Source organism: Daphnia pulex, chromosome 7, assembly GCF_021134715.1.
Source record: "Daphnia pulex isolate KAP4 chromosome 7, ASM2113471v1".
Lineage (NCBI taxonomy): Eukaryota > Metazoa > Arthropoda > Branchiopoda > Diplostraca > Daphniidae > Daphnia > Daphnia pulex.
In genome coordinates this window covers 7,231,018-7,373,505 of record NC_060023.1, presented here as the reverse complement: position 1 = coordinate 7,373,505, position 142,488 = coordinate 7,231,018, and the positions used below count along the sequence as shown (strand labels likewise).

Sequence of the window (142,488 nt, the reverse complement as noted above, 5' to 3'; positions counted from 1 at the left end):
TGTTCCTCGGCCTTGGCTTTCAAATACTTTTCACGCTTGCGAGCAGCCTCCTCTTCTTTTTCCTTCAACCGCTTGAGTTCCAATTCCTTGCGCTTGAGTCCGTCCTCTTCGGTGGCTTTAGTAGGCATCGCTCCCACTGGCTTAGTACCCGTAAAAGTACCAATACCTGTGACTCTATTAGACGACGATTTTCCTTGAGTCATTTCATTTTTTTAAACCTGAGAAGAACCTAATCAAATTGAGTGGTAATAATGGAGTCAACTGAAACTGCCACAAACCCAAGAGTGGGTAACAAAATCACCCAGAAATGTCTCCCAAAACTTGTTTTCAATTCGACTCACCGGCTGATCAACTCCCATTCCAAGTGGGTGGCAATTTTAATCGAGCTTATTCCTGTGATTATTCCGTGTAATGCCCCGGGCCGCCCATCCCATGATGGCCGCCCATGGCCGAAAAAGGAAAGGAGAAGAATTTAGCTGAAGAAGAAACACACACAGACGAATAATGATCAAAAGAGATATAGGCGGATATAGAGGGGGGGTATAAACTGATGGACGATCTTTACACACAAATAGACTGGCGTTAATATTTATATTTTTTCCACCTCCTTATTCCTTTTTGGGGGGTTCTCGTTGTTGTTATTTGTAGCTGTCGAATTATTCAATCTGGACGGAGCAGCGCGCCCAATCGGGCCGTCTGCCCGCCGATTGGTCGGATGTAAATTGAAAAAAGAGGAGTCCCAACGCTGGATGGGTGGAGTCTTGCCCCACCGCTCTATCCGGCCGCCACCTCATTCTCACCGTCTACGTTTGCCCCGGCCCCAGCCCAGCAGCAGCCCAGCAAAAGGTTTTTCGGTTAAAGGCAGAGAAGGGGAGGGCGAGTAAAACGATGATGGAGAGAGCCGGGCCCAGCCACCGCCTCTGCACTCATGCGTGCCACGTCCAACCGGCTGCACGTCTACTCCACAACGTGCTCGACTTATTGCTGTGCCCTCGCATAACACCAAACCAAATCATATCCAACTCTTAGACGACTCCCTGCTTATTCTTACTGGCTGGCTTTTCAGTGTGTTACATGTGCTCCCGTCTGTACCTCTTACACAGCCCCCGTCAACTGTGAATTGTCCGGAAGAGTGCCGCCGTCTTTGAGTGTGTGTGTTGTTTAAACGTCAACGCCTAAGCCGAATTCAACTTGTGTTTACTGCAATCAAGAAAAATCAATTCGACTGTGTCTGATGACAAGTGATTGTTATATCATTCGAGTTCAAATCGAGGCCTAATAATATCTTCAGTGCCAGTGAATTGTTGTTTTATACAACCCGCCAATCGGTTGCTGTAAACATTTCTTTGTGGATAGAAATGATTGTCCAGTCGGACAAGATGATGAGAGAACAGTCTGTCAACAACAACAACAACAACAACAACAGTTGAGTTTCAGTGTCACCTCCGGCCGCCGTGGCGGCACCCGACCAATTTTCTTTGTTCTTATATCTATTCACACACATTTATCGAGAGAAATTGCAAAAATTCAATTTTAAAAAAATATATCATATATCTAGCCTTTACAGCGAGATAACAATTTCACAATCTCTTTTTTTCTAAATTGGCAAGCAGTTCGCATCCGATTTTCCAAAATGTTTCAGTTTGATTTTTCGGTTATTCACTTTTTCAGTTAATTTTTTTTTCAATTAGACCTGGATTGCAAACGGATTGAAACTTTTATATAATAAATATATATATATTATATTAAAAAAACAATTCCAGCCTACCATTAATCTGAAATGACTTCTAAAAATTAAGATCAAGCCAAGTCTTCAATGATATATCTGTCATTAATTTTGAGCATTTTTGTTTATTGTGTTTGTACGTGTTTGTAGCTGTCAGTTAAAATACAGAATTATAAGGTGTTAAATTATTATCTGTATACTTTTTATTGTTTTGATCGAGTGGACGAGTATACGGTTCGATTGTTAATCTTTTTATTTCACCTAGGGAAACCGACGACCTTTGCTCAACTAGGTCGACATAAGACTGAGGCTTTTTAGCTTCTAGCTCTAGGATCGACATGGGGGCTCTCTAGCGGCCAAGAAAGGTCACAACATCACCCCCCACAAGCTTTCACAGAATGGGGAAGCGAACAACAGACAAAAAAGAAAAAACAAACTCGAAATCTGAATTAAAAATTGAAGGCGATAGGTTACAAGAGAACAGCGATAAGTGAAGGGGGAAAGGAGCAACTTGAGTGTGGGAAATGACATAAAGTGAATGCAATTTTTAAAGAGTGAGGCGATTTGATCGGCGTTTACGATGCCAACGTCGCGCGGGGGGGGGGATCAGATATCAGATGTACGGTTGCTGGATGTGGAGCGGTTCCGTTGGCTTCCGCGTCGCAAGGTGGCGTGGTCAGACTTCCTTCTGAGTTGGTTGTATCTGGGGAAACAGTGGCGTGTATGGGACCTAGGAACTAGGAAGTGCCGGTTCCGCCAAAGGACGCTCCCGCTTGCAAATTTGACGCGATTAAGAGCGGAATTTTCCGATGGCTACGATGACACCGACTTTTCTCCCATAATTTAGTCTTTTCATCTTGAATGCGGTCAAAGGATGAGCGTGTGCGTCGTAGTAAACTTCGCTTTGGCGGCGGGGGCGGCAATGCGGTCCCACTCAATCGTGGCAGCTTTCCAGTGGGTTGCATAAGAAGAATGATGGGCCGGTACAATTGAACGCAGGTTGTTGCCAAAGACAATTTCGTTCGAGGGAGATCCCGTTTCTCCCGGGGTGTTGCGTAGCTCTAGTAGGCCCTGGAATCGGTTGGTTACGCCTAAGTCGACGAAGTTCTCGGCGATGGCTGCAAGGACGTCGTTGGCCGTCGGATTTTGATGCCACCTGTGTACTGCTGGACAAACTATCGATATAGACCAGCACGTGCAGATTCCCGTACTGGAAAAGATCGGCAGAGACGTCTTCGAAGATGCGATTCGGTGGTAGCTCCAATAACATGGGTTCCTTGGGTATGCTTGAGTGAACTTGCCAGCATGATTGACACCCTTCGACAAGAATGACTATGTCATTGGACATTCCGGGCCGTTAAAGCACCCACGGTGCGTTTCGATTCGTCCTGGTGATACCTTGGTGGGACCAGGGTTGGACAGAGCGCGCTCAATTTCCGCTTCGATCACCCGATTGATCATTTGATCGAATCAACAACCCAAAAAATGGATCGTGATCGGATCGATGCGAATAATCATCCCGATCAAGCTTTTGATCAATTTACAGTGTTTAAATACTTGAAAAGAAAAAATTGCTTGGATAAAGAAATGATAAGGGTTTTCTGATCACCGATTGTATTTGAATTTCTAGTTTTTCTAAAATTAATTCAACAAATTTAGTATGTAAAATTAATATCTTCATTTTCATTCAAAAACGCTTAGAATTAGCGAAAAAAAAATTCTTAAAAACATAAAGCGAGAATTTTAATCGGAGCGTTGATCGGGATTTGATCGGAAAATATGACCAGAGATTCGATCGGTAATCGGAGCGGGGTAGAAAAATTGGGGATAGAGCTGGATTGGAGCGGGACAACGAAAAAGCGTGATCGTGTCCAACTCTGGGTGGGACCAATGGAGCTTTCGGAGGATCTCACGTCACGCTGCTTTGGGCACCACGATCCGACCGTTGTATAGTTCATCCATCCAGTCCCTTGTCAATTGAAAGATCCACGCGGATGACCGATGGCCCATATTGCCGGAAGTTGGCGGATAATGGCGGTGCTCCGACGGAAAGCCGTTTGAAACTGTCTGGATTAACTCGTCGTACGCCGTGTCTGTTGCAGCTATCGACCGCAGATTGTTGAGAAGTGGGTTGCGCAGGTATGGTGCAGTTTCCGAAACCTCCTCGTCGCTCACCGACTGAATGCGTCGTACGATGCAGTGACACGCGTGCGATGTGATTTCCGCGTTAACGGCGTCGTCTTCTTCCGAGGGCTAGCCGACGGGAGCAAGGTATAAAGCGTCAGGGATAAAATTATTCTTACCCTTCCTCCAGATCGTGGTGAAGACAAACGGAGAGAGACGTTCTTTGAGGCGTTGTAATTTGGGGATGTCCACTATGTCAAGATTCTGCCGATCCAAGATCGAAACAAGTTGCTGGTTGTCGACTAGTAGTGTGAATTTCGGAAGACCTAACATAAACAAACGAAATTTACGCACTCAAAACAGGTCACAACATTGATCGGTTTATCTTTGGATTACCTTTGCTTTCATTTGCGAGTATGAAGATGTGAATATGAAGATTCCAAATAAAGCGACAGATAAGAGAGAAAAGCTATACGGTATCTTAAATTAAAATGCCCCGCTCCATTTTCCTCGTTGGTGTGGTTCACGCTGCTTGGGTTCAAGCTTATTGGTCGTTAAGTTTCCTGTTGATTTACCTATTAAAACTTCAAATAATTTTGATTTTAAAGCATCCTCGCGTGGACAAGTGAACAGGCATCACGAAAACTACAAAATATTTTGGCAAATATCAATCTGAATGGACATATGAACAATCAAAAGTTTATGTTTTTTTATGTCCCTTCTCCCTCAGAAACTTAAAAGTAAAAGTACAGCTAAAATAAAGCTAAAAAAACCTTAAAATTTACGGTAATGGAAAGAGCTTGTTGAGATCCATGGATTTCTGTAAAATTTGAGTAAAAAAATCAATGGGAAAATTGCGAAAAGAGAAACTGAACAGTTTTCATTTTTCCATTTTTGTTCGATAGGGTCCAGTTAAGCGCTGATTTGAAAAAAGGGAAAAATGTAAACTGGTCTCTTTGTTTTCGGATTTGTTTTCTACAGGTATGTTTACTCAAATTTTACAGTTATCGATAGATCTCAACGGAGTTCATTCCATTACTCTAAATTTTAAGATTTTTTTATCTTGATTCTAGTTGTAGTTAATTTACTTAATTATACAAATTTGGGGGGAGGGTGGGAATTTAAAAATAGAAGCTTTTGGACGTTCATTTAACCAATCAGATTGTTATTTTCAAATTTTCTTTATTATTTTCATGATGAATGTTATTCATATACTCGAGAAGAATTTATCTACCCAAGAACCATTGCGTTTGGTAAAATAGTGAAAAAATGGATATTTTCACTGAATATTCCTGATAAGCCAAAACCCGCCAAAACCGGTGGGATCTTACTGCTGTTAGCTTTATGTGGTATTAAGACCCAGATAGATTGTCGGTCTAGGCTCTTTCTGTAACAGGCTTGTTTCTAGTCAATTAACGTCAGTTAGTATACTATAAACGTTTTGGTAAACATCATTGAAGACACCAACCACGGACGGAAGGAAATGTACGCTTTTTAGGTGCCTCTTTAGTGTTGTAAGCACTATCACATTTGAGATGTTGACAATAGGTGTAAGGTGGCGCCCTAACCCACTTAACACGGCACCTATTATTTTATTAAATGGTGTCCTATTTACTTACCATCTATTTCCTTTCTCATGATGAAAATTGAGTTTTTTGTAGGTGGGGAAAAGACAAAAAAGTAAGTTTATTTTATAAGTGACCTATTAATTTTAATTTTGTATGATTATAATTAAATGTGGGACTCTTTCCTTCCAGTCAATAAGCTATCACATTTATTTATGAATGTGGTTCAAATCCTTGCAAATTTTAAACTTTTTCAGTCCCAATTTGTGTTCAATGGTTATCTTTCGTGGCTTATTGTCAATCACATTATGAAAATTGAATTTCTATTTACTTCATATGGCTGATTCGTGGTGGTGGTGGTGGTGTCTCTTACCGCAGACTTCATTATAAAGCAATCATCAATGGCTCCGTGGTTTGACGCTAGATTAAAATACACGTTAGTCTTGTGGCGCAGTGTGCAAATCTCTAATCCAATTAAACAAACAATAAATTAACTTCTCCTGCTTCTGATGTTGCTCCTGCTCCTCCTGCTCCTGCTTCTGCTCTTGCTCTTGCTCTTGCCTGCTCCAGCTCTTGCTCCTGCTCTTTTTCCTGTTCCTGCTCTTGCTTCTGCTCCTGCTCTTTCTATTTCCTTTTCTCTTGCCAAGTCCAGCAACAAATCAGCAAAAAAGCAAAGACGGCTCGTGGTAAGATTGCTCGTGCCTTACTTTTATTGCGTAATTGGCGTTATACAGAACAACAGCTCGCAGATGTTCTTTAAATGCTGGCCCCATAGGCTGATCATTTCATTTTGTACATACAACTATGTAAGTTTTTACATTTGAACTTAACACAAAATGCTTCTTTGTTTCACGACAAAACTACGCTTGTCCAAAAATGCCCCAGACTACCTTATCCAGGGAAATTCTTTTTCTGTATGTCCTTCAAAACATGAGCCACTTTTTGTTGTATCAGTTTTCAATATCGTACAATTTATTGTCATAGTTTCAGCTACTGCATAGAGAGAAATTCTCCATTTCACCGATAAATTTTGAAAATTAAAGATTTGTTAGACTACCATCCCTTAGAAGGTATTAAGGCGTCCGGTTCCCTAACTATATTCACAAATCACATTAAATTAAATATAAAATTTGTCCACCTCTTAATTGTTAAAATGGATTTAGTGTCATTGGCGGAACTGCGTTGTTACCCACTACTATCCATGATTTCCCTGATGTTTTTGTTATGCATGTCTTCTTAAAAAATATTTAAAAAGAAAACTGAAAAAACTAAATTTAGAATTAATATGTAGTTTTTTGTTACTAGAAGAGACTTTTGTTCTAGAACAGAGTAAAAAAAAGCTTTTAAAATTGCAATTTTTAAGATACTTCTGCCGGGCTCATATTGCCGGAAAACGACAAAAAAGTGTATTGTCGACGGCTACAAATTTATCGTCTTTTTCAAGACTATGTATCGTATAATTGCAATCGACAAGCCATTTTGTCTTTTTCACGACAACCATTTTGAGAGAGTACGATTCCTTACTGACGTGAGTCCACATTTCCAAAGTAACATTAATGTGATGCAGGGCAGGGCCCGGTAGTCTTAAAAAATAAAAATTTATCGCGGTACGGTACTACCGCGGTAGTTTAAGGGACTACCACGGTAGCGGTAGTCGTACTGCGGTAGTATTTAATTCTTTTGCAAATTAAAATGTTGAAATGTTTCAAATCCATTTCAAGCGGAATATAGAAGAGTTGATATACTTTCATTAAAAATTTTCTTTTTAATTTGGATCTAAAAACCCATTCCTCAGTGGCAATCACGATTTATTTTGATTAATGATTCAAAATCAGAAATAATTTTTTTGAAGTATTGTATCAATCAAAAAATTCAATCAAATATGTTTTGATTTTGAAAATATATTTTTTTTAAATTTATCTTGGCAAAAAGATTCTCATTTGTATGATTTTCTCGTCTTGTTACAATTAAATTATTTATCCGTGATTCACTGTGTTTTAAACCGTTTAAATCACGAATTAAATTAAACACCCTTGCATGATTTAATTCTTGTAATTAAATAAATTAGAGTTAATTTTTGATTTAATTTAACGAAAAGGTTTAAAATAAAAAATCATTCAAGAAACTGCTCACTGGTACAATAGATCTTTCCAGCAAGGCAGAACAAACGTTCCGACCATGCGGAGTACGGAAGTGCGACGTTTTATTTCAGAAGCAGTGAACGCGTGCGCGTGCTTCTGGAAAACAAGAGTTATTCTCACTCAAGGCGCTAGGCGTTTATACGCCGCTCATATTTTATTCAAGTTGACCTACAATATCATGAAATTTCATTCGCAAATGTCAATTAGAAAGTTTAAGAATGGATAACTATGATTGTTTGGACTAAAAACGTGAAAGATTGGTGATCCAACAGAGGCCTGATGAATTGCTCCAGAAAAATTAGAGCCCCATCTATTGTTTTTCTATTGTGTTATACAAAATCAGCGCTAGATGGCGTAGAAAACTACCGCTACCGCACGGTTATTTGAAAACTAACGCGGTACTGCGGTAGAGTAAAGTCGTGCGGTACTACCGCTACCGCACGGTAGTACCGCGGTAGTAAGTTCACCGTGGTGATCCAGCCCTGATGTGATGGCCAATTTGGCAGAAGCTTATTTTTCTTTCCATGATTTCACTGATGATTACTTTATTACTTTTTTTATGGATGAAGCCTTCTTTTACCCAAAAAGGGAGAGGTTGTTGAAAAGTATCCATTTCTAAAGTTTTAAGAATTTTGGGAGAATGAACTGAGGTATATTTCCATATCCCTCTTCGATCCATGCTTCTTCTCCTTCAAATGGGAAGGGTTCAAAGGAAGGAGATTGGCTAATGGCCTATTGAATATGACTGTACCTACTCGCCTCAGACAGGGTTTTTTGCCTTTACAGCCACAGATATAAAGCCGTTCGCTGGCGCGGGTGAGGCTGACGTAGAGAAGACGGTTATATTATTCCAATTGCCAGCTTTCCTCTTTATCTTTAATCTCCTTCAAACAATGTGGGGGTTCGTATCTCTGGTAGTATCCAGCAGGTAAAATTTTTATTTTGCTGTTTAACCAACACAAAAGAGGGAAGATCTCATGCAGGATGAACGGTATCGAGTAGAATCACGACGGGTGCTTCAAGACCTTTTGAGCCATGCACTTCATCTCGGGACGTCCTTGTTAAAAATCTCGCTTAATCTGAATGGGGTTTTGGTGCATCCAGCTTAAGAAAGTTTGTAAGAGAGAGGAGATGGTTTTTTTCGTAGGATGGCTGATGCAAATCAATTCATCGAGGGCCTCCAACGCATCCAGACCTAAACATTCACCCATTTCACGACGTCTCTCCAGGCTATTCAGTAGAAGGGAAAAAACTAAATGTTGTGTGGGAAACATGTTGGTCTTGCAGGTGTTTGAGTAGATCATAGGCCTCCCGGAAGGGTCCTCCCGAATAAGACGCTGCCTCTCGAAGCCGTTCCGAAACGAAAACGGACTCATGCTTTAAGGCAAGCTTGAAAACAGTATTTTCCAAGAAGCGAAAGAAGGGCATAGCCGGCACAAGCGTAATCGCAAGCACAAGCGTAATCGTAAATAAAGTGCCGATAGTGGCAGAAGTCACGAACCAACGAGCCCAGCTCTTGGCATCCAACAGTGAGGAAAGTTCTAGTTATGCTAATTGGGCCGAAAACCAAATCATCCAACTTACTAAACAACTAACAAAGGCTGAAGAGAAGAACATGCAGCTAGCTCTTGCATTACGGAATTAAAATGAGGGGAGGCTGGCAGAAAACCTGCAAGTGGAGCTAATGATGGAACGGAGGACATAACATGTTTTAGTAAGGATTCTTTACAGGTAACACATTTAAAGTATTTTATTTGAAACAGATTTTCTTTATTAATAGAAAAAGATGAACAAGATAAGAAGTCAACACGAGGCCGTAGTTCCATAGTTCCATAGTCGTCGCCGTATTAGTAGCGTGGCCTAGTCGAGCATCTTCAGGAAAATTACGCAATAAATTCAATCAAATCGGAGTGTCGACTTACAGTCCACTAATCACATCGAGCTACCATCTGGTATAACCTCACTGAAAGCCCTATTGATGTAGTCCAATAATATGTCGACGCCGGAGTGTCCTTCTGCTCGTCGCTTTATTGGACAACAATTATGTGCATGTCATCTTCCACTCTGAGGACAATCGGCAACATCCACACTCAAACCATCGAGCAGCAAAGAGACAAGAAAAGTGGAGGAGCTCCTGCGAAGAGAAAACGACGAGCTGAATGAGGAGGTGGGAGCGCTCAAAAAGAAAGTGGAGAAGTTAGAAGGAAGAGTGGCCGAGTTGGAAGAGAGAGAGCACGGAAAGGACGAAAGTGTCCGCCTATGATTGTTAAGACATCTATGTCAAAAACTATTATTGTTCCTCTCTTAGTACTTTTTGTTGTTTCTAGGAAAAATGTCATCAATTGGGAACACAAGTAAGGGTATTACGCAACAGGGAGATGGATTTTTTTCAGTGCGATGAACCATCAAAAGAATTTTATTTGTCGTATAAAGACCCCAGAAGTTAAAATCGCCACATCAAGGATAATCATCGTAATGGGGCAATCATCAATCCCGTTGCAGAACCTATTCTTAGGCGCTATAAAAGAATTTCGTCGTGGAATGTCCCCGCGGAATCTCTTTCCTCAAAATCTCCTCTGGGTTAGACTAAAGACAGCGAGAGACAGCCATCTGTCGATGGGAGAGCGGGACATGTTCTGCCGTTTCTAGAACAAAAAAAGAGGGGTGTGTAAATTGGGGGGTGAGAGAACGCAGCTAAGAAATGAGGGGGTGCAACGTTGCCACATAAATTTCGGGAGAAAAACGAATATACATTCGATATGATTGCACTTTTACTACATTCACAGAACTTTAATTGCATAAGACTAGGCTGAGAGAAGCCGATTCCACTATAGGGCTCTTCGGGGTCTATTTTATTAAGAAGTTTTATCTGCGTGGAGAAGCAGGTGCGGTAATGTCTTTTCAAAGATCATGGAGTAAGAACAAAGGAGTAAGCTCTACTCCTTTGGTAGGGAGGATCTCTTCATGCCCATGGTGTGATGCAATCAAGCATACTATAAATGATATTGTAATTAAACCACAGGGTATTATAACATAAAACAAACTTTATAATGTAGGAATTAGTTTTTTAATAAAGCTCATTTATTGGTTTTTATAAAAAACTATAAATACTTCCACAATAAATTAAATTAAAATTTGTTTTTTCATCGAATCGTTTTTTATTAATTTAAATATCTACCCCACCTAATTTTTCTGGGGCTTTTCAACTGCAGATTCTCCTAAAAATTAGATTTTTTGGTACAGTCGAGTCCATTGACATGCGCGGGGGGTCCCTTACCCTAGGCGGGAATAAATTTAGCGTTGAATTGAGTGTACGTGGCGCGAAAGGTATTTCCCTACCGTTCTTGGGCATGGACTACTTTAACTAAAGGACGGGACTCTTCGCCTATCTCGCCGTGTTAAAGCTAGTCGGGTGGGGTTTGTTCAGGAGATAATTAATGGAAAACATCAATAAATGCAGTTTTTTTCGCTGATTCCAACTGTGTTTATAAATCTTAGCAAAAAAAACTAATTAATAAGGTATTCTAATTTTACTTTCAGACGTAGGGGTAAAAAGACAAAAAACCGGTGCCATCTAGCAGCCAACTACCCTAAACTCTCAAGAATATATGCCACAAGGTAACAGAGAGTTAGGCAGCTATGTGAAAGCAATAGAGATAAGAGAGTGGTGTCTCTTTCTCTTGGTTTGCACGAATGGGCATCTGCTTGCAGACTTCCAAGAGCTTAGGATGTTTGGTTCCTAGATGGCACCGGTGTTTTGTCTTTTTTCAAATTTTCCGTAAAGTAATTTGCAATATCTCTATAACCGTACATTTTAGGTATAGGGACATTAGTTAACACAATACATATTTTTGAATTTCGATTCCGATTCTCCCGGAAATTTTTTTACATGGCAGACATAGGAAAGGCCGAAGAGTCCCGTCCTTTAGTTAAAGTAGTCCATGTTTTGGGTTTGGCATGCAGGAGGCAAGGAGGAGGTGCTACTCGCATAAGGCCCTGCAAAGAAAAGTTTCGCTATGCTGTTATTGCCGTTGGCAGTAAATTAGTTCTCAATTTCTCACTAGGTGCGGAAGGGTAGCCTTACATGTTGAAATTTTGATGTCGGTTGCCATCGTTACGCAAGTTTAGTCTGCTGTCAGCCAAAAACAGAAAGCATTTCAAACGTGAAAATTTCTTGTTGTGTTGTAGGATGTAGAACAGGATATAAGCCGACCAAAAAATATCCCAATCCTTTAAAACATTGTGTTTTTACCTTCCCTAAAGACGTGGAATCAAAATGTCAAATTTCAAATCGGTGGCTATTTGATACATCGTTTTGTTAAAAATGGCGATTATTGCCATGAATGCCACCAAACGATGGAAATTAAATTGGAAAATTTACCTGTGGATTTTACGGCTCATTTTCTCACGAAAACAAAAAGCAGGGGGAAATTGAGATACTCTTCCCCGAAACTGTTTGAATTGTTGAAACGGGTGGAATTTTATGTGTTAGACTTTTGCGCTGTTGGAGATATCATTCATTTCGATTCTTTTCGTGATATTCTCCATACTCTTTGCGTCGATAAGCTTCCAAAAGTGGGCTGTCCTACTCACTTTTTGAAATTAATGAGCAATATTATTTATGATTTTTAGTGATTCGTTATAAATACGTAGCTAAACAAATAAGCGATGATTTGTGCGGAGCGATTCACACCAAAAAACATGCTCATTCAAAACTTTCAAAATTGTAGACCCTCATGTACCTTGTTTATTACTAGTCTACCACCTGAGAGAATAAATTTTTAGTTTGTTTGAACTCGCGCGTTTTATTAGCATCACAATAAAAAGTACATGGAAGGCTACCCTTCCGCACCTAGTGACAAAAAAGGGAATCAATCTGTTGCCAACGGCAATAACAGCATAGCGACACTTTTCAGCCGAAGTGGGCCCTCCTCCATTCCTCCTTCATGGGTTGGGTAACAAAATAGAAACCCAAGAACGAAAGGTGTATGTGTGTCAACCAAACATTCTTTCCCACAGAAACATCTAGACAACTTAAGATTCCGCTATCATTCTGTGAGACACAAATTAAAACTCAAATAGCAAATTTGAAAACACATTATGATTTACTTACAAAAGTAACGAAAAGGAAATCGCAAGAATTAAAAATCACACGATCCAAACCACAGCAACAACAATGACGGACGATCAAGGAAAACTTCATGTAGAGATAAAAATTAACACTAAAGAGTAGGAAAGAAAACAGAATCCAGCAAAAGTGCTACATTTCAAACAGTTTTATTACAGAATTACTCTTTCGGAGTTTTCTTCTATACAGTAGGTGCGACAGTAGGAGTAAAACATAACAAACAAAGAGGACACTGCGAAAACAAAATTTTTTATCAAGAAAAAAGACAAAAAGGCAGAATAAAAATCTCGAAGGCGCCACGAAGAGGCTTGATTATAGTACTGAGATTTAAAAATATAATAACCGCAATCTAGAGGAGGATGACTTTCGTTTTAATTCTCATAATTCTCTTATAGCCTACCTTAACCTTTGTACATTATTCGAATGAAGTTGAAATTTTTTTGTTGACAATGAGAAAAAGAATAAGCTAAACATTTTACCCAGAAGAATGAAAACTTAGTATGTTGAATTTCACTTAGCTGAAAACTTATTGGGTGGGGCATTCTAATTGGTTTTGGTCTTATTTTAAGTTAAACCGCCAAACAGCTGGACGTAAAAGGTGGACGGTAAAAACTACTGCTTATACTAAAACCGAACCGAGTTGACAATAAAACGTTGGTTTATTGAGTAAAGGATACGATATTTCAAATCCTAAACAGACGACGCCAAAAACCCGTCCTTACTGTCAACAACCTTAGACTGTTACAAATAGCCACGGGAGAGTTTTGGAGTCACGCCTTGGAACGCCAGCGAAGCAAAATCACAACATATCAGATATTCCTGTGATGGACTCCTGCCAAAAAAAAAATTCTTAGAAACTTTTTCTCTTCTCTGTTCATCACGATTTTAATTCTCTTCTGGCCCATCACAATACAAAGAACTTTTTAATCAGTTCATCAACATGCTGCGTTTTAAAAATCTTTGTTTACAATCTCGTTGTCGCTGTGTTATTGCTCATTTTTTTTTTTTTTTAATTTTGCCCACGATGATTTAAGCAAATTTATAGAGCGTGCTAGCCAATGTTTGGTTGGATTTAACCATCTTTAGACAACTTCACCGCCTTCTGTCATATTGGGATCAAACTGGACCAAACTCCCATTAATTAGATAAAAAAAATTTCAAAATGAGACACAATAGACACATGTCGAGGAAAATAGTGAGGGATTTTAATAGCGGATTCCTCATTGTGGTCCGGAGTCTTGATTTGACAACTATCTGCGTAGGATTAGGCCTATTTGGATTTGCGTTGAATTTATCTTTAAAATAGTTGCTGTAAGGGAAGTGTGGTAATTTAACTGTAATACTTTATGTATTTATTGATTTTACTTGTTTACAAATTACACTCAAACACTTGCCTTTCTATAAACTTTTTTTTCCATAATCTGTTATCATTACGTAAACAATAACTTTAACGATGGCAGGAATGGATCAGACTAAACAGTTGACTAGTGTTCAAGTGTATAAAGATTTTGAGCAGAATCTCATTAGAGAGAGCCAACATACCCATGGCTTTGAAGTAAAAGGAACGACTACGACTCTGGCAATGACTCCAAAAGAGCTAAAGAGGACACTGGCAGTCCAGAATAATATAATAGAGCAAAGTGAAATAATAGAAATCATCGTTCTCATCGTCGACCTCTTCGTCTTTGTCCTTGGCCAGATTCTGAAGGTATATCCATTAAATCTGCATCTGAAATTTCAGTGCTGACGTCCCCAACAACAGCAGCCACCTTTTTCCGGTTTTTCCTGGAAGAAATGTGAGCAATGTTGAGCCTCAACTTGATGGTCACGTTTACTCTCTGGAATCATTGATTTGTCCCCCTGATGCCATGCCGTCCAGCGAGAAGTTATGAAATCTAAATCGGGAATTAATGAACCAACATATAGAACGCAATTTGTTTCGTAGCAAAAGAAAAACCTTGCTTTGAATTGCAGTTTTGAGATCAACGGCTTATTTCGTTTTAGGCACGCTGTTGGGGATAGAGGGGCAACGTGTGCCCGACAAACTTACGGCATACGCATTTATGGCCTCAACTGATGAATTGCCACCTCTTCCATATATATAGGCATCGCGTAAAGAATTATATCAAACCATCAAATTCCCATCGAGAGGAACCTTTAAAATCGATACAATTACTTTAACAAAAATTATTAATTGTAATAAAGTGTAGCCTACCATTCTTTCGGAATTGGCCTTTTTTGTCGTGGTAGATCTGCTGTTTGGCTCCCTAAGTTAGAACTTGGAACGCTGAAAACAAGCAGGGTCTTATTCTTAAAAACTTTAAGAATATCCAAAGTTAGTGAGATTTTCTCGCATGTCTGAAAGACAAAATCAAAAAATCATATAATTGAAGTTCGTTGCAAAGAATTTACACAAGCTTATATATACTTACGTTCGGTTAACTCTCATGGAGCTTCACAAAGCGACCGCAAACTCTTAACTTTGTCCTCAAGTTCCATGATTTAATCTTCTTTTTTAGCCTAGTTTTTTTTGCTAAAGACAAATCATCTTCTAATTTCCTTACTTTCATTTTCAGGTCGTTGAATTCCTGATGAAATGAAATATTTAAGTTCAACTGATGTTAAGAAAACAAAATAGACACAGTATTACTTTATCATATCCCTCAGTCTGTTTGCTGATGGTGCGTTTTTATTCCCAGAGCATCTCTTTTGAAAAGGTGATTTGTTTTCGTCGTTTTGAATGTCATCTTTTCTAAACAGACTTTTACGACAGGCTGGGACTTAACCTGCTGATGCAGATGATGCTTCCCATTCCAAAATATCTTGAAGATTTGGTTACGGAAATTACTTTAGAAGTTTAGCCCTGGCATCTTTTAGTGTATTGATGTCATCTGGAATGATATCCTGGAAACAAAAATTTCAAATTTGTCAGTTTACCAAAAATACATCACAATTTACCAGAGATCTCTAAGGGAAAGGCAGATCTGAATCCTGATTCAATATTCGTAGACATTGTATAAATCACATTGTGTAATCCCGTGCAACCCTCTTGAGGCCACCTAAACACAAAGTAAAAAGTACCATTTCAGTAAAGTGACGATAATAAGTTCAAGAAAATGACAGACAATATTCAGGATAATGCGAGAGAAAAAGAATAATGAAAAGTTACCTGATAGCAAGCTGAGTGTTATTCACTGAAATCATCCTGTCAACCATTTGAATGGCTTCCTTCACATTTCCTTTGAGCGTGGGTCTCATAATAGAGGTTGCGGAAGCAATTCCTTTTGGTTCACCAGATGTAAACTGAAAAGAAAAAAATTTCTTACAAAATACTGCGACATGCAGGACACCATTCAAAAGTCTAACAAGTCAATTAAAAATATCAAAAAATTTACTTTCATCAATACTTTAAGTGCTCCAAAAAACAATAATGGATAAGGCGCGTAAGCTTATCTCAAAATACAAAAAAGGAAAATTAATGAAAATTTAGCTACTGATGAGGTAGAAAAGCTTTACAAAGCATCTATTAAAAAAATACTCATCACACTAAATATAAAGACATAGACAATATTGTAACCATCGTTACGCAAATGGTATCAAACATTTCTTATATTTATACAATTTAACAAAATAACAGTTATTTGATTTAATATGAAATTGAGAGTCTGCTAAAAAATGAAAGGTCTAAAACAGAAATCACGTGTCTTACCATGGAAACAGCTTGTACACAATCAACAAAAGGTAGAAGAACATTACGAATTATAAGAAGAAACTAACTGTGTAATTGATCGGCATATTTCAGATTCACCTACTTGCCTTGTGGAAGAAGGTTTTGTGGAATATGTGGAATCAGACGAAGAATATCAAGACAGTGATTTTGATGATGTATTTTTTCAATCTTTCATTTCGTTTTTGGCAATTGACTTTTAATATTTATTTTACTTTGTAGAACATAGCCCTTGAAGTACAAGCCCACATTTACTTGCTGTTATTAAGCGTATCCCTTTATTTGCGCTACCAAAGACCAAAAATGAATTGCATAACTATATTAGAATTTTAAAAATTGCTACGGATTCGAACGTGAAGAAATTAACTAGTAAACATGATCTCTTTTCTCAGTATGCGCATTTAAAAAATAAAGTGATCAAGATATTTCTATGCCCAATCAAGTAATGTCTTGCTATTTTAACAATGCAGAAGAATAAGAATTTTCCAGAAGAAAATCATCCGTGTCTTCGGCGGGAGGTAGTGTCCCATCCGTTAGGTTTAGGCCAATGAATGCTCCGGTGTTCACCATTTGAATAATAATTTGATAGTTTAGGTGCACGAGACGGCGTTGCCTTTCGTGGAATAAGCTGGGCGATGGGTCAAGAAGAGAAGGAAAAGCATTTAGGGAAGTTCTTTGATTGATAGGGAGCCTTTGTATCAAGTCGGTTAAGGGTTGCGCCAGCGCGTGTGCCGACGAGTTGCAGGATACAGTCTCGGATGACGTTAACGTATGTATTGACGAAGCATATTTCTCCTACTTTTGCCGTTATTGATCCGGCAGAGACAAGATTATTTCCCAGTTTGGGAACAAAAATTGCTTCACTGAAGTTTATGCTCTGGTCGATGTTATTTACTGATTTATGATGTTGATGTCTCCTGTTCACAGAATTTCGACGTGACTCTGGCCGATTCCATTTATCCACCTCAGTCCCGGACGAAGGGATTAAATTTTGTTGAAATGAAAAGAACAGCGAACGTTCATAGTACATATGCTGAGTAGTCCCTGGGTCCAAAAATGAGTCGGGTTGTAGCTAAGCTTGAGAAGAGAGAAAAGCAGTGTGGGCCATTAATTGTTTAAGTAAGTTATACAGTTGTTCAGAGTATCAGTCTAACCACAGACTGATCAGTTTATTTGTATAGAACTATCTCACACATACACACCTGATATAATATGAGAATAGAACACACAAAGTCATTACCTTACACTGTTTTCTTGTTTGGGGGATCTATATACGCCAACCTTTTGTGTTCTCACAGTATCACTCCTAACCATCCACTTTGAGAAGCCAGGTTGATTTTCAGTCGTAGTTCAGAGGGAATAAAAACTTTTGCTTCACACCCACACAGCACTTCCGAAGAATTTTTCATAGGGAGTGGTCTTCGTTTGGGCCGTTAGGATCCTGTTCCTGACATAGATTGTGACGTAGATTGGAACTCTCCCCATAGCTCTTTTACGTTATTTCCTGCGTTAGGCGATTGGCGGTAATAATGGGCGTTGTAAAGTAAACTTCTTACGCCTTCTATTATTTTCCGTTTGCTCTTTCGCTAACGCCATTCTGTTGTGGAGTATACCGGCAGCTCGTTTGACGATACTCGTTGTCCACGATACTCCGCCCCTTGATCATTTCTCAGAATGTTTACTGGACGTCCCGTTTGAGTCTTGATCTTCCAACAGAACTCAATGACGTGGGTGGTGGCTTCACTTCTCTTCCTCAAGAGTTTTGTGGTGGTAAATTCTGTGTACTAATCATTCTTCAGCAGTGAGCAGAACTTGCAGCCATCCGGAGTGTTGATGTTGACTATTCCCACGTCGCCATGGACGAGATCACCAAATCTCTCAGCTCTCTCCCTCCCTTTGGTTGGGAAGGGTAGTCAGTGGATCTTTCCTTTCATGCAGCCGTCACACGGTTTGGCTTTGTTATCTTGTCCAGGGTCAAGATTGGTATCCTTGACGGCCTTTCACTTGATTTTTTTGGCTACATCTCTGCAATTTCATGTGCAAAGTGTTGATCGAGAAGGTGGACGGACGCTGTTGACGCTGCTGTATCTTCAAAGTCTTCACGTTGTTTACAGCTTTCTGCCAGTACACTCAACTGAAAGAGAGAGTCGCCACCCTCTCTCCTACCATGTATGGTGATGTCGTTTATACTGAAGGATGCCTGAGATGTAAATAGATAGGTGACTCAGCAGTATAAAAAATTATTCCACTCAATTAAATACCTTCCTTCCTTTGAAATGAATTTCAAGGCCGGCTTCCGTGACTTTTCCAACGGAGAAGAAATTGACTGATAGATTTGAAACGAACAGTACGTCTTGAAATGTTTCTTTTGTTTCTTCTCCTTCAATGAAGGTTGTTACATTAATGTTCCCAATATCTCGTGCTTCCAGCTCTATTCCTCCAATTCCATTTACATTCCAAGCACCTGGGGGTATTTCTTTAAACGTGGTAAAGAACAACCTCTTGTCCTTCATGTGACTGAAGGCAGCAGAATCAGCAAACCAATTGTCCGGTTGATTGACAACAATACAGAGTTATGATGAGACACACCAAAAGGAGGTACGGTTCTTGTTGAAACTGCCATTTCTTTGTTGTTTTCTGTCTTCATTCCGTTTGTTGGATAAGTTATAGGCCTTGTGTCCTACATGGTAACAGCTGAAACAGACGAAGATAGAGTTGGATTCACCCTTGTTTAGGTTGTTGCTGAAATCAGTCCTGTTTCCAAATCCTCCACCTCTGCAACGAAATACTCTACTACCTCTCTTGAAAGCTGGACATCCTCCAAATCTACCCCTTGGTGACTGAAAGGCTGCGTCAGATGCTGTTGGGTGAGTATGTTCAGCAAAGAAGGCCACGTCTGCAGTTGTCTGCTGGATCCATCTCGCCTGTATTCAAATTTTTAGTTAAGGCTTCTTCTCCAATGAGTCGAACCGTGAGGTTCTGTATTCTCTGTTGAGATACCGTTACACTCTTCCATGCTGATTGAAAGGCACGATAACTTGTCAGCAATGAATGCAGGATTTTTATAATCAGTTGTTGTTTGATGAGCAGTGACTCAAGATTTCTCAGTTTTTCTTTTATTGACGTAAGTCTCATTATATGTGACTCATGAGATTGTGTTCTGTAATTAAATGCGAAACAGGGACACAATTATTGAAGTAGGCATAAACATACACCGTTTTCGTGTATGGTGCAGTGGTTTACTGATAAAAGATTCATTTCTGTTATCACCAGTCAACAAATTCCTTGTTGGACTATTCCATCTTCACGGAGAGTTTCTATATCGCGATTGAAATTTTTTGCGGTAGAGCGCAGTAAGTGCTTAAAATTTAGTCAGTTTTGAATTTCTTTTGCAAGAGGGATATAATTAGTAAATAGCTATAGTTTGCTTTAGTTTTTATGTAGCTATTATTAGTATATAGTTAGTATGATCAGCATCTTTGCATGGCATAAAATACTACATTTTTTAAACTGATTTCCAACATTTACTATCTGTAAAAACAACTTTAAAATCACAAGTAGTGACTGCTTTCTGTCATTAACTGTTGAGAATCTTCTCTTATTCCAGGTACGGAACAGGCCCTTGTTTTCACTGGTATATAGTTGAGTAAACACCGCTATTGGCGAGTTTTGTGTCGTGTCGCTACAAAATTAGCAATCCAACTGCGTTCCTTGTTTTTAGTAAATAGATGTTAAGGTAAAAAAGCATAATCGCCAAAACATTCTTGATGTGGTTACGCCTGCCATTAGTAGTCGATACGTGGTGAACGAACTTAACTTGTGTTTTACCTTCCTTAGTTTTGGTAAAAAATGTGCCATATCCCAAAATCTTCACCCTTTCTCTTTCTCCCTCTTCCGTCCAAGGAAAGAAAGAGATTTTGGGATAAGGCAACACTGGTGAGGGGGAATCGAGGGGAAAAAACGGAAAACTTATAATTCGTGTTTTCATATTCAATTTCATTACTATAAATGAAACTTTAAGAATGTGATCTTTGACCACACATAGAGCTATTGCAGCTCTTTTTTTAAAGAACTTTCTAACCCTATAATATTACGTAGTTACCGAATAATTGGCCTCAAAAGTAAGCCCATTTCCTACTAGGCCTCTCAGCCATACGAATACTTATGCAACGCGATAAAAACCACATATCAGCACATGAAGAGGAAATACATATTAATAATATATATACATATTAAAGAAGAGGACCTTTGTCGTCGTCACCGTCTCGTTCGTGATCACGAGCCGCACTGTGACGCGTTTCTTTGACTTCATCACATTCACTCTTGTGTACTGTTTGGTACTGTTTGCTTATTACAATAAAGAAGTTGTGCAATAAACATTCTGAATAATTGCCCATGGCGTGAAGATTATCAAAAACATGGTACATCCTGATTATGTCGTAGCAAAGATCATCATAACTCTGCGGTGAGGGCAAAAATGTGTCACCAAAGGTTACGAATAGATTTAAAATATTGACCGCTTGATTACCAAGCGCAAAGAGGTAAGATTTTTGAATCAGCGCCGAGTCGTTGCCATGGAGAAACTTTAGCAAGCAATCAACGCCGCCCAGAGTTCTTTCCATGCCATTTCATTCCATTGTTGTATGCATAAAATGTAATATTTACCTTTCTCTATTTCAGAAAATGACAGATCCAGGAAAAAAAGAAAACATTCTCAAAAGTTTTGGATGAATTTGTTAATGATCCGAAGAAAGAGGAACCCATTGAACCCATCATAAATGTGGTCTCGACAACACCAGAACAGCACGAAAAGAAAGAAAAACCAAAGAAGCAGCAGCAGCAACAACAGCAACAACAACAGCATCAACAACAAAAACAACAGCAACAGCAACAACCACTGCTAGGATTAGATGGGCCAATCACCTCCTTGGTAAAAGTTCAAATATTGGGTTTAATTGAACTACTTGTCAGCATCCTAATGGATTTTACAGCTGAAAGTCTATCTCGCAGTGGATGGATCGTCACCGGTTGTTTGTTTGTTTTTTTTTTTTTTTTTTTGCTCTGGGGTTCATGGGCTTACTGTGTTTCATAGTTTATATTAACCTGGATGTTCCGGAGAACAGTGTGCCATTCCATCAACTGGCATTTGCTGCCTACTGCTTGGGCCTAGTTCATCTGCTGGAATGAAATGGAATGAAATAGCTACAACGTTACCACAAGTCCGTTAAAGACCTAGAAAAGGCTATTGATGAGCAGTTATTTTGTCACCGGAAATGTCATTTGTAATCATCGACGATGTAATAAAATTCAAAAATTTGAAATTAAATTATCACTTTACTTGTTGTTTTTTTATTTCAATCAAATTGTCCATAAGAAAGGATAGATTAAAGGTCTTGGTTATATACATATTACATGAAGAAAAAATACATATTAATAATACATATACATATTAAAGAAGAGGGCCATCGTCGTCGTCGCCGTCTCATTCGTGATCACGAGCCAAACTGTGAAGTTTCTGTCACGTTTCTTTGACTTCATCACATTCACTCTTGTGTACTGTTTGGTAATGTTTGCATCCTTTTTTACTGTTTTTGGTCGCAAATACTAAAATAAAAATTTCAAGATAGTATAGTTTTTTTTTGGACAACAGCTCATCCTTTGATTATTGTTTCAATGTGAGATAATACGCAACGACAGCTGCGAGAGTTAATTAATGAGTTTTCTATTAATTTAAGTTAATGATATACATCGCCATTCGGACATCGAAAAATATGGCAGACGAAAACTAACTGAATCGTTTGCTAAGTTTGTTTTATACATTTTATATACCATCGTGAAGTTCAATGAGGTCTTCACAAGATCTTGCGACAACCGAGCTACCTTTCCGGTTTGTATCAAAAATTTATTAGCTGTCTATTCTGAAGGATGCAAAATTTAATTATTTAATTTGTTTTTCAGCTATGATTTCTAATCACAATAAACTGATAAAATGCTGTATTCCGACCAAAATGCCTATGATCATCCCAATCAATTTGAAAACGTTGTGGAAGTTCACGAGAAAAAGATTTTGGAATACTTTGATGCTGCAATGTAGCAACCAAGTTTTAACCTTAATTCGAATAGGCCCTCGGTGATTATTACCAATTTTGTTGTGGAAGGAAGTTTTCGCAAACGAGAAGTAATCGATTATGGCGGTCCAAAAGTCCGTTTGTGTGCTACCATGTTGGAAAAATTCGTGTATCATCGACTTAAGTTACTTCCTTCAACTGGAACAACCTCCGATGTTTTTGGATTTTTGAGCGAAGATTGGAACGGCAGCGATCTGGTTACGGTAGGAAAGATTGAAAATTCCGTAAAGCATATTCCTACATTCTCTGTTTTTTTATATTGTTTACAGTAATTCTTTTGTTTAATTATAGCAATCGGTATAGTTCAATGTCTGGTTTGTCCTTGGTATATCTTGAAGGCATACGATGGTATCATGAAGGATCCCGCTGTCCGCGACTATCCATTTGGCCTTGGGCTTCAAATGATTTCTGATACTGAATTAATGCTATAACTTCACATTATCTTTATTCTTGTTTACTTTCTAACTGTGTGGTATTTATTAGATCCTTGAAAATAATGCGTGCCCGTGCAGCTTTTATTAATGTAGAAGTTAATCCTCAACTAATCATGGATTCCCTGGATTGGGCATTGAATGTCTCCGAAGTGCTTTACTTGCGTGACATGGAGGAAGCCCACAAACTTTGGTTTCGCGTATCATCATCACGAATTAACTACTTAAAAATTTGTTGGTTGATTTTATTGAAGATGCAAGAAATTATTGATACGGTTGGTGATCTGCTGTCGTTCAGCGTGTCCTGGATCGGTACAATAGACCGAAAGTGCCACCATGTCAGCACACGTTTTGCATGGATCCTTGCATTTCGGGCATCGTCAAACAGCTTTGGTTACATGAAGTGGTATTAAGTAAATTTAAGTTTTTTTTTCATTTTTAATCCAATTTCTGTAATCTTTTTATTTAAGGTTATATTCCATTATGCAGAAAGGAATGGAAATTTCCTGAGGATGGAATTAATGGTTTCCCAACAAATGTCACTTTGCAACGACTTCTCGAGCTGCTGCGTGACGAGTTGCCTAATCCATCGCCCGACCATGTGTTTACCTTACATGTCGATAAGGTAATTTTTTTATATTTGTTATGTTCAATCGTAATTTTTTTTCAGCTTCAAGATTTAAATCTTTCTTCAGAATAAGTTCTTTTTGCTGGTGAAGCTGGGAAGGATGGGCAATTTTTTGGGCAGTTGGAAATAGTGGGCAGTCAAGAAAAACTAAGTGATGCTCTTGAAAGGATGGCCGAAGCAGCTACAGCTACTCAAAGCTGGCGTATCTTCCCATGATGTATGAGACGGATGACCAAAGGCTACTGGGCCACTATGGAGTAGTGAAATATATTGTAGATGGTGAGTTAAAAAAAGAAATTCGTTTTCGGGTGTAAGGCTCTTGCGACAACTTGGAGGAAGCCAACAAACTTTGGTTTCGCTTGTGGCTGGAGTTCGAGCAGGTTAAAAATTAATTTTTAATTGTTAAAAGTGCCACTTGCGATCTAAAGTCCTAATAAATCGTTTGTTCCATTTTTTAGAAGTTTATCTACTCATCAACTTAGGAGTGGTTTAATATTTCCTGACAGGATCGACTAATGTTCCGATAAATTGGCGTGAAACGCAGCACAAAGTCATCCAAAGACATGACAGGATTTCACCCTCTGGTTAAAACATGTCTTTTTCTTTCTGAACTTATATTTCCGGTGACAAATTGTGATGCTGCTGTAGCAGATTTATGAACCCTTCCCTTGAGTTCATGGTTTTACGATTTCACCCAAGTTTGAATCAATAATCTGTCTACTTATTTCGTTTTATAAACAAACAACTTTGATTTAGGTGACTCACATCTGCGTCCTAAGTAGGCTTTTGTCACACGAATTGTTAGTGCATATTGTAATATCTTCGTTGTTTTCTCTGAAAACCACAGTTTTACTTCGTGCTTCGAGTTAACGTTGATTTTTATGGTTTATGTGTTATGGATTTCGAATTCAATGGAATTCAACGGAATCTCAAGAACTATTTCTTTTCTGATGAACGACAAAACCTTTCAAAACAATGCAATACCAGCCTACCATTAAATTACTTCTTAAAATTAAGACCAAGCCAACGATCTTCAATGATATCTCCGTCATTAATTTTGAGCATTTTTGTTTATGGTTTTTGTACGTGTTTGTAGCTGTCAGTTCAAATACATAATTATAAGGTGTTACATTATTTTGTGTATCGTTTAAAATAAAAACGGGGCGAGATTTATCTGGAGGGGGGCAAAATCTTTCATTCTAAAAAATTAGATTTTTTATTAAAGTTCTGGTTTGCCGGAAAACTGATGTCAAAAATCAGTAAAAACGCTACAATTTCAGGGGGGTCCCTTAGTTTTCATTTAATAACTTATAAACTATGCTAGCTAGAACATTACGGATTTCACCATTGTGTTTTCCGTAAAATTGTGCACAAAATGGTTTATACGGGGACTGACTGCGATGCCTTCGTCCCCCTTTTCTGAAAATTGTAAACCCCCAAAACCCCCAATTTTGGCCTCATTGAGTTGTGGACTCGTGTGTTAATAAGTGACCCATTAATTTTTATTTTATATGATTACAATTAAATGTGGGACTCTTTCCTTCCAGTCAATAAGCTGGATCACATTTATCGATGCATGTGGTTCAAATCCTTGCAAATTTTAAACTTTTTCAGTCCCAATTTGTGTTCAATGGTTATCTTTCGTGGTTTATTGTCTATCACATTATGAAAATTGAATTTCTATTTACTTCATATGGCTAATTATACTATTCTGATCTTTATTTGAACAAGGACAGAATCTGGACGAGTTTTTCGTTATTGAACAATGATACAGAGTGGTGCGAGGTTGCCATCTTGGATGGTTATATTCCTCTCTTTGGTGCAGCGACAATCCTTAAGCATTGACATATGTCTTGGTTTTTTCCTTAAGCAAGGGGATAAAAGGGGGTACGAATGGAAAGACAAAAGCGTAGTCAAATAAACCATTTAACCCCCAACTAATTATTTAGTAGTTATTTTCTTCGTGAGTACTGTTCATGCTATTACAATATACTTCTGTGTGTTGCGATAGGCGCATAGGTAATGTTGCGAAAGGCGCAAATTAAAAAAAAAAAATTATTTCAATCACGAATTCAACATATAAAAAATTACCTAATCTAGATGAATTTAGGATAGGGAATCAAATTAAGATCAAATTAAATCCATTTATTGACACATTGATTAGTAATTTTATAGATTGCGAACGAAAAACCCCTATTTTTATTACAGAGGCTATTCACCTCGCGGTTTCGCGAGTCAATTGTTTCGATGTCCGCCATTTGGTGCCGTTGTTTTGCGTTTTCTGTATCGGCTGAAAGTGTGTTTTCCCAATAAAAAGTGGATTTTTTGAATCAGTGTGTTATTTTTTTGTATTGTTTTGTGTCAGTTAATTGTTAAGTATCTTGGTTAACATGTGTAGCAATTTGTGTCACATTCCTGGTATTTTTATAAAAATGCTTTCCTCTGTTGGTTACTTTTTTCGCGACAAAATCCACATAGAATTAGCCCGAGGGAAGATAGGGGAGAAGAGGAAAGTATGGGTTCTCACTGTTTTCATAGTTTCCTTTTCTCCCTTTTCTTCTGCGACTTCTCCCAGCTGCTTTATTCATTATTCATTCATGACCCCCAGATGTCATTACGTGTTGTAACTTTTTTGTTTTATGCCAGCCGCTAGAGGGCGGAGGCAGGGAGACCCACTAAGCAAAGTGAGGTCTCCCACTTCTTTTTGATGCGCCGAGCCGAGCGGGCTGTTTAGAAGGAGCTTTGATAATTCCACCCACACTCCAATTGCAATTAAAATTTAGCTGGGAAATGTTGCTTCGGATCACTGCTCAAATCCATCGTCTTCTCTCAAATCTCAAGAAGAAAGACAGGCGGCAATCATGGAATCTTCAGGCTCTAAATGCCTTGGAATTTCAAAATGCGGAAAATCGAACTACTTTTGGAAAATCTGGAGTTCGATATATGTACCCTCGCTAAGGGAAAAACACCAGAAAACCAAGGGGCCGATGAAAAACATCATTAAAGTAGGAGATGTCGTCCAGACATCGTCCACACCGTTGGGTGGATTCTTGCAGTCGTTGCTTCTTGTACATCGTGTTGCCGTCGTCCAATAGTTTGCCCATCAGAATCAACCTATTGCACAACAGTTGTGCGTTAAATCTTTTAAAAAAACTGTCAAATCGTTTAAAAATAAATTACTTACAATATGTCGTGTTTGCCGGCAGCAAGAGCCCATGTGTCGAACCAAAAAACAAAATAAAAACCGGGGGTTGGCATCTCACAACTTGGGTGTATGAAGGTTCCGGATTCTTGAGGAGAGATTCTTTCTTCGAGCAAATTGACATTTCAAAACGAGCATCGATAAATTTTGCCTTCGCTGGACTCTTGAGTTTTGAGCTTTTCAATGAGCAATTTATAAACACCCAAACGTGTTTCCGAATTGTTTGCCTCTCCAACGATGTTCCCATCTTCTCCTTCAGCATTCCCTTGAAATGTGGTTTGGCAAGGTTAGAGACATAGGTAAAATGTCGCCCGCCTTCAATTGTTGCATATTTGCTTGCAAACGACATTTGCTGGAATCCCCTGTTTGAAGAGGCTACAGCTATCTCCTAGTAATCACTAATGACTTCAGATACGCATTCCAGTTGCTATTCAAGAAAATCCTTCTCCCCCTAAATTGAAAAACATGTTTAATTTTTTTTTATTGAATTAATCGATGGAAAATTGATTATAAGTACCCTCAAACACAGATTGACGTAGTCTTTGAAAATGCTGATGGGAAAAAGATTCCGTTGAGGAATACCTTCACTCCACGAGTACATGCCGCAATTCCAGTAGCTCGCCGGGAGAAAACAGCCAAAATGTCTTGATCTAGAGCATCCATCTACCAAAGACATTAATGTAATTTTTTTTAATGAATAAAATTTCTTGAAGATTTTTACTTTAAACTTTCCCAAATCGAAGGAGAAAGTGATTTCAGTAAAACTGGATCAAGAATAGGTACGAATCTCGGGAATGTTATCTTTTGTCATGTTGGTTCGCCATTCCTGCTTGAATCGTTTGCCCTGTTCTTTGGATGCTATTTCCAATACAGAGTAAGTACTGAATATGTTAGCGATTGTTTCACCAAAACAGTTCCGATAACCAGTGATTTTTTCTTCTTCGTCGCAAATATTAAAGGAAGGATGTAATGAGTCTAAGGGATGGTAGCCTAACAAATATTTAATTTTCAAAATTTAGCGGTGAAATGGAGAATTTCTCTCTATGCAGTAGCTGAAACTATGACAATCGAATTGTAGGATATTAACAACTGATACAACAAAAAGTGGCTCATGTTTTGAAAGATATACAGAAAAAGAATTTCCCCGAATAGGGTAGACTGGGGTATTTTTGGACAAACATAGTTTTGTCGTGAAACATAGAAGCATTTTGTGTTAAGTTCAAATGTAAAAACTTACATAGTTGTATGTACAAAATGAAATGATCAGCCAATGGGGCCAGCATTTAAAGAACATCTGCGACCTATTGTTCTGTATAACGCCAATTACGCAATAAAAGTAAGGCACGAGCAATTTTACCACGAGCCGTCTTTGCTTTTTTGTTGATTTGTTGCTGGACTTGGCAAGAGAAAAGGAAATAGAAAGAGCAGGAGCAGAAGCAAGAGCAGGAGCAGAAGCAAGAGCAGGAACAGGAACAGAAACAAGAGCAGGAGCAAGAGCTGGAGCAGGCAAGAGCAAGAGCAAGAGCAGGAGCAGGAGCAGTAGGAGCAGGAGCAAGATCAGAAGCAGTAGGAGTGAATTTATTGTTTGTTTAATTGGATTAGAGATTTGGACACTGCGCCACAAGACTAACGTGTATTTTAATCTAGCGTTTAACCGCGGAGCCATTGATGATTGCTTTATAATGAGGTCTGCGGTAAGAGACACAGAGTTATTAGTTTCCTGATTACTCATTAGGTGGTTGATTTATGGCCAGCAAAGCGGCAGCCACCACAGCTCGGGGATCGATAGCTACAATATCAACAATCGGCGTACGACATAACAGGCAAGTTCTTGCTTCTAAATTATTTATACAAAATAAACAGAAAATGTTGTGCCATAGACGAAGTGAATGATCAGCATGGTTTTCTAGATAGACTGTACAAATGCCATCATCCACTCGGTTGTTTTCCTTACGAAATGCGGCCGGATTATAAAGTAAGAATGGATTTTCTTTTTTAACTTCCATCATAGCAATTTCTTGTTCAAATAAATTTCTTCTTGTTGTTGTCTTCTTAGACGATCTTGTTGTAGTCTTTCGATGATGTTATCTCTTCTGCGCAGGTGCTGTGCAGTCTGGCGGTCAAACATGTCCTGCAGTCTTCGTGTCCCTTCGGGGTCGTCTGGGATTTCCCATTCTAGGTCCACTAAGTTATCGGCAGGTGGAAGATCTTCTCCATGGCCTGGTTCTGCGTCATCACGGCCTGCTCCTACGCCGCCACGACCTGCTCGTTGGCCAAGCACGGCTCTTTGGCCAAGACCACGAAAAGGAGGCAGATCTTCTCCACGGTCTGGTTCTTTTTCGCCATGGCGTGCTCCTACGCCGCCACGGTCTGCTCGTTGGCAACGCTCAGCACTTTGGCCATGCCCATGTAAGGAGGCTGAAGCAGGCTCATTTACCGCAGCGACTGCGTCAGGAGGATTCCTAACAGTGGCTGCATTAGGAGGATTCCCAGCTTCAGTAGGATTCTCAACAGCGGCTTCGTCAGGAAGATTCTCAGTAGCGGCTTCGTCAGGAGCTTCCCAGCAGCGGCTGAGTCAGGAGGATTCCCAGCAGAATAATTTTCAGGGGCTGCTCAGGCACACAAAGAAGGACACTTCAAAGGCTGCTCTGGCTTTCTCCATTGGAAGGTAATAGTCTTCGAATTCCCCAGCATTATTACCCCATCATTGCCATAATCGAATTCAAATTTATTTCCGGCGGAAATCAAGAATTACCTGATGGTAATATGGTTTTCTTCGAGGTTGTTGACCAACTAAGTTTCCTATTACGAATTACTTGCTGTTGACGCATGGTAGCCCTAACAGGATTTCAAGGGCCTATAGCAATAAAATCTTAAACCGTTAATATTCAAAATTATTGCAGTTTTTCTGCAAGGGTTATTTGTTTAAATTATTGTCATTTGTTGAACATACTAATATTAATTCCTAATTTTTATTTGTTTACCTAGGAACAGCAAGGGAGAAGTGTGAGATTCACCGACGATGGCGTTCAAAGCCGATGCTCCACATCCAATAGGTTGTTGGTCCGGTTGGCATATCTGTTCACGCAAAACCGTTCGGGTTCGATCCTCTCTAACGAAAAGCTACTGACGTAGGTAATAAATTTTCTTAGTTGGATCCTCGTCAGGTCCGACATCATTCGGTAACTTTTCCAAATATCACCTTTTTAATTATATTTCCTATAAAAAAAAATTCATGTTGCATTTCCAGTTACCTCAAAGCCGTTCCACACAAGTCGTGTCGGCAAAAGCGCAAGTGCGATAGACATCTTACTCACCCTCCTTTTAGCGTCATTTTATCTGTAAGCGGTAGCCAAAACAAATTCAGGCTGCATATTGGTAAAAAGACTGTATAAATTTCATAAAGAAAACCAAAACAGTAATTAATAATAATCCAATTTAACGCTTATTGTGATAAAAATATACGTTTCCGCTGTGGTAGTGGCAGCCGCGGGATCTGGTGCCAGGGAATGCTCTCGACATAGCTTGTAATGGGGTCAGCTCCTAATCAGTGACTACCAACTCCAGAGTTTGTGCTCTCCCTGTGTTTCGTCTTATAATTTAATAAAATTTTCAGCTTTGCATAACGAAATCATTCATTCATTCAGATATTCTAATTGTTTCTGAAGGTATACTTCGTTTAGGCGTGCCAGGCATGCTTCTTACAGAGCTTGGGTCTTTTCAGTCATTAATAACGTAGCAGCTTGAATCGAAATTCCATTGGAAATGGCATGGACACTTGCAAACTGATAAAACCCCCTTGATGGGGTGGGCCGGAAAGTTGCATCCATATTGACAGCCCGAGCTGCTACTAACGCCTTCAACGCTCCAACATTGACTAATATCAAAGTTTGTTCATTTCCTGCCGTGACACGGCCAAAAAAGAAACGTATGTTCTCCATTCAAATCCATGCTATTTAAATAATAGAAAGTATTATTTTTTTTTATATACTTCACAAATTCTTTTGGATTGCCAGGGATCCTGGGGTTCGTCTGTCACCACGTTCGATATATCGTCGCTCTAATTTCCTGGAATTGGCATGGAGGAGGCCAGGAAACCCTAGAGAAGGTTTTTATCAATAGCCTAGTATATTCGCAATTTACACATCTGTAATGTTCACTACCTCCCATCCACACAGTTACAGGTTTCTAGTTGTCTCTAGTCATTTTCGTTTTAAATTTCTAGTCATCTTCTCCAAATTGAAATATTTTTTATTTATCTAATTATTATATCCGGTCAGTCGTCTTTTTTCCATGTATGCACATCCACCTCATCAACACTCATTACTTACCTTCTAAATACCTAAAAAAAAGGGTGGGCCGGATATTTGTTGTTCTAGTTCTTTCTCGCACCATTCAACGCAAGTCTGTCGAATAATCATGGCTTAATCATGGATTAACTAAGTCCAAATAATAAGAATTCAGAATAATGCTTAGTTCAGTTAACCGGAAATCTTGCTGCTCAGTGAAACTCACTGGAACAGCTCCTTCAATGTTCAGTTTCGCACCATTCGCACCCTAAAGAAAGATCACCCAGACAGAACAGGCGGAGGGGTAGCTTTAGCTTAGTTCATAAATCCCTACAGTTCTCCCCCATTACCATTACTATTTACTCCCGCAAACCACTGACTCGGTAGAAGCAATCGGTGTCAAGATTAAATGCACTTTCAATGAATACATTGCGTTTACCTCAATCTATGTACCTAAATGCGACTATAACTCAGACAAAATAGATCATCTATTGAATTGGCAAAACGCGTTCGTGACCGGCGATGACATAAACGGACATCATACCTTTTGGAAGAGTTCCACATCCACACACACTACTTGAGAACGTGACGCATACGTGATAGAGGATACCAACAAATAGTTACTTAAAATGGTGACTGGATCAACAGTTGCATTATCTACGGACCAAGCTACCTTTCCGGCATGTATCAAAATTTTATTAGCTGTCTATTCTGAAGGATGCAAAATTTAATTATTTAATTTGTTTTTCAGCTATGTGTTTGATTTCAAGTTACAAAACTGATCAAATGCTGTATTCTGACCAAAATGCCTATGATTATCCCGATAAATTAAAAAACGTTATGGAAAATCGCAAGACAAAGATTGTGAAAGACTTTGATGCTGCAATGCAGCAACCAGGTTTTAACTTTAATTCGAATAGGCCCTCGGTGATTATTACCAATGTTTTTGTGGAAGGAAGTTGTCACACACGAGAAGTAGTCGATTATGACGGTCCAAAAGTCCATGCGTGTAGTGCAGTGTTAAAAAAATTCGTGTATCATCGATTCAAGTTACTTTCCTCAACTGAAAAAACCACCTTCGATGTTTTCGGATTTTCGAGCGAAGATTGGAACGGCAGCGATCTGGTTACGGCAGGAAAGATTGCAGGTAGTTCCGTAAAGCATATTCCTATATTCTCTGTTTTTATATATTGTTTATCATAATTCTTTTGTTTAATTCTAGCAATCAGTATAGTCGGATTTTCTGGTTTGTCCTTGCATCGCTTCAGGGACATATAATGAAATCCCTAGGTCCAACAGGATGTTTTAGAAGAGTTTTTCAACTGATATTCCATCAGCGCATTTCCCTTCGCATGTAGGGTCCTATGAGGTAATAACACAAAGATCTTTCATAAAAAAGCCTCTTGAAGCATATTTGTAGATCATGATAAGACCAACCGCGTATTTAACCGACGGAGAACGGTAGCTGACAACAACCTGCTAAAACATTTAAAAACAATTGATTGATAACAAATTGAAACAATGAGTTATTCAGTTTACTTTCGCAATTTTTGTTGTGTTCGTTTAAGAGATTGTTTAGATTTCCGCATTGAATCTCTAGCGCCTGAAAAATATAAAAAATATATTATGAATTTTTAGAGACTTTTTCTTGCATTCTCCCGTGATACCTTACAGATTCGAAAGAAGTCACCAAATTTGATATGATTCCTTTCGCAATAAGTTGCATACGGTCGAGCCAGTTCGGTAAACGATGGAGAAATTAAACTTGATCTCGGGTACACACAGTAGGGTTTACTACGAGTGTAATCGTGATTCAATAGACCAACTATACTGCCCACTGAACCAAGCCTTTCATGCAGCATATCCAGGAATATCTCTTCCCACAGTGTTAACGGGTGGATTAACATCAACATCGTAGTAAACGTTGTCGTCTTCATCATCTTCAACAGGGACAAGGCGACCGCTTGCATCGATTTTCTCCAAGGAACCCTTTTTATGCTTATCAAATGGAGATTCTCAATATAAGTATATCCATCGTCTAGCCTGTGTAAACCATAATTTGAAGCATTTAAATGTGCACGTGGTTCTAAACCAAAGGTAAAGTGCTATGTATGAATTTATATTATTTGTTACATTGTGTGTTTCATATATATTTTAAGAATGTTGCAATGTATGTGTACATTAATTGATTTGATTTTTCAGCCAAGTTGATTCTACTCAGAATTTATCCTCATGACATTGTTGTAACGGTCCATGTAAGAAGTATGTTGCCTCAACTTGGTTTTCTCAAATTTTAATTTTATCAATCACATTGTTGGAAAGGTCTACATCAGAAAAATTGAGTAAACTGTACAGTACTGTTCTGTTTACTACTGTACTGTTCTTAAATGTTAATTCTTTCCATCACAGTTTTGGAACGGTGCAGCATGACAAATTTGACTCAACTTGGACCGTTATTAAATATTTATTCCTTTCATCTTAGTATTGGAACGGTCCATGAAAGGGAAAGTTTACTCAACTTGGACCGTTCTCAAATTTTAATTATTTCTATCATAATATTATCACGATCCATGTAAGGAAAAAGTTGAGTCAGTTTGGACCATTGTTAAATAATATTGTTAATTCAAAGAGAAATTTAAATATTTTTATTATTTAACTTTAGAGCCATAGAATGACGATGAAGATGAGATGAACCATGACCGCGTAATAACTATGTACTTCAGTATACATTAAGCACATTGCATTAAATTGATTGCTTTCACCTTTTCTTTCTCTCATTCTTTTTCTTAAAAGGCGAAAAAGGGATCAAAAATGGGGGAGTAGTTTGATTCACAGTAAACCTTCCTTCAACTTGAGCTAAAAACATATAAAGCAATTTTCCTGCTTCAAAAAATTTCAAGCATGACTGTATGTAATTTAAAAACAAACAGAGAAAAAAGATATACATGATCCATTTTTCTCCATTTTGCGTGATGTCTTTTTGTCCAGCTGTGGGGTGTTTGAATTTTATCCAGACTATCACCAACATATGCTGGATGAATGGAAAGGGAATTTCCTATAATTTAATTACAAACAAACATGGAAATTATACTTTTTAAATAAACTCTTTTTAAGAAGCCTACTTTTTATCTGTTCCATTTCACCATAGTATAGTTTGCTCTTCAAAACATAAATGTTAGACCCCGTAGCTGATATTTTAGCCATACAGGCTTTACGTATGGAACACAAGTTTCTCCACCTCACTTTTAATTTGAGTGCTGACTCACCTGTTGGAGCAAAATTGTAACCCAGCAGTTCCATCTCATTAGCGATTGTTACAAACACATCCAGTGTTCCGTGTGATTTTTCACACAACTTATTGTAATTCTGTTTCATTAAATCTATTGTGGTGATAAAGTTTTGATTATGAAACATTAGTTAATATTAGAAAAATTATATTTGCTGTATTGGCCATTTCAAGCTGCAGTATATCGTTTGTTAGGCCATTCCAAACCACTTTTTTATCAATCACAATTTCATCGTTTTGCATGAAATGATTATTGCTGGTTCTTGGTTTCTCGAGTTTAATTAAAACCAAATTAGTTTCAACTGTTACATCATCTAATATTCTTATTTCGAAAACCTGAATCACAGATTAATATCGAAATTTTCTCAGCAATAATAACAATTGTTTTCGTTACAAACCAGTACCACTTTCGAGTTCAATTGTTTATTTTTTATATCTGCTAAAAATACAACATTGCAAGTTATTCGAACAATTGAAAAAGAGGTGGTGGCTTCAGATTGGCGAATTGTGGAGCTGAGTACAGTTCCGGAGCTGTACTCAGCTGACGATGATAAATAACATGGAAGAGATGAATTGCAAAATTCAGCTGAAGTGAATTGCATTAGTCGAATTCTCGCCAAAATTGCACTTCAGCTAAAGACAATTGACGCCAAATTGGGTATTTAGGTGATACAATTCACCTCAGCTCAAGTGAATACTGAAGTGTTTGCGCCAAAACGCGCCTATAGTAGCTGAATGAAGTAAAGTTGAATTAAAATAGAAGTTCTAACTGAAGCAAAATTAATGAATTTAACGAAAATTAAACTTGTGAAAGGATATTTGGCTTACAAAAGAACAATTAACGTTGAAATTAATGTATGTTATAAATTTATCCTTATACCATTAAATATTAATAACATTAATCTTAATTACGTGTATGTTACAGAAATGGAAAGCAGAGTGTGATAAATTGAAAGAAGAACTATTGGCAGAAAAGGTAAAAGCCAAATTTTTATTTCACTGATAAATTATGAGGATACTATAATTTGATTTTTTGTAGGAAACTAACAAAACCTTACACGAGGAGTTGTTAAACCACAAACTCATGCTAGCCTATCATAGAAACAATTTCAGACACGGTTGAAATCTTGGAAGAAAGACTTTCTAGCACTGATTCTACAGCAATGAAAAAGAAAAAAGTTTGATATTTTTCGAAAAAGCTAACTTTAATTCCGTACTCATAAGTTATGTGTGATACAAATTTACATCTAATATATAAATCACAAAATCTGTTTATTAAGATTTTTAGGGAAGCTTTCCGATAAAGGAGAGTGTTAAGAGGTCTATTCAGAAAAAATACCCACATCCTGAGAAGTAATATGCCAGCTCTTGGAAAACCTCTACAGCATTGAGTATAATGGAAATACACAAGAAAAACTGAAAAGGGAGCGACAAAAGGGACTAGCTTGAAGAATTCCACGGATCCAAAGGAACTGCAGGAGATCAGAGGTAATCTAAAATAGTTCGTATGTCTATAAGATTTCATTTCCATTATTTTTTATTTTAGATACAATGAAGAAAATGTATCCCACTATGAAGTGTGGGATTTGTAATCATCGAAGATGTAATTAAATTCAGAAATCAGAAATTAAATTATCACTTTACTTGTTTTGTTTTTTTGTATCAATCAATTGTCCATAAAAAGGATAGAATTAAAGGTCTTGGTTATATACATATTACATGAAGAGGAATTACATATTAATAATAGAAATACAGATTAAAGAAGAGGACCGTCGTCGTCGTCGTCGTCGTCTCGTTCGTGATCACGAGCCGCACTGTGACGCGTTTATTTGACTTCATCAGATTCACTTTTGTGAACTTTTTGGTACTGTTTGCATCCTGTACTGTTTTTGGTCCCAAATAATAAAATAAAAATTTAAACTTAGTATAGTTTTTTTAGAACAACAGCTCATCCCTTGATTATTGTTTCAATGTGAGATAATACGCAACGACAGCTGCGAGTGTTAATTAATGAGTTTTCTATTAATTTTAGTTAATGATAAACATTGCCATTCGGTCATAGAAAAACTTGGCAGACGAAAACGAAATGAATCGTTTGCTAAATTTTTTTCTTGTCTCACAGTACACTGTTCTTTCAACGTGGTTCTTTCCAAGTTTGAGATCCATAAAGCACAAATAATTTAAAGTTTATTGAACATAATTGAAAGTGATACGAGTTCTGGTGGCTTTTGCAGCGAGTGAAAGGGCTTCAAGTTTCCTGAAACAAGTGGACAACACCCAGTATGCCAACTTGCCAACTGCAGCAACCAAGGATTTGGACTTGATAAGTGGTACCGACCGGGCTGCAAGCACCAGGGCAGAAACTACTCTGACTGAGGACGTGGCAACTGCCTCGGATAAGAACTCACCAGTTGATGAAGTTTCAAATTTGCATTCGGAGACAATTGTGGGAGCAGATTCCACGGCCGGACCAGTGGTGAAAAATACGTTTTCTGTGGCGGCGGAGGTGGACACGACGATGCACGGGGATGTCGATGTTAAAGTGCAATTTGCAGTTGTAATCCAACAAAGGCAGACGGTCAGGATGAACCCTTGTTGTGCTGCGGCCAAGCAGTGGCAACCACCTAAGCGGAGGAAAAAAAACCAATCAGGTAACACTTGTACGTTTTCAGACTTTTCCGGTCCCTTTTGTACAGACCTGATTTAATGATAGGCTCGCACAACACGACGACAACCGAGACGCCCAATCACGGTACTCGTGGGAGCCAAACTCTGCAGTAGGAGTGGTGAAGGATGGGTAAAGTTAATAGCGATGAACCAGCTATGATCGAATGTAAAGATAAATTATTATCGCAGCAAACTCAAATTAATGAAGCGGTGAGAATCTTATTTGCTTACATAGCAATTTTTGTAGTTTTGTTTAACCCGATTGCAAATTTATTTTGTCCGCTAGAAAGTTGCCCGTCATCGGTCAAATACGTCAATTACGCCGTCAGACGTGTCGTGCTTCACTCCTGCTTAGACGCGCAAGGGATTCAAGAAGAGGAGGCAAGGGCAAGCCCGTTATACTGCTAAGAGACAACTTGGGAAAGACCACACACCCAGGCCACTGGCTTTCAATTCTGACCATATAACACCAGAAGCAAAGGAGAAGCTCTGTGAATTGGAAGAAAAGCAGCAATTCCAGGACTCACTGGCCAAAGAAGCAGCAGCCAAGGCCGCGATAGCAGCGCAACAAACAAAGGTTTTGTACCAAATATCTAATCTTGAACGTAAGCAGGAAGAGATAAACAAAAAGAAACAAGAACTAGTCAATAAATACAAAGACACATTGGTGGCTCACGCAAGCTCAAGCAGTATCGCCGTCAATACCGTGTCGATTACTCCGCCGGACACACCGGTTAAGGGACGAACAGAGCATTTCAGACTGGTATTCAAACAACTAGAGCTGATGAAAGGCAACGAAGAATTGGAGAAACGGAAATTAGAACTGATCAAAGAGAACGAGTTACTGGAGAAACAGAAAAAAGAGAAAGAGGACGAAGATAAGTTATTAGACGACGTTAATTCTATGGATATTGAAACTATTGTATAAACATAGTAATACAAAGGTCGTTGCATACTAAACCATGTTCATTTATATTGCTTATAAAAAAACCACACTAAACATGGCAGATGAGGCAGGGCCATCCAAACGTACGCGAGGTAACAAAAACAAAAAAATAACCGTTGTAACGGAAGAGGAACGAGAAAACACAGTGATCGACACGGGACTAGAGCCGTGAGGCGAGGTTCCACCGTCAAGGGGAACGGATAAAGACGATTCACACGAGGACGCTAATCTCGAGTCGGGTGAGGAAGAAGAAGAGGAAGAAATTGCAGAAGATACGGTTAAAACACTAATCAGAAATCAAACGAAAAAAATTAAACGGGACGTCAAAGAAATTCGGAGAGCACAGAGAACTAATGATAACAATATCATCAAAACAGACAATGGGATAATGATATCGCTCTCTTAGAGTCACGAATATCCTTAATGGAAACAAAATACGCACAGCAGACACATGCATTAAATGACCTGAGAACCAGGATGGTAAATTCGCCGACAGAAATATCACCAACAGACTCGTCTGAAACAAGCGAATTATACGAAGCCCGGCTAGCAGAGTTTCACGAGTTAGTAAAAGAGATAGATGGTGAATACGCTAACTACCAAAACGGGAGTAATGACGATAAACTGATAGCACTGACTCGAGCAACAACCGCCGAGATCATATTGAACAAATCCCACGATGAGATATGGCAGCGTAGTGACATCAACCAAAGAAGGGAATTAAGGAAAGCGAAATCCGCGGCAGATGAATTACTAGCAAGGATGAAAATCAGTCACGACTGCGAAACACTCCGGCACAGCCGAACCTAAACTAGGATTGCCAGAATTTGATGGGGACCCAATGCGATATTTAGGATGGGTTAAACAATGGAAAACGTACGATGAAGATACGTCAATCACAGACACAGAAAAGGCTAGGCTGCTTTTACAGTGCATCACTGGGAAAGCAAAAGAAGCTATCCAAGACATCCCGTTTTCCAACGAAACTTATCAAAATACAAAAAAAAGCTGGAAGAAAGATACGGTAGTAAACCGAGAGCAATAGCCCTAAGACGAGGGGAGCTAAGGAGGATTTGCGGTACACCGATACCTTCACAATACAACGCGGACACATTGAGGAACATAATGAATAGATTATCCAGCCAAGTCCTTTGTTTACAAGACCTTGGAGTCAAAGATGAATCATATGAAGAAGAATCGACTAACGCATTATTACAATCCTTTCCCAAATATATGACAACAAGGTGGAGACAAAATTGGGAAGAAAACCACATACCTACACTAAAGGATGTGCTGACTAACATCAGCAAGGAAATCAGGATCTTAGAATCCGAAGAAATTGCAAGGCCGGTCAAATCTCAAGAGGAGGAAAAGAAAGAAAAACCGAGAGACGGTTACGTGCCATGTAAGACATGTAAGTCAACGCTACAAAACCCGCGTCAATGCAGAGTTGGTACACCAGAGGAAAGGAAAAAATACTATTTAGACAATAAAAAATGCCTCAAATGTCTGTTCGGGATGCACCCTACAGAAACCTGTAAACAAACAAGAAATTGCAGTATCTGCAGTTCACCTGGTCATAGCATGGCAGTATGAACTACAAAACCAAATAGGCCAAGTACATCAGTGACATGCATGAACAAAACAGAAGGCAATGAAAGACATGGAACAGGGATCCTGCCTACATTTACAGCGTACATCGAACAGAACGATGGGACATTAAAACGTTTAATAGGTCTCATGGACAGTGGTAGCCAAAACTCTTTCATAAGGAAAGGATCGATAAAGAATGCAAAGAAAGAAATCGTCGATTCTAAAGTACTAGACATCAGCACCTTTGATACAAAAAAGTGCAAAACAAGTCGATATAACATAGTAGACTGTACTCTATGGGTAACCTATGGTAACGCACAAAAAAACAAATACAGATTTATTGAAAAAGAGTTCCTAGCAAACTCAACTGAATACTATCCCACACAAGTAGCGGAGCAACTCACCAAACAAGGGAAAAAGTTGGCAGACAACCGAAATGAGCATAAAACAAATAGGAAGGAATGGGACATTCTTATCGGATGTGACCTACTATGGAATATCGGTAAACATAATACGCACCCAGGTCAAAGCATTTTTGTTTATTGAGTTTGTACGTGTTTGTAGCTGTCAGTTAAAATACAGAATTATAAGGTGTTAAATTATTTTCTGTATACTGTTTATTGTTTTGATCGAGTGGAGGAGTATACGGTTCGATTGTGAATCTTTTTATTTCATCTAGGGAAACCGACGACCTTTTCTCAACTAGGTCGACATGAGACTGAGGCTTAGCTTCTAGCTCTAGGCTCGACATGGGGGCCCTCTAGCGGCCAAGACAGGTCACAACATCCCCCCCACAAGCTTTCACAGAATGGGGAAGCGAACAACAGACAAAAAAGAGAAAAACAAACTCGAAATCTGAATTAAAAATTGAAGGCGATAGGTTACATGAGAACAGCGATAAGTGAAGGGGGAAAAGGAGCAACTTGAGTGTGGGAAATGACATAAAGTTAATGTAATTTTTAAAGAGTGAGGCGATTCGATCGGCGTTCACGATGGCAACGTCACGTGGGGGGGGGATCAGATGTCGGATGATCGGTTGCTGGATGTGGAGCAGTTGCGTTGGCTTCCGCGTCGCGAGGTGGTGTGGTCAGACTTCCTTCTGAGTCGGTTGTATCTGGGAAAACTGCGGCGCGGATGGGACCTAGGAACTAGGAAGTGCCGGTTTCGCCAAATGACGCTCCCGCTTGCAAATTTTACGCGATTAAGAGCGGATTTTTCCAATGGCTACGATGACACCGACTTTTCTCCCATAATTTAGTCTTTTCATCTTGAATGCGGCCAAAGGATGAGCGTTTGCGTCGTAGTAAACTTCGCTTTGGCGGCGGGGGCGACAATGCGGTCGCGATCAATCGTGTCAGCTTTCCAGCGGGTTGCATAAGAAGAATGATGAGCAGGTACTATTGAACGCAGGTTGTGGCCAAAGACAATTTCGTTCGAGGAAGTTCCCGTTTCTCCCGGGGTGTTGCGTAGCTCTAGTAAGTCCTGGAATCGGTTGGGTACGCCTAAGTCGACGAAGTTCTCGGCGATGGCTGCAATGACGTCGTTGGCCGTCGGATCTCGATGCCACCTGTGTACTGCTGGACAAACTATCGATATAGACTAGCACGTGCAGATTCCCGTACTGTAAAAGATCGGCAGAGACGTCTTCGAAGATGCGATTCGGTGGTAGCTCCAATAACATGGGTTCCTTGGGTATGCTTGAGCGAACTTGCCAGCATGATTGACACCCTTCGACTAGAAGGACTATGTCATTGGACATTCCGGTCCAGTAAAGCACCCACGGCGCGTGTCGATTTGTCCTGGTGATACCTTGGTGGGACGAATGGAGCTTTCGGAGGATCTCACGTCGCGCTGCTTTGTGCACCACGATCCGACCGTTGTATAGTCCATCCATCTAGTCCGTCGTCAATTGAAAGATCCACGCGGATGGCCGATGGCCCATATTGCCGGAAGTTGGTGGATAATGGCGGTGTTCCGACGGAAAGCCGTTTGAAATGGTCTGGATTAACTCGTCGTGTCTGTTGCAGCAATCGATCGCAGATTGTCGAGAAGTGGGTTGAGCAGGTACGGTGCAGTTTCCGGAACCTCCTCGTCGCTCACCGACTGAATGCGTCGTACGATGCAGTGACGCGCGTGCGATGTCATGTCCGCGTTAACGGCGTCGTCTTCTTCCGAAGGGCTGGCCGAAAAGAGAGCGGGATAAAGCGTCATGGATAAAATTATCCTTACCCTTCCTCCGGATCGTGGTGAAGACAAACGGAGAGAGACGTTCTTTGAGGCGTTGTAATTTGGGTTTTCCACCATGTCCAGAGTCTGCTGATCCAAGATCGAAACGTGTTGTGGTGGTCGACTAGTAGTGTGAATTTCGGAAGACCAAACAGAAAAAAAAAACGACATTTACGCACTCAAGACAGGTCACAACATTGATTGATTTTTATCTTTGGGTTACCTTTGCTTTCATGCGCGAATATGAAGATGTGAATATGAAGATTCCAAATAAAGCGACAGATAAGAGAAAAAAGCTATAAACGGAATACGGTATCTTAAATTCAAATGTCCCGCTCCATTTTTCTCGTGTGTGTGGTTCACGCTGCATGGGTTCAAGCTTATTGGTCGTTAAGTTTCAGGTTGATTTACCAATTAAAACTTAAAATAATTTTTAAATTTTAAAGCATCCTCGCGTGCACAAGTGAACAGGCATCACGAAAACTACAAAATATTTTGGCAAATATCAATCTTAATGGACATGAACAAACCAAAGTTTCTGTTTTTGGAAGTCCCCCTCACTCAGAAACTTTTAAGTAAAAGTTCAGCTAAAATAAAGCTAAAAAAACCTTAAAATTTACGGGAATTGAAAGAGCTCGTTGAGATCTATCAATTTCTGTAAAATTAGAGTAAAAAAATTTCAATGGGAAAATTGCGAAAAGAGAAACTGAACAGTTTTCATTTTTGCTCGATAGGGTCCAGAATAGCGCTAGATGGAAAAAAAGGGAAAAATGTAAACTGGTCTCTTTCTTTTCGGATTTTTTTGCTACTGGTATTTTTACTCTAATTTTACAGTTATCGATAGATCTCAACAAGTTCTTTCCATTTCTGTAAATTTTAAGATTTTTTGATCTTTATTCTAGTAATAGTTAACTAACTTAACTATACAAATTTTGGGGGAAGGGTGGGAATTCGGCCCAATCAATTTTTTGGTTGGCAATATCGGCCAACTTAGCCGACTATCCCCTGACTCTCAGTCGACCGTTACAAAATTGTAAAGTTTTTATGTTGGCTTCCGATATCGGGCCGACATCTATATGAGAAACAACACAGCAGCGGTAGAGTTTTTATATTGCGCTATATAGTTATGTACTGGACACTGAACAGTACTTTACAACTATAGTAAGGATATAAGCATACTTAAATTGTGAAATTTCGGCGTAAATGCCCAAACATACTCTAACATGCATTATATACGGTGCGTGGAATGTCCTATACATTTGGTTTGTCTGTCAATATAGTTGGCTAAGCATACCTATATATCGAGTGTGTCGCCATATGGCTCACATCATGTTTTGTTAATTAATTTTTCATGGGTGGTAGGAAGCGGATTGAAAGTTATGTTTGGACATTCGGAAAAATTTCTTAGTCCCAACGCCCATCGTCGAATAGGATATGATTGTTAAATCACGATATAATAGGAAAGGTACACTCTCGCGCTATCCTAGTCTCTTGGAAGAAACGGTGGGTGTTTAGTAAAGGGTCCCAAGATTCCCCGCCAGGTTCGCTAGTGTTCGGGGCTTATCCCCTCTCGGGGGTATAGTAAAAATAGGGGTTTTTCGTTCTTAATCATATAAAATTATTAATCAATGAGGCCATTTAAGCTTTATTTCATTCCCTATCCTTTAATACCTAATTCATGAAGATAAGGCAATTTTTTATATGTTTAATTTGTGATTGAAAATCACAATTTTTTTAATTTGCGCCAAAAAAATCAAATCAAATGTATTTTTTATTACTTATTTTTGTTTATTCTATTTTAATGAATTTTCAAATTCATTTTTAATATTTTCAAATTCATATTTAATATTTTAAAATAGAAAAAACAAAAATAAGTAATAAAAAATACATTTGATTTTATTTTTTTGGCGCAAATTTAAAAAAATTGTGATTTTCAATCACAAATTAAATTATCACAAACAGTAAACGTTGGTTTATTGAGTAAAGGATACGATATTTCAAACCCTAAACAGACGACGCCAAAAACCCGTCCTTACTGTCAACAACCTTAGACTGTTACAAATAGCCACGGGAGAGTTTTGGAGTCGCGCCTCGGAACGCCAGCGAAGCAAAATCACGACACATCTGACATTCCTGTGATGGACTTCTGCCAAAAAAAATCCTTAGAAACTGTTTTCATCACGATTTTAATTCTCTTCTGGCCCATCACAATACAAAGAACTTTTTAATCAGTTCATCAACATGCTGCCTTTTAAAAATCTTTGTTTACAATCTCGTCGTCGCTGTGTTGTTCATATTTTTTTTATTTTTTTTTTACTTTTGCCCACGATGATTTAAGCAAATTTATAGAGCGTGCTAGCCAATGTTTGGTTGGATTTAACCATCTTTAGACAACTTCACCGCGTTCTGTCATATTGGGATCAAACTGGACCAAACTCCCATTAATAGATAACATTTTTTTCAAAATGAGACACAATAGATACATGTCGAGGAAAATAGTGAGGGATTTTAATAGCGGATTCCTTATTGTGGTCCGGAGTCTTGATTTGACAACTATCTGCGTAGGATTAGGCCTATTCGAATTTGCGTTGAATTTATCTTTAAAATAGTTGCTGTATAAGGGAAGTGCGGTAATTTAACTGAAATACTTTAGGTATGTTTTCATTGATTTTACTTGTTTAAAATTACAATTTTGTCATGATAGATTTGATAAAAATTTTTGGTATTCATTTCTGTTGAAATGGCGAGTGACATTATACTCATCGACCATCTGTTAAGCATCTGGCGGCATCCGCCCGCAAATTTCTCCGGTGACTAATTAATTCTTGTGGGTTAATTTTGGATTCTGATGAAAAATTCTATTTTTAAGTTCAGCACGTCTGAGGCTAGTGGCCGGCAGAGAGCGGAGACTATAAATGATGGCCGAGCTTGCGCACTCCGTTTCACGCTTTTTTCTCCGCTCCCGTGGGTTTTCCGGACGGAATTTGATGTCGAAGGAGGGAAGAACAGTCGATAAGGACGACTCTGCACGTAGTCGATCAGTTTCGTTCAGTCCATATAGACTGGTTCGGTTATTTTGTTTCCGTGTATGCTGTTTCAAATCACATGCATGGTTACACCGGCAGGAAGAGAAACACATGGGATTATTATCGTCAAAGAATAGAACTTCTTCTTTTAACAAGGTATGAATTTAATTTCTAAAATTCTATAAATGGAAGACGATAGTTTTAAGTAAATAAGAACACAAAATTGACTATTTTCTATTACTATCTATGGGTGTTTCATTTGATCGAGTTAAATTTCTTGCATTTACTTAAAGCTTCATTCACGAAAATTTAATTTATTTGAATTCATATTTGACTAGATAATAGTAGTCTATCTTCTCACTTTCGTTTTTGTTAAAAGGTTTTAAAGGTCTGACGTAATGAAAATAATGTCGTGTAATAATAAGACCATATCATGTAAATGTTAGTTAATCAGTCAAAGCTCGGAGATTCTACCGGTATATCACTTATACCCGCACATTTTGATTCAGTTACTATATTTACCTTGAATAAAGTCGACCTTGGCCTGCTTATGTGTCGGCCGTATACAGTCAAAACCAATGCTATTTCCGCTGACGTTGCCACACAGCTTTGCAGCGAAGATGTTATGATTCAAAGTCCCCAGCAGAGACGAAGAAGAAAACCGATCGTTAGCTAGCACCCGGTGTGTGACGTGACTTGCGCGTTCGCGTTCTTGCCCGCTTCGAGTATTGCGACAATAGAAAAGACATGTCGTCACGGTTTGCGCACACTGGAACCGAACTTGCCAAACAGGAAATAAATATTTGGGACGTTTAGTGGACGAGAAGAGTTTCGTTTAATGATAGTTTTACATTTTATTAACCGATTTAGTAACGTTAAAACGGAAAATAGACAACGTGAATTCCATATGGATATAGCTATTTTGAGGCCCAGGCAATTGTTCTGGATAAATCAATATCTTTGTCCTCGGCTTTGGCTCGTCACAAAGTTTAGTTCCTTTGTTCGGGAAAATATATAAATGACGTCGGACAGTTTTTTAGTCCGTTTTCCGCAAAGGATTTCGCTTTTTTCAATTTCTGCAGTGGGCAACTGTTTTCGTTCGAATTGACTGGGTAGGCGAAGCCAAAAAAGTTACAGTTACTGGAGGGAAAAAAATTTCATTCACCCTATCGCGCTTTCCCTACATTGAAGTAATTTAAAGATTTTCAAGTTGCACTGCGGGACCCAATAAAACTTTCGTATAGAATTTTGGGCGGATATTTTACGTGGTTCATTCTAGGAAAAGATCATTTGATGTAAACATTTTAAGAAGTATCCTTCAGGTTTTGAGGTTTATTATAGATATGTTGTTGTAGTGCTGTCACCAAAATCACTCCGAAAAAGATTTTTGTTGTTGTTGGCGGAGTATCAAGGATTCGATTCCAAACGGGAGCCTGCCCCAGAAATACAAATATATTCGACGAGAAAAAGGGAAAACATTAAAACTAACGGACGAACTCTTACAATTTGTTCGCACTATCTATCGTATTCGTATCTCAGCAAAATCTAAGAAATAATTTTTTATTTTGCAGATATACTGTATAGCATAAAAGATCTGAACGAATATTTTTGTTAAATAAATCAGCAGCAACAGTAATTATTTCAAGAAGAAGATGATTGCATTCAATACATGTGCTTAATATCTCATCACAATTTGAAACCATACATACTAATTGATTAAAAACTTTCAATAACCGTTTTTATTAGCACAACTTCAATTGTTTTAACCTTTTAATATGAGAACAATTAATAATATTAGTTATAAGATTCACAAGGATAAAGCCTTTTTTAATTGAATAACGAGATGAATAGTGATGTAATAAATAATATCTTGTGCGCGCTTGCGCTTCTTCTATGGAAATAAAACTGTTCAAGTTATCGAGCGTTTCCTCGGCTTCGCGCTATTTTAAATATTCACAGCTGGCTGAACCGTGAATGACCTCAATTCAGAGGCTTGCCTTGGGTTCAGTGTTCCAGATTTAAATTTTTTAATCGAAGTTGGGAAGAATGCTAGCCCTCCCTTGCTCTGCTTCAACACCCACACAGACCAGTGCAGCAGTTCAGCTTTGCTGTGAAGTGTGGACTAAGCTATACCTACGGCCCTTGTATTAGATGGCGCAAAAAAAAATAAGCCTTACCAACTCAAGCTCAAAGGAAGAGTTATTTTTGAACTGGCTAGGGCTAGGGCAGATAGGAAAGATGTTACGTGTAAGCGGTTCTGAGGTTGGGGATGAAAACAGGAAAAAAAAAATATAATCTATCATGTCATCAGTCATTTCGGAAGGGACCGCTATTGTTATGCATTTCATTGTTTGATTTGGCATGAAACCGCTAAACTGATCCGAGTATGAGATCGCATATATTTTCTCAGTTTTTAAATTTCCCCGGATATAGTTTGATTATATTTCTTAGTACATTATTTTAAAAAAATATTTAGGTAGCTCATTTTCTTCTAATATTGATTTATAAGAAAGCCTATCATTTAGTATGGCGGTCAAGGTTTTTTCTCGTGTTTGTAAAAAAATACGCTGTGTACACGTATCAAGATCAGAATTTAAAAATTGTATGCACCATTTATCTTTTTCTTTCTGTCATTTATCTTTACACAAATACGAAAAATGTTTGTGCGCGATGTATGGTTGTCAATTTGCTTTTGACTTGAACTTGCCTTTGGGGTTAAAATTGCCCCAGCAGACCGCAGTAGGGTTCGACATGCCATTAACGTCGGTGTCATTTTTCTTGCTCTTCAACAGTCTGGTTTTTCCCGTGCCAAAACGACAAAGGAATTCGAGACAAATTTGAACTGTAACGACCAACCGGGAAAACCTTACTCACAACTCAAGTAAGCATTCTGTTTAGAAATTTAGTGGAATGTATGGATTAGGCATTGTTCACGGTAACGCCGTCGCGCCATTTGTAAACGTTACATCACATTGTCTTCCAATCCTTTTTTTTTTCAAACAAACTGTTTTTAAAATATTCACTTAATAGAATTGAGCTAGTCGATTAGTCGTACTAACTACAAGGATTCCTAAAGGTCGAATAGCCTGACAGGAAATATGTTGTACTATTTCCCAAGAGGAAGTTTTGTTTCACCCGTGTAAATCTGTCCTTCTGCGTGTTGAAATTTCCATAGCGGCGCCCTGGTTTAAACGTAGACTAAATTTCCAGTGATGTAATTATAAGTCGGTCCCACATGAGTTACAGTTCCTGTTGCATCAATGTCGATTGTTTTGCGAATCGCAGAATGCCAAGTGATTCAGGAAACGAGTCGGCTGGAACAGAAGAGGACGACGACGTCATTTTTCACGTCGGGTTAGAAACGGTAATGAGAATACCAGCCAGAAGATCGGTGCTTTCAAAGAAGAACGACGTCTTTCAAGCAATGTTCTGCGGGCCCTATACACAGTCACGGGAAAGCTTACGCCGTCGCCAAGCGTCGGTCAACAGTGATTCGCTGCCCCAGCAGAATCATTTGGCATCTAGTCCAGACCACATCTATGATCCTGATGTTGACGGGAGAGCTTTTAAGAATTTAATCAGGTTGGTAGCTCGTTGTGAGATTCTTTTCTGTTCCATCACTTCATCATTTGAAAATTCCTTTCCAGTTTTTTGTACGGCGAAACCGTAGAACTTCGGTCGGTGTCGACTGCCATGGAAACCCTACACGCTGCTGAAAAATATCTGTGTGAAGGATTAATGAAAATTTGCGCTACTTATTTGGCCGACCAACTCAACACAGAAAACGTGCTGTACATCTATCAGAGGACTTGCATGTACCCGGAAGCCGGACACCAAGAAAGTGGACTTGCTGGCAGAATAGATAACCGGCCTAGTGCACCTCCGTTAGAAGAATTCAATGCGCCAAATGCGGAATCTCCACAAGCCAATGCACAGACTCAGTCGAGATCGACTTGGTGTTCGTTTTTGTTGAACAGCTGTCTCGAATTCATCGACAAAAATGCATCGGCCGTTCTACTCTCAGAGGTAATACAACTTCGTTATTCTGTCGGCAAGGTTGTTGGTAACTTGGTTTTGTAGCAATTACTTTCGTCTTGTAGGTGTGGCAAGAAAACTAAAATCATTTTGAGCTTTTACTTAGTAACGTAATCCGAGTCGGAGGGTGGGGGTGGAAATGACAAAAACTTTACCGATCTCTCACCATATTTTTTTTTCGTCCTCATTTTGTATTGTAAAAAAAAAGATTTTAACAATTTGCTTTCTTGAAAAGGAATACCGTTAAAGTTTAAGGGATTCTGAATAACCGTTACTGATAAACAAAGAAACGCAAAAAGTCAAGAAGGTCACGAGGTATTATATCTCTATAAAAATAGGAAAAAAGGAACAAGGGAATTTTTTAAGTGAAATCAAATTCAAACCCAATTTTTAAATAAGGTTATATAAAGTAGGAGTAGATTTTTTTTAGTCAAGAAATACGCTAATAATACCTCAACATTTTCACCTTCTTTTAGGAATTTGAAGAACTAGATGCTGGAAAAGTGGAGTCGATTGTTATCCGAGACGGACTTCATTTACAAAACGAAATTGAGGTTCTAGCGGCTTTGATACGTTGGTCCGTTTTCGAGTGTCACCGACGGCAACTGGATCCCAGAGCCAATAATCAGCGATTCGTTTTGGGTCACCTGGTATGGCACGTCCGCTTCTCGGTAATGTCGCCCACAGAGTTACAACAAGCGACTGCCATTTTAGATACACTAGATTATGGAGAGGTTATTGCGACTTTGCAAAATTGCGGAAACAATAAAGAACTAGCCAATAGGTCGAGAGATGATAACCATTACCCTTTGACTGTAACAAAGCCGAGAATGTATCTCACTTCCAAAGTTGATACGGCTCAGTCTGTTTCTGTTGACAATTTAACTGTGTCGGCTTCCAATCGAAAAACCTGTTTAACAGAGAAGTTCTTTGTTTGCCTAGCCTGCATTTTTGAATGAAAACTATTTCAAATCAAATTTTTAGCCTAACTTATTAAGTATTATTAATTCTCCCAATAGCTTTGGGTAAATCAATTTAAACTCATTATTGTTTTGAATGACGGTGTGTTTGCCAATGTTTCCACCAATTGAAAAAAGGGATTCCTTTCCAAAAAAAAAAAATTATATATTATTAAAAATTACATTAAGTTTGATTCCCGGGTGAAATTTTGAATGTCTACTGATAGTACCTTTGATTATATGTGATTTTCATTCTGGTTAAGTTGCTGAGTTTATTTCTGGCCATAAATTTGTGTTAAGAAAAATGCTCCACTTTTATATTTGTAAGTTTGACAAAGTTTTATTTCTAAACTGAAAATCTCAAAATTTGTTCTTGTGCACACACGTATGAGTTGGTTTTGTCCACGGCTGTTGACTAAATTTTAAAAAATGACTCGTATTTAAACATGTTGGTTGTGTGTGTATTGTTAAAAACTAAGATGTTGTGAGTGAAATTATTTTACATCCTTACGATCCAAACTTCTATATGAATTGTTTCTTGATGCAAGCTTCAAAAATCTCGAATACATATACCTAAATTTACGATTGAATAATTGAGTTGAATTGGACAAATGAAAATTTAAAAAATCACCGCAGTGATTAAGCAACAGTAATTTTTAATATAATAATAATAATAAAAAAATGTACGAAAAACTTTATACAACGTGTGTCAGATGGTTCAGTGCAATCGTACCGTAACCACTAACCAAAAATTTTCTCTTAATTCATTTAAATTTTGGATCTGGTCAGTACCAGATTGGTGTAAGCTGTCTATCTTCACTTTTCTGTTTTCCCGAATTGTTATTTTTGTTAAGAACAAAATTAATAAGTTAGGCGAAAAATAGAGCATTACTAAGCAAGGCATTTGCTTGGAGAAACTCAGAGATGCTCTTGATGTTGTCATCCGTTTACGAATTAAGCGGTTCACAGAAGTGATGGCACCATCGGCCTATCTTGACTTGGCTGTGCGACTTTGACCTTTGGCAATTCCTCTTTGCTTAATAGAGTCAAGGTATGCTCCGGCGTGAGAATGAGTTCCGGACGAGTCGTGCGACGATGACGTTTGTTCGATATGTCTCGTGGCAAGTTAATCGCCTCGACGTTTCCATCGACTTCCATTCTGTTATACCCTTCACGAGGGGACTGAACCCCAGCGTCCACTTTCGGGAGTCGATCAGAAGTTACCTGAATCTTTTCTGTTTTCTCCTCGGTAGTCGAACATTTGATTCGGAAGAATGGCAAAACGAGTCCGCTTCTACGGTGTCGAATTCCTTCATCCTCGTACTACGTAAAAGAACGCTTCCGCTTTTCAAACAAAGACAACACTCGAAGAGAAAACAAAGACTTTCCATTTTCCGATTTTCGAATTTTAATTTCGGCAAACTGAAATGATTTAGTCTTGCTGGGACGGGCTTGTCTTTGATAGGCTTTTGGCAGTGCAGTCGCTAGTCACAACACGAATTTCCTCTCATTTTCTAAGGTTTATTCAGTTAATTTAAATTCATTACAGTTTATATATTCACGAATATATTTCAAAAACTTTCAAGTCAATACATTTATAATAAAGGTAATTATTTGATCATAAAAATTTAAATATTGCATATTGATTCCGGATACGAAATTGCGCGATGGCCGATATAGCGTCACCATAACGCTGTGGCTGAATTCTATTCAAAATCAACGTCAAGTGAATTTCCCGATAGGGATTTATCGGCATTTCCCGATAGGGATTTATCGGCAAACGACCCTGTCTCCTCCCACCCACCACCCCACCCCACCCGACCCCACTCTACCCACCTCCTACTCCGACTGTGGGACGACGTCTCTTTCTTCTACGGCTCGATAGCTGTTTTCGGGGTTTTTCACTCGATTTCTCTCTGGGAGGTGGCGCTGTTCCTCTCGGAGAGATAGGGAAACGATTTTCGTTTGGGGGGTTCCATTGTTCTTTTATGCGATTTGCGGGGGTTTTCGTCACGGTATTCAAATTGCGACCATCTTGTAGAGGGGATGCTTTTACATTGCAACGTCGTGATCCCGCTTTGATTGAGATAAAGGGGTTGGTGTGATTTAAATGTAAAAAAGAATCGCTTATTTTTAGTTAGTTTTTCTCCCGACAGGTGGTTCTGACGCCAATCCATAATTCAAGGCCGACGAACTTCAACGCGGCCTTGGATTGGATTCAAAAACAAAACAAAAACAAAACAAGGCTGGCTGCTAATCAATCAACTGAACCAAGGCAAGTTTAAAGCAAAATGTAGTCAAATTTTAAATAATGTAGGGAGTATAATCCTTTGATTGTAAATTATTTTCCCTACTACGTAAAGCTGGTACAATAGCCGTACGGTTTTTTATATACCGAAAAGCATTCATTCATCATGGAGTCCAGGTATAATTAAATTCTGTTGGTCTCTTATTGAAATAAAATTGTCCTTACTTAACGAAATTCAACTTTGGATATATCAAAGGATGATTTACGATGTGATGGTAGAACAATGCTGGATTACCACCCTATAATTCTTGAAACTACATTAGTTTCTAATGCCAGTGGATCGGCAAGGCTGAGACTTGCAAACTCATCAACATCTGGAAAATGAAATTTGCAAATTCCTACAAAGATCCTATGCTTCAGGTGATACAATTAATGTATGTCAACTTTCTTTATTGACACGACAGCAACATTGGGTCTTGTATGTTGACATATTGATATAGCTGATGTGATTTTTCCACCAGTCCTGATGTATCAACACTGGTGCAGAGTCTACGACAAGCCTTGGCCCTTGAAGCTAAATTCCAACCAAAGCTTCAACTTCTGTCAACACTCAACAGCCAGCAATACAGGAGTAAGTATTCTGTAATGCTTCTTCTATTGAGAATACAAACTAATTTGTAATTTGTTGTTTGTATTTTAGGAAAGCGGTGAAATTATGTGTGCAATGAGGGATGGAGCTGCTCATGTTCTTTGCTGCATGAAAGTCTGGTATGATCTTCCTTATGCAGTTCTTCTGGATGCTCTCAACATGATGGACTGGTTCATGAGCCGCATGAAAGCACTCCTAAACACCTCTCATGCATAGCAATCAGCTCCTTCCATCTAGCAGCTTGCCAATGGGTGGAGAGGATTAAACAGAACAACATTGAGGTATCTTCCATTCAGAGTCCAATGTAGGTATGTTGACAGTTTTAATTGGCTAGTATTCAGGTTGTCTAATAAATTTTAATTAATAGATTGTTCCTGAACCTCAATATCTGGTAACGATATCTTAATGTAAATGTACCGCCGGAGACATCAACCGGATGGAAAAAATTGTCGAAGCCAAGATAGCTTGTCTACCCCAAAAAGAACCGGTCACGACCTTAACATTCCTCAACCTGTATCACTCACTTCTCTCGACGACTTTTTACCTGCCGCTCTTCAGCAAGAGCAAGACCTTCTTATTCTTTCATGCAAGCAGGAGACCATTTGCTGTGACGCAAAATAATGCTGCCTTTCCCTCATCTCTTTTGACTTTCGTCCTACTGTTTGTCGAAATAAAGTGTCACCAGCCGGCCATCGAGGTTATTATCAGAGACGTTTTACTAGAACTTCAGCGACTTGTTCAGGTATTTAGTGGTTGTGCTTGTTTGTTGATTCCAATTTTGTATTGCTGATATTTTACCTCTAGGTCAAAGATGACTAGTTGAAGGAGTGTATAAGAATGGTCACTTCGGCAATGGCACCTTACGATGGCTATGCCCAAAGCAATCCGTCTCATCGTCAACGACTTACCTGGAAGTTGTCCTTTTTCTACTATTTCTTTGCCTTCTAAACCATTTATAATAAGTTTTGCCTTTAGTAAAGCAAAATGCCTAGCTTTTTCTAGTCCTATACCACTTACTTGTTGAGCCTGTGTAAATTCGGGTCTCAGTGATATATGATTACCACTCTTAACAAGAAAACTATATATTTCTTTACTCACTACATCAGAAGTTTCTCCAAGTGTGCGGTCGAAAATTTTAGTCAAAATTCCCTTCATAGATAAGAGAAATAGAGCCGTAATTTCATCCTATAAACGTTCAATTAATCTATCAAAAATCTTATCTTGTTTAGGGTGATTATTAACCTTATATGTTATTTATATAAATTTAAATACTATAAATAATGGTTCGAAATTAACTGAAAAAAGCAACAAGACTTCTGTAATTTTACGTAATTTCGATGTTACGTCATGACGTCATACGTCGAGTATGACTTGATAACCACCCGAATCATAAGTATCGGCTTTGACCTATTCATGAACTTATATAGCCCACAATTATAAAAGCAAAATTTCCTGTCCTATTTACAATAAATGCTTGAATTGCCGCTTTATTTGCCGTTTCTTTATTATACCAAAAACACTTTAATTCAGACAAGGGGCGATGGTAAAGAAATTATATAGTCAACCTAGGTTACAAAGAGATAAGTAAAGCTCTTGGAAGATTTATATCACCGCTTAAATGTTATTTCTCTAAAAGTTCCATCTTTAAGAATGTCATAGCTGATGTCTTACAACTGGCAATTTTCCTAACAGCAGTAATCATTTTAATACCAGAAAAGCTGCAGCATTTCTAGGTGTTGGAACTACTAGGAAAGGGTTTCCAATCTGAAAGTGAAAACTTATACTATTAGACTATTTATTTCAAATTTAAAGTTTTAACCTACAAACCTTCATCAAAGTCAGTACACAAGGAATGTTCTCTGTGTTTAGTCTCTTGGTATCATGATAAGGATCATCTGAGAGCTCCACATCAGGTTGATATCCGTCCATGGTTGCTATTTTAATAGATGGAATTTGTGTTGCAAAAAAAGAGCCGATTTCTCAGCCAATGACACTGCATCATAAGGGTTCCCTCCACATTAAAGAATCTTTTTTAATGCCATTAAAATGTTTCATGAGAATTTGTTGATTGGTGGAAATATCACATCAGCTATACCAATATGTCAACATACAAGACCCAACATTGCTGTCGTGTCAATAAAGAAAGTTGTCACACCCCATACTTTCGAGTCAAACTCGCGCGTAGGTTTATAATTTTTGGGGCGGATTCATTTCGGTTAGCAATTTTTTTTCCCGTTCCTATTGTTATGAGGCTTTTTTTTATCCCTACAAAACGATTAATCGAACAAAAACATCGAACCCAAAGCTAAAAAGACACAAACTCCGCAAAAAAAAACCCTATCGGGAAACTCGCGCGCGAAGCAAGGGATCGGCATTTTTTGATTCACTTCCCGTAAATCATTCTAATGAAATAATCTAGCGCTCTAACAGCAGTGTGGCTTGAAAAAAAAAGGTCACGTGACCGTAATGAGCCAATGAGAGGGCTGGAAAGTACCCTACGTACGCATGCTCTTCCAGCATCTAGTGTCAACTAAAGCGACTACGTCATGAAGTCTGAAGTCTGAGAAAAAGAAACCGGTTCATTTCCATGGACATCAACGAGTGTGATTGGTTTGTTATCTTCCAGTGCTCCACACTGTCGTCTACTACATCAATTTTTTAATAATAATCGCAATACGTTTTGAAACGCAACAAATTTTAACTGCAGTGCAAGGGAAAAAAGTTTTAAGAAACAAGAAAAGTGGAAAGCTATGTTGAATCAAGTGTGACTGACTTGTTGTCATCTTGTAACATTATCAAGTGCTCCAGGCAAAACAACAAATCGAACATTCTTCCGTAAATGGCTTCTTATCTTCGCCATCCAATCCGCAGGATTAGTCTGTTAGAACGACGTTGCTACACAGCCAAGTCTCAACCATTCGATTCCATCCCCGCACCTAAAGGATTGCCGCTGGTGATTTAAAAAAAAATAATAATCAACCGGCGGTTGTTTCAAATTTCATGTAATTAAAATTCCCTCTCTATTTTTTCTTTTCGATAACGTTAGATAGGCACACTTTGGGACGTCATTCGTGCGGGTGGTGTATCACAGATTCATCGTTACATTGACGATAGACACCGCCAATTAGGACCCATTTTCCGCGAAAAGCTGGGCCATGTTGAAGCTGTTTGGCTGGCGGATCCTGCGCTTTATCAACAAGTCTTTCAAAAGGAAGGCACTTGCCCACGACCGATGCTGCCCGAACCGTGGCTCATCTTAAACAAAAAACACGCGTACAAAAGAGGATTATTTTTTATGTAAGTTAATCATTTTGTAGCCCCAAAATTTGAGTCATTTCACTAACGAGCGACATTGGCGCGTTTGAGTGACGGATGAACGGGCGTACTTTCAGTTTATCATTTCCATTTTGAACTCTGAACTTTTATCAAGGCAAGGCGAGGAATGGTTACGCTACAGGAAGATTTTAAGTCCGCTTTTACTGAAAACGGCCACACTGCATCGTCACATTGAAAGTTTTTATGACGTGGCTGATCGGTTACTTGACAAGTGGGAGCACACGGAAAACGGTTTGATCACCCACCTCGAGGGTGATTTGTATCGCTATTTTGTTCAGGTACATATTTTAGTGTTGGTTAACTGGTTAAATCAAGAATTTTAAATGAATCGAAATTTTAGGGTTTAATGTGCGTCGCCTTCGGACGTGTTATTGGCTTGGATCAAGAAATCGTTGACACTTATGTCCCTGGAATGGTCCAGCATTTACAGACGCTATTTGAGAGTATGTAGTTTTATTCACTTGCTTGAATTTTTGTTACGTGTAGGTGTTTAAGAACGAGATAATTAAGACCAAAATAACGTGTTGGGCTTTAATAGGTAGCGCTCGTTTAACGCTTCTTCCCCCAGCTTTGGCCGCTAAATTGAATTTGGATGCGTGGCGCTGTTTTGAGCAATCAGCTCTAAGCGCTTTGCAATTAGCCAATCAGCTAACTCAAACATGTCTCGAGAAACTGCCACCGCAAGACGATAGTAACGAGGATGATTGCATCGTATCTTCTCTTCGACAACAGAAAATGGTTAAATCCGACATTCAACGAATTGTGGCCGACTTATTCTTGGCAGCCGCAGATACGGTACGCAAATATTAACTGGGAATTTTTGAATGACTCTTGTTAAAAATTTTCTATCGATTCTTACAGACATCACACACGACGCAATGGGTACTTTACTTGCTGGCTCGACACCCTGAAGTCCAAAACAAAATTTTTAATGAAATCGAGTTAGTTCAATCTTCAAAGCAAAGAATCGGCGACGAATGGCAACATATTCCGACGATTAAAGGTTCTGTTAAAGAAGCTTTGCGTCTCTATCCAGTGGCTACTTTCCTCACTCGAATCATGCAGGAGCAATGTACTATCGGAGGTTACAGCATTCCACCAGATGTAATCTTTTCTCACTTTTCTCGTTAATTAGATAATATTATTTAAATTATTTGCAACTGTTTTGCTTAATAGACTATAATGCTCATGTCCGCCTACACGAGTGGAAGAGATGAGCGCTACTTTCGGAATGCGCAGGATTTTATACCGGAACGGTGGAATCGACACGGGCCATCAAATGGTATGGTGATGGACCCTTTTGCGTCTTTACCTTTTGGCCATGGAAGACGAGGCTGTATTGGTCGCCGCCTGGCCGAGTCTCAGATGTACATTTTATTATACAAAGTACGTCAAATCGAAATAAATTTTTTTTTACTAAGTTTGTTGAGGGTAGTTATTACAACCAATCCTTTATTTCATTCTAGGCCATTCCAAGATTTACATTTCAAGCTGAGAATCACGTTAAAATGATCATGCGACTGCTGGGCACCGTAGATCAGCCAGTTCAATTGCGTTTGCAACCTCGCTCTTAATTTTTTTTTTTTAATGTAAATGTTTTTTAAATTCCACATGTTTTTCTAATGGATTCCGGGATTCCGCACATGACTTTTATAGATGACAAAAATTTGATTTTTTACTCAAATTTATTCTTTCCCAACGCCGAAATATACAATAACTAAGATGTTTTAGCTAGTAATTATCGAGTCCGGTTATTCGTGTCTGGTTATTTTTCAGTGGCGAAAACAAAATCTTGCATAATTAGATTTTTAAAATCGAACGCCCACCGAAACAGAAAAATCATATTAATGAACCATAAATTTTAGAAGACAATCGCATGACCACTACTCATTCTTTCATCTTTAAAAAAGAATTGAAAATGTTGGTAAAATGAATAAACTTATTGTAGTCACTTATCACAGAAGACAGAATGACTTTACGCGATAGTGCAAATTGACAAAATATCGCAACGATTTTCTCAAAATTTCCATATCAATGGTAAAAAATAGCGTTTTGAACGAAACTGAAATATTGTGAGGTAGGAAGTATGTTGTCACATGTTTCCAACATGAAATTCGATTAAGCGAACTTTTCAGTCGTCCCCAATTTTTGCAACAGTATTACATTATTTGATGAAACTAAATGCACATAAGTGTTTGTATTCATTTTCAAAAATGCTATATTCGTGGTAATAATAAAAAATATCAACAAATTTGGACATCATTGAACATTTTCAATTTTCGTGGACTTTTGTTGGGCCGTTGGGCGTTGCCACGCCGTTACCTGATGCTGACTTGTTTCAATGTTAAGAACAAAGAGTAAACAAACACTACACTTATAATAATTTTTATAAATCGAAAGATTAAAATTGAAAATAATTTTTAATACCAAAACTAGATACTATTGTAGAAATATTTATATTAAAGTATAGATCGTGAATTTTCCTGTTTCGGAAGTCGCTGTGTTGCCACCTTCGTTTCATGTCCTCATTCAAGGCTCTTGGGTGACTGCTTATCCACTTTTTGGTCTTTCTCTCTAGCCATCATGCCGGGCTTCACGAACAAGGTATTTCTCTTCAATATTGTGTATTTATCCAAGTTTCCATTAAAACAACCACCGTTTTCATTTGAATCTATTTTCCTGAAGCTGAAATTCAACTTAGATTGTTATTTTTCGACGGAAAGTGTTTATTCTAAGTGTTTTTCTTGGTAACAGTCATGGCGTCCATTTTACACGTGTCAGACCGAAATATCAAACTTTTAGTGCTTGAGTTGCTAGACAATTAACAGTTTCTAATGCAATGCTAAATTACATTTTAATAATGTATTTGTTTTTCTCTAGCCGATTATCATCGATGCCCGAGAGCATCTAATGGGCCGATTGGCTACCATTGTAGCCAAAGCAGCTCTCAATGGACACAAAGTTCGTGTTCTTAGGGCCGAGCAGATGGAAATCTCCGGAACTTTTTTCAGGTATTATTGTTTATTGCGTGTACCTAACTGTTATGCCATTTAAATGATGATTTCAACACCAAACTTTGTGATTATACGTGAACATTAGTTAACATGCACTACCAACTGAGGCTGTCATTCTGACATGATTATATTCGTTGTCTCCTTCAAGTCCATTAATGCTGTCGTTGTCATCTTAGGAACAAGCTGAAGTTTCTTAGCTTCCTACGTAAGAGGTGTAATGTCAACCCTGCTAGAGGCCCATTCCATCACCGTGCTCCATCCAAGATCTTCAAGCGTGCAGTACGTGGAATGTTGCCCTACAAGACCTTCAGGGGTCGTGAAGCTTTGAAGAGGGTTCGCGCTTTCGAAGGTGTTCCTCCTCGCTACATGCGCGTTAAGAAGCAAATTGCTCCTAATGCATTGAGGGTTATTTGCCTGTCTCCTGGTCGCAAGGTATTTTAACAGTTCTGAAGTCCTAGATTGAAAAAAATAATTCTATTTGTTTGCTTTTAGTACTGTCGCCTGGGACGCCTGTCCCACGAGGTTGGATGGAAGTACCAGGATATTGTTGCTACCCTTGAAGCTAAACGTAAGATCAAGGCATCGATCGCTTATGGCAAGAAGAAGGTTGAACAGGTAATAAAATACATCATCTTTATTTTAAGCAGTATTTCTCACATTCTTGTGATGAATTTAACACCATTTAAGTGAAGACATGATCTATAATCAAACATGCACTACCAACTGATGAATGTTTATTATTAGATAATTATAGGCTACCAGTGTAATTCTTAATAATAAATTCATGTTTAATTTTGCAGAGAACCAAGGGACTCGCCAAGAAGAAGGTTTACGAACGCATTGTGCGACACCAGAAACTGCTTCAATCTTTGGGACACAAGTGAATATTCTAATTTCCCGTGGATTGATCAATACACCACTTGCGATCCTAGTTTGTATCTTTTTATTTTAATGGGCGGGAAACTGTCAAGTTTGGGAAACCTTTTCTTCGTATCAATCAACAAAACAATCCTAAATAGGACTAAGTTAACATGAAGAATTAAAAAGTTGATTGTGTGTTGAGCGGTTCCTTAGATTGTACATAGCCTAAGGGTATGCATATGCGACACCTGGTGGGTGATTCGATTGTCGTCGACTGCTAGACCAGACGAAAAGTGAAGGGCAATTGTTATAATTTCTCACGTTCGGATCTCGTGAGGAGAGTCACAATTTTCCTTGAAAATGAGCTAATAGTAGGCATTTCTAGGTTAATTCCAGAACTAATCCTAAAAAATTGGGACAGTTCTGGCCTGTAGCTAGTAAATAATTTATTGTCTTGGGTAAGCAGTTTAGTGTGCTGGTGTAAGGGTTGGTGTTTGGTTTGTTCTGTGACTTCAAATATTTGAAATGTATAGTCGATATAAAAAGTTAAAAGATGTGCTATTTGGGCGGTATTTGTGGGCTACCAATACTGTTAGTTGTGGACTTCTTCTAACTGCTGGAGACATCATTCAACAAAAAATTGAAGTGTACACCAACTCTAGTCAAAGCAATGGTGCAATTGATGTTGACCGAATAGGTAATTTTACAGTTTATGTTGAAGATTTGGTTTTTTCCTTTTCAGTGTTAAATTGCTTTGCATGACCATATAATTTCAGAACTTCTGGGACCTTGCTTGTTCTTGACTTGTTCTACAACCCAACAGTTTTATATTGTTAAGCTTATTCATTGGTAGTCCAGGAAAAGTACCAGTCTAAAGGTCAGCAAAGTGTAGTGGATTTTAAGCTAAGTATGAGGGCTATATTAATCGTGTATTTGAACAACTCTTGACTGTGTTCTCTTCCCTTCAGTGTTTCACAATTCATTATTAAAGTATCTTATGTAATCTTCCAAAATTGCAGTCAATTCTCTAGTAGTCTTTGATTACAGTTTTTACTTGTATTGGTTATTTATTTATTTAGAATTTTAACTAAATATTCACGTTTTTTTGTTTCTTTTGCTGATTTGTTTTTTTAAAAGGTTGAACAAGGTTTGTGTAAATCTGAAAGTATATCCAGAATCTGAGCTAGATGGCGTTAGTAGCCTATTGTAACTTAAAAGTACTATAAGTAAATTAAAAAAAAAAACGAGACCAAATTTTATTGGTATGGCTTTTTCTAAAATAATGTACAGGTCGAATGGGAACTGTTGGCCTCGTTCAAGGATTACCAAATCATATTTGGTACACGTGGCTTGACCGTTTTCTACCAGGCAAATCTCTGATGACGGTGGGTAAAAAAATCGTCGCAGATCAAGTTATCTGTTCCCCCATATCTTCGGCTTCGTTCTTTGTTGGTGCCGGTATGTTGGAGGGCTGTTCAATGTCGCAAGGATGGGAGGAATACAAATCAAAGTTTCTGTTAGTGTATATTGTAAGTAAAATCGTGTATTTTTTTAATTGGAATTTATCATTCTAGAATATTTTTCAATTCCGAAATGATTTGTTTGTACTGACCTCTAGACTGATTGCATCGTATGGCCACCGAGTCAGTTGATAAACTTTCTACTAGTCCCGGCCGTCTATCGTGTTCTCTACGTCAACGTGTTTACCGTAGCCTGGAACGTGTTCCTATCTTACGCTAAACATTTTGTAAGTTGCACTGCCACCTCTCCATTTTTACACGACCAAATTGTACCTAACAATTTGTGATTGACCAACAGGATCGACTGAAAATAAACGAAAATGCCGAACTATACCCTACCAGCCACAAACGCAAAGAATTGTAGATTAAAATCTCACAAAACTGTAGACATAGTTGTATTTATGTAAAAATGCATAACGCAAGCGCCTGACGAATACACAAGTGACAATTGGCACATGTGCAATTGGCAAAAGTGGTTCATTGAATACGTTTTTTCTTTTTCCCGGTTTTTACTGGGGACACCTTTTGTTTTGCTTCATTCATTCATCACTTCCTACGTCTTTATTTGTTTTCTATCTTAAGCAAATCCTTTTTTGAATTTTTTTATTGGCTCTTTTCCCCTCCCTTAATGTCTATCTTTGTTTGAATGGTCTCTTTTTTTAGCTGTTTTCGTGTGTGGTGACCTTGACCCACATGATGGGACGCTGCGGATTGATTATTTTATTTGCCGTGTTGCTCACGCTTTTGAATGAGCAACCCTTTTTTTTATTTTTTCACGGAATTCCCCTCTCTTCCCTTTGTGTGTCGGCCTCATACTCACCGGTATACTTCCTCAGCGGTCAGAATTGCCGTGCTGTATCATATAAAGGTTGATTTACCAAAAAGAGTTTCTCAATAAATACAAATTTTTTTTTTCTTCTTTTCTAAGTGGTTTTGCCAACTGACGCATTGCTTCAGGTGCGTCGCAGTAAATAGGTAGGGGGGCTGCAGCTAGACAGCGAAATAATCACTTTGTTGTTGGGAGAACCTGTTTTTGTTTGTTACGTTTTTGTTGGGTTGAGATTGATGGCTTAACGAAGTTAGAATGCAAGTTTCATTTCGTTCGCCACGAGAGAGAGCTAGAAATTTGTTTAATGAGACTGGATGTTGTAAGTGATCGCTTATAGAAGTATAGTCCATCAAGAAGTCAATATAAGTAGAGAGAAGAAAATATTTTATTTTTTAGTCGGGAAAAGCGTAATCAAGACCAACAGGTAGAGCAGCAGCAGCAGCAGCGAGTGTAGTATAGAGACGACGAAATGAATTTGCAATGCCCGCCAGGTGTTGTTTGACAGGGGCTAGCCAGTTCCTGTTTTCGAAATTGTCTACGCCCGTCTTTTGGTTGGTTGGTACGTATACGTATGAAGCAACGGCGAAAATGCCAGATGGATTCAAAATTATGCATCTAATCGTTTGGAATCTCTTAACTTGGGAATATGTTAAAAACTAAATATGGATGTAGAAAAAAATTCATATTTCTTTGATGTTATTCACGTAATTGCGTGAGAGAGCCTCGAGTGGAAGTAGTTGAAATTTTCTTTGGCCCGTTAAGAAAAAGGGACCGAGAGTCCGCCCGTCGGCCAATAGCGCCATCATAATGGCGCGGGTCTTTTCTAAAAGAGAGAGAGAACGAAGCCCAGATGTATCCATCCGCCGTGCATACCTCGTCAAAATAGTTCCTCGGCTTTTTTTACATTTTCAGTCTTTACGCAGTTTTTAGTGGATTCAATCTTAATGTAAGAATTAATTGAAGAGAATACCAATAGAATGAAAGGCAAGTAGTTGGTTTTATGGTTTGAGGAGAGAATTTAAGAAGCGTTTTTTCGTTTTTTTGCTGGAACCAAAACTTGGTGGGAGAGAAGAGGCAATGGTGGCGCTGGCATCGCATTCAGACACCAAGAAGTACTGAAACTGAAACGACAATTTCTGCGGCAAGAGAAAAAGATGCATTGCCGTAGAGGCAAGTCACCAGCCCAAATTACGTCGATTGAGTGTGTTGTCTGTAAAGTTTGAATCGCGCCTCTTGCAATTTTGACACTCTGCTGGTCGGTGGGGCACACCACCTTGCGGGCTGACTCGCTTACGTCAGTTGTTGGAAAGAAAAAGCTTTTTCCCCAAGCGTCGTCGCGCGCGTTCCGGCTCTCTCTCTGTTCGTGAACTCTCCTCACCACCACCACCACACACACACACAAGACCCAAAAGGAGGAGAAGAAGAAGACGAACAAGAAGATTTCAAAAAGTAAAAAACCGTGTGTGCATATGTGAGCAAGTGCGTGTTGGTGTGTGTGTCTTGTGTTAAGTGTGAATGTGTATGTGTTCTACACAGTGTTATCCATTGTGAGTTTGTGCCCGACTTGGAGCGACGCGTTCAGCGTGGGAATAAGAGGCCAAGTGTGCTTTAGCTGAAACTCTTCTTGCTCGAAAAGTTCTCTCGACTCGAGCGTAAGTCTGAAAAATGGATGCCAATCCTAGATTGCTGAGCATCTCTGGATCTTTCTAGAATTTCTTGTACCGATCACAGGCTTACATCATTCCTTTTTTTACGCTTTCAGGTTCTATCGTGTTCCTCAACTGAAACTCACCTCTCTCAAGATGGAACTGAACCAGTTGTGAGTTGATCGTAACAAGCAGAAGACCATGGCCAGCACCCAAGCTGAAGTGGAAGCTCCCAGAAATGGGCCCGAGATGAAGGATCTGGATGGACCCAACACCAACGGGGTGGATGCTCAGAGGGAGATGGAGACAAACAGTTCCAACGGGCCAACTTCCACCCCTGTCAGCAACAATGGCTCTCATGACATGAACGAAAGTAGCAAATTGCAATCAGGCGGGGGTTACTACAAACCTCCTGTAGGATATCCTGTGGACTCCCCCGCTGCTGGCTATGAAAATGCCCAATCTGGATTTGGATATCCACCTCACAGCTACATTCATCAACAACAGCAGCAGGGTGATTTGCAGCAGCAGGGCAGCTACCCGTACCCTCAGTATCCAGGCAGCAACCTGGTTCGAAATGTGTCCAGTCCTGTGCTAGCCACAAAACCAGTGGCTTATATGAATTCCATGCCCAGGCCTGGTGTTGGTCCTGTGCCGAGTTATCCTCCAGTTCATCATGGTAGTGGTGCTGCTGGTGGACAGGGTTATCCACCCTCAAGATATTCAACACCAACATTAAACCAACTTCTTCAGCCTGGATCAGGAGGGCCAGTGCAACGATATTCTTATGGAGACTATCCTCAACAGCAGCCACCACCACCACCAAATTCGCATCCAGCTGCTGGCTGGCCTATGCAGCAGCAGCAGCCCAGGAATTTTGCTCCTGGATTCAAGCCTCCACCAAATTCGATGCAGCAGGTACAGGATGACAACGTGAAGGTCAAACCGAATTTCCTTAGAAAAAACTTTCTTTATTGGAAGAATGCTGTGCACGTTGCGTCATATAGCCCATCGATCCTTTAAGTATTCTTTTGATTGCACGGCTATTAAGAGACCAAAATAATGAATCATCTCGTTTATATAGAAAGTTGGCTAAGTCGGTAACGAACGGATCATTCCGTTAGTGGTCCGACGTCTACACCCACCTCTTGTTCTTGATCTAATTACGGAGCACATTAATGAATTGAATGATTTAAGTAGAGGCATTCATGAGAAGAGCTCCATCACCCCCAGCTTGAATCATTTACATAGATGGGTTGGAGGTCGGAACTAGATGTCTGAGTGAAAGATGGCCGAGTGAATGAGTGATTGAACATTTTGTTTCCAAAACTTGGTGGAATATGTGTATTTGAGTGTGGAGCAAAAGAGCCACGTGGCCGTGTTTACTGACCCGTTATTAGTGACGGATAGAGAAGGGGGGAGGGGTGACGTCATTGACAGGCATCTTTCTCTCGTGCTACCCCCTGTCTTTTCTTTTTTTCTTTCTCTCCTCTCATCTTTTTGAGCCCTTTTTTATTGGTGATGGAGGAGGAGAAGGAGGAAAGGAGCTATTTGTGACTCTGGGGGAATGGCTACTTCTTTTTCCTTGCTGTGTGAATATGAAATGTGATTAAGAAATAAAGTGATGATCGTCCTTTAAGAGCAAGGAAGCAGGAGGAATACCCTCTCTGTGTCCCGTTGAAACGCAACCCCCCACGGAGATAGTGACGTCACTATTAGCATAAACTATCCCTTTCGAATCTGGCCCTCACCCTGGGTGGCGGCACACTCACACACCGTTGGTTGATGGATTCATTTCGACTGATTACGTTTTTTCCTTTCCTTTTCTTGTGCGTTCAGGGTGGAGGCGGAGGATATCCCTCGTACGGACCTGGTGCTCCCATAGGACACGGAATCCAGCAGCAACGATACGCCGTGACGCCAAGTGGAGGAGGACCAGTCCAGCAGGTAAGAAGATGGGTACGGCCAACAAACACATAATACGAAAAAAAAAAAAAACGAGAGGAAACGCACAATGCTACCTTTATTTAGCCTTTCCCATTGATGTCTTGCCTACTTTTCTGTCCATTGGACGATCGCCAGCCCAGATTTTGTCAGAACTATTCTCATATGGTTCGATCACAAGTTTGTTTTTACTTGGCAAAAGAAAAGAAAGACGGTTCGCACAATAGGGTCTTCCCGTCCACTTGAGAATGGGAAAAATGTTATTGACAATGTGATTCGGCTCGCCCAAGGGCTATCGGATAAAATGTGTAGTACTTGTCTGGATCTATTTGGCTCTTAGCTCTATCTATCTCTCTGCTCCGGCTTGCTCTGCCCTACTACTACACCCGTATCAAGTGCTATATAGCAGTGGGAGTTGGTTAGTACTACTACGTTGCTTAAAGGCACAAGAGAGAGAGAGAGAGAGGGAATTCCAATGTTTATCCGGTGGAATGGGCTATTGTTAATGAAATGGAATGAGGAGGATGGGAAGGAAGGAACTGTTTAAGTTGCAAGTGACGAGTTTGGATGGGATTCCTGACCTTGACCTACACACTCACAGCCTGCGTTCACATGACGTCATTTTAATCTCACCCCACCCGCTTCGTTCTCTTGCCGATACTTTGGCACCACCTGTCCTTTTCGTCCTTTTCCCCCTCACTTGTATTATGTGAAAAATTCGTTCGACTGTTTACATCATCTCCACGTGGCTGTCAATTCAGACTCGGCGTTCTCATTGATTTATTTTTCCTGTGCCGGTTTGTCCGAATTCGTTAGAATCGAAAGACACATTCTTTTTTTCTATCTCGCGCCCGTGAGCCCGGCTGGCTAGTAAGTAGTGAGCGACTAGAAAGTAGAGTGGGAAAATGGCCGCCAATGGAGGAGGGCGCCCAGCATTTTTTCTTTATTTATATTTTTCCCCTCTTTTTATTTTTTTGTTTGAAGGGGAAAAAACTTGACGAGCTGTCAACTGTTAAAAAAAGAAAGAAAAACAACTCGTGTTAAAAGTATTTTCCCGCCTTTTCCCCCCATTTCGTCTGCGAGAGATTCAAAGAAAAAGAAAAGAAAAACGTATAATCGTTTGAGTGACGTCGTCGTCATCGTTTTGGAACTCGGCGTTGTTTGTCTGTGTGTGCGCACACTCGTAGGAGCCTACGATGTTAGGAGCCGTTGGATGGTGGGGGGGGGGGGAATGACGACGTGTTCCAGGGAAGCTAGGAGGAAAGCGATTCATGCCGCGATGGCAATTTCGGCAGGCAGCGAACGCAGTCGGCAAAAGGAAAAAGAAAGGAGGAGCCTGGCGCACTTTGGGTGGAGTTTCGTGTGTGCGTGTGCGGGTCGATAGACGACGGCGATAATAAACGCGCGGACGTTTCTCCTCGAGGCCTTTTATGCTTCCCTTTTTCTTCTTTCGTCGGTTCTTTTTTTTTTGTTTCCGCCCGCGTTCCTTTTTATTTTTTTATTTTGTCGTGCTGGGCAGACATAGGGGTTTGTGGTGGCGGCAGGAGAAGAAGAAGAAAAATGTTATAAAAATTGCATTCGAGTCGAGCAGACGACACGCGCCGGGCTTTCTCTCTCCCGCCAATGAGATAATCAGAAGCCACTCTGAGTAGAAATGAGGGAAAAAGATGATATCCAATTCTGGGCTGTTTAATTGGCTGCCGAGTGAATGTCCCTTTTTCAAAAATGGACAGCTTAAAAAGTTCAAAAGCCGAAGTGGTAGTAGTTTTTTTCGAGAATTCCTTGACGTGTGACAGGGAGGATATGCTTCAACGGCCGCAAGTTCTTTCGTGTCTAGAAAAAAGAGACTGTCTCTGATAATGGGAAAAGAGCCAGGGAAAAAGTAGTAGAAAAGACTAAAGGAGAGAGAGATAGGGAGGCGCGCTCTTCTCTTCCAATTCTCATCCATCCGTCGGATGATGTTGTGGAAGAGACAGCACAGACTAATACATGAGTGGAAAAAAGAAACGGCTCGGCGTTTTTCTCTCTCTGCGCCCGCGCTCTTGGGAAACGGAATATCAGTCGAAACTTTTTTTTATTTCTATTTCCTCGACGCCATTTTTATTTCCTTCCTCAAAAAATTTCGTTTTTTGAATTTGTCGTCGTCACGAAAATGCTTGAAAGAAAAAAAGTTGACTCGAAAATGTTTTCCGAAGCGTTTTGTGTTGTAACCGGTGGAATGTTTTGTGTTCCCGCCATCATCTTCTTCCACCTTTTTTCTTTTCTTTGATATACACGCCCCCATCTTTTTGTCGAGGGGGAAAAACGAGAGAGAGAAGGAAAAAGCGAGGGCCGTTTCTTTCTTCTAAGCTGGACTTGGGGGGCCTGTCACGGTTTAGAGGTTCTCTTCTATCTTCTTCTTCTTCTTCTCTACTACCCGGTTACTTTATATTTATATATTTGGTGCCTCGTGGTGGAAATTTCCTCGACTGCGACGATGCCGGTAGAAAGGAGATAGACCCCATCTGAAATAAGAGGCATCGGCTAGAGAGAGAGAGAGAGAAAAAGAACGAGGTTTTTCTTTTTCCCTTTTTCTATCAGCCAAGAGAAGATTTTTACCCGAAGCCTTTTGGGGAGGGGGAGGGTGGGTGGGGTTGATGACTGTGGTTCTCGGAAAACCCAAAGCGGGTGGTAGTGGTGGGCGTGTTTTTCCTCGTGTCTCGTTCCCCATTGATCCGTTTCCCCGTAAACGAACGCCATTGGCTGAAATCGCTATCCAAAATGGCCGCCGTCTCTGACGCCAGCGAAAATAGGGAAGAGAGAGGAAAAAAGGAGAGAGAGAGAGAGAGGAGGGGAATAGGTTTCACCATCCACCGCTGCCAGCGTGGTATGCACTACACATAGATAGATGCCCGATGGCTCGTCTCTGATACACACATTTCTACGTTATATATAAAATCATCCTTGCTGTGTGTATATATCTCGTGATTCCAACTTTTCAAAGATCGAGAGAAAAAAAAGACTTGTTTTTCAAATAGCTGAAACGAAAAAGAAATGCCCATCTGCTGTTCAATTGTGGGACAAGGTCCGTCGCTGCTGCTTGTTGAGCAGCCACACATGATTTTTTTTTCTTCTTTTTATTATTTTTGTGTTTTTCCACCGGCCATAACTGCCGGTGTGTTCCGTGTCTCAGGTGGTGTCTGTCGGCTCTAAACAGCAATTCCCGGTTTCGAAATATGGAACAACAACAACAAACTGACTGAGAGAATGAGATAGAAAGAAATATGTATGATGCAGCAGCAGCGTACACATGTACAAGGGAAAAGAAAAATAAGGGCTTCCTTTGTGTGTGTGTGTGTTGCCTGCTGTCGAGTCGATATATGTACCGTGGAACGATTGGGTTCCCATCCTCTCTCTCTGCTGGCTGGCTGGCTCGACAACAAAAATGCCATTTGAAAAGGCCCTTTTGCCGAACCCCTCGTCGTCGTCGTTTTCCATCTCTCATTCCCCATCTTCTTCTTCTCTTTTTTTCCAGCCAAGCTTGTCTTCTACCTTGTTGGATATATAATATAGTAAATAGTAGGAGGGAGAGAGAGAGAGAGAAAAGTTCCATCCCTCTTGAGCGCATTTCTCTCTGTCTTGCTGCTGCTGCCATCTTCATCGTCGTCCGTCGACCGACCCCAAAAGCCGTGGGGAAGTGTGTGTGCATTAGCCCAGCAACACACACACACAGGATGCGCGTCCCCCATGCGCTCCCCCCTTCGCTTCTATAATGCTGCCCTTTCTCTCCTCGTTCCCCACACAATCTTCTTCCCCCATGGTACACACACACACGCAGCAGGGCTGGAACCTTGAGTCGTCGAGTCCAGCAGTATACACGCCAGTCATATATATATAGGATAGTATACAAAGCACATGAAGCCCCCCAAGCTGCCTGCCTGCCAACCGTTCCGTTGTGGGGCCCTTATCTCCCTCCCCTGCTTTTGGCGGTGCTGCTCCCCCCCCCCCCATCCCCTTCTCTCTCGGTGACTGTTGGGCTCCTCCCTCTTCCAAGCAGCGCGCCAGTGGCAGAGTCGCCAGTTTTTCGGTTCAGTCGTAGCTGCCTCGGATCGAGTGGGGGCGCCGTCAGACTTTCTCAACCTCCGTGTTGTTTGATATTGAATCGACCGGTGTGTGTGTAGTGTGTGTGTGTGTGTAGAGTGTGTTGTATATGTATGTGAATGTGTGTCTGCTTGCTCGCCACACGGACTGACTGACTGAGTGAAGCCAACGAATGAATGTGTGATGATCTAAACTCGTGTGCTCGTGATCGTGAGTTTCTTCCCTGATTGTTGTCTCTTTTCCACTAGCTAGGAGGACCTTCTTTCTCTCTCCATCGACCGCCATTGTGTGTGTCTCTATTCCGGTGTTTCCTCAGTTTTCTTTTTTCCTTCTCCCATTTGATCCTCGATGCCGGCGTCTACAACTGCCAAACGTTAAAACATTCCGCTCAGAGTCACGAATCCTCGACTCGATGTCTTGCATTTTAACGTTAGCGGTCGATTGAGTGATCAGATGACAGGGCATTTAAACGAATTTTTCAAACATACATTCCGTCGGCCAGAAAACGTTTTTTTTTTTTCCTTTCTTGCTGTTTCTGGCAGGTTTCTCGTAGATGTCACTACTAGTCCGTGTGATGTTTGGGTTTAACAGTTGACTTGACCAAAATGCCGTCTGGAAATTCATCGTCACCCTTTTCTTTATTTTTCCCCTTTTGAGAATTTCTGTTAAATTATTTGAACGTGTAAAATGTGTTTAGAAATGAAACGATTCTTTCTTTCTCTTTGAAAAGCAGCCGCCGCCATCGCAACAGGAACCCATCAAGGGCAGTGGCCCAGGATCTGGGGAGACATCTGCCGAAGCGAGTAACAGCGCGACCGCCGCTACTGCATCCAGCATCCAACGGAATAGCAGCAGCCCGTCCACTTCGACTCCAACAGTCCCGACAACTTCCACGTCAACAGCCGCCGTCAGCAGCAGCAGTACGCCAACGACGAGCTCATCAACGGCCGTCGCTTCGCCGGCTGTTGGAAGGCCTCCACCGGCCCCTTCACCAGCCAGTCGGTCCATGTCCCCGGCCCTTGGTAAAAAACAAAATTTTCTTTCTTTCTCCCATTTTGTGTTTTTAGAAACAAAAATGAAGAATGGGTTTAAGCGATGCTTTGGTAAAGATAAGCGGATGGAATCAGTTGAGCGTGAAACTGAAAACAACAAGTTTTGTTGTTTCCGACTTTTGAAAAAACAACAAAAATCAAAAAGAAAATAAAGGTCAAACAGAATGAGAAGGAAAACAAGGGAAATGGTGTTTTATTTTATTATTTTTTTCAGAGTTGGGGATATCCCCGATGTTAGTGTATGTCTCCCCACCCCCCTTTTTCCTCCCATTCTAAAAGCAAATCATGGCGCGGTATGCCAAGTCAAGTGTGGCCGTTTGTGATGGCATTGGATGTGTGAGTGTACACGTTGATCCAGGGCTGCTGCTGTTCCTACTACGTGACCTTGGGGAAAGCCCTTGTCTCATTTATGCTCATCAACATACGCAACAACAAACGTCCACCTCGAAAATAGATGGGCTACCAAATATTCCGTTCGATTCATCAACACGCCCCGCAATCGCCATTTCTCTTATTTTGTTGCTTCATAATCTAATCCTCTTGTCTTTTCTGTTTTGTGGTCAATATTTTTTACAGGACCGCCGAATAGTAACAATAATAATAACAGCCACGTTTCGCCCAGTCCGGGTAGCCAATCGGACAATAATAATAGCGGACCAGCGCGTATGAGTCATTCTCCCATGGCAGCCCAAGGTATATATATATAGCCATCCATCTATTTATTTTCTTTAGCTCATCGATATATAAATATAGCGCACTGTCAATGCTAGAGAAATTCTTCACGACACACCTGTTCTGCTGCATAACCAGACAGACAGACAAACAAAACAACAAAAAGGATCAAAGACTTGGGGGGAAAGGATGTGGGAGGGGAACTTCTTGTTACATACCCCACCTTGATCCTATTATGTTTCTTTTTTTTATTTTTTATCTTTCGTACCCAAATGAATGTCAAGGACGAATCACTTACACACTATTCCGAATAGTGATTGGGGTATGTGATTGGATGTGGCATGTGCACAGGATAGATTCTCTCTCTCCCTAGATATTATGTTGCACATGTATTGGCAATCTGCTGCAGCTGCCTCGTAATCATCGGGACAAATGTTGAACAACAAAAAGAAAAGACTCTCTTAAAGAGGTTGTTGGATCGATGATTTTTGGAAGCGGTTCTTTTGAAAGAACGAAAAGCGGTCGCTGGATGACGCCCCCCAAAATAACTCAAATTTCTTAGCCTTATCGACAATCCCCCTCTGATGCATTTTTCCTCTATCTTTGTCGTCTCTTTTTTCTAGGAGCGTATCAGCAGCCGATGCCACCTCCGCCGCATGTTGGCATGCCGTCGTACAAGATGGGTGGCTCTCCGTACCAACAGCCGCAACAACAGCAGCAACAGCAGCCGATGCATCATCCACAGCAGCAGCAGCCGAGTGGCCAGCCGCAACAACCACAGTACCTGCCCAATCCAATGTACATGCAACATCCGAGGCCACCCATGGGACCAGGAGGCCCAAGTCCATATGGTCCAACTCCGGGATCTTATGGGCCGCAGCATCAGCAACCTCCTCCCCCACCGCAACAGCCTGGTGCTGGAATGCCACCTAATAGCAACACCAGCCAAAATCCCATGCCACCCGCTAGCCCGGGTCCCAACCGATCGATGACCCCGCACATGGGACCCCCAACACCCTACCCGGGATACCCACCAGGTCTGATATTTCGCCACATTTCATGTTGTTTGGAATCAGCCACTAATAGTTATTTTTTTCATTGTGTGACGTGTTTTCTCAGGTGGTCCCAACATGAACCAGTACGGACAGCAACAACAACAACAAAACTGGGGACCGGCCAATACGATGCCTGGAGGACCTCCCGGTAGCCCTATGCCTGTGCATGGAGGCAAGGGCGCGCCGCCACCTTCCGGTCCACCTACTTCTGGGCCCCGACCTCCTGGCCCGTCTCATACTCCGCCCCACTACATGAAGCAGCACTTGCAACATCATTTGCAACAACAACAACAACAGAAAATGTATGGCATGGCTTCGTCGCCCGGTCCAGCTCCCGGTCCTGCGCCACTTCAAGGGCCGCCGCAACCGCCTTCTCTTCCGCAATCGCAACAACCGCCAACGCAACAGCAGCAGCAGCAGCACATGGGGCCTTATCCTCCACCACCTAGCATGAACAATGCTAGCAGCATGACTGGTAGGCACCCGTGTCCACGACACTGAACAGAGGATCACAACTCAACTTTGATTTTAACCTCCCGTTGTTTTATTGCTGCAGGTCATCCTCCGTCAGCAGCTTCTCCTGTTACCAATTTGGTGACGACAGGACCGGACGGTGTGGCTGGACTGGACGAAGCCTCTCAGCAATCAACGCTGTCCAACACGTCGGCGGCCTCTGGTGACGACGTTTCGGCCCCTTCGACTCCACGTTCGCGCAAAGAAACCAGCTCGATGCCAATGACCCCGTCCGCCCATCATCCGCCCTTTTCTCAGCAGCCGCCGCACCAAATGCTCAGTCACCCACCAACGCCGCAGAGCACCGTTCCCAGCCCGGGACCGGCCTCCTTATCTTCCCAGCACGAAGATTACAATGACGTACATAGTCCGGGTCCAGGTGTCGGTAACTGGAGTGTCTCTACGCGACCTACACCATCTTCTCCGGTATGAATCAGTTGCTTTTTATTCATTACTTAACAAACTTTTTCACGTTTTGTTTTTCTTCCAGAAAACGTCGCATGTTAGTGACGCGCTTGCGCGGATGTATGACTTTGATGATCATCCTGATCGAAGGAAGTTCCTCGATCAGTTGCTGCGTTTCATGGAAGAGAAGGGCAGTCCCATTACGGCCTGCCCGACTATATCCAAGAATCCGTTGGACCTCTTCCGTTTGTACCTGCTGGTTCGGGACCGTGGAGGTTTCGTGGAAGTGACAAAGAACAAAGTATGGAAAGACATCGCTCAGACGCTGGGAATCGGTGCTTCTTCCAGCGCCGCCTATACACTACGCAAACACTACACCAAAAGCCTCTTCCCTTGGGAGTGCAAATTTGACCGAGGAGGCGTCGATCCACAGCCCATACTCAATCAGGTACGTCATTTTGTTGCGGTTTTTATTACAAGAAAAAGGGTTTTGTCTCGAAGTTTTTAATAGCGATATTTAATTTTTTTTACATTTTTCGTGTTCATTTTCAGAGAAATTATTCCCACATTTAAAAAAGATGTATAATTTGTACTTTAATAATGCGAATCGAAAAGCAGTAGGCTTTTTGGTTTTATTTTATTTTTCTGTGTGTGCGTGTGAAAAAAGTGGGATTACAGAATGAACCGACAACAGCGCATAGCAGCCGAAATTTTTATCAGAATTAGTCAGTTTTTATCTCACAATAACAATACTCGAGATTGTTTGACAAAAACTGACGCATTTTAGTAAACGAATCGACCCAGATGTCGTGGATTATCAGTAGCTCAGTGGGGTTTTTGTTTCGATGCTATTAGCCATGTTTTTCTTTGTGCTAATCGACCGTTTCTGTATCCCTTTAGGTGGAAGCCACAACCAAAAAGAAACCGGCTCCTAAAATAAGTGTGCCCTCGCCGGCTGGATCATCCAACAGTCAGGATTCGTTCCCGTCTTCTGGAGTGCCGCCTATCCCGTCTATGGATGGCTACCCCAATGCACACTATCCTGGTTATCCTCCGCCTCATGCTGGAGAAAACATTGCCGCAAGCAATCCATTTGATGATCAACAACACTATGGTGGCAGAGGCGGCGGTGGACATCCCGGCTATCCGCCACACCAACAGCCTCCTCCCCCGTCTGCTCAGCAGCAACAACAACATCAACAACAGCAACAACAGCAGCAGCAACAACAACAGCAGCAGCAGCAACAGCAACCTCCTTCAATGTACAATACAATGGCTGGTAGACCTGGAGGATATCCTGGCCATCCGGGTCATCCCAATCATCCTAATCACCCTGGCAATCATCCAAACCAGGGAGGATATCATCATCCGTACCAAAACGAGTACCCAAACCCAAACAACCAGCAGTATCCTCCGTACGCGACTCCTCCAAATCGAACAATGTATTCAGCGCCCTACCCGGAACCTTACAACCCTCAAGCGCCACCGAGTGGACAAGCTCCCCCTCCTGGGCCAGGCCCTGGGCCATCACCTTCGGATCCTTACGGCCGATTTATGCCTCCTAATCACGCTCCAGGAGCTGCAACAGCATCGGGGCCTTACCCTCCACGACCGCCTGTGCCTCCTACGGCGTCAACTAATGTGTCGACACCCACGTCGACACCGAGTCCAAGTCCGGCGACGATAGCCACTTCGACTTCTACGGGGTCACAATCCGTACCCCCGTCACCCCTCGCACAATCCATGCAGCCACAACAACAACCGCTCGTTCAACAGCAACAACAATCACAGCCTCCTCAGACGCAACAGCCGGGTAATACCAGTGCTGGACCCAGTCCAGCTCCCAGTCCGGCACCCAATGCGGGAACACCTGGTTATCCAGAACAAACTGATCCGTACCAGGTAACTTATTTATTCTAGTTACGAATTTGCCTCCTCGTGTAGTTCAAAGTATTAACGAAAGTAGAAGAATGCTATCCATCTTTTGATTGGCCATCTGTTTTTTTTTTAAGCATGACTAACCAAAAGTAACAAAGTACACGCACGATGCTTGATAGATTTTGTTTCAATTTCGTGTATTAATTTATTTTGCTGTTTCTATTTGATTAGTAATTATTTTCTGTTTAGTTTTATTTCGATTTTATTTCTCATTATCTCGTTTTTTGTTTCCTCTTCTCTAATCCGCTCCGATCATAATTTTGATTTCATCTGCAACTACAGCGGAGTGGATTGCGCCAATTGTTGGCCTCGTCGACCTTGTTGGCTCCGCCTTCTTCTGATAGACAGCCTGTATGTGTTTTAATTTTTCCCCATTTCTCTACTTAAATCATTATTTCTTTTTTCAAAACTAATTTGCGTAGTGCTTGATAGTTGATTGCTGGATTGGTTTTTTTTAACAACACTAAAAAACAACCAAAAAATCTCTTCTTTTTTCTTTTACTCCAATTCTGAATATTTTGTTTTGGCCTAAATGATTGACGTTTATTTTTTTGAAAGGGTTATCCGGGTGGAACCACACCATCCAATTTGGGTCCACCTGCTGGTCAGCCTTATCCAGGACTCATTCGACCGGGGACTCCTGGGCCGACTCCTTCAGGTATGCCACCTCGCCAGTCGACACCCACTCCGACCGGTCTGAATCCACCGGTTGGCGGAGTAAGTGGCGCAGTAGTTGGACCTAATCCCAATGCTCCTCCTACGCCCGGCGCCCCGATTCAGCAACAACCAGGACCAGGGCCTTATCCACCTTACGGCCCTCCTGGTCAGGCGCCCAACCAACCACGGCAACCTTCATTCGGTAAGGAATTCATTCACGTGTACTATGTGTCTAGTAAGCGGTGATGGATTCTTCTGTTGAAATTTATTAAATCTTAATTTGATTTTTTTTTTCTAATGTGGGTTTCTTTTTTTTCTTACTTTAATTAATCGTCGCGATCCACTCAGATCCTTACGGATCTTACCGGTCACCTTATGGTTTGGCCGGTTCCGGTGATCTTACCTCAAGTGGTGGTGGTGGTGGAACGGGTGGAGTCATGGGTTTTAGTAGCAATCTTGCAACAGGCGAGTGACAGCACTCTTTCCAGTTGTCTTGTGTTTCGTTAATCGCATGCCTGCTACTAATGCAGTACTGCACCCGCTTGTCAGCTATTCATGTCATGTCGATCAGCCAATTGAAACTAATTGTTGTTGTTTTTTCATTCTTGGTTTCTTGCTATTCAGGCTGGAGGAATAACACGCCGTTCGTAAACCAATACCCACAGCAGGGCAATAGTCCTGGCCCGGTTCAGACAGTCGGAGCTCCTTGGGTGCCACCAACTGGAACTCCCCAACCTCGAAATCCGGCTTGGGATCAAGCTCAAAGATACCCTGGTCCTATACCAGCCACTCCAGCTACCACTATCAATGGAACAAGCCATCAGCAAGGGCCGCCAACGCCAGTTGTGGTCCCTCCACATCCGATGGCGCAACAACAACCACAACAACAGGCGCAGCAGCAGACTCAGCCTCAACCTCCGCAACCACAACCGTGGTCTGGACCGCAGACGATGGTCAACAATAGGCAGCCATTTATGGGACCTCGACCGCCCTACACGTCGCTTCGTGCCCCAGATGGGAAACCGTATCCCATGCCGCCTATTCCAGGAAAAGGACCGATGACGGGTCCACCTGGAGCGGTCAATTATCCACAAGGCATGCCGCCCGGTCCGCCGGCCAACATGCCAATATTTCCGGCGAAACGCGAGTCGTTTTTCCCTCCAGATTCCGTCGAAGCTGTGGTGCCCGTAATGGCTAAACGTCGTCGCCTTTGTCGCGCTGATATGGTTCCAGTCGATGCATGGAGAGTTTACCTGGCCCTGAAATCCGGTCTGTTGGCTGAATCTACCTGGGCCATTGATGTGTTGAACGTGTTGCTGTACGACGATTCCAGCGTCCATTACTTTAGCCTGGCCTACATGCCTGGTCTGACGGAAGTTCTCCTGGAACATTTCCGTCGCTGTCTGTCGCAGATCTTTACCATCCTGGAAGACATGGAAATTGGTTTCGACCGGATTGAAGAGTTCAAGAGCAAATTGAAGCAACGATCCATTAAACCAGCCGATAGTTGCCAGTCGGCCGGCGAAACGGCCACCGAAGAGGACGAAGACGCCTGGTGGAATTGGCCCAAACGGAAAGCAGAGCCTGACGGCCTGGACGTTGCTGATTTGGGGGCTGTCAAGTCCTGCGATTTGGCTGGAGAACGAGTCCGTTACCTCGACGGGCCTGATTGGTCAATGAACACGCGACGCGGCGAGAAAGTTGGCGTCGTCTCGAGAGACAAGGAACTGTTCGTCGTAGACGTCAAGAAAGAATGGGACGTCCATGATGGACTTGAAAGTGGCATGGACCAATGGCAGATCGGTGGCGGCGATACCACTCAACATATTGTCTCGCACTTTACGGCGGAATTGGGCATCGTCCCCTTTGTTCGTGTTCTCAAGAAAGTGGACAAGAAAGCGGCCGAGCAGGCCGCCAAAGAGGCGGAAACGAACGAAATGGACTGCCAGGTGGAACTGACCGGCGAGAAAGAGGCGCCAGCGCAAGAGCTGTCAAATGCAACACCAAATGTATCATCGGCCCCGACTAAAAACTGTCTGATGAGTAAGCCCAGTCGCAGTTTGGCTGATGTTCTCAAGAGAATCAAGAAGGAAGACGTTGCCGTTGACCAAGAGATGATTGCAGAGCCGCCGCAGCCGGAAGTGACTAACGAAGCAGTCAAACTTGTTGTCCCATCCGAAAGTCGATTGGACGAGACCGAGATCAAGAAAGAATCGACCACGGAACCGATTGCGGAACGACCGGTTGTGAAACTGCCTGCCCGGCAGCCCGAGTCTTCGTCGACGGTAATGGTCCTTCCAAGTGGGAACCGTCTCGTAATCCGCGATCCCCACGGGACGTTAAAGCGGCGTAAAATGGATGAATATGAAGACGAGTGTTACACGCGTGATGAGAGCAGTCTCTATTTAGTAGACGATAGCCAAGACGCGCTGGCCAGACGTGCCCTGGCCCTATCCAATATATTCCGGAGCCTGAGCTTTGTGCCAAGTAACGAGACGGAGCTGGCCAAGAATTCGACACTGCTGGTCATTGTTGGCAAAATCCTCTTGCTACACCACGACCATCCGCTGCGGTCTTCACACCAGAAGAATTACGATCGAGAAGAGGATGTGGACTTTGCTTCGGTCGACTCGTTGGGCGCCAGCGGTTCGGCTTCCAGCAAATGCGAAACGGACTGGTGGTGGGACACGTTGCTGGCCCTGCGCGAAAACGTCCTCGTACTCATGTCCAACATAGCCGGTCAACTGGATTTGTCCATCTATTCCGAAGAGATCGTTCGGCCAGTGATTGACGGTCTACTCCATTGGGCCATCTGCCCGTCTGCTCAGTCGCAAGATCCTTTCAGTTCATTTGGTCCTCACTCGACGTCGTTGTTGTCTCCACAGCGGCTCAGTTTGGAAACCTTGAGTAAATTGATGGTGATGGACTGCAACATGGACTTGATCCTGGCCACTCCGCCGTTTTTGCGACTGGAGAAGTTGGTCCACTTCCTGACGCGGTCTCTCTGCCGCACTGAGGACCAGGTGCTTCGAGAATTTGCCGTGAACTTGCTTTACTACTTATCCGCTGCCGATTCCGGCATGGCCCGGCTCATCGCCCTGCACAACAACAGTCTGGCCTTGTTGGTGTCGTTCGTCGAACAGGCCGAGGCTAATGCGCTGGCTGTGGCCAGCCAGCACGGCATCCAAGCGCTGCGCGAGAATCCAGAGTCGATGGGCACCAGCCTGGACATGTTGCGCCGAGCGGCGTCCACGGTGTTCCACATCTCCCGGCACCCCGAGTCTCGCCCGTTGCTGGCCAAACTCGAGCAACGGCTATTGGCTTTAGTGATGTCGCAAATCATGGACCAGAGTGTAGCCGCTCTCCTCTCCAAAAGTCTCTACCTCTGCAACAGTGATGACGAATGAGTTACACACAGATTGACCCGGCAATTACGACTAAATCGAATGGCGACTACGACATAAGACATAAGACAAAGATAATGATGAGTGGAATCGAGTCTTTGTTTCAGTTTTTTTTTAATTAATTAAAATATTATATTATTGATACAAAAAAAAGCGAACGGAAATCTCACCAGCATTGGCTATCATTCCTTGTAATATTTTCGCCCGCCTCTATATCCCCCTTCCTTTTTACACAGCCCATCACCACACCACCTTCACCTCCCCCCTCTCACCTTAAAAAAATTTTTGTTTGTTTGTTTGTTGGTTTGTTTTTTTCTTCCTTTTGGTTCTCGTCATTCTTTGGGAAATTCTCTCTGAACGTGTTGAAAATGAGAGAGAAAGAGAAAAGAAAGAAGAAAAAAACGCTGTGAAAGTTTCTTAGTGTGTCTGTGTGTGTGTGAAGCCGTTACCATGCTGATTGGCTTAAATACTGCGATCATGTGACTGCTGAAAATACAAAAACTCTGCTCTACAATGGCCCACGAAATTCAAAAAAATCTTGCGACGTTGAACGATTTCGGCGCTTTTTTTTTCTTTTCTCCGGCGTCAAAGAAGTCTGCGAATGTGCGAGCGTGTGTGTGTGTGTGTGTGTGTGTGTGAGCTTTTAAAAGACAAGAAAGTGGGGAGGGGAAGGTTCCGGGTCCTCTACTACCACCTGTTGTTTTGCTGTGAAAAAGTCTTCATCAACGTTTTTTATTTGATTTTTTTTTCTTGCCTGCCAATTTCTCTACAAGTTTTATATGCCCCAATCCCCATTTCTTTCGTCGATCTTTATAAAACTCCTCGATAATATTGTGATGAACCAGAAGAGATGTAGTCCAGCCCTAGGGTCAAATCTGAAGAAATTTGCCAGAGAAGAGAAAGAAAAAGAAAATCCCCCCCAATTTTTGTCAACACGAATGAAATAAAAAAATGGCAAGAAGGAAATATTTATCAACATGAGGAAAATACAAAAATCTTGAAAAGGGACCTTTCCCCTGGGGTCAAGTGGGAAATCCTCGAGGAACAATCCCCCTTCCGACCCCACGAAACCTTGTCTTACTCCTCATCTGTGACCACTTCTTTTTTTTTAATACTTGGTTTCATCCCAATTTCTGTATTATTTCAAATTGTATTGTTCATCGTGTGACCATGGAAAAGCATTGTAGGACAATGGAGAATACATGTGACTGTACATAGGATCGTAAAAAAAAAAAACTGGGTGTACAATTGCCTTTTTCTTTTCTTCGAATTTCAGGTAGTCGGTTTGGATAAAATCTGTTTCTTTTTAAACGTCCACATTTTTACATTCCTCTCTTATTGGGACTATATTTTCCGGTCGTGGAGAATGCGATTCTCGGTAAAGTAAATGTACCATCGTTGAACCCGATAGACATTTGACTCTGGAAAGTTCAATTGTATCACATCAAATCTTTTGAGAATTTTGGTACATTTCCGTCCTTTATCTAATGTGTTGCAAGAAAAACATGTCGTAAAGGTAAGGAGAAAAAACAACAACATGTGTGCACATCGATAACCGCAGAACAAAACAATTTCCCCTTTTGCCTTAGATTGAAACATAATTCGACGGAATTTTTTTTTCTTTTGTTGAAACATTTTGTAATTTCAAAACAGTAGACATGATAGTTGCCGTCTCATAAAATATGCAATCGCATTGCCCAACTCAGTAGATAAAGATAAACCCACTAAAGACTGTCTACATAAACTGAATGTCAAAGTTGATTTACTCATTTCAGTCAATCACAGCGCTCTAGGAAAGTCTTTATTTGATCGGTGACATTGTGATAGTTAGAAAAATAGTGAGATCTTCCTAACTATTGCTCATCTCCCAGAGAAGTACGAGTTTGTTTTATATTTTCTTCCTTCGTTCTCGTCAACTGTAAAAGTTGTTAAATATTTACAAGAAAATCTATAACGAAGACGGTATGTATACTGTATAAAGTGTTTATATCTGATTTCGAAATCAGCGCTTTCTTCCCAACTTGAGTGTGTACGGTGACGGCGTGCATTCGGATCGAATAACAGCCGCTTTCGTAAATGATCGTGAACGGCATTGATAAGGCGAGTCGTGGTAGTCGGAAGGCGTTCGCTGGTCATACACAAACTTTTCGGCATTTTAAGATAAATTCGATGTTAGCGCCATCTTCAACTCTTAAGAATTCAATACACATAACAAATCTTTAAATCGAACACGTTGGCCTAAACTTTAATTGCCCAAGAGGTCCCGACTTGTGAGATTGTTATTAGATGACTAATGCGATAATCCGGGTGTTTGCACTTATTCCAGCCGAAATCAGGAAACAAAATCTTCCATGAATTTCCTTTAATGTAATTTTGTCAAAGTTTTACGACCTTGAAGAGGATTTTTTTTTTCTTTTTCTCCTTTTCGGAGTTGTCTGCTGTTGTATTTCAAGATGTACCAACGCTTGTTGCGTCTTGGACTACCGGACGTCAGTTTCAACCGGTAATGGTGTGCACACACACCGTCGTTATCCTGCGCGCTCCCGCGGCCACTTCTTTACGTCCGACGCTGCGATAACACATTCCTATCCAGTTTCGAACGAAGCGCCACGCGGTCTGGACGCATCCGTCCCTCAGTCTTGTCTTCCTGTTGTGCTGAAACAGTTGGAATCGTTTAAAATTCAATTACGTGTTCAATTGACAAAAATCTGTGAGCAACTAAAAGGACGGCGTTGTTAGTAATTGCGAGTTTACTCGCCAACGACTGAGGTAATAATGCCGGTGTAACAATTTTATTCCAAAATGGAAAAAAGGCTTTTTGAGTGAGTTGAGTCATTCGTTATCAGCGTTGAGGTTGAAAATACTTGTGTATTTTCAGAATTGCGCTGGTGCTCGGTAAGAAAGGCAAACACTCGGCCGTGCTTACAACTCTGTTTACTTTTAAAATCCGTAAAAAACGAAATGAGTTTTGGTGGTAATTCACTTGACATACATTTTCTTTAGCCGTCATCCGCTAATTTTATACTTGATGTCACATTTGAGCTGATGGCTGCAAGCGGATGAGGTTTTCCGTGTCAAGTGTCAATATTAGCCGCTTTTAATTTGAGCCACTCGGTTTGGACGGAATGTACGAGGATGACTTGAGCTCTTCTTCGCGCCGCGCTTAGTCAAACATAGCTAAACAAGCCAAACCACCAAGAGCTTTGGCCAGTTATTTTCCTACTTGGCCCGGCGATGCGCTGCTCAACGTATTCGGCACTATTTATAGCTTGAAGGATATGAACGGCCAGCTCCTTTTCACCTTGATAAAACCTCTTTTTCTTCGAGACTTTTACCCTTCGTCTTTCCTAATTTCACGAGCTCTAGAAATGCATATATATATATAACCAGTGTCCGTGTCGACTGTGTGATCAATTCTAACCACGACGGCCGGCGCGATTGAATCGGAAATTCGACAGTCCTATTAGTATTTCAGTAGTGGTTTGTCGATTGCTTTTTGTTTTTGGTTTTCTTCGTTTTATTTTTTTGTGATTCCATTTGAGAGATTTATGCTTACTGGCGGATATTTCAGTCCTGTCGAATCCAAAGGGCACGTGAGCCAGCGCTCTATTGTTCTCGTCTCTTTGATTGTATTCAAAATAACTCTAAATAGTCTACACATGCATAATGGCGAGCTCTCTATTTACAGGAAAGATGCAACGAACGCTGTGGTATGCCCTGGCCATTCTTTGTTGTTCGATCGCCAACTCTTTGGGAGCGCCGGACAAGCCAAAACAACAGCCGGCTGCTGCTCATAAAGAAAAACTAGTTGTCATTCTTCTGGACGGGTAAGGTTCACAAATAAGATTCGGCGAATTTCATTTTTTTTAAATCTGATCTGATGTAATTCGACCTTTTCGCCGTCAGCTTTCGGTGGGACTATGTAGAACAGCAGAAAGAAAAGGAGTCCCTTCCTGGTTTCCGTATACTCCACAAAGAGGGCGTTAGAGCTAAATGGGTGAATCCCATTTTCCCGTCGCTCTCTTACGCTAGCTGGACCACTCTCAGTACAGGTGAACAAACATTATACAAATTTCTTTCGATCGCATCATATCGCGTTGCAGTGCAAATCATTTTTAAATTTTTAATCGCTGCGTTGACTCGTATGAAATTATCAAAATACTTGCTCAGTTCAGAGTTCAGTTTCAACATTTTAATTGTGTTATAGTATGAGAGATTAATCAAATCTACAAATAAAAACGATGCAGGATTGTACGCAGAAAATCACAACATTATTGGAAATTACTTCCACGATTCTTATCGAAAGGAAACGTTCGAGCTGTTCAACCGGACTCTTACATCAAATCAACGATGGTGGCAGGATGCGGAACCCATATGGACGACAGCCACGCGCAGGGGTCGTAAAGTGGGCACTTTCCTATGGGCTCGGTAACCGTGTTCGCTATATACAATAACATCCCTTTACTCTTTTTTTTTTCTTTCTTTCTATCTTTCTTAGAAGCGACATTCCTGTTCAAGGCATTTTACCACATCAGGCCCAGGGTTTTCAACTCACTAAGGGCGCCGGTATCCTCGGCACTAACCTAGAAAAAACAATCAAGATGCTCCAATCCGAAGATTACGATCTTGTTATGGTATAATCTTTAATTCAAGCGAATTTTTATTGATTTGATTAGCTGAATGATTTCAACAGGTTTACAACGAGCACATTGATAACAAAGGACACCAGTTCGGTTCGTTATATTTCCAGCTAGGCATTTTAGTGATTGAAAAACAAATAAAATTTGATTTTGCTATTTTTATTCAGGCCCTACATCTCCAGAGCTAATGCTAGCCGTTCAAGAAGTTGATGCAGAACTGCATAAATTTCTCAAAAAACTAGAAGAAACAAATCTCGACGAAACCGTATATATATAATATTTTTTAGTTTGCGAATTAGACGATAAAACTAAACATTTTTTTAATGATTAGGTAAATGTGATGATCGTTTCTGATCACGGTATGACATCAGGGACTCCTCAGTCAAAAGCGGAATACGTCGAAATTGATGACTATTTGAACATGGACGATGTTTCGTACGTCATCGACCGCGCCGCTGTGGCGGCCGTCGCCCCTCTTCCGGGAAAAGCAGATAAGGTAAAAAAAAAAAAAAATCTTTGCTAATACGACGCCGTTTTTCTTTCTTTTTAACGAGGTGGTTTGGCTTTAAACAATTTTTTTTTCCAATGCTTCAAATATATTTGGTAAAATTAAAACCATTGATTTTCAGGTATACAAGCAACTGAAACATATGCGCGGTATAGACGTTTACCGTCGGGATGACATACCAGAAGAGTATCACTACAAAAATGGGCGCTACGTTCAAGAAATTCTTGTTTGCGCCAAGCCTGGTAAACATCTAAACCCATTTTAAAAATTTCGTCATAATCAATTTCTTGAACTCCACCAGGCTTTATTATAAGTGGAGCTGACAGTTCGAAACAAATCCCGCGTGATCCTTCCACTCCAAGGCCCATGATTTGGGGTGGCCTTCACGGCTACGACGACAAACATCCGGACATGAGGACCATCTTCATGGCAAAGGGACCATCATTCAAGAAGCATTTCAAAGGCGAACCAATTCATTTGGTGGATATTTATCAAATCTATGCTCACATTCTGGGATTTGAGCCGCAACCGCACAATGGCTCCTGGTCACGCGTTCGATCTTACCTAACCAATAGTGCCTCATTCACCAAAGTCCTCAATTTGAATCCAATCCTCCTCACGGCTCTGCTGATTCTACTGAGATATCTCATTTAAATCTTTACAAACGACAAGAGTCCATTCAGCAGAACAATGTATACCAGTACTATATTCGTTTATCAAAGAGTTAAATATTCTATTTAAGATGATGAAATATCGCGTGAGCAATACTTAACTATAGGTCTGATATCAAAAGGGAAATAATAATGTATACTTAAAAATTCAGTGCCTCGTTTGCATTGGTTGGCCTCACCAAGATCCACACCTTTTTGATAGAAGAAATTGTTGAACTAGTCTGTTTTAAAAATTCATAATGTGAATGTGTATTTTGTGGCCTTTTTTTCACTTGACGCTCCTCGTGATTAACATTTCCTGTAAATGTGCTGGTTTGACCTTGAAAGTATATTTCTTGATTAGCTTATTAATACAACAATATTTGAAAATTTCATGCTCTTTGAATTGGTCCTTGGATTAATAGATTAATTATTAAAAAAAAAAAAAGTAAATGCACCGAGAAATAGCTTACGAATTGAGTGAATATATATATTTTTTATTTCATTTTTGAATTTGATAAAATAAAATGAATTTATTTAACTTTTTTAGATTCTTATTATCCGTATCTATAGCCTAGCCTAACATCTGTTTTGATTACTCACGCCAACTGGGACACAAGTAAAAAACCTTATTCCACTACTCTAGGTTTTATTAGATAATTTTCATATAAATTGTCAAATAAATTGTAATAAAACACGCCTGTTTTTTTTAATGTCAGCTGTACCGTACCAGACGGAACAGTCGCCAACGCGTCATTTTCGTTAGTTGGTCGCTGTTCCTTGAAGAAGAAGGGTTAAGTCAGTTTGTTCTCGTTGTTATATTGTAACTACAACTGAGTTTTCCAAATAAGTATAGACATTTAAATTGTGTTATAGTAATAATTCATTATGAAACATAGTATGATTCGTATCAAAAGGATTTGGGTTGTTTCATTGATCCTCGTCATTACTATATTAATATCTTTAATGTTCAGTAACACTATACAAAACGCAAAAATGGTCGCTTACGTGAAAAATGGTCTGCTGACGACATTCATCAATTCCAAGAGTCCTGCTCCGGTAGAGAGCCAATTCAATTTTCCAAATTGGGAAAATCTAGACACAGCGACGGGTACGCAGATCATGAACTACTTCGTGTGGAAAAACCGCTCATCCTGTCAATTGGCTCATGACTTTGGTGGGACCATGATGAATAATCCATCGGGATTGGACGGACAAAAAACCATTTGCATCGATCCGATTATCACCCCGCGTGGTTATGAATGTCTGATTTACTCATTTGGTATAAACAATGAATGGTCATTCGACGAAAACATGGAACGCTACGGCTGCGAAGTTTACTCGTTTGATCCTTCAATGGGAGCAGAAGATCACGACCACAGTGCGAAGATTCATTTCTACAGCTGGGGACTTGGTAATCGGGATGAAATAACTGATAACCATTGGAAAGTCTTCTCGCTTTCGAGCATCTACAAAAATCTGACGGCGAAACACGGCGCTAAAATCATTGATTACCTGAAAATTGACATCGAATTCGCCGAATGGGACGTCCTTCCACAAATCATGGAATCCGGTATGCTGGCTAAAGTGCGGCAGCTGGGTGTTGAGATTCACCTGCCGGATGATGAGCCAATCGAAAACTACCGCGCAAAAGCCAAAATTTTGCGATCTCTCGAGCTGATGGGCATGGTTCGCTTTGATTCCAAGTACAACCCATGGTACAAGGGCGACTTTGTACAACTGAAACTTCAGGGATCTTTTGGGTACGAGATCGCTTGGTACAACAGCAAACTACTGCACGTTTCCTGATAACATGTCACGCTGTCTTGATTGTGACTTTTCAAATAATAAAAGTTCTCTATGATGTTCTTTTGTTTTTACATTATAATATTGGGGCATGTATTTTCTTCCGCTCGTTAATTTTCAGCCACTCGTGTTAAATCTTTATCATGATAAGACCATTATGCTATATTCTTGTTGGATCACCTACACTACATCACGTCCAGCTATTTAAGGCTTGAAAGCGTTTAACCGTTACCGCTAAATCACACTAGAAACCGCCACTCCATTCAAATGAATGTTCTGTACGTAGACGGTATTAGACTATTTCAATTTCTTCATCGGCTTTTAAGGAATGGCAACTTCTTGAAAACCTTGTTACATAATTTAAACCATTGATAACGAAAAAATTGACCAGCTGTATTAAAAGGCTACATGCAGAAGGTCAAATAATATTCCTCGTGATTTCTGAGAAATTCGGGGTTGTGGTATCATATGGCCTTTTTCATACGCGTACTGCTATCAGTGACTATCAGTATTTAGTACATTGCTTTTTGTTTTATGAAGATATTTTATACTATATGATCTGTGTCAAAATTCTTCAGTTTCATTCGTTGTTGCGCTTTAATTCTATATTGGTGAGTTTAGAGCTTTTTAAAGTTGAAGGTATCCGCATAGCAAAAAATCGAACTACTTGTCGACTAGTGCGCACCGTAGCGGGGGTTTGCGGGACTGTTGTGTGTCCAATCCGACCTTTTTGATCGTCAGCTACCTGCGTTAGCAAGGTACCCGAAGGGTTGTTTGCTATTTTTTTTTCATAAAAAACTAGATTCATTCATAAAAAACAATAACTTGTTGTTTCTTAATGCCAAATGACAAAAAATTGGAAATGGCTTACTAATGGCGCAATCGAAATCCACAGATCTCTATGCAGACTAATCATTATTCCGAAATCGAAGTGGCGCTTTTTGCACTTATACGTATCCCTCAACAATTAAAATTATTTTTTGTATTTTCGCTTGATTAGCCATCTAGTGACAATCGCCAAAACTATAGCCATCTAGTGGGCAATCTAGTACAAAAAAAAAACAAACCCATACCAGCAAAATAAAAACGTGATTAGAAACCCTTCAGAACACGTGACTAGCCTACCAATAAAGAAGGTCTATAGACAAATCACACCTACCGCCAAACAAAAGTTATCGGCCTTCATTTTAGACCGTAGGAAATGCTATACATTACCTACCTACGAAATTGGTATAGTGTACCAATTTCGTCCGCTTTTAACCATGGCCTACTTTACTAACGGCCACAAGGCATAGATCTCCCCTGTAGTTAAAAGAAAGTCGATTTTCCCAACCACCCTCAGTAGCCGGAGGGCTTTCCTGCACCCGTGGCCATCTTTGCAAGTTGCATGGAACTGTGGAAATCCCTTATGTGAATCCACCGCTATACCCACTAGGCTACCAATCGCTTACCTCCATCCTTCTTTTTTAAGGAATTTTTTTTTCGATTTCCACAGTTCCATGCAACTTGCAAAGATGGCCACGGGTGCAGGAAAGCCCTCCGGCTACTGAGGATGGTTGAGAGAATCGACTTTCTTTTAACTACAGGGGAGATCTATGCCTTGTGGCCGTTAGTAAAGTAGGTCATGCTTTTAACACAACATAGTCAACAAGTCTCAGGTCAACCCTTGGACTTACTTAGCGGTCGCCTGTTAGGTCCGGGGATGGATCTGAGCCGTTTGCCTTTACTATTGTTAATCGAGTTTCCAATCGATTTACGAGGCAGCTGTCAACAACCAGGGCAGCCATGCAAATTTATTCCTTCGTCATTTTTCTTTTTACATTTGTGATTTTTTGCAGAAAAATAGCTAAGATTAGGTGGTGTAGACAGTTAGAAAAAATTGGTAGAAGGGATGTACGAAAAAGTGGCTTAAAATTCGTATCATGCATGAGGGGAATGAGAACTGAGTTGGCGCGAGCCTCTCGGATGGGAAATTTAAATTTTTAATAAACTTTAAAGAAATCAAATGGCAAAGTTTGGAGGGATGGGTGCCGTGTGGAGTCATCACAAACAGCAGACCCGGAATTTACCCGCCGGTGGTGATCTACAGCGTTCGTATTGGAACCCGCTTCCAGCAACCACTTGATCAACTTAAAATCATTGAGGTTTCCCACGTAGGCTTCACACGCTTTCATCAGTAGGTTTGGTTTTTGATTTGTCCACTGGTTCTCATAGTTTTTGATATAAGTTTGTAGCTGACTTTTCAATTGGCTACTCTGATTCTCCGAATTCGGAATTGACACAAGCGATTGGAGAATAACCAAAATCAGTTTTGAAATCTCCTTCAACTTGACGGCTTTTGATTTTATCTTAAGGTCTGAATGGATTTCTCGGGATTTCTGTCATTTGTTCGTTTGGTGCGTGATCGCGAACTTTTACTTGGTACGCGCAACAGAAGTCCAGGGAAGTCATTAAGTTGTCAAAAGTCAATAATGTGTCGGGATCGGATATATCCAATTGAATGAGTTGTGAGCAGGTAAAGATTCTGGAGAATTTGGTGAACGTTGAGTGAACGATGTCTTGGGACTCCGTTGGGTCGCGAACTAGTTCATATAGAAACTCTGCAGTCCCAAAGATCTCAAAAAGGAAGAGGGCTATAACAAAAGCTTCAGGACGAGTCAATTCGCGTATTTCCCAGTCTTGAAGAGCGAATTGGAACAAATGATATACGGCAAGGCTATTGGGGAAGCAGTAATTCTTCCGTGATATACGTTGAAACATTAAAAAGGCTTGCGTGCTCCACTGCAATTGCTCCTTTGGAAATAAATGGAACAATTCTTCAAACGTTTGGAATTCACGACTGTGCTTGAAAGCGAGTCTCTCCCATTCAGATGGGGGAAAATTGTTCCTCTGTGGTTATGGTTATGGTTATTCAATTTCTATAGCGCACTTTCCAACTGAATGTTCAAATGACGCTGGTTAGTTTCCAATTTGGAAGATGTGATTAAACACATCATAGTATATTTAACTGATATTCTGTAAAGCGTTTTTTTCCCTCAAAACTGTTGCCCGCTCCCAACAGTTCCAGGCGTGTTTTCTGAAATCAGGATCGCCACGAAACACATGCATAACTCCATCGAGCTCCAATTCTTCAATCCGCTGCTGTGTATAAAAGATTTTTAGTTCTTTCAACGATGAGTTCTCATAGGATATGGCATCCACTCCTTTTTTGACCAAATGATTCAAGTTTTCGTTTTCTACATCAGGCAGATCCATCTTATTTTTCTTATGGGGATTATCATGTTCATCACATTCTGGCAACCGCGATATCAGCTCTGAAGAAGTCTTCGGGGACGTGTGGGAGGTAATCGTCTAAAATCATTGAAAGGGAACGATTTATATTTTAATTTTAATGTGATTTTAATAAGATATTACCCCAGTTAAAATTCATATTTAATGGAGTTTTAGGGAAAGAGTTCGCCTTTGCCCTCCGTGCTACACGGTTAACGTTTTCTATAATTGGCAGCTGACGAAACGGGTTTATTTCAAAATTTCATGAAAAAATAGGCTCCACCACTTGCGCGGTGGAAGCGTACACATTGGTTTTTACTTCTTTCTTTACTCTGCTTTAATTTCCGCATCCAGGGACTTGTATACCTTGGCTTTACATGTATGGGCATTTTCCCGAATAAGAACGCCCCACCCTTTTGCAAAACCGTTGCACGGCACCAGTCTTTTCCAGACCGGCACGTACAACGCCAAGAGACGGATACATTTTTGTAGGTGGCTTTTTTCCTGAAAGGTCGGCCAAGTCCATCAAATAGCGTCGGTGCTTGCCTATGCAAAATAGGTTTAGGTTTGGTTAGCTGATGCATGGAAGATAGCTACTTACTTCCTAAGAGCATCAGGTAAAATCTGCCACTTATAGACTTCAGTGTCATCTTCGTTGTCGCTGTCGTCTGATTCGTCGGCTGTTGCAAGTATGGAGGGTTGGCCAGCTGTTCCCTGACGGAGCTCCACTGTTTCTTCACGTGCAGGAACAGGAAGGGAAAAATCTTGAGCTCCAATCTGCAAGATGTATTTCATCAGCTGGACTTATCGTGACTTGGTGAGTTATTGTGACTTGAGCTAGAGAAGTTACTAAGACTTCTATTGGAGACACAGCCATTTGGGGTGTTGGACGAATAACTTCATCGAGTGGTGTTGATGCCACAATGCGTACACCAATCATGGGTGCATTTACCAACAGTTGCTGTGGTTTAGTTGTTGCCTTCTTGGGTCTTGGCTCTGGTTTCTTGGCAGGAGCTTTACGTTTTCGGCTCACAGGTGACTTAATTCCATGTTTTTTTGCATAACACAAAACACACTCAAAATCTAAAACTTCGTTGTTCTTTTTTAGCCAAACGTACTCCCGAGGAGATAACTTTTCAGGCAGACACACTCTATGAACAAGCTCCTTGCAGGAGCAACAAACAACGATTTGAAAATTTCTCCCCTTAGAAAATCTTTCTTACAAGTAAAGCATAATACTTGCAAATTGCAGTACTGCAACTTTAAATTTTCCAAAAATTAACAGATCACGTGCCTGATGAGGAGGTTACTGAGGAGCTTCTTCAGAAATCATAGATGCATCTACGGTTTCTCGATCTGACTCCAGGTCAGCAAGTGGCAGGACGAAAGAAGCTAATGGTGGCACGAACTGCGAATCCATCAGTTGATCCGCCTGCCCTCCTTCTTGGATTGGTTGAACCAGTGTAGCTGTAGCTGACATTTCAACATCTGATTCTGATGGCTGGCGGACAACCACTATTTGAGGCACGTTTTGTGTAACTGTTACCACCAAACAGGGCTTGCTCGGATCGACTACTTCTTCTCCTTGCATTTCAACCTGTTGTTCTTTCTTACTTCTTCAGACGGCATTTTTCTTGAGTACCCGGACGGATAGGAATAGGATTTTCGGACAATTTCGTACCCAAGTCAGCTTCTTGGTCGTCCAAGGCCATTACTGCTCTCAAGGAATCTTCACCCTCAATCAAAACGATTGCCGCATCTTAAACTGTGAATGCCGAAGCTTCAAGTGAAGCCATCGCAGAATGTGTTGTGAATGCCGAAGATTCATTTAATGTTTTTAAAGCTTCAATGGATGCTAGCGTTTGATGCATTTTCGCTTTCCTCTCAGTGTCCAGACTAGGGGGATCTTGGCGTGGTTTTCTAGAAGCCATTACTGCTGGGGATTAACCTATAAACCAAATTGGTAAATATCAGAACACAGTTACATTACACAACGAGTATCTAATATTTAGCAACACCCTTTAAGTCTGACTGTTTTCCAAAAACTCAAGACGTCAAGAGAAAAAATAAGAATTCACTTACTAGTTACTTGTCGTTCTATTCACCAACACTTATCATGAACAAAAAAAAAAGAAAAAAAGGAAGGGAAAAAAACTGCACACACAAAACGCTGTGTTGCGCAATTTTAAATTTTGTTAGCTTATTTGGTATCATTTTTGTGCTTGACAATGTCTTGTAGATGTAATGTTGTTTCGTTTCCCCGCCACAAAAACAAAACAAAATGTAAATTCCAATCTCACACACACACAAAAACAAGGTCATGTAGCCCATTTTTGAAATAAAAATAAGGTGTCGTAATGAATATCCATGCTGCAATGATTACTGAGGAGGAAACAAAAACCCGCTTACAAATCCTTTGCGTGTTGTGTAAATAAATTATTTTGAGTCCTTTTTGTTTTGCCAAAAGTTTTTCCTCGTCATATTTCTTTTTCCCCTGACCAAAACTTTAATCGTGCGACGTTTTATCTCGAATCGTTATCTTTGTAAGATTGAATTACTAATGTTTGTGAACATTATCTGAGAATGATCAAAGTGAAAATCAATAAACTCCCCACTGCAGCAGCATTGATGTTGACGGAAAAAAACTGTTGGCGTGATGGCACAGTCAGTCTACCACTACCTTTTATACACCATCTCGCCATATTATCTAATAGAGGTGGTACGGAAGCCCCAATATTGATAGTTTCTAAATGGCCGGGGTCCAAAGTTTGTTGGTCCATTCTACTTTGCAAGTGTTAATGACATACCGATAGGTATATACAGGTTGCCGAATCATCCAAATCCATTTTGGCAATAGTTTTACGAAGAAAATCAAGCGCCTAAATTTGGTCATCTGCTAGAGAGAAGCCATGAGTCCCAGTGTAGCTATAATTGTTATCTGCTTGGACCGCTTGGTACTTGCAACTTTACTGCTTTTACGCTTGAATTTGGTAAACTTCCTACTCATGTGATGAGCTCGGCCTTGCAGGTAAAATCATTTTAAGCTCATTTTCGTAAGAATTTTTGCGTAGCAAATCTATTTCTCGATTATGTAATCTATTCTCACGCAGTAATGTTTTTTATTGTAAGATGTTCGAATTACAAATGCAAGGGCATACCATATTGTTAGAAATAATAATAGGGTACTTTTTGAAATTGAAAACCGAGACATTTTTTTGAGATTTGGGAAATTTATTGGTTGTCTGGTGTCTGGTCGTCCATTATTTCTTTCTAACAAAAATCACAACACATTACTGCGCAATATTCGTTTTTCAAATTTTCAAATTTCAGAATTGTTGTCCCGTGTTTCTCTTCTATTAAATGAGTGTATGTGTATTCGAATATTTAGTATTGGATTTCTGATAATGGTGAGAGTCATTTCGGCCTAACCATTTCGGCTAACCATTTCGGCCTACCATTTCGGCCGGCCTAAATGACTTTTTTTAAAATGGTCATTTCGGCCCCTCCAAAAAAATTATTGACCATTTCGGCCACAATTTTTACCATTTCGGCCAAACTATCTGATTTTGAAATGATGTGATTTTTTTAAATGGTTTCCAGGTCGTGTTGATGCTTTAGTCGAAGCTGATACAGAGATCCCTACTGCTGTTGGACGTGGTCGTGGTCGTGTTGGAGGTAGGAAATATTTCGTCTTGCAATAACCACAATTAAATTATGTGATTTTTTTTAATTGTTTCCAGGTCGTGTTGATGCTTTAGTCGAAGTTGATAAAGAGATCCCTACTGTTGTCGGTCGTGGCCGTGGTCGTTGCCGTGACCGTGTTGATGCTGTTGAAAAGCTTGATACTCGATCAAAGCGATTCAGATTGGATTTGCGTTATGCGTTATCTAGTTCTGGAAACGATTCTGGTGTGGTGCCATTGGCTTACAATACAATTTCAACGGTTTTTCAAGAGATCCAACCAACTGTCAACATCAACATAGTCATAACGCCAGAGTTTTGGGGTCACACGATGGATATGGACAAAACAAGCCCGTTTCTAATTCCAAATCCAGTTGTGGAACCTTATTTGTTGCTACCTAGCCCGACTCCATTCCCAGATATTCCAAATTGGGAAATAGTAAAAAATGGGTCAACAAAGTAATGCAGTTGCTATAATTGAAATAAAATAATGTTTAATTCAAAATATTGATTATAGGGGAAAAGACTTGCTGGTTGATGGTATCGGGTTTTCTTATACAAAAAAAGGAAATCCAAGACGCGATGGAACAGTTATTTGGCGATGCACGATACGTCCAAAGATTAACCCATGCAAAGGAATGGTATCTTATAATAACAACAGTTACACGCTTTTTGTGTGTCATACTTGTACGGAAAGGAAGGGAATTGCTGTTAAGGCAGCTGTCACGGCTTCAGCCAAAGAAAAAGCGTTGAACGCCGTTTACGAATCTGCCATGCAAATTTTGGAGCCAATATTAGTTGACCAGTTAGAGAAAAAAGGTGGTGGAGTGCAGCTTCCCAATCCCAATTTAGTCGTACGATCAATGAATCTAGCGAGACAGTCTGTTCACCCTGGGTCCACGACTAATATGATTCGTCATCTTCGAAATGTCCACAAAAAGGACCTTGGCTGTGCATCCGGAAAAAGTATTTCATTCCTTTGTTTTTGCGTTTAACTTTTTTAAATAATTTTATTTTTAGAATCGTCGGGCCAAAAAAGACAACAACGTGTTGCCACGAAAGAGAATCTCCGCTTAGATCGCCTGTTTGCCATTTTGGTGTGTGCCGATTACCAACCTTTCTGGATGAGTGACAGCGTGGCTTTTCGCAACTTCGCCCGTGCGTTGGATGCGTCATGGACACCTCCTTCCAGAACTGCAGTCAGTGAATGCCTAGTTCCGGCGCTGGCCAAAGAAGTTGAAGAAAGACTGATTGATCTTCTGAAGAAAGTTGACGACATATCTCTCACGACTGATGCCTGGACTTCTAAGGCGACTGAAAATTTTGAAGCACTCACGGGCCACTTCATCGACGAAGATTTCAAATTCCAGTCAGTGACCATAGGCATTAAACAACTACTGGATAAACAGCCGCAAGCCATGCGCAATTAATTCAGAATCTGCTTTCCCAACACGAGGGATTGATTGAATAAGTACGATGCCCTACAAGTGACTTTGCCAGTGTGATGAAGTTATCTGCTTAATTGCTCAACTTCGAATGGTTTGGCTGTTTTCCACATACTGTAAATTTAGTCGTTAAAGACGGTTTGAAGATTTCACAATGCACCGCTCTGTTATCCAACATTCGTACAACTGTTTCATATTTTAAGCGGAGCAGCAAAGCCATGTCGAGACTACATGATGTGCAGTGGTAATTGAATCTTCCTCTAAATCGCCTCATACGCGATTGTGAGACTCGCTGGTCTTCAACTTACGATATGATTGTCCGTTACATTGAGCAATTTTCAGCAATCCAGCTTGTTTGTAGTGAAGAAGCCTTTCTCCACCCAACCTTGTCTGCAATGGATCTACAGGAACTCAAGAAGCTTAGAGATTTGCTGAAACCTTTTGCTTAAATAACTACACTGATGTCGTTGGAGAAGAACGTGACTGCCTCTTCGGTGAGCTTGATTTAAATAGTTGTCATCGCATGTTTCGAATGTTGACTATTTTGTTTCTTTTTTTTCTCGTCATAGGTAATTTACTACGCAAACCAGCTGATGAAAGCTACGGCTTTTGGAAACTTGACATCATCAGCTTACCCGGTTTCGGCAGCAGTTGCTGCTGCGATGCGTGCGTCAATGATCTCCAGAAAGTTTGACCATTACCAATTCAGCCGTGTTTTACGAATGTGCAAAATATTAGATCCGCGTTTTAAAACTCATACTTTTCCAAATGCAATCACCATCAACGAGGCGAAGCACGCCCTTTACAAGGCTGTGGCAACCGTTCATCCAGAAGAAGAAGAGACGGTCGCTTATGAAGTTAAGGGTTCGCTTTTTGACGACTTTGATTGGGCTGTCTGCATTTCAAAAGTCACATCTCACGCACAAACTGCTTCGCGGAATTATGTTGACAACTTTTTCGCAGAACCAACACTTGGTCATCAACTTGATCCATTAGATTGGTGGAAGAAGAGACGGGATAGATATCCACGTTTGGTAGTCCTCGTGCGCAGATACCTTTGCATCATCACGAATTCCGTACCATGTGAACGTATATTCAGCAAGATGGGTCTAGTTGTAACCGATCGAAGAACACATTCAACTGCCGAAAAGGCTGCATTGGTTGGCGTTGTAGCTTCAAACCTCAAACTGCTTGAAACTAATTGATTCACTTTGTGTTTTACATTTCACATTTCATATTTTTGGCAACGTTCTACCCGCTACTCGTTACTCGGGTGTTCACTCGGGTAGGGGCGTATACAACCCAAGTTGGTCGAGTGGGTGCTTTATTGACAGCACTAATTTGTTGTTGAACCAATGTTATGGATGACCAACTCGGCATTGCCATTCCGCGTGCTCAGAAATAAATTTTTGCCATCTCATATTAATCTGGTAAGTTTCATTTATTAGAAAACTATTGTTTTTTTTTTCTTTTGTGTGTTAATTTTATCACAGTAACTGATATGTCAACGTCTTCAAACTTGTATTGTTGTTGATTTGAAAGGTGAATATCGAGGCACAATCACAATTACTTCCCTAAAAAAACCAACATTGCTTATGCTACATTTTTGGTATGTAAACGTTTTTCGTAATTAACTTAACGTTTAGAACAGTACAATGTTGAATTCTTTTTTACCGTTTCCAGGCATTGAAAATGGCTGCAGTTAGCATGTTGGCCAACGTGACACATTTTGACGATTCGGTTCTTGGTGGTCAAGAGACAAGTGTGTATTTCTGGGGTTCTACACGTGATCGCAGTTTGTATTTGACGATGGAGTTGTACCTGGAATCCACCAGGCAACATTTGGAATCAAAAGCTTTACCCATTCATCTAAGTTACCTCGAAAGTTATACCAGATGTTTTGTGCACTCATCAATCATCGTGAGCATAGAGCAACAGTACGTGAATTGAAGTTAAACCATACTGGAATGCTTGAAGTCTTCTGTGTTGATTCCGGGAAAACACCATTTTTTCTCTTGACGTCTTCTTTGTCTCTGCAGTTTTCCCTCACTTAATTTTGGATTTGGCTTGGGCTATGAGCCAGAATTGCGGAATTCTGCAAGTGGAGAAAAAACTGGCCGTCACACCCTTTTGAAATCTTGTTATATTGAAATTGGCGTCCTTTTCTTTCATTCCTTTTTCCTCTTTGTTCATGGGCTGCACGGAAAACTTTGTAATATGTAAATTTCAAAATAAAATATTGGGTAGACAATCAGGCATAAACTTTTTTCGTCGCTTTCGTCTGTAGTCAGGAAGAGAAAGGAAGAGGCGTAGAGGAAAGCGAATGATGAACGCTCCTGCTCCTCTTGCAATAGTCTTATTACCTATCAACGATTTTGGTTCTTTTCTTTGCCGATGTCCTTAACTTGTGCAGTCGTAGCTCAAGTCTGATCCGTGTCTCTTGTTTTTTATTTTGCATACGATCACTACTTTACTTTTCCCTTTCGACGTGGAAAGAAAAATAGACGGACTCCGTAACCTACGGAACGTTAATGCTTACTAAATTGGTTTTCCATTTTTTCTTTTTAAGTTTTTGCTATTATGTTACGATTCACTGAAGTAAAGAATTTCATGTGATAATTTCATCGAGTCATATTGTGGCTTTATTTATTATTTTATTATGACATCTCTATTTTTCCCAATTTTGAATGCTTTTTTTTCACTTCCGGCACGAGAGCCCTCGACGACTTCTTCATCTCTCCCTTGCGTTTCATAAGCCAACAGCAAAGCGGCAAACGGCAAAGCCAACATCCAGCAGTGGTATCTTCTACTACAGGCCACTCATTACAGTAACTCCAATTGCCATTCATCTTTGCCCACCGGAAATCTTCTTCGTTCTCTCACGTGATATTGTCTTACATGGTTAATTTGTCCAACGTTTTCCAAAAATTGAATTTTCCTTCCCCCCTCCCCATCTACGGGGGGAAGTCCAGTTTGTTGTCGCCATCATTTTTTCTTGTAGCCTATAGAAATTGCGATTTAACACTTTTACAATGTTTATAGCCAATCTTACCAGAATATACAGTCATCCGTGAAAGTGTCTTGAACAGGCGAATGGCTCTCTATGTTTTAAGTTTAATTTGACGGAAGGGATACTACGGTGCCTACCGTAACCCCAGAATTTTACGCCTTTTTCTCTTTTTCTTTTCACTCTACTATTTCTTTAAATATGAAGGGAAAAAAGAAAAAGGCGTAAAAATACTGGGGGTATGGTAGGCATTATTTTGTTATTGTTTATTCTAACTAGGCGAGTGTTCACTGCGGCAATAAACCGGCTTGTGTAAAGGCATATCTGGCCCCTTTGCTGGTTGAGTTGAAAACATTAGAGACTTATACCAAGAAAATTATAGTCATCGAGACTTATATTTTGTGTGATGCCCCAGCCCAGAGTTTGGTCAAAGTAATTTAGGGTCACACAGGATAAGGTGCATGCGAAAGATGTGTTCAACACCTGAAGAAAATTTGTGGACGAATGACATTCCTTACACTAATGGGAAACTTCGTACTGACAAGTCCTTCCGTAAAAAACAGACCAATTTCACAATCATTCCCGAATGATGACAGCCCATTTACTCAACTACAACTCAATATGGTGTACACGTTCCCCTTGGACTACATTCACAGGGGTTGCCTGTGCGTTATGAATAATATTCTTCAAAAATGGAGGGACTACTTCTTTTCCAAAGAAAACGTTCTTGCTTTGAATAAGCGGATGGGACATTTCAAATCAAGCTTTCCTGACTTTCCTGACTTTCAAAGGAAGGGAAGATTATTAGAAGATGTTCACTATTGGAGGGCCGCTGAGTTACGCTCTTTTTACTTTACAGTGGTGGAGCTGCACTGAAGGGAATCATAACAGAAGAATTATGTGACCACTTTAATACAGCTATAAGAATTTTGGCTTCACCAAACTCTATTCGGGATTTCATCAAGTATGCAGGCGAGTGTCTCTGTAACTTCGTTCACAAATTTGGTCGTAATTATTGGGAGGAATATCTTGTATACAACGTGCCCTCAGTTATGCATATCGCATAGGATGTTTTACGACATGGTTGTCTAGATGAAATCAGCACATTTCCGTTCAAAAATTATTTTGGTAAAATCAAACGGCTTCTTCGTGGAACCAAACGTCCGTGAGCCCAACTGAAGAAGCGTCTGTCCGAAATTACAAAAATTGGAACGACACCGAGCTCATAAGATATTTTGAATAAATATTATATACAATGTATCTTTTTCTCGTTTATATCATATTTCATTCTCTTTAAAACATTATATTGTTCGATCATTTCAGATTTAAGAATCCAAATGTCATGCCATTGGAAAGACTTTGTGTGCAATCTGAAGCGAATTCTTTTTTAATCATTCAAGATTCCAATAATAGCAACAAAGTTCAAGTTGTCAAGGTGACTAAAATCAGTCCTGGTCGCGTAGATGGGCTGGAATTATTACTTTTGATGAAGCAAGGTGGCGATGAAGGGGACAAATATGATGCATTTTCCGAACCACTTCCTTCTTCCAAGCTAGGTAGCGCGTACTTCAACCTTCGTATTTCTAATTATGGAACTATTCAGACTATCGGTACAGCCACAACACTAAATATATGTTTAAAAATATATATTGGATGTCTTGAGTGTATGCATTTACATTGTGGCAGACCCGGAATTTGTTTCGGGGAAGAATAAAAGTTGGCCGACAGCAGACTTCAATTCTTGTGTAAAATGCGTGTTGTTTCCATTTAATCAAGATGAAAGGGAAGATAGACAAGACGCTTATCTATATAATTACTTGCTCGTCTTACCAATTTTGCATTGCTGATGTTAATTTATGATACATACCGTCACCGGCCCTGATGCGCAATTTTTCTCGAAAATAAAGTTTTGTTTACTCGTCTCCGCTTTTAAGTTACAAGAATCAATTATTCAATAATTATTCAAATTATATTAGTTGTTATATGATGTGATTGATGTATTTTTATTGTAAATCACGAAGAGGTCGTTGCTAAAATATTCAAACACATAGCAATAACCTAGACACACCATCTGAGATGAATTGAATAACATTACTACGGCTTATTATTTGTTACATTCTTGTAGAAAAATAAAATATGTTTTGATAACACAATAGGCCATATTGTACAGATGTTCGCGGAGAACATAAACTTACGGTACGCAATTGTAACATAAATTCAACATGTTTTTGCTTGTAGAATCAAAAATATTTTTTAAAAACATGATTAAAACAAAATTATTACTTGTGAGGATAGTTGATGTTCACAAAACATGATTGTAACACAACAAAACATGTTTTATTCTTGTAGATTTAGCAACATTAACTTAAAGTTAAAACCACCGTGATATATTGTGACAGCATCACTTTTTGGCAGAACTTATTGAGAATGTAGATATACCACACTACAAAAATATGACATTTTTCAACATTGAATACATGTGCAAATTAATTTTTTGTGCTACCCGGGCACTAGGATGGTATTCAGTTTACATGATTGGGTAAATGCTATCACCTTCACCGCAAAACACCTTCACATATAAAATACCAAACCATCTAGTATTAGATTCTGTTTGTATTGTAATCAAGACATTCCAAATTTCCATTGCTTTGTTTTGTTTTTGGAATACTTATATTAAACCAGCAATGGGATCTATCATCTGCTGGGACTTTTCTATTTTCTGTTCTACAGTCTCTTTCTAGTTCTGCGAGATCTTTATTTGCCTGTTGAATTGTGTTATGTTCAGCAAATTAAATTCTCGATTTTTCTCTAATGTAATTTCCAATGCCTCAATTTGTTTAGGTGAGTCATTTTTAACCCTCCTTAGTAATGATGTTATATAAATGTCTATAAATGCTTATCCCTTGCTATACAGTCTTATAATCTGACACTATTTTTTGTAGAATCCAGGGTGAGCATATAATTCCACAATTTTTTCTCCGAGAGAATTGAAACGACGGATGGGGAGCGGATTTTCCTAACTTCTGACTCAGATTGAAACAACAGTGTCTGTCTAAAACGACTTCTACTGGTGTCAGCATTTCCCCCAAAAAACAACATGTGTCAATGTATATCAATTGTTTAAATGACTTTGAACCTCCATTAGTGAGCAGTGATTGAAACTATTAAATAGGCAATAAAATTTGTAAATTTAAAATCGACAATTTTACATCCATGGTTTTGCACATATATACAAGCTATTGCTACCGTTTCACTTGGATCGCCAGTAGATTGCCAATCAAAAAATATTTCACTTCTTCCAGAAATTTAGGAAGATAAATGTTGTCACAATGGGATCACGTGACATACCTGTCTCTCTTGTACAAACAAAGAAAAAAAGCGAAAGCACTATAAATCACCACTATGAAAAGGCGATCGAGTATCACTTGCAATTTTACTACTTACGTACATTGTCTTCAAGTGTAAAAGTGCAATCCAGTGTAAAAATGGTGAAAATGCAGTATCACTAGGGAGAAAAGGCATAAGCAATCGATTTTCATATATTGTATGCGATTCGTTTTTTAATTAGCTTTTAATGAAGAAAGCAATTAACGATTTACAATTTACAATCACACAGTCATCGAATCCACGTTGGTCTATTTGTCAAAGGGATCCAAGCTGAAGTTTATAATCGATGCTTTAAAGATGACACAATTGATAGGCTTAAAGGTTACGAGTCAACTGGAGAATCCATTGGGGTGATTTTGAATTTTAACATGTATCTGGATGGAGAGGAATGAAACGGTTCCTATTTTAACATAATTTCAACAGCAAGCTGTTCAAGTAGGAAACGTTTGAGAAATCGCTTACAAGGTTTTGAGGAAGCAACGAAAAATTGTTATTTCTGACATCACTAATCTTTTAGGGAATACCAACCCAGATTTACCACATTGGATGGTAAATATTGTGTTTTGTATTGTGCTTCAAAAAAGTTCCACAAATCCACGCCAGCATTACACATTTTGTTTATTATCAGATGAATTGAATTGGATTGTTGTTCATTAAGGGAAAGCTGTCATGGAGTGAAAAATATCTGTCATGAAAATGGATAATATACACTCCTACTTGTGTTTATTTCCTTCAGATATAGGAATGTTTTTGAATTACATGTTAGTTGTTATTGTCATTTCAGAAATAATGTTTGAAAACTGACCATTAACTTTTTCTTTCTCAGTGCATTCCAGTAGATCCTTCAAGTGCACAATAATGATCATTCAAGTGCATCTTATAAACCTTTTCTTTGTAAGAATTCAAATGTTCCTGTAAGAAACACTTTCAAACAGTTTTTTCCATGGAAAATTGTTTATCAAGAACGATTATAGGTACATGAAGTATCTAGCCTACTCACACAGGTATTTGTGATGGTATGAAATTAACTTAAGACACAAAAATGCATCCGAAAATGATCTGCACCATGAATTTGCCATCATTAAATGATCTATATATTCTTTTTCTGATAACTGAATTTGGTGGCAACGACAGTTCGGATACATTGATTGATAATTAATGAACGGAATTCAGTAAATATTTTGTTATCCAGAGTTCACCATACCTGAAATCAGAATCTCTTATCGGAATTTTTCACTGAAAAGATCATTTTCAATATATTTTATCTTGTTCTTGAAATAGGCGATTAATTTCTAAAGGATTTCTAGCCTTTACAAACACAACAGACAAGCACTGAGCAAGAACAATAATGCAGATTGTGAAACGCAAAGTGCCTTACGGTCAGTGATTTCATATCACGTCAAGTTGACCAGAAACAATAATTGGGCCCAACATCTCCCATTTGAAGCAAACAGTTTATTAAGTCGTCCGAGTTATCGAATGGTCTCGTTACCAACTTGTCGTGCAGCATGAAATGTATGTAGGCACATGCATATAGGCACATACATATACAATTTTACTTACTATCCGATTTTGTACATGACAATATCATTTCTTATTTTCAAAATCACGAGAGATTATAATACGGCTCATCATCGAATTAAAGATGTGACATTCTTGATTTATTTATAGCAGAAGAATTAGATTTTAGTAAAAAAAATTACATATTTTAAACATTTTTATTTTTAATGTTTGTTGTGAACACGCAATAATTAGGGTGTTGGTAATGTGCATGACAACTCTGCATGACTGCATGATAATAATCTGCATGACACCAAAAGAAAGCTTTTTTTTAATGGGGGGGGGGGAATGGCCATGCATACTTAAAGGAAGATGAAATGCTTCTGGCAAGCGCCCATTTGAAAAACAACCAATTGTTACATGATTGGTATGTTCATCACGCAACGTCCACTGGAACTTACCCTGTGCCGAAAGAAAAACGTTGGATACAAATAATTCATACCGGAAAATGCCATTGGGTCCTAGCTGTTTCCGGTTTCCCAGTGTGCAGAAACCATAATGTAGCCGTGTATGACAGCTTGGGATTTGAAAGGAGTTCCGAAGAGGAAACGGTGAAAGCAATTTCCAGCTTGTTGGGTTATACAGATTACAGCTTGTATGCCCCAAGTTGTCAAAAACAAGCTGACAAAAGCAGTTGTGGTGTGTTTGCACTTGCATTCGCCGTTGAAGTTGCTCTAGGAGCAGACCCTTCAACCATTGTCTTCGTAAAAGAATCTCAAATGAAGGATCACTTAAAGGGATGTTTACGAGACTTAGAATTAAAACCTTTTCCAAAAACATCGACATCCAAAGTACAACCAACCAGACAAAAAGTATGGAAAATAACCAGTTAAAATTGAGTTCATTGTTGCTATGTTGTTGGTTTTTTGTAACCGGTTAAGCCCTTTAACTTTACTTTATTATGTAAATCCATTATTTTCCTTTCCTGTTTTTTTTTCTTTCATGAAAAATTTTTCATTTTGTTTTGACTTCATTTTAACGACACGATACAATACAAGATACAACAAAATACAATACAGTGATTGAATTTCAATATAAAATATGGGGGTAATCTGCATGAATCCTTTTCGATTCATGCGGCGAATTCATGCAGATTATTATCATGCAGTCATGCAGAGTTGTCATGCACATTACTAATACCCCAATAATTAAAATGAAATATTAAAAGTGAAACTTCTTTAACTTTTGCTATTTCTTTTTTAAATTATGGGGCTGTTGTTCTTCACTATTTAAGTGATTTTTTCTTAAAGTTACCAAACTTTCGCTTCCACAATTCTAAACATAGAGATTTCGATGACGATTCAATCTCAATTGTTTCCCACAGCTTCCGTCAGAATTGCCAAGAATCAAACGTAAGTCTGGATTTGTACTCCCTTGTATGGAAGACCATATGGATGCAAATGGAGATAAATTTTTCGACTTGGGGGAAATTTTTCGACCAGTCTACTTCTTTAGTAGACTGAACATAAGTGTTGATGGCGTAAATTTGGTCTGGCAAAAGATTGTCCCAGTTTTTTTGCTCCATATTGACGAAAACTTTAATGGCGGCTGTTAAAGATGCGTTTGCGTCCCTGACTCGGCATGTTCTGCAATTACCAGAATGTGACGAAGTCTTCACTCTTCAGTTTTTTCTGCCTGTTTTGAGGTGAAGCAGGTGCCTTGGTATGAGATGAGCTTTTTCGGGTAACTGAATATTGATTAATTCGTAGGAATTTTACAACGTTATTTAGTAGACGTATCTGGAACGGGGAAAGTAATAAAAGATTTCACCAGATAAAAAATTGCGACTAGGATATTCTGTATTCCATACCGCATGTCTCGAAAAGACGCATTGGCAGACGAACTAGAGGAATTTAGATGAATCTTGCCTACTCGACAACCAGTAGTGTATTTGTGTAATGTAAAATGAATACAATATTTAACATATTTATATACATTTATTCTGATACGTGCTTCCAGGACAAGTACTTTGCTCAGCGTTAATTAATTTTTAGAAAAAATAAAATAAAATAAAATATGTTTACATAACAAGTACCATCAGCAACATACTCATCATTAAATTTAATTTAATCTTCTTAAATTTACATAACTCCTGTTCAATACTTACGATTAGAACCAAATTCAAGTTCTGATTAGCACAGTGGTTAGTAAGCTGGTGTGCGACACAAAAAGTTCAAAATTCATATCTCAGTATAATATATCATTTTTTTTAGCAAAGTACTTACACTGTTAAGTCATCGTGTATATGATAAACAGTTAAGTGAGTAAAGTTTAATTATTAGTATATAAATTCTGTAAGTAGGATTTGCCCCCCCCCCCAAAACAAGTAGGTTACCACCATCACTGTCCACTCACTACGTAGTATGTAGTTGCTAGAGCTGAGAAGTGAGAACTGAGATATTCTCTCAATTATCTTTAAATTTTGCCTAATTTACTACTTTTTACTAAATTTATAGTTTGTTAGTTGTTATTTTAAAGTATTTTAGATCGCACAACTTTAAAATTTAAGAAAAAAAACTACACAAAAATTACCAAAGGAAAACTTCAATGGGGCAACGTTGTTTGTTTTGATTCACAGTCGACTAGTCGTCTGAACTTTGAGAATTTGAATTTTATCATTCATGAATAATTGATTTATTCAGAATATTAGAATTAAACCTGACGGACGGGGATCAACATAAATTAAATATTTTTTCTGCTAATCTAATATATTTTTCTGAATTAAAAAAATGAATGAATGCACAAATAAACTGTTTGAAAATAGGACATAGAACAAATGAAATAAAAAAAATCATAGATGGGAAAAATGACACCAATTCCAGTTCCTGATGCCACCAATGACGCAAAAATCACATGGCCAGTAGTAAACAAAAATAAAAGATGAATTCCACTTCTTATGAATCAAATAAATGATCAGTGATGGAGATCGGTTCCAGACAAAGTGATCTTCCTCCTTTTCCTCGATAAGTACGAGAATTTGACTCTGAAAAACAAAAAAAAAAGATATAATATTGTTCGTTTCAAAATAATCACTTGGGTAACCCCCAATGAATCAAACTTATATTTATAAGGAAACAATTTTACTGTTATACATTGTAGTTAAAAATCTGTCGGGCTACTTTGTGGCACAAAGGGATTGACACGACCATCAATGGAATGCAGAAATTCTGCTCCAGAAAAAAAAGCCTGACATGGTACGGTTGCAAATCATACAGTTGTCATTTTTACTCCCAAACCGTAGTAGAAAAACAAAAGGGAACTGGAGGAATCCCAAATTTTTCGGCAAGAAGTAAAAACTCTGCCTGAAATGTTTGTTTTAACTTAAGTAGTTGTTGGTTTTTTTAAGGAATTATATCTTACGAAATCAAACGGGCTGACAGTAAAGTTTGCCGGATGGATCAGAAGAATTGTAATCCTTGAACCGGGGTGATATTTTGCCAGAATGCAATCCCACAGGTAACACGTCGGGAGATTTGGAGAATTGCAACAGCAGCTTATCATTACAAAAACGGAGGATCTTACGTCGCGTCGAAATGTGCAATGTACTTCTGTCTGAAATTATTGTTTATTTCTCCCTTTTCCTTCAAACTATACCAAAAAAGTGACACTACTCTACCATATATTTGCTTAAAATCAAAATTATGGAATTGAGTGGTCGCTTATAGATTCTAACAAATAAATTGGGAAACTTACAATTTGTTATACAAGACTTCGGCTCGGAAACGGTGGGCTGTGTCCATCGTTTTTCCACCAGTATGTCTTCCAACAACGAAGCTAAATTCGTATGGAAATTCGTTAATTGGGTCCGTCTTGAAGTTTTGATTGTGAAATTTGATATCCTTGGATGGCACTGAAAGAAATCGTCTAATGTTCAATCCACTACACATATTACAGATTTTTCCGATTTTCCAAAGCTCAAGTTCTTTGCAATAGAATGGCATTTTGCAAACTCCATTAATGAATCTGGGTACAGTACTTTTTTTAACACTACATCCTTGGAATGATGTTCAACATGTTCACTTAATTGTTGTAGTTTTCGTTTTTCCGGTTTAGAAAAGTACCAATCGAGCCACTTCTTAGATTCTTGACCTTTCAGCACAATTTCAGGAGCAACAACTGCTTCAAAATGTTGGGACATCCAAAGAGAAAAGACTTTTAAATGATCGGATGCCATTTAAAAAAAAAGATTATGAAACACTTAAAAACACAAAAAAAAACAAATCTTCACTTGACACTGAAAACGGAGAATAATCACTGAACACTAAGTTTCTACACACTTTGAACACATGTGTAGCTGCGAGCGTGTGCGTACATTACATGTGGATTAGTGTGAGTGTGTGTAAAGTAATGAAAAAATAAATGTTACGGAGAGGCAGGGAGGGAAAAGAGGGGCAGGGAGAGAAAAAAGAAAAAGCCAAAAGCCTGGTCCTTCAGTTGCCTCTGGCCACTTTCGACTCACAACGTGTATTTTTTTCTCTCTCCCAGAATCGAACAACAGTGTTCAGCAAATTATTTAAAACATTTAAAACGTATTAAACTTGTTTTTTTTTATTCGGATTTTATTTTTTCTGCGCAAATTGAACATTGGAAAACTCGACGCTCATCAGTTCGTGAGTCTATATTTATTTTTGGATTAACCACATACAACCGGACACCAGGATGTTTGTGCAGCAGTTGGAAGACAGCTTCTCTTGAGAAAAATCTTCAACTATCATTTCCTCTCATTCGAGTGTCTAGTTAGATTCATAAAGAAGGCAATTTAACACAAAATTTAGCGGCCACCAGGTATGTAAAAATAAGAGTTCACCTCTTCTTCTCTTCTCTTCTTTTATTGAATCACATGAGGGCATAATAATTGATCAATATCTCGGCTACTTATTTGGCCCAGCCACCCAAAGACTCGATGACGCAATCCCACAATAGAATGAAATGTGTGAAGCTTAGTTAGCAATTTCATTTTGAATCATCACGAAAATATGCATGTGATTGACGTCGTAAAATGGTAAAATCATTCCCACCTGGAAGAAATATTTAGAAAAAACATTGACGCGTTTAAAAATATAATTTTCCTCAAAGTTTTTTCCTTGTTTTTTGTTATTGTTTATCATCAAAATGTATAAAATTAATAATGAACAGAAGACCAACCGCCACGTCACGCGCGTGGGATAATTTATCGTTAACATTAGCGTGCGGCAATCAGTTTGGATAAATATTGATATACATATCCATTTGGCTAGTTAATTACTTACATGTAGTAGGCTGGCATACGTGGCCACCAATATCTATTTGTGGGCTATCTGATACAGATTTCCTGTGTAAAAGATTTTTATTTCTCTGTTATATCTTTTTTTTTGTTGATCCTGTTATTTTTAAGTTAATTAAGATAATTTAAGTTAATTATTGTTTTGAAATTATCTTTCAAAGTTGCAACCCCATTTATGTAAGCCATTTCAATCTGCTATTTGACCCAGGAAGTGTTACCAGTTAATAAAGAAAAGGTAGCATAAATCAACATTTATTGTATTTAATTTACTGGGCGACGAGGGGGGTGGAAGCTAATAAATACAGAAGACCTAAAGCTTGGGAAAACACTAGCTTATCATAAAAATATGGAACTCACTAGTGTACTTCCGTTACCTTCCCATCATATCATACCTACCTGTGGATTTTAATGAATAACCAGTTTAAGCGCATAGCAGTGATCTGCAAGTATGTTCCAAAGAAAACCCATATGCCAGGGGAAACCATCTATGCAACTGTATGCATGATAGCTAGCTAATTCCTTACAATGGACTAGCTTAAATTTTCCTACGGGCTCAAGATCGACAACACATTTGAGATGTTTCATTGTTGGTCCATGAGCAAATTTCTTCTGTAACACTTCTTTTTGTAATATTTCTTATTGAATATATGCAATACTAACAGTACCAATCTGTAAAATTAAAATAAAATAAAATATAGAACTGTTTTTGATTGACTGATGAAAATAGTTATCGGTTTTTTTTTCAGAGTAGTGTTTGCAACAATGAAAGGTGTTGCTAAACGGCAAAAATTCAAACAGCTTTCTACTGATGGTGAAATTTCCGTCTTAAAAACGTTTAACGAAACGGAAATTCCTGAAGGAAAAATGAAGTGATTGTAAATATTACGAAGGCCTTTTGCAATTGCCTTTCAGTTAGTATTTATAGGCATCAGTTAAATTACAATTACTTCATTTCTCCTTCAAACATCAAACCCGACGAAGAAGATGGCCAGCACCAAAGAGGAAATCATAATAGCTTTAAGTACAAAAAACCATAAATTAAAAATTTGCACCAATTATTTTTATTTTTTATATGCTGATAGTCACATGACTCGATCAGAAGCTACAGAAGATGCTCCTTAAAATCCGGAGAATCTCACCTGCTTTACACACACAGCAATTACCTCTAAAAACATATTACATTCAAAATTTCTTACCGTTTTCATTTTGGTAGCAATCCTGGGAGGACGTAATATTGGTGTCAACTTTGGTTAAAAAAGTAATCACAGTCGGGTACAGCTGCGTAAAGGATTCCTGTTCCAGCAGCAGCGAACGAAGAGTTAAGTGTAAAGAAAAAGAAAAATATTGGCGTTACTAATATTTACATGTTCTTAATTTAACAAAAAGGAAAAAATAGGACGGAAAAACTCATTGGGTAGGAAAGTTGGATTCCGAAGAATGTGAGAAATAGAATGAAGTATTTTGAAACTGGGAGAGCGGGAAGACACCACGGCAGAAGATGTAAGAGTTGACAGCGAGAAATAAATGTAACAGAATGAAGAGGGAGGGCAAAGACAGTCTTAAATATTTAGAATTTCTGTTTTACTGGTCTTTTGTATTTCAAATGTTAATAAAACACATGAAATTTAAATACCTATAACTTGTGTTGTCCGCCTTGTCATTTTTTCCAGCAGTTAGATTGTCAATCGTTCATATGCTAAATCATTTCCTCTAATGTAATCATCAGATTGTATATGGATCTTCACAATATTCGAGTTATCATTTTCAAAATTAATCCCTTTTGAGTAATTGTGAACCACTTTTGCGGATCAGGCAAAATTTACCCACTGAATACTGCCATGGGTCTTTGGCTACGATAAGAGGAGAAAATACTGTTGTGTATTGACGTTTCCTGCCTCAAAATAGGTTGTGTACTGCTGAAACCTATCGCCTCTTCGTGCGCACTATCACTTACTACTACGTATATCGCCGTATATCGCTGAATATCACGATACTCTTAGGCGATACTTCCTACGCATATCCTACACGGAAACGCGGCACTGGGAATTAGACCGAAGTTGGTTACCAGTCCGTCAAAATTAGCATTCCATACTCTTCCAGCTTGTTTTAGGCTGTATAGGCTTTTGTGTAGTCGGTATACATCTCCTTCCCTACTGGAAACACAAAAGCCCTCTGGCAAGATAAATTTCTTCGTTGAGTTAACCATAGAGAAAAGCAGATGAAACATCAAATTGAAATAAATCCTTCTATCCAAAGGGCGAGGCACCAATGACCATGTCTTAAGGCGATTCAAAGCTTCCATTTCAGTTACCATGACAGTAACCCGCTCTTTACTATTACTACCTGAAATTGCATCGTTATAAGTGAAAAGATTGTCTGGATCGTTTGGTTTTGCAAGGAAAGAGGGAATCACTTTTGGTGTCCTGGTGCGAAGGGAACGACGAAGAACAGGCTTTGTTTTGGGACTTTCAGGCGAATTAATTTTGGGACATGGCCAAATCTAAAGCCATGACATGGGAAAATATCAAATCTAAAACAGGTTGGAATTTTTCGATCTGTCGTGAACACGATTATTAACATACACTGACGTATTCGCTGCTTCTGCCCACAGATCACGAGGTAGATCCATATCAAATAAACTACTCATTGCTGATTCCATGAGCGTTATGTTTCAATGTTCACTTACTCCATTTTGCTCTGGTTTGTAGGGCGCACACGTTTCGTGACGAATGCCATTTATAGAAAGATACAGTTGAAAGTCACAATAAAAAAAATTCCCCACCATTATCAGAACGCAAAATTGAGATACAGTGACCGGTTTCAGTTAACATGCGTGGAATATAGATTTTAACATAATTAAATGTTTCACTTTTGGTTTTAAGAAAATAAATGACACAAAAACCCGACGCATTGTCCTGAAAGAGTACATAGTACAGTGAACAAGTTATGGACTGAACATTAATTGGACCACAAAGGTCCGAATGCACAATTTTACCAACTTTGGTAGCAAGACGACGGCCACTGGTTGGGAACGGCTGTCTATGACTTTTATTTAGGGCACAACCTTTACACGGTTCAGGATTGATTGGGTCGTTTAATAGTCTGAGTCCGATGACAGAATTTGCCGCTTCCCTTTTCTTAACAACAGCATGATGGGCATGGGGACAGCAGGGAAAGCAAGTGAATTTGTGCCTGGTACAGTCTGTGATGATGAAGATGTATCTAAGCTTTCTGGCGACACTGCTAGCATATTAAGTTGATAAAGATCATTTTTAGATCTCGTGCCGATGAGTTCGAGGTTGATTACACGGTACATACGCACAGAATCTTTTTTAAAGATGGCTGAAATTTCACGATCTGTTGCTTTGTCGATGGAGAATAAGTTCACATCGATGCTAGGAACATATAGAACATCTTGAAGGATCTGGTAATGAACATTTGTACCAACAGTGATTTTGATTTTAATATCGCCTTTTCCTTTCACTTCTAGTGGGTAATTATCTCTACCAATACCTTTTACATTCCATTTGTAGGAAGTAGGCTCAAAAGAGGTAAAGTAATGACGATGTTCTGTCATATGTTCGATTGAGGCAGAATTCACAAAGCAATCATCAACCTCAAGTTTTCCAAGACTGAATGAAACCAAAGCGTGTTCGAGATTGAACATTTCGCTGTCAGACTCTTCCTTCTGCTTGGATGGCAAGTGGGCCACGGAGTTGTTTTGTTCTTCTTTTTTGAACGTAGAAACTGTCTCTTGTGGGAGCGACAATCTTCATATACATGGTTTTGATAGTGGAAATATGTACATTTGACTCGTGGTATCTTGTACGGTTATGGCCCACGAGGTTTAAAAAATTCTCTCTTATTTTTGTTCCGGCAATCAATATGATTGTGATCTTTCATTCCACAGATGGAGCATTTCATTCGATAGGGACCAGAGTTTCTTGAGTTAGCAGCAATCAAAGCAATATATATTTCTTGGCTTTGGACATGTTCTTGATTTTTTAAATGTTCCAGCATGGATTCTGACAGTAAGAGTTTAGCTATCAAATTAGTTTTGGTTTGGTCTGCAGTTGCTAGGAGGCCCCAAGATTCTCTATAAGTTTGGTGGTAGTGTCATCAAAACTTTTGAAACAACTTGATTGCCGTCGATTGTGGATCCTAATTCTCTTAGTTGGCCGACCATTCCTTCAATCTTGGCGAGATGGGTCATTATATTGTCACTCTCGTTGAAGGTATATTGATAGTAACAGTCAAATCATACAAAGAGATTTTCAGCAGCATTTTGTTCATATTTCTGTGTGAGTCTTGCCCACATCTCGTATGATGTGTTGCATTTTAAAAAGAATTCTGCGAACACCTGGTTCATGGTCTAAGAGGAGATGGTACCGTCACCTTTTAGGAATTGGCCGTAGGGCCTCGTCACAGCTTTCATTAAAAAAATTGATAATTTTTTTTTCTACAATAGTCAGCAAATTAAACAATTCTAGCGATTCCTATTCAAGCCAACCCTTTGATTTTAATCAGTTATAAGATAAGTTTATAAGATAAGATGAGTTAGAGTAAGTGCTGTCATATTTTCTGGCAGACTTCTTCCGCTTTCCGCGGCCATTGACTTAAAAAAACTAGTGCATTGATTCTTTTTCTGACCAAAAGAGTACACCAGGTAGCTCTTAATGTAATAAACTATGTTATCGCTTACTTCTGTAGAGCTATTTCTTTCTGTAATTCATGGCCCCAGCTCAATGAAAATCCTCTTCAGTAGTACATCTTTCATTTGAGCTCTTTTAGCGGCAAAAGGTTTTTGATTTGTTTTATACAAAATTGTCAACCAGTCCTTGTAGATTGACAGTAGGACCATTTTATCCTTTCCGACCACATTCGATCCAACATTGTGTTTAGTTGGATAGTGTCAGCAGTTGGAAAAGCTCCAGGAAGGAAGACGCCTTTGGTTTATTACAAGATCTTCCACATGACCAAATAATCACGAAAATCTCTGCAAGAATCTTAAATTTTAGAAAAATCAGGCCGAAGCAGAAGTAGTAAGAAGAAGTTAGTAAGTAAAAAGAATATCTTACTTCATTGCAATCCTGGTTAAACTTCTCAGTTAGCACGAATTTGAAGCCCATATCGAGTAGCTCATCTACTAAATTAATAGTGCTTAGGATGCTGACTCTCAAGGTGGAGAGCGTGAGTGCTGAGGCAAAAGCAGGAACAGGATCTCCTGGTGGACAGAGCAAGTCGTCCTCGGCATCTTCTACACCAGCCGCATAGTATTCAGAATCTACTATATTTTTCAATAGCTCCTTGAGACGCTGTAATAGATGGATATAGGCTCATATTATTAAAAGGGAACTAAAAAACTAAATGATAATGCATACTAACATCTTTTTGCCCTTCCCAGTTTTCTCTGGTGATGCCATATTTCTTGCATCTTCTGTTTATGATATCGAAAGTATCATTTATCAAACGGAAAAAATCTTCAGTCTCTTCACTGTCTCTGGAACGTTCAGCAAGCTCCTTATCTTTATCTTGCGTTCTATAAAACTGGAATAAATCCGCGACAGATTTAGACAACACCTGTGGTGTAAAATAATTTATGTTTTAAGAAAATGTAGCGAGACGATTATGTATTATTTACTCGAGCCGCCAGCAACACATTCATTTTTTTCATATTAGTCGGTTGAATATGAACAGCTGGGGTCAATCAGGAACAAGCTTGTAGTCCAGCAATAGTTGAGCTGTCAGTGGCATACAATTCTTTTACATGTTGCCAGCTGACAATTTTCAGCGTCAAGCAGTGTCAAGCTTGCAAGCTTCCTTGACATCTGTAGCAAAATAGTTATTATCAGAAAATTCGTAAATATAAAAATATTATTATAACTACTTGGACATTTGTTGTTTATTTAATATATGATTGCGGATGCATTTTATGAGATGGGGAGCATCGCCCATAAAGTATATCATCTCCTGCGTTGTTGGATGCTTCATGATATTGTTGAGAATGGCCTCGCGATCGTCGGTATGGCCGTACACACCCGCCAAGCTCCACATTTTCGTGTTGGTTGCCACACCATCGTAAACTATTGATTCCACAATTGCCCCGTGTTCTTCCAGCAGCACAAGGGCTTTCAAAACCAAGCGATAAAGGTCTTCTCTGGACGTCGCTTTTTTTAATGCGAATACAGCGAAAGGCTGTATCCATGGGACCATGTTAGGTCTGAAAACAAATACCAATGCATGGTCGGCAAGTTTTGATTTCTCGGTGTCCAACAACTCATCTTCAAGACGAATGTGAAGGGCAGGACAGTAGAACCCCTTTCAAAAAGCGTATCCAAAAATCCATCGAGGTTGAAGGTCTTGCAATTGAAATTCTATGCCTCCTTGATTAAGATCTCGTCAAAAACAAGCGATCCCACTCGTTGGATGGTTGGCAAACCTGACTGAGCCCGCTTCATTGCCTGGAGTGCGAAGGTGTTGTACCCAAAATGGGTAGACATGCCACTCAAAAGAAGCCTTAAAGTATTTGTGAGAGGGATTGGTATCAATTTGGATGTTGATAACTAGTCATAGGCTGCCTTGCTCTTCTAACGTAGAATAAAACAATCTTATAACCAATCAGCATCGTACCGCATACTTTTCTTATTCAAACATTTTGCATTCTTCAAAACCATCAGGATAGTTCTCTTATCTGTTGAATTACCATAGTCAAATAGAGTATTAATAATTATATTGCACTACACGAAATGGCGTACACAATGCACATACATACTTAGAATATTTACACCATAACAAGCGCACGGCAAGATCAAATAATAGACTTAATGTGTCAAATTTATCACAAAATGAGAACTAAACTAAGCTAAGTGCCAATTTGGTGGAAGTAGAATGCTTGTATTAGTCTGGTGTTAGTCTGGGTAAACAGGGCGTAGTAGACTGGGCGTAGTAGACTGGGCGTAGTAGGATGGGCATAGTAGACTGGGCGTAGTAGACTGGGCGTTGTAGACTGGGCGTAGTAGACTGGGCGTAGTAGACTGGGTGTAGTAGATTGGGTATAGTAGACTGGATGTGGTAGACTGGGTGTAGTAGATTGGGTGTAGTAGGTTGGGTGTAGTAGATTGGGTTTAGTACATTTATTGCTGCAAAGTTAATGCTGTGTGTGGTCGGTGCTTTACCTTGAAGAGGGAGTTCAATTCACCGTATCAGTTAGGTTACCATCGTCCGCTACAAGCGTCTCAATTTTCGAATGGTCAAGTTTTTCGAAGTCTTCCTCTAGTTTCTTCATCTTCTTCTTCAGCAACTGTAAGACAATGTAAATGAAATCAATGACGGTCACATAGTGAAATATTCTTAATTTAATTTACCTTAACAGTAAGCCTCGCTATTCTTATTTTACGCTTGGCTAAATAAGCGCCTAGATTGTAATCGCAACCGTTCAAGTAGCTGTTGTCTGGTCTGGTAACAATAATTGGCAGACTACTAAGTCCGGCGCCTAAAGGTCAACCGTTTCAATCTTTTCTGAATGTCTTTCGAAAAAAAAAAAGAACACGATGTACAAGTGTGTCTTCGGTTATTGGCCAGTCGGTTATCGTTAGGAAAAAATGTTACCTAAGTGCCCTCCAAGTGCCGCGTTTAAGAATTCCATTCTTGACTTCCGCTAATTTAGAGATGTCATGGTCACCCAACCAAACACCGGAAAAAAATTTCATTTCATTGAAACGGGCTTTTGCTTCAGATAAGTTGGATTTCATCGTAATTGATTTTTGAATAACATCTTGGGTAGCACACTCCATCCCATAAACGGATAGGTCCACTTTTAATGTTTCGAAGTTAATCTTCATACGTTTTCGGATTGCATATGTAGCTGTTGACACATCAAATGACATGAATTCGCTACAAGACCATCTATTGGCAACGGTATCCTTGACCCAGGTCCACGCGAATGATGGTAACGGTACGTTTATAACTGCTTCTTTTCCCTGGTGTAAGGAGACTACAATATGCATGGCTTGTTGTTCCATTGACGCAGAAGCCTAGTAACGAAAACAAAAGAAATGTAACAATTTAAGTCAATCAAATGTATACATTTGGAAAACCTACAACTTGCGGTGAAGTACCAGATGAAACATTTAGTGTAGCCCTTTCTAAACGATTCCGCTTTGCAGCATTTGATTCAGTTGGTTGGTTAGCTATGTGCAACGGTCGCTTTTCCCAGCGTTTCTTTTTTCCCCAGCGTTTTGTTGAATGGTAGAATTAACGATGTTAGTTCCACCCAATTGTACGAATCTACTCGTTGGTTCTCTCACAGCTATGACCATAATGCTGGTCGTCCCTGTAAGAACGATAGAATATTCATCATTGGCAAAAAGCACAGTAACTCAATAAATGCACTTTACCCTCTGAAGCATGTGGGGATAGGTGTTCATCAACGTCAGATGTTAGTGAACTACCACAAAGACGCACGAGTACAGCACTGGCATTCAATCTCCAATATTGTGGAGGATAAAGGAAACTCTGGCATATTTCTTAACCGTTTTTCCTTTAATAATATCTTTTTCTGCAAAATGAAGTTCACACACTTTGGATTTAGAAGTAAGATGCTGACCATCCATTAGCCCAATGTTGTTTTCCCACTGACTAAGCATCAACGACTCTTTTGGTGTTGAAAAATAAGAAACGCGAGTCTTTGAAGCAGTTAAGCTTCCTCTCATAGAAGAACATTTTGGCACGGAACACCTCACGATATTTCAAACTCAAAAACAACAACACGGCACAACGAAACGAATGACGTTGTGCAGACGACACGAATGTCTGTCGTCATGGAAGCAGAAGATTTCCAACAAACTAACGTAAAGCATGGTTTTTAAAACTGGCACCTCTGGTTCCCTAGTATAATTCCCTCAATCTGGCATTTTTCAGTAAGAGGTTACGTGTGTTTCCAATTCTTTCTGCAGCTCCTTCTTCTCATCCTCCGGGACAGACCCCAAAGACAAAAAAAGGGGAATTGTTTTATCATTGCAAGGATTTTCCTTAACTTCTTGTAAGCTAGTTGACAAGGAATTCATTTAGTCTTAAATATGTTAGTAAAAAATTTTGAAGTAAAGAAATGAAACTAAGAACCACAGTAACAATTTATTACCAGTTTCATTTACAACACTATCGGTTACATTTATTGTAATAGGACAATTTGAATATCACAAGCTATTCCGCTAGGATCCTCAACATAATTCCTCGTCCAACTTATGTCATGGATGAGACGTTTTGGTTCAGAATTCAAACATTTGAAAAGTTTATAGTGAAATATTAAGAGACGCTGATAAAACCACAAATTACACAAGCATTAGAGGAATTGTTTTTCATTTGAAAGACCTCATAGTTGGTGGGATTATGTTTAGTTACCACTATTCACTCTTGGTACCACCAATGGGGGTCTAGGCATCACTGATATCCTACTCTGAGTTTCAACCATTTTACATGACTACTTTTACATGACACACATTTTACAATGACAAACTTTTTCTCTGAAAAATTCATTTTTCCCTTCTTACTCATCTGTATCGCCTTTCATTGAGTTTCCTTTTTCTTGCTTCTTTATCGATATCTGTCCACTGCTCAACAGGTTTATTGAAATTTTCTCTTCAAGTAATTTTTTTTTTTAATTATCTTGCGGCTATGTGGGCAACAGTGAATGTAGAAATAAAATTGTAAATCCGAAGTAACTTTTAACTATGCTTTTTACCTTCAGCATTTTCTCCTCTGTTGTGTCGAACAATGACTCCATCATATTCCATCCTCTTCAGAAAGATTACGATGTATGTTTTATGTGTTGTATAACCAATTCAAAGGATTGCTTTGCTTGGCGTTCACATATAGAAAATGTGGTGGGAAAAGAAAAGCCGTAAAACCTCCCTCACTAAATCAACTTGCTTGATTAATACTAAAGATCTCCTTATTGTTTTTGTTGTATTTATTGTACTCGAGATTTTAACCACATGGAAAGTGGTTTACACATCCAGTGACACTGGACACGCCATTTAGCTTCTTGATATTTCTAATTTGGTTTGTAATGCTAAGGAAGACAGTGAAGTTTTTGGATAACTATCACCCTTTTCACAGTCAAGCATCAGTGCGTCAAGGTAACTAGCCGTTTATTAAATTTAATAATTCTTTGACAATAAATTTCCTTCCCACATCAACTAAGGCCTAATCCAGAATTTCTGAAATGAAAATAGTTGTGCTGGTAAAAACTTGTAGGCCTAATGCTGTGAAAATAATGTCTTACATTTTTTCAGATAATCGGAGTCAATATTGATAATATGTACATGCTGTCTAATCGTAGTTCACTTAGGAAATATCTGCAGTTTGAATATTTATTATTGCATTCTTTCCCATAGCAAACCCTAAGTATTCTTTGACAGTTGACATAAATGTATAGGAGTCAATCTAAATGCAATAATACATTCAATACAATGATTTTTACGTGAGACTTTATTGTTTCCTTACATTTTCATTCCCATTAAAGATATATTTATTTTTTGTTCAACACGTTTATTATTCACGAATTAACACTTCATCAGACACTTCAATTTTGGTTGCAATGAATTGGCTTATCAGACCTTTTCTAGATAATGATGGAGTGTGGCATCTGTAAATATAAAAAATTGTCAATCATTTAAGGAAATCGCCATATAAAATTTATCTCTTCTCTTTTTTACTTTGAATAAAGCTTGAAATGATCGTAAAACGATACAGTCTCAAGAATTTCACAAACAAACATAAACTGATATAGATGACGAGCAATCTTTACTATTCTTTCAAATTTATGGTATGCGGATGACTGAGATTTAAAAAGGATTATCGTGATGTTTTCTTTAAATAGCCTAGAACCCATGATTATCCACTTGAACTCATCAACCTTTACCAAAAAGTTTCAAATATTGACATTGATTATTAACATTGTGGCTATATTTCCATAGCTCATCTTATCGATGAAATATTACACTGTTTGAAACTGGATTGGACTCATCATTTGAATTTTAAAATTCAATCATTCATTCCCCGACATAAAAAACTGTTGGAATTGACATTGTCGGTGTCAATGTGATAGTAAAAGGGACGTAAATGTAGTTTCATATTATTTTCTTTAGTTTTTTTAAATAACCATGTTTGGCTTCATAACGCATAAACCAGTATGATTCAAGTGTCCTAATCTCGCGAAGAATTCTAGCTAAATTGTGCATCTTTGGAATCATGACCAGACTAAAACAATTTTTAAAACCCACAAGAAATTCATCAACCATACTTTCGTAACAACTCTAAATTTGAAATGAAAGAACTAAAAATTGTTCTGGATATGTTAAAAAGAGTTTAAAAACAATCCCATGCCATGTTATTTTCCCTCTAGGATGTGAAACCAGTTAATAAGTTGTTCGGTGGTTTTTTGTTTTAAAATTTAAAATTTTGAGGTTAAATTATGGATTGCTTATCTCGAGATCTCATCTTGGAAGTTTTAAAATACACCAATTGCTCTTCTAAAGTAAAAATTTTTTCTTTAAAATTTAATATGCAATCAATTCACAAAAGTAACTGATAAAACACATTCCATATATGTCGTGCATTAAATCTGGGACACAATCACCAATTACATGAAAGTCACGTAAATAGGTCAAGACACAATTATTCTTTTTTCCTTATTTCTAGGAATATGGTCACAATAAAATATGCTTGGATATCCTCTCTAGTTGCAAGGCAAAACCGACACTTTCTGAACCAATTTGCGAACATTGACCAATGTTCACAATTGACAATGGTCAAACATTGGGCAGTTGTCGGGGGTCACGGTGCGTAGGGGGGCAACTTTGGGCAATTTAATTATTTAAATATGTCTTATGTATATTATTATATTTTTTGTTAACTGCAAAACATATTGTATGCACTAGAAAAGTGATAACCCACTTGCCTAGGGCAAGAGCATGCTGAATTGTTGCCCTGCTCGAGGAGAGGTAAAGTCCAAAAATAGGATAGTCTTACTTGTCCAGACCAATCTAACCAGTCGATCAAGTCTGACGAAGGGGTTTGACCTCAGTTGTTCAGTGATTTAGTTAAGTATTAAAAAAAGAAAATAAGGGTATAATCGAAGAAAATAAGATGCAAAGAAAAAATAATAATTTTGCAACCTTCTTCCGTCAACAGGGAAAATTAATTGTTTTTTTTTTAACCTACAGACATTGTGCTTCAGGAGCAAAACGGGTAGTGATATGGTTCATACCAATAAAAGTGACACCGATGAAATTCAAGAAAGGAACGTGGATCGTCAACTCACTCGACTGTGAGATGAGAATTATGAGAATAATGTGGATAATCTTTTATCGGGAACAGCATCAGAGCCATGCAAAGACTTTACTGCGGTTGATATAGGTAATTGTAATCATTGGCTCCCCCCACCAAACGGCAATTAACTTGGTTTGTTAGAAATCATTGCTTAATACGACACACTTTAGCTAATACCCAAAAGACTATTGCAATAAGGAAAAAGGAAATGTGTCCTACTTATCGGCTAATATATGCGAAGAATGTATTCAATTAATTGGAGAACAAGTCTATTCTGAAAGAATTAAAGCAAGAAAAGTACTACTCAATTATAGTTGATTCAACACCTGATGAAGTGTCTCGTGTAGATAAATTAACACATATCTTTCGTCAAGTATTGGAAAAAAGAGATCCAGTTGAACGTTTTGTTAGTTGTATACCATTTTCTGGCCACTCAAGGGCTGCAATGAAATATTTGGTCATGGTTACACTTGAGAAGCTACATATTTCTAATGAAGACTGACAGAATTCAACGGAGCTTGCGTTGATTTTTTTTTGCCCAGTTCAATAAATTTACAACTTTTTGTCTACCTTGACTCACAGCTGGGGGTTTCAAAAGAATATCTCCAAACTGCTGGATTGAATTTTGAAAATGATGAGGAGGGATCAAAGACGCTAACTGAAATTCAAAAGTATGCAGCCGATGAAAAAAGAAAGTAGTATGAAATAGATATTTAAAAAGACAGTGTAGAATACACGAGTTTTACAGGACATTAAAAAATGAATGCTAGTACTAACGAAATCTTTGATCATCATATCAGTGAGCTGAGCAGAAGAAAACAAGTCTATATTTTGGTATCTGCCAATAAAATTCTTTTGCTATATTCTGTTAGGCCAGGTAATTAGACGCCTTCTTAAAAATCTTGCTGCTGATCAAATTGGCATTTATGAATTGTTTCTTGATTTGAGTTGGGTCAGTAGCACAGTAAGCTGACAGCATTTGAGATGAAAGTCTTTTGCTTGTAATGTTAATGTATGTAAGGTTCCAAAAAAAACACCAAATAATGTTTATTAAATGAATATTTTAATTGTAAACAATAAAGAAATAGCAAAAGAATATGTTTATATGTTTAAATTTTTCAATTTTTGAATAGGTTCAGTTGGATTAACTATAAGTTGCGAAAACTCAGAACTCAAATAATCGGATTTTTGTAAAACTGCTGCTTGACACGAAATAATCTTCACACAATTATAATATCAACAGCTAAGGAAAACCAAATGGATAAACAACACGTTTGTTTGTTTGAAGTATAAAATGTTGGGTAGTTTCAGTTGGAAACACAATATCAGCTGCAAAAACTGACCCAAAACAACATATTTGTGTAAAATTGCTGCTTAGACTCGAAATGATACTCATAAATTAAAGTTTTAACAGAAAAGGATAAAGAAATGGATAAACTGACTTTTTAAACTTTCCCCTAAAAACAGATTCACAAATATCCATTTGAGGACATTTTGGTAACTTAAAGTAATTTACTATTTCCCTAACCTCTGTCCCACTTGACCTGGGTGTAGAAATATATAGAAAATTTCTTTGAGTTTTAATTTTTTATTTTTCTATCCCTTCTTTATTTTGTACATCTGTTACCCCTTCAAAGAATTTGCCATATTTGTCTCATTTGCGGATACAAGACAAATCCTGTCAAATGCAGATTTTAGGAAGAAGACCATGCAAATGTTTCAAAATTTTTTAAATCACCTTCTGCAAATGCCTGTTTTGTAGTGAGGGGTTTACTCCAGAGCTGCCACCGTAAATTACAGCTTTTGTAAAAAAATACACGTTTTCCAATATTTCAGCGACACTTTTGCAGCCATTACCATTAAGACCCAACAATCTGGTTATTTTGACAAGGGTAACATATGGATTTGGAGGATCTGGATATGATGCTTCCTGCTTTAAACTAATGACATTTACCCACGACATTAAACTCGAATATCAGACATCCAATTTCTTTTAAAGCTGATCATGAAACCCAATAGGTAAGCTTGATGTATTTTTGTATTGTTTCGTTTTAGTCTGAGTTGTTCATAGACAAAATCCACAATATGTCATATTCGGAGGAAAATTATTCTTGTGGACAAAACTAGAATCATTTTTGGCCAGAATATAACCTGAAAATAATAGGAAATTGACATATCAAAAATTTATATCGAAAAACCACATCCAATTTATGTCGTTTAGACGTAAGTATTTTGTGTAAATTGTGCTTTAAAACTGACATCAAAATTAAATGAAAAATGAAATTCACAATTCAACATTATCATTTAAAATTATTTAGTCCTCGCGAAATCGAAACTAAAAGCTGTGAAAGAACACAGCAGAGACCATCGATAAAAACCAATTTGTCGTACGATCCGACTTCAACCCAGCTTCTTTAAAACCAACAAAGGCGTAGGAGAGTTTTGCCTTTTGTTTCAAGATGTTGCTTTTGCATTATTTGATGTAAGTCTCATTTGTAGTTGCAAGACAAATTCTGACAAATGTAGACTGGATGAAGACTACCAGAGTATCAAAATTTTTGAACCACCTTTTTATATTCAAAACATCTTTTCGTGAATTTTAGTGATAACCTGGCTTCCATTACCCCTGAGACAAAAAACTTTTGTCATTTTGATTTCGGAATCATTTATTTGGGTTCTGGAAATAATTTTTTCATGGTGGAAAACATATTACAATCAGGAAATTTTGCCGAATTACAAAGGCGATTCGACAAAATGTCGATTAGGCAAGTGTCGATTCGGCAGCCCATTTTTTTGCCGAATCCACGAGCACCCTATATTTACACTCAGCTACATTCTACACAAACATTGTACATCACCTCCTGGGCTTGCCAGTTTCTTTTAAACAGCTTCTTTCATTCTAATTCCATTATAATATGGCAGCCATCATAACTAAGGCTAAAAATATCTAGCCGATTGAATTGGGTATCTTGGATCGTCTTGAATTTTATATCTAATCATGACGAAGTTAACTTTACAAAACTTTTATTATTTACCGTACGATATTCAACTCAAACAACAACTGCTTAGCTTCATACTTTTAAGTGGATCGTGGAAACGAATGAAGTAACTATGGTGAAGTTCGGTTTTGTTTTTAGAAATAATTGTTGTTGTTTTATAAAAATTTTAGTCTAATGGTTGTGAACAGGGAACCTACAACGTCTTATCTGAAACTGTTTTGTCGGTGTGTACTGTAAGCTAGTCTAGTTTACAGTTTAGCTTATATCTGAACACATGCAGTGGTAATTTCAAAAATGCGTGTCATATTTTATATTCCTTGTTTTTTTTCTAGAAATTTTGCAGGTTTGATGTAAGGGCAACATAATTGTTGTTACTGCTGCTTCAAGTGGCTGTATACCGTATTTTTCTTGATTTATGCTAAAAGACACAGAACTTCAGAAGTTGTCACTGAAGTGGTATTCTAGTGCGAATGTTAGGTCTCCTGTTTCGCGCCAAGTTCAGGTCCATAGTCAAGAAGACATTTTACCAAGAAGTCAGCACCAAAACCCATGGCTTTTAATCAACCTATGTGGTGTGGCTTCTTTGTTTCTAGTCTCTGGCTTCTTGGATAACAATTTTTGGCTTTTTTGTCAAGATAGACCGATCCAAGAAGCCACACTTAGTCTTAACAAAAAAACATTTTTTATAAAATTTAAAACACACTTAGTTGTTCTAAAGAAACAATGTTTTAAAGAAAATTCTAGTAGACTAACTAGTACATAACTAACTAGTACATAAAAATGGAATATGGTAATACTAAGCAGTTTTACGCATCTTTTAGATCTTATTTGTATACTTATTATACAAAGAACTCCCATATTTATACAAAAATGAAAATTCCATGATCATATTTTGCAAGTGTTAGTTTGTTTTCTTGTAACAATAATGACAGTTTTAAAAAATCTTCTGGTAAAATGGTGATTTCAAAAGCATTATAGCATTTTGATTTTCAAATTTTGGCAGGGACATTATAAGATAAAAGAATGTTAAGCCAGTGATCCAAACGTCAGAAAAAAGAAATTGATGTTTTAAAAAAAGTCTTTCGAACGTCACGAAAGATTCTTCCGTAAAAGAAAAAAAAAATACTTCAAAGTCAAAATAAGCCATTACTTAAGTCACCAAAACATAAAATTTTAATTTTGGAAATATTTTTCTAGATCTAAATTTGTTCAATATGCTATTTGAAGGATTTTTTTGGAAATTAAAAAAAACAATTGATACTATTCACGTTAGCTAATTAAAGAAAATTTAACTAATATTACCTGAAAAAAAACCATCAGAGTTTTATTTAGAAAACAGCAGACAAAAAGATTTCTAAGGTTTCCATCATTTTTATTTACTTTGACGGATAAATGTCTTTTTTTCGTTTCCGAAACGGCAAGTCACTGAAACGCAAAAATTTGCGAAAAAAAACGACTAAAATCATGACTTCAGTAAAAAATGACGTTCGTTTTGTTATGTTTAGCTAAAGTGAAGGAGGAGCAAGGAATTCGCAATATAATGTCATTCTGGAGAGTTTCATTGCCAATTCTTTGTTTTCCTAGTTTAGACAACAGATTTCACAATGACATATCATCTTGATAAAGAGCACTAAATTCCCTTAATTTGAGCTGCCTTGCACAACACTAATGCCCTAGCACGAACCCCTTGTAGAAAATACAGGCAATAGGTTGAATACAATTATAAAATATATTGGGTGAAATATTGTCACGTTATAAGTTGCCGCTCTCAACGTAGGAATCTCTCTTACTTTCTCCTGCGTTACTATAAAGATTTTCATCAAATTCCTTGTCCTTTCACTCTCCTTTATAGTAATAGAACAATTCAAAACGTTTCATAATCGAACGGGTACAAAATGCAGATTGTAGAGAAAGGACGGTCAGTCAGAAATGGGAAGTGTCGAGAACGGGTAAGATCATTAAGATCGTGATTATTACGTAGTAACCCTACTAACACTGCTCATCCACTTGATGAAAGATGTGCATTAATATGGGATGCCTAGCTCTAGGTCCTATATGGAGGGCAATGGTATATTGCGGGTGTATGTTTTTGCATGAAAATTGTCACTATCTCGTCTATCCATTTTGTACCTGCTTGCAACATTTATGTTTCGGAGTTTACCTAGTTTAATAATAATGATGATTTATAATTATTAAATTATAATCAATTAATTTTATTAAATAATAATAATACTAATTATTATTATTATTATATTAATAATTGTAATTATTTATTTGTCATTTTATCATTCCACTCGTAATCACAGTTGGAATAAAAAATAAACTATCTTTTTTCTTATAGTTATTATCAATCAATGGTTTCATAAAACAACAAAGGACACCTTAAGCAAGTTCATTTGTTGTTTTTCTGTATGACTAGAAGGAGAGCGGTCTATTACTCAGCTGTATTCCAAAAGTTAAAGGTATTTAAAAAGAAAATCTAAATGAAATTAAGATGAATCACGTTAATAATTACTTGTTATGTAGGAAATCAAGTCTTTGTTTAGATTCCAAAGAATGAACATATCTCTGACAATCCTTTTTAAAAATGATTAAGATGATTTTGATATGTCAATTGATGAAAAATGTTGATTTTTTTTGTCCTCTTTTTTTTCATCAATGTCTTGCGCCTTTTGGCAACTGTTGTTCAAATCTGTGTCATTATTTTGCTTTACCCAATATACATTTTTAATTATAACTATGTATTTGTTCGGGTCGTAGAAAAAAAAGGCGACTTTTGGAAAAGGGGAGTGTTGATGAATACCAGCACATCAATCCTTTATTCCCATGGCCTGTAGAGAACCGAGTATGTAAATTTTGACTCTAGATGGCCGAGCCTACTAACTTAACTGACTTCTAGACACGCAAAATTGACTAATCTGATGCCTCATGATGTCTGATGCCTCGCCAAGAGGTACCACATCACTTTGGTTCACGAACCCACCATTAATGAGTTGGTTCAGGGTTAGTGAATACTTGTCCTCGGTGACATAGGCTAGTGACCGATTGTTGACTATATCGCTTACTTCTGTTACGACGGTGCAGAACATGTCGTATTCCATTTGCTTCAGGATAAACGTTTTATAGAGCGTCAGCTTGACTGTTCTAACCATCCTTTCCCAGAACCATCTGAATGCATTCATGAAAGCGGTCGTGCTTTTGTTTCTTGTGACTTCCAGGTGTACGGCTCTCGTCGTGTTGCTGGTAAACAGTAGAATGTATACGTGCTGTTTCTGGGCAGCCAACTCCGGGGTCATGCTTGAATTGTTTGTTTAATCCTTGGTCCTTCGAACTGGTTCACGGGACTGAGACCAAATACTAACTCAATCTTCTTGTTTCTTAGCAGTGGAAGAAACCAACAACTCCGCACAGTCTTGTCGCCATTGCGAGTCACCCGAAGCAAAGAGGGCTCAATAGCTTCAACGTCGCTTCAAGTTAAGGATCATCTGTTGGCAAAATTGTTTGACCTTCCATTTTTCGAATTTTTGGGAACACAGCCCCAAAAGTGGTCTTGTCTAACCGTGCAGCAAACGAGATTATAGCCAAAGAAGCAGCTGCCAAATAGCGAAGAACGGTAGCCCATCTACCAGTGCATCTGCAACGGGAGCTATACACAATAGAGTAAACGCTCCGACACAGCGCGCACATTGTGGAAACCAATCGGGTACACACTCGAGCCGCTTCTAAACGCAAAGCCTTTGTGTTCGAAGAAGCGTCTTTTGCTGAAGAGGAGGTTTGGGTTGAACACAAAATCACCCTTTGTCGTACTGCCTACGGCTGTCTACAACCCTCTTTCGCCCTTGGTGCCTAAAGGGGACATACAAATGGGTGATTTTGGTGAGCGTCGTCTACAAATGCATCCCAAATTAAGCACCGCCCATAGAATATGGCTGAGAGCTCGATTTAAAATAGAAGGAGCTTATTCAAACTTCGCATTAGAAATACACATACTTCGGTTAATTAAAAAAATATTTAAAAATTACCTCTAATTTCCGTTCATTCTGGTGGGAAAGTTGAAAGAGAGAAAGGAAGATAAGAAGATAATGGAAAACCTGATAATAAATCTAACGGGGGAAAGGTGTGCCTTTTTAGTATACATTCCGTCAATTTTAAATACCATCATATAGAGCAGTTTGCTTGCTCAAGAAACTTTCAGGCATGACTGTAGTTATTATTTCAAAGATTTAAAAAAATAAATGATGAACTATTTAAAACTTTAGGTTTCGATATGCTTTGGCACAGTGGATGATGAATTTGAAATCTATGAAGATTTTTTTGAATTTTATGAAATCGCCACAACCAAGAGTGCGGATCTCTTTAGTACTGCAATGGACACCATAAAGGTTCAATATTTCAACCAATAATTGCCGCAGTCACTTTTACTATGGCGCTAGTAATATGGATGGCAATGTTTCTGATTTGAAGACTAATATTATGCAAACAGAACCTCGTGCGCTTTTTTTTCATGGTAGAGCTCATTAATTTAATTTTTTTTGCAAGATGAAGTTTCTAGGAATACTAGTGATGGTGATTATGAATGGATGGCATCGGGTTTTTAGGATTGATGCGATACGACACCGATGCAAAAAAAATCATTGTCGATTCGATATTATATTAAACCCCATCCGTTGATGAAAATGATGATTATGTGATTATTTTAGCCGGTGATTTGAACATCAATGAATGAAATAGCTAATATGAAATAGCTAAAAGGTTTGCCGCATAACCTCTCACTCTCAATTATAGTCTGGTTTTGTTCTGTTCAACTATAGGGCTGTTCTACACCTTTTTTAGCATTTGAAAAGATCTTGTCTTTCTCTGGGCAAGGTTTTTGGATGGGTAACGGTCGGATCGGATGGTAAGACAAAGCGAGGCGCAATGCCTGAGGGTCTTCTAGCTGGCAAAAAGTTCCATCGACTGCTCAGTCGCGAGATCTTTTCAAATGCTAAAATAAATGTCGAACAGCCCTATACCGGCTACCTGCAAGATTTAGGAAGAATGGGGTCAAATAGAAGTTTGTTTTGGAATTCTTTTGTACAGGATCCACAATTTTTTGGCAATCACAAAGCTCTGTGTAATATTTGCCACACCATTTTTTAACTAGTAGTTTTTAAACAGTATAAAATAGAAAATTATGTGTCAAGTTCTGAATCTCAATCTTTGAGTTTCTTAGTTAGTCACATTAACTACTGGACCAGTACATTCTTTTGATTAGGTTAATATTTGAACGTAGAGTGCTGTATATAACTAATCTTAATGGGTGGACGTCATTCGGGCCCAGTCATTCGGGCCCCTACCATTCAGGCCCAGGGCCTGAATGTCGCAAAAGTGGGCCTGAATGGTCCAATGTTGTTTCTGTGTGGATTATGTTTTTCGATTTACTTTTGTGTGTAAATGTGGCACAAATGGGAAGAGTCTTCCTTTCTGACGTCCGCCGAAACTCAACTTTATCCGCTAAATAATATTTACTCTCCGGCAGTTACGACTTGCGATCTGTAATGTCAACAAAGTCTATAAAAGAAAACTTTTTGAGCCTATGAAAAAAGTAAAGCGAGTGTAGTAGGCTACGTCGCTTAAGTTGAAAAATTTCTACCAAAATTACTAATCCAAAATTACTAATCCAAAATTACTAATCCAAAATTACTGTTAATTGCGTTTGTTTCCTTCCACACATTTTTACAAAATTTTTAGCTGCAATGGGTGAACTTTTGGGCCTTGGTCTAGGATAAGCTTCGACAGCGTCATTGAGATACTCTACTTTTTATTCGTCTGACACTTTTTTTGCGCAAACAAGCTGAAGACTTTCATTCATACATTGTTAAAATGGAATATTATAAAATTAAGAATTTATTTTTAGGTTAGACCATTCAGGCCCATGTTTTCGACATTCAGGCCCTGGGCCTGAATGGTAGGGCCCCGAATTAAACCCTCTTGAATATCAGTATTATACTTAATTAGAGTTAGATAGAACAGTACCTAAGAGCAACACTTTATGCTGGGAGAGAAAAGAGAGTGAAGTCTGAATGACGTGTGAGCAAGAAGACAAGTGGAGGGTGATACTAAACAGCATCTTCTGTTTTCTGGATTTCAGCAACAGCAGATTTTCATTGGGTTGCCTAGTTACAACAAATCCTCTCGAGCAAACAGGAATCTGCTTGAGCTTAGTCCGTCCGATTTTTGCCCAGAGGTCCGTCCACACCTATCTCCTTCCGCATTCTTTCAAAATCTGGTTTTGGCAGTGGGTTTTTTTTAATATCTGCCTTTTGTTCCTTTGAGGGTACGTAATACCGTCAATGATTCCACTCTTTTGTAACTGACGGATAAAGTGATATCTGACGTCTACGTGTTTTGTGCGTTGGTAATATTCTGGGTTGTGAATCGATTTGATAGCACTCTGGTTGTCACAGAGGATTTTTCACTTCAGCCAGACCACTTTTTTTGCATGACTCTGATGCCGCAACGTATTCTGCCTTGGTGGTGGATTGCCAGACAAACCTTTGTCTCCTACTGGACAAAGATTCAAGGCTAAGTAAATCAATCACACTTTGGATGAGTTTGGTTGGTTCCCGCAACGAGACCATCATCAACGAAGATGGCGATAAGCATCTAATTTTCTTTGCGACGATGATACACACAGGGGTCTGCTTCACATCTTGTAAGTCAGAACTTAAGGAGAAATTGGTTAAACTTATCGTTCCAGACCATTGGCGCTTGTTTTAGCCCACAGATACATTGCTGAAGGAGATACACCCAGTCTTCTTTTTCTTCAATGGAAAAGCCTTCTGGTTGTTCCATAAAGATCTCTTCGTTAACTTTTTAATAGAGACACGTGGTTTTGACGTCAAGGAGAGTTTTTTCTAGATCACGGAAAGCAATGGCAGCAAGAATTGGGCGAAGAGAGTCGTATGCAAGCGCGAAGAGCTCCGGTGCAAAAGTTTCTCTGTAATCAATGCCGAACACTTGGGTAAAACCCTTAGCAACTATTCTTGCTTCGAACCTCTCATTCACTCCTTCATAGGATGACTTCATCTTGAAAACCCATTTACTTTTGATGAAGTTTCGGTCTGCTGGGCGCTGGACAAGGTTCCACGTATTGTTGTCCATCAGTGTTTTGTATTCATCTTCCAGTGCCACTCTCCACAATTCCGCTTCTTCGGATGAAATTGCTTCCTTGAGAGTATGTGGTTCGTAGGCCTCAATGGAATTGGCTATGGAAAGGGATTCCATTCTAAAATTCAGATAGGGATTGAGGCCATTATTCGAGAGAGACAAGGAAAGCTTGAGTGTAAGCTGAAGTGCGTCCTGAGGGCCGTGAAAGTGGGCGATCAAATGGTAAGTCAGCCTGTGCATCCTGTTGGAGATTTTAAATGTTGTTTGGATCTTCTCGGAGTTCTGTGTTGATAGTCCCCTCTGGTGAAAGTTGTTTATTGGGCATCTCCTCTGTTCCCAAAGGAGCATCAGCAGAACCTTGGGCTTGATCTTCAGTTTCCATTGGCAGCTCATTAGTTTCGATCATATTTCACGGCGGAAGAAAAAAATGGAAGGGGGTAGACTGAGGAGTTGATTGTAAATCATCGGGCTGTGGTAGGTTGTTTGGTTCGTCAACAACTACATTTCGGTTGATTTCAATCTCCCTTTTTGATTCAACCCATATGCGGTATGCTTTCTTGAACGGGCAACAGCCAACAAAGATTTCTTCGATCGCTTTTGGGCCCAGCTTCTGGCGACGAGCATCAGGTACGTGAACAAACGCAGGTGACCCGAAGATGCGAAGGTTTGAGATAATGGGTTTTCGACAATTAAGAGCCTCATAGGGGGTTACTTCTCTGGTGCTTGAGAGTGTGCGGTTTGGATGTATACTGCATATCCGATAGCTTCAGCCCAAAGTTCCTTTGAAACATTGCGAGCTAAAAACATGCTGCGAGTGGCTTCAACTATAGTCCGATAAGCTCGTTCAGAGACGCCGTTTTATATAAAAAGATATAAGAGTTTGTTTTGTTTTGTTGATGTAAAAAAAGCTTCGTGCCGGATTCTCATTTTGGAAAGCCATTCTTGAAATTCATGTCCTATTTATTCACCTCCATTGTCGGATCTCAACACTAGGATGGTTGCGGTTGTGTTGTTTTGCGGAATAGACCAGGAACATGGGATTTGGTCTGAATAAATTGAACTTCACACCAGTTGCTCATCTTTGAATATTACAAAGAAACGAGATCGACCAGGGTGACATTATCTCCATTGGACCTTTTACGTCAGAGTGGATTAGGGCACCAACACTTTTTTCTCAAATTCTTCCGGTCAGAAAAGCCTGTACATGCATTTTTCCTAGAGCTTTGGAGTATTACGTTCTCGATCCAGGTTTACCATGTTAAGGATTGCCCTATGATTAGTGTGACCGAGTCTTTGATGCCCAATTAGGATAGGATGAGAGCGACTGACAGCAGCATGTGAAGTCTCCTGTTTAATTTTCACTACAACGTTGAGATAATACAATTTCTCACTCACACGTTGTCCTTCTATTTCAAAATTGCCGTTTCGGTAGAAGTGTACAACGTCGTGAATAAATACAGCTTCAATACCTTTTACTGTGGCTACATTGATTGAGAATAGGTTCATTCCCAGGCCAGTGTATGAAGTTCCTGGAGGCAATCCGTAAGAAGGAGGGAGACACCTGCGGTATTGACGACTTCAACATCTCATTTTCCCTTCACTGCGAGTCGAGTGTTTCCCATCCCAACGACAGTGTGGGCACCTTCTTCATAAGGTTTGAAATTTATTAGGATTAACCTTTTGTCCGTCATGTGCTGTGATGCTCCAGAGTCAGCTACGAAGCCATAGGTTTCAAAATCTGCTCTGTAGGTTTATGACGAATACGTCTAATCGGTGTGATCGTCTCTTTGTTCTTGGTTCAAGTTTTGCTGTACTAGATTTAGTTAAAGTGTGTTCATAGTATTATGAGCTGTACCTGTGACAGATTTGCACTTCCATTTCTTGGGATTGGAGCTCCATCATTGATTCTGTTTCTACAATTTTCAACTTTGTGGGGACCAAGTCCACTGTAGCTACAGAGATTATTGTTCTGGTGACCTCCTCCTCTTGTGCCACGAAAATGTCTTCGAAATCCACGTGTGTTTCCTCTACCACCTTGGTAGCCACCTCTTCTACCTCGTTGAGCTCCACGTGGTACATGGTAGTGCTGGTCTATTGTAGCGATTAGAGTTGAAGGCCCTTTCGGAATTTCGATGTTTACCAGAGTTACTGCTGGCAAAAGCCCCATCACGCGTTGCGACATTGTTTGAATTTTGATCGAGTTCTGCAATGGCTTCTTCCTCCTGAAGTTTAGAGAACAGTAGTTTAACAGTCTTTCCTGTGTCAGGAGAGAAGTTCCACGTTATATAGAAGTGACGAAAACTCGCGGGCAGAGTAGAAAGTATTTTCTATATGACTTGACTTTCAGGGATCTGATCACCTATGTCCAGAAGTCGAAGCCATAAAACCTTTAATGCGGTCACATGCATAGTGACATTGTGCCCTAAGAAAAGGGAGCCTGGAATGTCCTAACTCGAGTTTGATTTCAATCCAACAACATTGTTTAATTTCCTAGCCTAAATATTGTAATAAAAGAAGATTAGTGATGGAAAATGTAAATGAATTATTTTTTAAAAATGTCTAGTTTACCGAATCCGAGGAAGGTTGACGAGTTTGAATAATTCAATTACTAACATTTGTTATATTTACTAAATATTTTTAATTTTTAAAACAGATTAACAAGCTTTTGATGGAATATAAAGAGAAAAGAAATAAAATTGAAGAAATCCTGAAAAAAATCAATCATATTGTGGGTTTTACTCCCTTTGGATGTGCCGCCATGCTAAGCGATCTATTTGCTTTTCAAATGTACAATTCAAATACCATGAACATTACTTTCCGCGAAGTTTACGGGGTATAATCAGTTATCTAATAATCAATTAGTTAGCAATTAACTTTTATTTTATTTTAATTTAGAAAATAACTAAAGAGAGACAGATCTGTTTTGAAAAGTTGGCGCTTGCTAGTGCAATAGATGCTATCTTTAGAAAACAAAAGAAATTTACCGCAATGAAAGAAAAAACCGAAATTGCAGACAGGATACTAGATATAAGTTTAATAAAAATTAACATAATTAAATTACTGATAAAAATTTATGAATTACAGATGAAATAAGATCATTAATGCCAGATGTTTTCCATACAAATGGACAGGTTGCACATCACCGAATGAATGAACATCCTCCGAAAGCTAAAGAAAAGTGGTGTGAATTCTGTGAAAGACCATTCAATGACCCTTCATATTTGAACAGGCGACTAAAGAAATATCATGCAATGAAATTCGCAAACTCCATATCCAAATACTATTCTATTGCAACAAAATTGGCTACTCCGAAATGTTCTAGCAGCTTTGCGCTTGATGAAAACCACCGTTTTGGGGATTGAGAAATTTGAAGTGTTGCTGGATAACAAATCTCTGGTAATTCATAAATATTTATTTTTTAAATCAAAATTTTTAAGCTATCCGTAATTGTATTATTCGTAGCAAATATTAGAGTTAAACATTGCGAGCAACGACGCGGCGCGCAACGACGCGGCGCGCAACGACGCCCAGCGCAACGACGCCAAGCGCAACTCATCGGCGCGCAATGATACCCAGCGCAACGAAGCCCAGCGAAACGACGCCCAACGCTACTCGTCGGCTTGAAACGACACCCAGCGAAACGATGCCCAGCGCAACGACACCAAGCGCAACGACGCCCAGTGAAAGGACGCCCAGCGCAACTCGTCGGCTTGCAACGACACCCTGCGAAACGATGCCCAGCGCAACGACGCCCAGCTCAACTCGTCGGCGAGCAACGACACCAAGCGCAACGACGCCCACCGAAACGACGCCCAGCGCAACTCGTCGGCTTGCAACGACACCCAGCGAAATGACGCGGCGCGAAACGACGCCCATCGCAACGGCAACCAGCGCAACTCGTCGGTTTGCAACGACACCCAGCGAAACGACGCCCAGCTAAACGACGCGCAGCGCAACGACGCCCAGCGCAACTCATTGGCGCGCAACGACGCCCAGCGCAACTCATCGGCGCGCAATGATACCTGCGCAACGACGCCCAGCGCAACAACGCCCAGCGCAACGACGCCCAGCGCAACTCATCGGCGCGCAATGATACCCATGATATCTCTATTGCATGTTCGTTTACATTGCATTGCATGTTGAGACATAACTTGTTTTGCTCAGTAGGCCTACGAGGATTTCTGCAAATTAATAAAAAAAAATTAACATTTACAAAAAAAGAACGACTACTGCAATTTAAAATTTTTCCAAAATTAACAGATCAAGGGCCTGATGAGGAGGTTACTGAGGAGCTTCTTCAGAAATCATAGATTCACCTACGGTTTCTCTATCCGACTCCAAGTCAGCAAGTGGCAGGACGAAAGAAGCTGATGGTGGCACGAGCTGCGAATCCATCAGTTGATTCGCCTGCTCTCCTTCTTGGATTGGTTGAACCAGTGTAGCTGTAGCTGACATTTCAACATCTGATTCTGATGGCTGGTGGACAACCACTATTTGAAGCACGTTTTGTGTAACTGTTACCACCAAACAGGGCTTGCTCGGATCCACTACTCCTTCTCCTTGCATTTCAACCTGTTGTTCTTTCTTACTTCTTCAGACGGCATTTTTCTTGAGTACCCGGACGGATAGGAATAGGATTTTCGGACAATTTCGTACCCAAGTCAGCTTCTTGCTCGTCCAAGGCCATTACTGCTCTCAAGGAAGCTTCACCCTCACTCAAAACGATTGCCGCATCTTCAACTGTGAATGCCGAAGCTTCAAGTGAGGCCATCGCAGAATGTGTTGTTATTGCCGAAGATTCATTGAATGTTTTCAAAGCTTCAATGGATGCTGGCGTTTGATGCATTTTCGCTTTCCTCTCAGTGTCCAGACTAGAGGGATCTTGGCGTGGTTTTCCGGAAGCCATTACTGCTGGAGATTAACCTATAAACCAAATTGGTAAATATCAGAACACAGTTACATTAAACAACGAGTACCTAATATTAAGCAAGCCCCTTTAAGTCTGACTGTTTTCCAAAAACTCAAGACGTCAAGAGCAAAAATAAGAATTCACTTACTATTTACTTGTCGTTCCTTTTCACCAACACTAATCATGAACAAAAAAAACGAAAAAAGCATATGATAACATCGACTAACTTTTTCAATCTTTTCTAATTTAATTCTCTATTAATATACTTTCATTTACTAATGTTATTGACCATATAATGATTACACTGTTAACTGTTAATCATAGTTTAATATTACAGCCCGATTTCTGCAGCTAATACTGACCAAATCGAAGGTAATATAATCAAGAAGTAAATATTTGAAACAATATATTTTCCTTTGGTCGATTAGGACTTTGGAATCTAGAAAAAAGAAGTTTGCCTGATACTAATAGAAAACAATTTTTGCTGGGTATCTTGCCTCCTTTATGTTAGATATTAAGTGGAAAAATTGCCAAAGGCTAAGCGTGAAAAAGTGAGCACTGTAATTATTTTTATAACTCTAAGGAAGGCTTGTAAAAAGGAATGAGTTGAGATTAGGTTATTGCGGGAGAGATCTTCTGAATCTTCTGAGAAAAGATTTCTGATATGTGATATGTATGATTAGTTTTTCCACGGAGAAAGAGATGAAGGAGAGAGATAATGCTTCATTAATAAAATGACCACCCCCTTCTAAAAAGTTGCCCGATTGAGGAAACTGTGCTACAGTCCCCTCGATAAGTATGGGATCACCCCGCGCAGTTCCTTTGTCAATGATCTATTGACATCAACACGGAATTGAAAACAAAGATCCCCTACGCAGGTGGTGTTCGTAGCGGAATTTTTTGGGACTATAAAACAAAGTGGGGACGTTTTTCTTCTCAGCCGTTTGGGTACCTGTACTGTTAAACCATGCCTTTGAAAAAAATTGCGTTTGAATTGTTGTGTAAATTTTACCTCATTTTTTTACTCCTAAATTTTGTTTTTCAACTCCTCTTTTCTTTTTTTGCGCTTTTTTTATGTAAATTGCGTATGTTTGCATAATTTGTACATTTTTGCGTAATTTTCGCACTTTTTCGCGTTTTTATATTTCCGTTCTTTTGGGGGAAATTTTTTGATTTCGTTTCATTATAGTAGAAGCTTGTTTAAACTTAACATTAGCTTTTAATCTGGTTTTATTTAATTTTTTTACTTATTGTACATTTTTCTTAAAATTTGCCAAATATTTGTGTATTTTTACTTGCAATTTGCTTGTAACTAATTTTTTGCTAAATTTGCGTGATTTTTGCTTTTACCCTAATCAGGAAATCAGAATGTTTGTCTAACATTCATGACTACTAACTTTGCCTTAAAGTTTAGAAACACCCCTGAAATGGCTGATCCATTGAATTTCAATTAAATATTTTTACCGCATATGTCACTGTGACCTCTCCAAACTTCCCTCGTTTCTTTACGTTTTCTTTACTGATTCATACGAACCAGTAGCGAATTACTACTGGTACACAGTTCACACTCCAGCCGGCAGGTAGGGCTCCTAATCCGTCACAACAAAAAATGAATACAAACTAATAAAAATACGTAACAAATAGAAAAAATGTTTCGCTTAAGAACTTCAGAAAGTATTTACTCTCCCAAAAATCCTTAACTATAGCTTTGTAAAAGAGAATATACTAGATAAACGTACGAAGTTGCCAGTTCTATTAAAGCCACCACAAAAATTTGTGCACTTATCGGTAGTTTGTTTGCATGGCGGCTTATGGAGTTTTCGCCGGTGTCGTCGTCGTCGTCGGTATTTCATTTTTATCCCATCATATACTTAGACCTGTTTTTTTACCAGAGACTAGATGGTTTTGGGAAAACAAAATCGCCGTCCTAATTTTGTGAAAGATACTGTACAAAACGGTGGGTGGAACGTTGCAGTCCGTCTGTATTCCTAATCAATCGGATCCTGATTGCTGTCTTGTTCAGCCTTGAATGTCTTAAGTCGACCGTTCGTCTTCAATGAGAAACTCCATAAGCAATAACCGGCAAATTTTGTGGATCAATGCACTCCACGCGGGATTGATAGTCAACACCATGAGAAGATGGTTCCAGTCGGAACTTAAAGCATATGGAAAGTTTTTGTTCAAAATGCATTTTTCAAGAAGAGCAGAAACTTTGTAATCCTTTCTTTTATTAATTTAGTATTACTGAAGCATTATAAGTTATGATAGTTGCTTCTTGATTTTATTTTTAAAAGAATTTATAAAAAGAGGGTTTTATGACAGATAAAAACTAGGATACAGAGAGGTAGCACTAAATATGTAAAATTGAAAAAAATTAAACAATGAAATCAAACCGTAACGGCTATTTTTTTTTCAAAATCATCTTGTCGAACATATTTTCCCATCATAAAGTAGACCTGAACACATTTTTATCAAAATCGGTAAGATGAGTGCAACCGGCTTTGTATGAATTGACATGAAATGGCCATGTAGACAGAGAACAAAAGGAGTTAAAAGTGATACAGGGATGATCTGAGAGAGAAGGTATATCTATAAGTATGATTTGGAAGTATTTACTATTTGTCGCCAGATATGTTAATGAAGGAGGTGCCAATAAGTGTGATGGGGTATTTGGCAGGGTTTCTGTTAAGAATTTTTACCTTCTCTCCATTGAACCTCCTTTAGCGTCCGTTTGAGAAGTGACCCATATATTCGTTCTGAGCGTTTGTGTCGATACAGAAAATAGAAGTATGATGGTCGTTTTAGAAAGTTGCAAAGGGTATGTAAAGCTTTAGAGGGGTTGAATTTATGGTCTTAAGTATGCAGATACGTCAAATAGACACATGGAGTTACCTTGAATTTCATAGCAGAAACCTCGTTTGTTAATTTCTTAGGGAAAAGTGGAACATGCAAATATTATTAAGAAAACGGGACAGGATACGGCAGTAAACATCAATTCTCGGTCTATTTTCCTGACTTGGTTTACACAAGAGATTCTGGTTCGGCCCGTATTAGAAAATACGGCCTCCGACGCCCGTGGCCACGGCAAAACATTACCCGGCCGATACCACCACCGTTCGTACACGATTTCGCTGGCCATGTTTTGTGACATTCCAGCTAAATACAAAATACTCAAATTTACACTGGCCATGCTTTGTGGTATTCCAGTTCCGGTAAAACAACAACACAACCACATTCAATAGTGAAGACGGGAAACAGGGTATGCTTAGTTAAGTAGACGTAGACTACGTACTGCTGCAATCCACAAGGAGAGTGGCCAAAAAACAGATCCATTCGGGTAGACAGAAGTAGAGAGAATGATCAAAAAGAACGAGAAAGGGAACACAGAGAACAGCCGAAGACGTTGTCTTGTCGATCGGTGTTAAGTATACGACGTCGAACTGTTCCGGGAAAGAGAGAAGAAAGAAGTTTACTTGACTAAGAGAAAAGAGTTCGGAGAAAAGAGAAAAGGTATTTTGGGAGACGAACGACCGACACACGTTACAATATTAACACACCATAAGCTTGTTCACTATTCAGATTGTCTAAAGATTGATAACCAGGTGAGATATTTGATCTTCTTGGACTAGATAAGGTTGTTGGTTTCCAGGTGACATAGATGCATAAGGTTCTTGTAAACATATAACATCATAATTATTCTAGAGAGTATGTTAAGCAAGAGAGGTAGAAGCAGCCAAACAATGCCAGTGTTGATTTGTAAACAAGAAAAGATTGCATGATTGTTTGGGTTTGCTTGCTTTACATTCATCACGCTTCATTTCGGGTGAGTGTGAGCGGAAATTGACATTACAACTTTATAAATTAGACTTAATAAAAACCCACAGAAATAATCTTAGAGGTAGGGGAAATACTCCTGGTAACGTGATTCGTAAAAAACGTAATTATGATGTGAGGGCAGTTTTTTGGTTTTCAAAAGTAATAAACCCAAAAGTAAAGGATAGCGATAACTGATAACAAACCAACATCAACACCAGTTAAGCCCGGTTTGCCCAGAAAAGAATTTTTAGCTGTAACTCGTAAGTTTTTTTTTGTTCAACTGTTTTAAAAGAAATTGAAACGTTTCTATTCTTTTTCAGTGTTCATTATCCAAGTTTGGAAGACGTATAACAACCAAGTGATCAAACCAAAGAATTTCCGACTTGCACTAAGCTCAAAATTGTCCACCGAGACAAGGGCCATTCTGGCAATCAACACAACGGATTTGGAAAGTGGCGTGAACACCATAGGTGAAGAAGAAGATGCTAAAAATTAGTTGTTCCCCAATTCACGATCCCGCCATCTAGACAAATAGAATTTCCCGTAATGGTTTTAATTTATTAACCTAGCTCCCAGCACAATCCAAAACTCAGTTATTTAATCATTTTTTTATCGCATTGATGAGGTGATCTCTTTATTATTGTTTTGTAACTCTCTTTCAAAGTTGCAACCCAATTTATGTAAGCCATTTCAATCTGCCATCAGACCCAAGAAGTGTTACCAGTTAATAAAATAAAAGGTAGCATAAATCAACATTTATTGTATTTCATTTACTGGGCGACGAGGGTAATAAATACAGACGAACTAAAACTTGGAAAACCCTAGCTGATCATAAAAATATAAAACTCACTAGTTTATGCCCGTTACCTACCAATTATATCATACCTACCTATTGCTCAACTACGTATATTAGTGAGTAACTAGTAAGCGCATAGCAGTGATCTGCAAGTATATTTCAGAGAAAACCCATTCCAGGGGAAACCATCTATGCAACAGTATGCATGACAGAAGACAGCTAGCTAGTTCCTCACAAGGGACTAGCTTCCATTTTCGTACGGGCTCAAGATTGACACATTTGAGATGTTTCATTATTGGTCCATGAGCAGATTTATTCTGTGACACTTCTTTTGTAATATTTCTTATTGAATATATGCAACACTAACAGTACCTCCCTTAAAATTATAATTTAATAAAATATAAAACTGTTTTTGATTGACTGATGAAAATATTTATCGTTTTTTTTGCAGAGTAGCGTTTGCAACGATGAAAGGTGTTGCTAAACGGCAACAATTCAAACAGATTCCCAATGACAGTGAAATTTCCGTCTTACAAAAACGTTTAACGAAACGGTAATTCCTGAAGTAAAAATGAAGTAATTGTAAATATTATAGCCATCAGTAATCAATAAATTTCTTCATTTCTCCTTCAAACATCAAACCCAACGTAAAAGATATTTCAGATTTTACATTTGTGGGTAAACAAAAATCTTCAATTTGTTGGGCCGTGGCAAGAAGGTGGGGGGGGGGGGTTGGATCAGCTGCGCACAAATCAAAACAAAACATGCCAGATAGCAATAATTTGATAAAAACAAAACCTCTGGACTCCAGTCTCCAGAGAAAACTGAATAAATTTCGCAGGATTAATTTTCGTTGTTAAAAAAAGAATTTTATTCAAGTATAAGTTTTAACAAGATCAAAATTCTACAGTTATCTAATAGGCTATAGGCCTACTAGTGGCAGAGCCCAATGCGGCTAGAATTGTAAACCTCGAAAAATTTAAAAATTAAAGAAAATTAAAAAAAAAATTGCTTTTTTGAATTTTTCATATGTAAAATAAGATTGAGAAATAAGTGCAAAAATACCTGTGTGTCCAATAAAGGAAGGTTAAATCTGATTAATTATCAGGCTAGAGAAAAAACAAAAAATTTGAATTAGGAAATTTGATGTTGCGAGTCCCTTTCCTTGTGTCCTTTTCTGACGCAGAAGCTCATTAATCATTACCCACATTTCACGATCTGTAATCTGCAAGATCGCATATGGCCTGTTTTTAAAAAGCTATAAATATTAGGTACTTAAAATCAGTCGGCATATATTGTTTCAAGTTTAAATGTCTTTTTACGAATGGGAATAAATAACTTGCCTGTATTTTATTTCGAAGCAAATCATTTGCACGTTCATTCAAAGTATCAGATTCATATAGGCCTAACTTATTGTCAATAACTCATAAAGTCAAAATAATTAATTAATAACAGACGTACAAGTCAGCATTTGTGGTATGTACTTTATTTTAACGGCCGAGCAAGCAGTTCGGCTTAGATGAATCCCTTACTAATAAAACGAAAAGGGAAGAAGGGGGGAGGAGTTTGTGTGTTTATCAGTGTCCTTGCGCGCACGCTGCCATTGGTCGACCGTTTTCTAC

At 39.2% G+C, this 142,488-nt stretch overlaps 8 protein-coding genes and 3 long non-coding RNA genes across 32 annotated transcripts in view; 8 read left to right on the top strand and 3 right to left on the bottom strand.

The window, feature by feature from the left end:
• LOC124197681 (vicilin-like seed storage protein At2g18540) overlaps positions 1-496 on the bottom strand; it is a 1,180-nt gene extending 684 nt beyond the window's left edge. The window contains exon 1 of the mRNA XM_046593214.1: positions 1-496. This exon is cut by the window's left edge and continues 6 nt beyond it. Within this exon, the coding sequence (XP_046449170.1) occupies positions 1-203 (203 nt within the window). The 5' untranslated portion in view covers positions 204-496.
• Positions 497-36,794: 36,298 nt separating this feature from the next.
• On the bottom strand, positions 36,795-43,482 carry LOC124197830. 2 transcript variants are annotated; one of them, XR_006876357.1, is made up of 4 exons: positions 42,031-43,482; positions 37,274-41,931; positions 37,074-37,196; positions 36,795-36,999 (listed from the first exon to the last, which is right to left on the bottom strand). It is a non-coding gene; the product is annotated as an uncharacterized LOC124197830 (long non-coding RNA). The 2 variants fall into 2 exon arrangements; XR_006876356.1 differs by having other exon boundaries at positions 37,074-41,931.
• A 1,271-nt stretch (positions 43,483-44,753) lies between these two features.
• On the top strand, positions 44,754-50,417 carry LOC124197492 (BTB/POZ domain-containing protein 6-A-like). Of its 4 annotated transcripts, none has more exons than XM_046592995.1 (5): positions 44,754-44,989; positions 47,626-47,714; positions 48,119-48,415; positions 48,481-48,859; positions 49,345-50,417. In XM_046592995.1, exons 1-5 carry the CDS (start codon positions 44,795-44,797, stop codon positions 49,825-49,827), a joined length of 1,443 nt encoding a protein of 480 aa, XP_046448951.1. In that variant the 5' UTR covers positions 44,754-44,794; the 3' UTR covers positions 49,828-50,417. The 4 variants fall into 4 exon arrangements, with proteins under 4 accessions (XP_046448951.1, XP_046448950.1, XP_046448952.1 ...); XM_046592994.1 differs by having other exon boundaries at positions 44,763-44,989; positions 48,080-48,415; XM_046592996.1 differs by lacking the exon at positions 47,626-47,714 and having other exon boundaries at positions 44,766-44,989.
• A 1,209-nt stretch (positions 50,418-51,626) lies between these two features.
• On the top strand, positions 51,627-53,912 carry LOC124197693. 5 transcript variants are annotated; one of them, XR_006876319.1, is made up of 7 exons: positions 51,627-51,922; positions 51,984-52,252; positions 52,332-52,495; positions 52,576-52,706; positions 52,776-53,032; positions 53,092-53,466; positions 53,529-53,912. It is a non-coding gene; the product is annotated as an uncharacterized LOC124197693 (long non-coding RNA). The 5 variants fall into 5 exon arrangements; XR_006876321.1 differs by having other exon boundaries at positions 51,632-52,120; positions 52,191-52,252; XR_006876320.1 differs by having other exon boundaries at positions 51,632-52,140; positions 52,191-52,252; positions 52,597-52,706.
• A 284-nt stretch (positions 53,913-54,196) lies between these two features.
• Positions 54,197-55,095, bottom strand: LOC124197694. Its single transcript, XR_006876322.1, has 3 exons — positions 54,820-55,095; positions 54,552-54,751; positions 54,197-54,488 (listed from the first exon to the last, which is right to left on the bottom strand). It is a non-coding gene; the product is annotated as an uncharacterized LOC124197694 (long non-coding RNA).
• Positions 55,096-55,261: 166 nt separating this feature from the next.
• On the top strand, positions 55,262-57,798 carry LOC124197626 (cytochrome P450 315a1, mitochondrial-like). Its single transcript, XM_046593155.1, has 8 exons — positions 55,262-55,677; positions 55,771-56,021; positions 56,155-56,338; positions 56,401-56,503; positions 56,599-56,855; positions 56,922-57,164; positions 57,237-57,446; positions 57,527-57,798. Exons 1-8 carry the CDS (start codon positions 55,564-55,566, stop codon positions 57,632-57,634), a joined length of 1,470 nt encoding a protein of 489 aa, XP_046449111.1. The 5' UTR covers positions 55,262-55,563; the 3' UTR covers positions 57,635-57,798.
• A 721-nt stretch (positions 57,799-58,519) lies between these two features.
• LOC124198265 (60S ribosomal protein L13a-like) lies at positions 58,520-60,005 on the top strand. The gene is made up of 5 exons (XM_046594045.1): positions 58,520-58,664; positions 58,941-59,071; positions 59,251-59,506; positions 59,567-59,689; positions 59,875-60,005. Exons 1-5 carry the CDS (start codon positions 58,644-58,646, stop codon positions 59,956-59,958), a joined length of 615 nt encoding a protein of 204 aa, XP_046450001.1. The 5' UTR covers positions 58,520-58,643; the 3' UTR covers positions 59,959-60,005.
• Positions 60,006-60,201: 196 nt separating this feature from the next.
• LOC124198266 (mpv17-like protein 2) lies at positions 60,202-61,930 on the top strand. The gene is made up of 4 exons (XM_046594046.1): positions 60,202-60,632; positions 61,226-61,464; positions 61,554-61,682; positions 61,754-61,930. Exons 1-4 carry the CDS (start codon positions 60,461-60,463, stop codon positions 61,817-61,819), a joined length of 606 nt encoding a protein of 201 aa, XP_046450002.1. The 5' UTR covers positions 60,202-60,460; the 3' UTR covers positions 61,820-61,930.
• A 1,387-nt stretch (positions 61,931-63,317) lies between these two features.
• Positions 63,318-80,164, top strand: LOC124198260 (trithorax group protein osa-like). 10 transcript variants are annotated; one of them, XM_046594028.1, is made up of 14 exons: positions 63,320-63,936; positions 64,047-64,848; positions 65,770-65,877; positions 70,685-70,976; positions 71,583-71,699; positions 72,302-72,715; positions 72,798-73,208; positions 73,290-73,672; positions 73,737-74,099; positions 74,552-75,553; positions 75,872-75,940; positions 76,148-76,448; positions 76,595-76,711; positions 76,871-80,164. In XM_046594028.1, the coding sequence occupies exons 2-14, from the start codon at positions 64,132-64,134 to the stop codon at positions 79,651-79,653; spliced, it is 7,077 nt and encodes a 2,358-aa protein (XP_046449984.1). In that variant the 5' UTR covers positions 63,320-63,936; positions 64,047-64,131; the 3' UTR covers positions 79,654-80,164. The 10 variants fall into 10 exon arrangements, with proteins under 10 accessions (XP_046449986.1, XP_046449987.1, XP_046449984.1 ...); XM_046594029.1 differs by having other exon boundaries at positions 63,321-63,936; positions 70,688-70,976; XM_046594030.1 differs by lacking the exon at positions 75,872-75,940 and having other exon boundaries at positions 63,318-63,936.
• Positions 80,165-81,387: 1,223 nt separating this feature from the next.
• On the top strand, positions 81,388-85,841 carry LOC124198263 (glycerophosphocholine cholinephosphodiesterase ENPP6-like). Of its 5 annotated transcripts, none has more exons than XM_046594039.1 (10): positions 81,388-81,525; positions 83,339-83,477; positions 83,557-83,702; positions 83,898-84,078; positions 84,149-84,284; positions 84,344-84,383; positions 84,458-84,555; positions 84,622-84,786; positions 84,920-85,040; positions 85,100-85,841. In XM_046594039.1, exons 2-10 carry the CDS (start codon positions 83,344-83,346, stop codon positions 85,450-85,452), a joined length of 1,374 nt encoding a protein of 457 aa, XP_046449995.1. In that variant the 5' UTR covers positions 81,388-81,525; positions 83,339-83,343; the 3' UTR covers positions 85,453-85,841. The 5 variants fall into 5 exon arrangements, with proteins under 5 accessions (XP_046449995.1, XP_046449994.1, XP_046449999.1 ...); XM_046594038.1 differs by lacking the exon at positions 81,388-81,525 and adding an exon at positions 82,061-82,419; XM_046594043.1 differs by lacking the exon at positions 81,388-81,525 and adding an exon at positions 82,548-83,130.
• Positions 85,842-86,204: 363 nt separating this feature from the next.
• On the top strand, positions 86,205-87,326 carry LOC124198264. Its single transcript, XM_046594044.1, has one exon. It carries the CDS (start codon positions 86,337-86,339, stop codon positions 87,255-87,257), a length of 921 nt encoding a protein of 306 aa, XP_046450000.1. The 5' UTR covers positions 86,205-86,336; the 3' UTR covers positions 87,258-87,326.
• The last annotated feature ends 55,162 nt before the right edge of the window (positions 87,327-142,488 follow it).

Bases quoted from the DNA above. Each gene is read 5' to 3' on its own strand.
- LOC124197492 (XM_046592994.1), top strand. From the start codon at position 44,795: ATGTCGAAGGAGGGAAGAACAGTCGATAAGGACGACTCTGCACGTAGT. The intron at 48,416-48,480 runs GTTGGTAGCTCG...ATTCCTTTCCAG, and splicing joins GCTTTTAAGAATTTAATCAG to TTTTTTGTACGGCGAAACCG. The intron at 48,860-49,344 runs GTAATACAACTT...ACCTTCTTTTAG, and splicing joins CGGCCGTTCTACTCTCAGAG to GAATTTGAAGAACTAGATGC.
- LOC124197626 (XM_046593155.1), top strand. From the start codon at position 55,564: ATGGCTTCTTATCTTCGCCATCCAATCCGCAGGATTAGTCTGTTAGAA. The intron at 55,678-55,770 runs GTGATTTAAAAA...CGATAACGTTAG, and splicing joins CACCTAAAGGATTGCCGCTG to ATAGGCACACTTTGGGACGT. The intron at 56,856-56,921 runs GTACGCAAATAT...CGATTCTTACAG, and splicing joins TCTTGGCAGCCGCAGATACG to ACATCACACACGACGCAATG.
- LOC124198265 (XM_046594045.1), top strand. From the start codon at position 58,644: ATGCCGGGCTTCACGAACAAG. The intron at 58,665-58,940 runs GTATTTCTCTTC...GTTTTTCTCTAG, and splicing joins TGCCGGGCTTCACGAACAAG to CCGATTATCATCGATGCCCG. The intron at 59,507-59,566 runs GTATTTTAACAG...GTTTGCTTTTAG, and splicing joins GCCTGTCTCCTGGTCGCAAG to TACTGTCGCCTGGGACGCCT.
- LOC124198266 (XM_046594046.1), top strand. From the start codon at position 60,461: ATGTATAGTCGATATAAAAAGTTAAAAGATGTGCTATTTGGGCGGTAT. The intron at 60,633-61,225 runs GTAATTTTACAG...AATAATGTACAG, and splicing joins AATTGATGTTGACCGAATAG to GTCGAATGGGAACTGTTGGC. The intron at 61,465-61,553 runs GTAAGTAAAATC...ACTGACCTCTAG, and splicing joins AGTTTCTGTTAGTGTATATT to ACTGATTGCATCGTATGGCC.
- LOC124198260 (XM_046594028.1), top strand. From the start codon at position 64,132: ATGGCCAGCACCCAAGCTGAAGTGGAAGCTCCCAGAAATGGGCCCGAG. The intron at 65,878-70,684 runs GTAAGAAGATGG...CTCTTTGAAAAG, and splicing joins GAGGAGGACCAGTCCAGCAG to CAGCCGCCGCCATCGCAACA. The intron at 74,100-74,551 runs GTACGTCATTTT...GTATCCCTTTAG, and splicing joins CACAGCCCATACTCAATCAG to GTGGAAGCCACAACCAAAAA.
- LOC124198263 (XM_046594039.1), top strand. From the start codon at position 83,344: ATGCAACGAACGCTGTGGTATGCCCTGGCCATTCTTTGTTGTTCGATC. The intron at 84,285-84,343 runs GTATAATCTTTA...TGATTTCAACAG, and splicing joins AAGATTACGATCTTGTTATG to GTTTACAACGAGCACATTGA. The intron at 84,556-84,621 runs GTATATATATAA...TTTAATGATTAG, and splicing joins AAACAAATCTCGACGAAACC to GTAAATGTGATGATCGTTTC.
- LOC124198264 (XM_046594044.1), top strand. From the start codon at position 86,337: ATGAAACATAGTATGATTCGTATCAAAAGGATTTGGGTTGTTTCATTG.